Raw genomic sequence first — 122,900 nt, forward strand, 5'->3', positions numbered from 1 at the left:
CACACATATTTTAATTGTGTCATTTCATTCTGTTATGTGACACATTTATCACATTTGCTGTTGATCTCTTCTCTTTCCTGTAAAGTGTTTCCCCTGATGAATTAATATATATATGTAAGTGTAATCAATATGGTTTACTGGTTTGAGCATTGGACTATGACTCTGAAGACACGGTTCTGAATCCCTGGTTGACCATGAAATCTCACTGGGTGACCTTGGGTAAGTCACACTCTTTCAGCCTCAAAGGAAGGCAAGGGCACCCCCCTTTGAACAAATCTTGCTGACAAAATCTCCATGATAGGGTCACCTTAGGGTTGCCTTCAGATGCAAATGACTTGAAAGCAAACAACAACAACAAAACAACAACAACAACAACAGGACAAGATATAGACAAAACCTGCCATCCTATATGCAACTCATTTTAGTGCAGGGTGGGAATAATATAGTTTTCCTGATGTTATTGAACTATAACTCCAGGTACAGTAGAGTCTCACTTATCCAACACTCGCTTATCCAACATTCTGGATTATCCAACGCATTTTTGTAGTCAATGTTTTAATACATCGTGATATTTTGGTGCTAAATTTGTAAATACAGTAATTACTACATAGCATTACTGTGTATTGAACTACTTTTTCTGTCAGATTTGTTGTATAACATGATGTTTTGGTGCTGAATTTGTAAAATCATAACCTAATTTGATGTTTAATAGACTTTTCCTTAATCTCTCCTTATTATCCAATATATTCGCTTATCAAACATTCTGGCGGCCCGTTTACGTTAGATAAGCGAGACTCTACTGTAGTACACTTAGCCAAGTAATAGTAAATTTTGATAACATCTGGAAGGTCCCCATCCCTGTTGTGGAGGACTTAGGGCCTTTCCACACAGCCATATAACCCAGAATATCAAGGCAGAAAATCCCACAATATTTGCTTTGAACTGGGCTATCTGAGACCAGACTGCCATATATTCCAATTTAAAGCAGTTGTGTGGAAGGGGCCTTACTGATGAATAAAGAAGCATAAGATTTAATGGAAGTGGCACTTCTGCCTAAAACAGTTGCAACAATATTTAAAACTGAATCTCTAGCCTCAACCTGAAATAATAAATAAACCAAGAGCATAGCAATTGATTCAGAATAGCCAACACCCTCTAATCCTGTAGTCAAACATAATTTAAAATCTCAGTTCCACACACCAACACAAATTAACAATGTAGTGCTACTGAAGGGAGCACAAGTACTTGTTTCCGAATTTTACATTAAGCTCTTTTCCTGGGAAGGAAGCCAGTCACATTTCTTCCTTTACTACATTTCTTCCTTTAGTTATGGCAAAATCTCCACAACTGCTTTGGACTGGAGCGAAGCAGTCCACAAAACTAGGGCCCCTTCCACACAGCTGAATAAAACCCCACATTATCTGCTTTGAACTGGAAAATACGGCAGTGTGGACTCAGATATCCCAATTCAAAGCAGATATTGTGGGATTTTCTGCCTTGATATTCTGGATTATATGGCTGTATGGAAGGGCCCTAGGGTTAAGAATGTCAGTTACAGTGAGCTTATTCTCTAATATGGCAGGTCCAGGCCTGTTATGAGGCAGAATGGGTCAACTGTTCAAGATGGAAGATTCTGGGTGACATGAAAGTGAAACAATTTGGTATTTGGGGTTGTTGTATGTCTTTCGGGCTGTGTGGCCATGTTCCAGAAGCATTCTCTCCTGACGTTTCGCCCACATCTATGGCAGGCATCCTCAGAGGTTGTGAGGTATGGAGAAAACTAAGCAAAGAGGTTAATATATATCTGTGGAAAGTCTAGGGTGAGAGAGGTCAGTATGAATGTTGTGTAGTTAATCACTTAAATTAGCATTGAAAAGCTTATCTGCTGTCTTCTTCCTGCCTCTGGGGCATCCTTTGTTTAGAGTCGTTAACTGCCCTTGGTTGATTCATGTCTGGAAACCCTCTGTTTTCAGAGTATTGCTTTTTATTTACTGTTCTGATTTTTGAGTTTTGTAATACTGGTAGCCAGATTTTGTTCATTTTCATGGTTTCTTCCTTTCTGTTGAAGTTGTCCACATGCTTGTGGATTTCAATGGCTTCTCTGTGTAGTCTGACATGATAGTTGTTAGAATGGTCCAGCATTTTTGTGTTCTCAAATAGTATTCTGTGTCCAGGCTGGTTCATCAAATGCTCTGCTATGGCTGATTTCTCTGGTTGAATTAGTCTGCAGTGCCTTTCATGTTCTTTGACTCTTGTTTGGGCGCTGCGTTTGGTGGTCCCTATGTAGACTTGTCCACAGCTGCATGGTATCCGGTAGACTCCTGCAGAAGAGAGAGGATCCCTCTTGTCCTTGAACTCAACCACCTTGAACTCAACCACCTAAACTGGGCTCTACAGGCCAATGGATACTCCACCACAGACATCAGAAGAGCTGCAAGGCCAAGAACAAGCCAGGAGAGTCAAGACAAAGATCCACCCAGAGGAAAGGTGTTCTTACCATACATCAAGGGAACTACTGACCGCATAGGGAAGCTGATGAAGAAGCACAACCTACAAACTATCTACAGACCCACGAAGAAAATCCAACAAATGCTACGGTCAGCGAAGGACAAGAGGGATCCTCTCTCTTCTGCAGGAGTCTACCGGATACCATGCAGCTGTGGACAAGTCTACATAGGGACCACCAAACGCAGCGCCCAAACAAGAGTCAAAGAACATGAAAGGCACTGCAGACTAATTCAACCAGAGAAATCAGCCATAGCAGAGCATTTGATGAACCAGCCTGGACACAGAATACTATTTGAGAACACAAAAATGCTGGACCATTCTAACAACTATCATGTCAGACTACACAGAGAAGCCATTGAAATCCACAAGCATGTGGACAACTTCAACAGAAAGGAAGAAACCATGAAAATGAACAAAATCTGGCTACCAGTATTACAAAACTCAAAAATCAGAACAGTAAATAAAAAGCAATACTCTGAAAACAGAGGGTTTCCAGACATGAATCAACCAAGGGCAGTTAACGACTCTAAACAAAGGATGCCCCAGAGGCAGGAAGAAGACAGCAGATAAGCTTTTCAATGCTAATTTAAGTGATTAACTACACAACATTCATACTGACCTCTCTCACCCTAGACTTTCCACAGATATATATTAACCTCTTTGCTTAGTTTTCTCCATACCTCACAACCTCTGAGGATGCCTGCCATAGATGTGGGCGAAACGTCAGGAGAGAATGCTTCTGGAACATGGCCACACAGCCCGAAAGACATACAACAACCCTGTGATCCCGGCCATGAAAGCCTTCGACAACACAATTTGGTATTTGTTTCACTTTTATATATTGTGACTGCTGTGCATAGAAAGAAGTGCTTGTGGATTTTTTTGCCCAAGTTAACAAAAGAAGCTGGTTTTAATTTAGACATGATTAACTTTAACTTAAACTCGTAGGTGGTTTGCTGCTCCAATGAGCCTTTCATGAGCTCATATACATACACATGATGCCATCTACACTAACTCTTGTAACAGACCTGCAAGCTGGATCAGTAATATTATCTCCATTTTGCTCATGTGTAACGACAGTATCCAAGGGAGTGGCTTGCCTAACATCATCTTAACATCATTTTAATAGTTTTTAATTGACAGTATGTATTGTTCTTGATTTATATTAATGTTTTAGGCATTAAATGTTGCCAACTGTTGTAAGCTGCCCTGAGTCCCCCTGAGTGAGAAGGGTGGGGTATAAATGCTGGAAATAAAAAAATAAAAAAATCTTGCCACAGGTTAGATTTCAACCAGGCACTTTATTTTCCATAGCTGTATCTCCTCTTCTACAGCAACATTTGTCATCTGTCATCTACAGCATCATCTGTCATGATGATCTGGCAATACCAGAGCCACTACACTGGCTATCCACAAATATAGTGGCATGATTCTACTACATCCTATGGAATCTTGGCTTTTGTAGTTTGGTCAGAGGCTCTGGAAAAACTCTGGCTGAGAATAATTCTAGATGCCCCTCCATACAGGGAACATCAGGATTCCATAGGAAGTTGTCATCACAGTTAAAGTGGAATCATAGTGCTGTATATGTGTTGTGTGAAAGGTGCCCAGGAGATGGTTGATCATTTCACATTTTCTTTTACCATTCTGAACAACAGAAACACTTCTCAACAAACGAAGGACTTATCCCTAAATTAGAGTGGAAGCCCAATGTTTGATGGAGTGAAAGCTTCTTAACACCAGAAGGAGTAGCTGACATGCAGTCTTTCTTTGGTGTAAAAACTTTTCTCTTTCAGTTAGCAATTCATCACTGTAACCCTGTTGACAGTGTCAAGAGAAATATAAAGGATATAAATTGGGACATGGTTTTAAAAAGTCAAAATGTTAAAAATCAATCAAAATGCATTTAAATCTTCTTGTAGGGAAAGGGCTACAAAATTAGAAAAAGGCCATGCAAAGTGCAGGGTGTTCAGTGGTGCTAAGGAGAAGCCTTGCACATGTATTTCCTCTGCCTGGAGCCTGAAGGGAGCACAGCAACACCTGCTGCCAGAACTCCACTCTGTCAGCACTCTCTCTTTCCCCATAGCAATGTGTGCACTTTTTCCTCCTTTTTCTAAAAACACTTCTTCCTTTTTGTCTATAGCAACACTGCCACCTTCTGTTTAAGCTATTTCCCTTTTACCCACCAGTACAGACACATTTGAACTGTGGTGTTGGAGGAAAATTCTGAGAGTGCCCTGGACCACAAGAAGATCAAACCAGTCCATACTCCAGAAAATAATGCCCAACTGCTCACTGGAGGGAAGGATGATAGAGGCAAAGATGAAGTACTTTGGCCACATAATGAGAAGACAGGAAAGCTTGGAGAAGGTAATGATGCTGGGGAAAATGGAAGGAAAAAGGAAGAGGGGCTGACCAAGGGCAAGATGGATGGATATTATCCTTGAAGTGACTGGCTTGACCTTGAAGGAGCTGGGGGTGGTGACGGCAGACAGGGAGCTCTGGCGTGGGCTGGTCCATGAGGTCATGAAGAATCGGAAGTGACTGAACGAATAAACAACAACTTCTGAAATATACAGTCTGAATACCATTTATCCAAAAAGTTTGGGACCAGAAGTGCTTTGGATTTCAGATATTTTTACCCATGATATGTTAGAAGATACGAACATTACAGGAACATATCAATTATATAAATATGTGTTTAAAGACTACACAAGTATAGCTTATTCCATTTAACTCCCATGGCAACATCCTATGGAATCCTGGGATTTGCAATTTAGGGATGGACATTTAGAATTCTCCTTCAAATAGCTCTAGTGACTTGCCTAACCACAAGTCTCGAGATTCCACAGTTAAAGGTGGAATCATAGTGAGAAAGGGCCCAGAGGCAGTGACATAAACCACCTAACTTCTTCTCAGTCTGCCTCATAAAACTATTTCTGTCCCTATGATTTGAGTGGACAGGATCCAACTGTGGTCTTTCAGTAGTGGAATCAGAGAGGGTCCTGATCCTGCCCTTCCCACTGTATTTCATCTCCCCAGTGACAGTCTTCAGGTAATACAAAAGGCTGTAAAGAAAAGGGAGAAGAAAGTCAGGTAGCTACACCAGCAAAATGCTCTTTCAGCCCTATAGTGACAGTCAACATGGCACTCTTCCTTACTCTCATGAAAGCTCACTTTGCAGCATGTGCTTTGCAAAGCATGTGACTCTCTTCTGCCATTCCACAGATCAGCTAATTAAAGAGACCACCGCCACTAGCACAATGCAATAATTCAAACATCTGAATGGCAGTATGTTATATAAAAACTATGTTAATATATCTTAACTGCTTAACTTTACTCCAATGTTTTTAGAGTTAGATCCTGAACTGAATGCATTCATTTAAATAGATCTTAAAATTATTGTCTCTCACCACTCAATAACTTTCCAACCCATTTTTAAATGCAGAAAACTGCGTAACTCTGCTGTCCATATTTTTCACCAAGTCAAAACTGTTGCCACTGTAATACCATTCATTTTGAGTGGAGTAACAGAATGAATTAATTGTTTAGAATTCTCACCAGCAGATAACACTTTCAGACCTAGCAAACCCATATATTCATACATAATTTTTATAAAGACACACCACACACCAGAACCATAACAAGGTTGTAATTTTTCACCAATGTGGATGTTAACATGTACTTTTCCTATTATGGAGTACAGTATTTATTATTTTATATCTCCTCTTTACAGGTAATAACCTCATATGCCAGCAGCATGAAATATCATAAAACTTTTAAAGGAATGTTTTTATAATAAGCTAACCAGGTATAAATAAGATTTTTATAACAGTTTATAAATTTTAAAGCTTGCACTGAGGTTAAGTAAAAGGGGAACTAGTTATATGGAAAGGGGGGTGAATTATACAATTCCTCACTGTGTGTGTCTCATTACAAAAATATTTAAATACTTACACTTTAAGTCTGTAAGAATAATGCCCTGATTTAAGTAAGCTTTTGTTGATCTCAAGGGTCCGAAATCAATTTTAAAATTATTTTCTTACATATTTAAAAATGTAGGATTTTATGTTTGTAGTGTAACTCTTTAAAGGTGGAAGAAAGCTCTTTACAACAGACTTTTTTTTTTTTTTGGAGAACTAAGGGTCCAACCTCCAGTACATAAACCAGTGGTAGTCCACCCCTCTTTATCTCAACCCATACACTAGAGTAGTTCTATTTCTGTCCTAATCAACAAGATAGAAAGTTGTAATACAGGAATGCATGCTTGTCCAAAAACTGGAAATGTTTCTTTTGAGCATGAAATTCTATGCTGTGCTTAGGCCTGCAAGTTCATTAGCATCTGTCCACATATGCAACAAACTTGGAGCTTGGGATGTTACTTCTTTTCCAGAATGGCCAGAATCCTCCAGTCAACATTTCCACTGGCCATCAAGACCAGAGGATTCTGGGAATAGCAATATAGACAATAAACTTTCCAAGCTCTGCACAGACTTATGATTATATTGTCACAGACTGGCCACCTATGATTTCAACAAGTTCAATGAGAACTTCTCCTTACTACCTGAGCCATGAGGCTGCTCGTACTACCTTTATTACATTTGTGCTTGTTCTAGAAGATAATATGTCAAACTTCTGAACAGTCGGGACAAATGATATGACAATGTGCTCTTCCACAACATCTAACCACAAGGCTTCAGCAGGGAAGATAGATATCCATTAAGTTCACCCTACCTCCTAGATCTTCCTTCACTTCAGGGTTAAATATCATTTTTAGGGGCCCCACTTTGATCTTACCACATTCTGGCACACTCAGAAGTTTGGAATACCAACTGCATTAGCCCCGGCCAGAATAATGCATGCTTATGAATTCAGAAGTTGCCATCCAAATCAGAAGTTGTAGTGCAAAGCTTCTGGATACCACCAGGTTGAAGAAGCCTGTTTTAAACTGTATATTGAAATCTAATACATTCTCATGAATCATGAAATAGCAGTTTCAGTTTCAATTTTGAAAACGGAATCGGAGTTGAAAGGGCTCCTACAGACCATCTTCTACTGGATGCTGGATCTCTAGCAATAGCATCCCCAGCAGGTATCTGTCCATCATCTTTTTCAAGACATCCGGAGAAGACCCGATCACATCTCTAGGAAATTGATTCCCCTGTTGAACCGCTGTCAAGACCTTCCTTCTAATGTTCAATTGAAACTTATCTTTCTGTAACTTAAAATAAAAATACCTGGACCTGTCTTTTGGAGCAGTAGAAAATCAGCTTGCACCCTCCTCTTTGAGGTACAGTAGAGTCTGACTTATCCAAGCTTCACTTATCCAAAGTTCTGTATTATCCAAGGCAGTCTGCTTTTTAGTAGTCATTTTGTAGTAAATGTTGCAATGTTTTGATGCTAAATTCGTAAATACAGTAATTACTACATAACATTACTGTGTATTGAACTGCTTTTTCAGTCAATTTCTTGTAAAACATGATGTTTTGGTGCTTAATTTGTAAAATCATAATGTAATTTTATGTTTAATATGCTTTTTTCTTAATCCCTCATTATCCAAGATTTTCGCTTATCCAATGTTCTGCCGGCCCATTTATCTTGGATAAGTGAAACTCTACTGTATTTAAAGACTGCAATAATTCTTTATAAAACTGGATTATAGCCCACACTGGCACCTGCAGTCATCTTCAAACGCTCGCCCCTTTTTGTCATTTTTGTTTATCGATGTCACATAAAGCTTGTGTGCACGTTCAGGTCATTTCAGACCATTGGGGGGGGGGGTTATGGGCTGATGTCATGAGTACTTTTCAAACATTAAAAATGTTCTCTCATTCCGTTTTCAGTAAGACAGAGTATATCAGGCACTTTACAGAGAAAGAAGGTAGAAATACACAGACTATATGGCTACATTGATATACAAAGGGGATATTACATTTTACTCAGCATTCAGACACACATACACATTCACTCTACATGCATACATTACTATCCCTTCTTTCTGCTCCTGGAGAAGAGACCTGCACTTGGGCCAGATCGTGTTCCCCACAAATCTGCCATTCTGCTGATACACCACCTTTCTCCGCCCCTTGGAAAAAGAGGCGTTCCTGCAGTCTGCCACACTTTTGGAAAGTAGGGTCTCTTATATAGCATGTCTGCTGTTTAATATATATATATATATATATATATATATATATATATATATATATTAAAATAAATTATACAAATTGTGCACAACTAACATTAATACAATAAATCAATTGTAGAAGTTGTAAATTGATTAACTTGTTATCCAGCTAAAACATGCTGATGCTTCATAAGTTCCGGGCAGATGCTGGTTTTTCTTCTTAACAAATGTTGGTTTTCTTCCTTAAGGAAGATTGTTTGACTTCCTTAACTGAAAAAGTTGTTGCCTTTGACTATGTAAACATGCTGTTTTCAACCTCAGTTTAATGTAGACTCATTGGAAGTTGGAAGAGACCACAAGAGCCAACCGGTCCAACCCCCTGCCATGCAGGAACACAGAAACAAAGCACTTTCAACAGAGAGTCATCTGGTCTCTACTTAAAAACCTCCAGAGAAAGAGACTCCACCATACTCCAAGGCAGCATATTCCACTATTGGACAGCTCTTTCTTACCATCAAGAAATTCTTCTTAATGTTTAGGTGGAATTCCCTGCATATGAATTGACAGCATTTATTTATAGTGATTCAAAGTGTGTTGCAATGAATCATACAGAGATCCTTTTGAAGTTCTTTGTAGCATGTTTGGCTTTCTGCCATCCAGAATACTTTTGGCCTAAAAAAATTGTTACTCTCGCTTAGCATATACCATGTAATCAACGGAATTCATACCACTATTGGTTTACCCAATTCCATTGACACAGTGGATCTTAGCAGCAACTAGAATTAAGTCTTTGCATTATCTTTTGACTTGGCCACTTCACTGTTACATATGATTTCAATCCCCTATCAAATATATGTTCATTTGAAAAAAGCCCCAACAAAAATGGTTTGATAACTACCACATTCACGAGCAACCAACAGGTGAACCACAGATAAATAATTTACTAATCAACAGGAAAAGACAAACTATGATGTAAGAGTGCATCTACACTGTAGAATGAATGCAGTTTGACACTACATTAACTGCCATGGCTCAATATTATGGAATATTTGGCAGTGAAGGGATAAAGATCTTGTGAAACTGCATCTCACATTACTCCTAAACATTATTATTATTATTAGTAGTAGTAATAGTAGTAGCTATGTCACCTTTTTTCTCTCTTAAAAGAAACTCAAAGCAACCAAGATCCTATTTGCCCCAAGTATTTTGATATTTACTACCAGATAGTCTATTCCTTCATTGGCAAGGATTTAGCATAGCTAATATTTTTAAAAGAAATGGCTGGAACAAACAGCTAAGTTCTTTGCCTAATCTACTGATTTTATGCCGACAATCCTGACTCCCTGCCAATGATGTAACTGCAAAACATATCAGCATATAATAGTGGGAAATTTAGTCTGCATTATAATGGATTTTAAAGTCAGTCAGACTTGTGGAATATTGGCAACATGAATTTGCTTCACTAGAATTTGCATAAAGAATAAACTTCTAACATTAGTCACACAGATTGAAATGGCATGCCAGTAGCCACACTTAAGAAAAATCTTGGTAAGATGCAATGACTTGCCCTATTACTGGAACGCGATACACTTCTATTTTTCCAAATATGTATATCACATCTTTTTGGCTAACTGGAGATATAGATTAGATACCCAAGAAATTCCAACAAACTGCTATTTTATGGAGCAGTAGGACATATCTGCATTATACTAATGTGAAACCTATCAATATTCATTGGATCTTTTGTGTATCAACACAAACATCTATACAGTAGAGTATCACTTATCCAACACTCATTTATCCAACATTCTGGATTATCCAACACATTTTTGTAGTCAATATTTTCAATGCATTGTGATATTTTGGTGTTAAATTCGTAAATACAGTAATTACTACATAGCATTAATGTGTAATGAACTACTTTTTCTGTCAAATTTGTTGTATAACATGATGTTTTCGTGCTTAATTTGTTAAATCATAACCTATTTTGATGTTTAATAGGCTTTTTCTTAATCTCTCCTTATTATCCAACATATTCGCTTATCCAACGTTTTGCCAGCCCGTTTATGTTGGATAAGTGAGACTCTACTGTATATGAAAATGTAATGTGTGTTTTTCCCACAGAGTAAACAACAAAACCACTGAACCAAATCACACCAAATTTGGCCACAAAAAAACCTAGAAAAATAAAGTCCAAATTACAGAGGACAAGAAAGCCATTCTCCCCCTGGTTGCCAGTCAGAAGGATAGGCCCCGCCCTTTTTAGACCTCTCGCACCATGTCCTAGCAACCCCCTAAGCCACAATGGCGGAGGATTCACTTAGGCCTCTTCCACACTGCCTATAAAATACAAATTATCTGATTTGAACTAGATTATATGACAATGTAGATTTCAAAGCCCTTCCACACAGCTATATAACCCAGAATAACAAGGCAGATAATCCATAGTATCTGCTTTGAACTGGATTATCTTGAGTCCACACTGCCATATAATCCAGATCAATGTGGATTTTATACAATTGTGTAGAAAGGGCCACATATAATCCAGTCCAAAGCAAATAATATAAGATTATAAATATAATATATAAAATTTACTGTGGTATAATAAAACAGAACAATATAATCTCTAAAATCAGGACAATAAATAAAGAGCAAACACTCTGAAAACAGGGGAATTCCAGACATGAAACAATCAGGGCCAGCTGACACCTCCCAACAAAGGAGTCCCCCAGGGAGGAAGCTGAGGAGGGAGAAAAGTAATGTGTATTATCAGAGTCATTATTATTATTATTATTATTATTATTATTATTATTATTATTATTATTATTATTATGTTGCTGTGAAACATGAACACAATCTGGTTCCAAGTATTAAAAAAAATTAAAATCAGAACAGTAAATAAAGAACAACACTCTGAAAACAGGGAAATTTCAGACATGAAACAATCAGGGTCAGCTAACACCTCCCAATGAAGGATTCCCCCAGGGAGGAAGCAGCCAGGCTTTGAAGCTGAAAGGCCATTACATACTATTCATTCTGGCTAATTGCAGCATTCATACATGCCTCCAACAGACAAAAAAAAGGAACAACCAGAAATATTGTATATTCACAAGCTTTAGGAAATAACATACACTAACTACCACCAATTCCTCAATACTTTCTTTCTCATACCACCACACTTTGCCACAGCCAATGCGTGGCTGGGCACAGCTTTTTTTTTTTTTTCGTGTCAGGAGCAACCTAAGTTGCTTCTGGAGTGAGAGAATTGGCTGTCTGCAAGGACGATGCCCAGGGGACGCCCGGATTTTTTGATGTTTTACCATCCTTGTGGGAGGCTTCTCTCATGTCCACGCATGGAGCTGGAGCTGATAGAGGGAGCTCATCCACGCTCTCCCCGGATGGGATTCGAACCTGGCAGCCTTCAGGTCAGCAACGCAACCTTCAAGTCACAAGGTTTTTATCCCCTAGGCCACCGGAGGCTCCTTAGGTTATAAAGTAAGTTATAAAGTAGTCTATCATGTTTTCTGCATACTAGGATATATCTGTTGCCATGTCTTGCATTGCTTGTCCTTCTAAAGTTTTTACTTTTCTTTGCTATAATGACACTTATCACTCATAAAAATGGACTCTGCCTCATGGAACTCACTGCTTCAAAGAATGTTTGTTACATTTACCTCTTTCATAGATTAAGACCTGTAACTTAGGTAAACCCCACTACAGTATGACTTTTTCTGAATATATAATTACACCTGTACTTCCACATAGTGAGTCACCTGAAATTTTCTTTTATACCAGTGGAATGCCAGCAGATTACTGTATCACATAAAGCTCTCCATGAATATATTTGGGGTTTTATCCCTCCTAATGAAGTTAAAAACATACTTCCCATCTTTGTAGTTTCACTAGTTGGCCTTCTGAATTTAAGATTTCCATAATCAATGGCTTGAAACAAAGACACACACACAAACAATTAAAACATCCAAAAAGCAAACTTTAGAATCATAGAATCATAGAATAGTAGAGTTGGAAGAGACCACATGGGCCATCTAGTCCAACCCCCTGCTAAGAAGCAGGAAATCGCATTCAAAGCACCCCCGACAGATGGCCATCCAGCCTCTGCTTAAAAGCCTCCAAGGAAGGAGCCTCCACCACAGCCCCGGGGAGAGAGTTCCACTGTCGAACAGCTCTCACAGTGAGGAAGTTCTTCCTGATGTTCAGGTGGAATCTCCTTTCCTGTATTTTGAAGCCATTGTTCCGTGTCCTAGTCTGCAGGGCAGCAGAAAACAAGCTTGCTCCCTCTTCCCTATGACTTCCCTTCACGTATTTGTACATGGCTATCATGTCTCCTCTCAGCCTTCTCTTCTGCAGGCTAAACATGCCCAGCTCTTTAAGCCGCTCCTCATAGGGCTTGTTCTCCAGACCCTTAATCATTTTAGTCGCCCTCCTCTGGACGCTTTCCAGCTTGTCAACATCTCCCTCCAACTGTGGTGCCCAAAATTGGACACAGTATTCCAGGTGTGGTCTGACCAAGGCAGAATAGAGGGGGAGCATAACTTCCCTGGATCTAGACGCTATTCCCCTATTGATGCAGGCCAGAATCCCATTGGCTTTTTTAGCAGCCGCATCACATTGTTGGCTCATGTTTAACTTGTTGTCCACGAGGACTCCAAGGTCTTTTTCGCACACACTGCTGTCAAGCCAGGCGTCCCCCATTCTGTATCTTTGATTTCCATTTTTTCTGCCGAAGTGAAGTATCTTGCATTTGTCCCTGTTGAACTTCATTTTGTTAGTTTTGGCCCATCTCTCTAGTCTGTCAAGATCGTTTTGAATTCTGCTCCTGTCTTCTGGAGTGTTAGCTATCCCTCCCAGTTTTGTGTCGTCTGCAAACTTGATGATCGTGCCTTCTAACCCTTCGTCTAAGTCGTTAATAAAGATGTTGAACAGAACCGGGCCCAGGACGGAGCCCTGCAGCACTCCACTTGTCACTTCTTTCCATGATGAAGATGACGCATTGGTGAGCACCTTTTGGGTTCGTTCGCTTAGCCAATTACAGATCCACCTAACCGTAGTTTTGTCTAGCCCACATTTTACTAGTTTGTTTGCCAGAAGGTCGTGGGGGACTTTGTCGAAGGCCTTACTGAAATCCAGGTACACTACATCCACAGCATTCCCTGTATCGACCCAACTCGTAACTCTATCGAAAAAAGAGATCAGATTAGTCTGGCATGACTTGTTTTTGGTAAATCCGTGTTGACTATTAGCAATGACCGCATTTGTTTCTAAGTGTTCGCAGACCACTTCCTTAATGATCTTTTCCAGAATTTTGCCTGGTATTGATGTGAGGCTGACCGGACGGTAATTGTTTGGGTCGTTCTTTTTTCCCTTCTTGAAGATAGGGACCACATTCGCCCTCCTCCAATCTGCTGGGACTTCTCCCATTCTCCAAGAACTCTCGAAGATAATTGCCAGTGGTTCTGAAATAACTTCCGCTAGTTCCTTCAGTACTCTTGGGTGTAGCTGATCTGGCCCTGGGGACTTGAATTCGTTTAGAGAGCCCAAGTGTTCCTGGACAACTTGTTTCCCTATTTGGGGTTGGATTTCCCCCAATCCTTCGTCCATTCCGTGTTGCTGAGGTTGAAGATGGCTTTCTTTTTCTGAGAAGACCGAGGCAAAGAAGGCATTAAGTAGTTCTGCCTTTTCCCTGTCCCCTGTCGCCATCACCCCATCTTCTCCTTGCAATGGCCCTATCGCCTCCTTTTTCTTCCTTTTTCTACCAACGTAAGCAAAAAAGCCTTTTTTGTTGTTTTTTATGTCCCTGGCAAGCCTGAGCTCATTTTGCGCTTTAGCCTTGCGAACCTTTTCCCTACAGGTGTTGGCTATACGTTTGAATTCTTCTTTGGTGATTTCTCCCCTTTTCCACTTCTTGTGCATGTCACTTTTGAGCTTTAGCTCAGTTAGAAGTTCTTTGGACATCCATTCTGGCTTCTTTGCACTTGTCTTATTTTTCTTCTTTGTTGGCACTGTTTGCATTTGCGCCTTGAGTATTTCACTTTTGAAAAACTCCCATCCATCCTTAACTCCCTTGTTTTTTAATATCGGCGTCCATGGTATGCCGCTCAGTAATTCCTTCATTTTTTGGAAGTCAGCTCTCTTAAAGTCCAGAATGCGTGTTTGACTTGTCTTAGTTTCAGCATTCCTTTGTATTGCAAACTGCAGGAGCACATGGTCACTTGCCCCTAAGGATCCAACCACTTCAACTGTATTGATCAGGTCTTCCACATTTGTTAAGATTAGATCAAGAGTTGCTGATCCCCTTGTTGTCTCTTCTACCTTCTGGACCATAAAATTATCTGCAAGGCAAGTGAGGAATTTGTTGGACTTTGTACTCTTGGCTGAGTTTTTTTCCAGCAGATATCGGGATAATTGAAATTGCCCATGACTACTATATCTCTTCTTTGTGCCTGTTTGGTCAGCTGTTGACAGAAGGCTTCATCAAGTCCTTCATCCTGACTCGGAGGTCTGTAGTAGACACCCACGACAAGATCTTTTTGAGTCCCGGTTCCCTTGATTCTTATCCAGATGCTTTCAAGCTGGTTTCCCGGATTACAGTCTTGCATTTCTTCTGCAACGTAACTGTTTTTGACATATAAAGCTACTCCCGCTCCTCTCCCCTTTGTTCTATTTCTGTGAAAGAGGTTATAGCCCTCAATGGTTAAATTCCAGTGATGGGAGTCATCCCACCAGGTTTCAGTGATGCCTATGACATCGTATGTGTGGTGCTGTGCTAGGAGTTGGAGTTCGTCTTGCTTATTTCCCATGCTCTGAGCATTAGTGTAAAGACATGTAAGCCCCTGTGACCTCCCCTCGAACTGTTTATTTGGGATTATTGTGCTCTCTGTACTTGATCCTTGCTGTGTTTGTGCAGCCCTCCGTTTAGCCTTTTGGCGGTTCCCTGTGGTCGTGGGTAATATAGTGTTCGCCAGGCTGTTGTTCCCCTCCCCCAGTGGATCTAGTTTAAAGTGCGCCTGATGAGGTTTGTGAGTCTGTGAGCAAAAAGATGTTTTCCTACTTGTGTGAGATGCACCCCATCGCTTGCCAGTAGTCCATCCTCTTGGAAGAGTAGACCATGGTCAAGGAAGCCAAAATGCTCCTCTTGGCACCATTTTCTGAGCCAGTTATTGACCTGTACTATTTTTCCGGCCCTTGTAGAGCCGTGTCCTACAACGGGGAGGAGGGATGAAAAGATCACATGTACATTATACAGTTTTAGCTTTGTTCCCAGAGCTCAAAAATCATTTGTGATCTTTTGAAAAGTATGCCTAGCGGTGTCATTGGTACCTACATGAATCAACATAAGGTGGGGAGGGTGATGGGGCTTTAGGAGCCTGCTGAGCCTCTGAGTGATATGGTGTATTTTTGCCCCCGGGAGGCAGCATGTTTCTCGAGCCATCCCATCCGGTCTGGAAATGATGGCTTCCGTTCCTCTAAGGAGGGAGTCACCTACTACCAAGACCTGTTTCCTTTGAGGATTGACAGGGTCCCTTTTGTGCAAGACAGTGTGTATGTCCCCTGAAGAGTGTTCCTGTTGAAGTGAATCATGTAGGTGTAAAGTGTTGTCCTCCTCCTCAACATCCCCAGTGCATTCATCAATGACAATCCATTGAGATACATCTGAGAGCCCATTACTCTCCCAAGGATGTTCCTGTTGCTCCTGGTCTATGATTGGGGATGGAGCATTTGCATGATTACATAAGTGTGACTGTGGTGATGCACTGTCCCCGTCAGGGCTATCCCCTGCGCATTGATCTAGGGTGGTCCACTGAGTGGTATCTAAGAAACTGTGGTCCTCCACAAGCTGTGTTTCCTGATTGTATGTTAATGATGTAAGAATTTCAAATCTGTTGTGTAAATGCAGCTGAGCAGAGGAGTTCTGCGGAGGCTGCCTGGTCCTGCGTCTCCTTCTATGGGTGACCTCCTTCCAAGCCTGAGGGTTGTCTACCTTTGAGTTGATCTCCCCATAAGGTTCCTGATCATGGTCTTGGTGGTGTTGGTGTGATGCAGGCTGCTGATCTACAGCAGCGTGTTGTGCAGTGTCCAAGAAGAGCTCGAGTGCCTGAATGTCCTTAAGGGTCTTAATACGGTGCTCGAGCTGTTGGATCCTCTGCTCCATCAGAGTCATCTGTTTGCATTTGGAGCAGATGTAGTTGTCTAGTTTTTGTGTGAAAAAGCGGAACATGCCACAGCTGGTGCATGTGATGGGAATGTTTTGCTTTTGTTGCATCTTTTGGTGAGCGTGGTGGCCAAGTGGGATCTTTGTACAGTTAAGTAATATGCACGCACTTTATGTGCAAACTGCAACAAACCACCTCTTTGTGTATTTGTTTATGTTGCTTTGTTTCCTGTATGTACTGCAAAGGATAGTTAGTAAAGGTGCCTTTTTCGTGCGTGCCGTCAGGCGCGTGCGACACTGGCAAATAAAGCTTTCCCAGAAACTCAATTAACAGGGGACAATGCCTGCTGTCAATCAACTTAAGTACCTGGCTCTCTTTCAACACAACAGTCACACAACAGTTAGACTTTGACCACAGGAGCCAAGCCAACACTCAGTTTAAAATCTTAGCCAAATCTTAGCCAAATCCTACCTGAAGCCAGGGAGCAAAAATGTCCTCCTGTTGCCTCTGCTTCTGCGAGAACCAAGGTATGAGAGGGGGAGCTCCTACATCAATTTTGCCATTTTATACTAGAGGCACCATTTTACATAATGAGACTTGAGCATCCATAGATTTTGGTATCCATGGCGTGGGGGGGGGGGGGATCCTAAAGCCAAATCGCAAGATACCAAGGGTTTCAGTACTGTTGTCTTTTCATCAGCACCAAGTGTATTTTGCATTTTGAATTCAACATATAAAGAGCCCTTCATCTCTGCACAACTCTAGGAACCTTGGGTTTTCATCACACAAAGTGCTTTTAATTTTTATTATCACAAATAATCCAGGAAGATTGCTTCGTGTCAGAGGCTTCTCATCCAGGTTAGCTGTAGAACATTAAATTATAGCCTTTCCCCACATCACTCCAGCAGAACTGCAAGTTTGTCAAGCAGAGCATTTATACTGAGAATGTCAGGTCCTAAGGCAAAAAAGCATGGATGGGAAAGTTGTTTCATCAATTTCAGATATCCTGCATACTTTTTTTTCCATGTCAGGAGCAACCTGAGTTGCTTCTGGTGAGAGAATTGGCCGTCTGCAAGGACGTTGCCCAGATGTTTTGATGTTTTTATCATCCTTGTGGAAGGCTTCTCTCATGTCCCCACATGCAGCTGGAGCTGATAGAGGGAGCTCATCCACGCTCTCCCCGGGTGGGATTCGAACCTGGCAGCCTTCAGGTCAGCAACCCAACCTTCAAGTCACGAGGCTTTAACCATCTCCGCCACTGGGAGCTCCTATCCTGCAGACTAGTATCCTGCATACTAAAGTGACAACACAAAATACACTGAAAAGCAGTACCTGGGAAGAGAGTCATGGGCTATCTTGCACAATGTTTCAAAAGGACTATTTAAGGGGGTATCATTAGCCAAGAAACCATGGTTGGTTGCCTTCCACCAATTTCTGGCTCCAAATGTCCTCTTGATGTAGGAGCTCCCCCTCTCATACGTCAGATCTCCCCAGGCCATATTTAAAAATAGGAATTATTTTTTAAGGCTCTATCCTAGGCCCAAAACATACTGTAAGCCAAGGGATGAACAGCAGATACTATAAACATCTTGTGTTTCCACTTTAATCAGTCCTACTCACCTTGTTTGGGTCAAATTTTCCCTGCAAGATTGCCTGAAGTGCTACACAAGGAGCAGAACATACTGGAACCTGTACAGCCGAAAGACATAGCCAGGTCACTCTAAAAGCTGCTTCTCATTTTTCTCAGTGCATCAAATCCAATGAATGCATTGGAGTAAGAGTTCTAGATCATGAGCATGTACCCAAGCTGAGATCAATGCAATTGTTATATTAATACATACCACTGAGTTGATAGAGGTAATGATACACCTGATATTTACAGCAATTACTTCTCCAAATAACTAAGACCTATGGAATGTTTGCAATAAGCTCCCATGGGATCAGAAATGTGCCGATACTATAGAAGTCTTTCTTCCAGTGGTCATGAGCCCATAATCAAAAGTTATTCTCTATCTAAGTGACTTATTCCAACAGTCTGTATGAAGGAAACCACATTTCAAGTCTATAGCACCTTTGTACTTCTGAGGGAAATGTCAGACATTTGTAACCCATTAATCTGTTTAGGGATAGCTTTCATTTAACTCGGGTAACAGGGCACATCTGAGGAATGTGAGTAGCAACACTCTACAGCATCCTCTCCTCACCTTCCTTGCAGGAAAATTATGCACCAGGCAGTTACAAGCTTACTTGCTCCAAAGTAACATCTATTATATAGTGGGAGAAAGCATTGCTTTCAAAATCAGGTTATCAGATTGTCCCTTTTAACTTTGTATTTATATTTTATTTCTGAAATCGAAGTCCTAACCCAAGGCCCAACATCATCACTTGAATGAAGTGTCTACACTTGGTGCTAATTGGATGTTTTGAACAGCTCATCACTGGCCGTTCTTAAACTTAAAAAAAAAACAGAGCACTAACAGGCTAAAAAAATACTTTATTTGTTCATTTCTTGCACTTGAAGTACTCTTCGATGACATCTTTAGCCTGAGATTCTTTGCCATAGTCCTATAACAAAACAACATATTAATATCACAATGAGTTCTGACCAAGCACTTTGGGTAACTTACTTGATACATATTCAAATAAACTGAGCATACAAATATTAGGTAAGACACTAAAATAGAGCTGCTGTAAATACATTAAAGTTCCATAGTTTTTCAAAACAGTCTAGAAGTAGGCCAAAATATTTCTTACAACCCCAAACACAAGTGTAGCCATTTATTGGGACCTCGATGACTACTAAGTCTTCAAGGCTCGTACCCTGGCTTTACTGTTGCCAGCATTTAGATCTCCGCAGAACATTTAAAAGGTTAAGCAGACTTCATTCTACTGGCAGAAATTCGCCATACAACAATGTGCAAACTGAGTATTTATTTTAACATAATTTTAACATTTCCAATAATTAGACATGATCTGCCCGTTAATTAACATTTGAAAAGCATTGGAATGGAGAAAGTGCAGCTCATTTTTTACATATGACCCTCAGGTCTTTTTCTGTTGCTTTCAAACTCCTTGACCTTCCTGGATGAATCCATCACCATTTAAAAAACAACAGGTGACACAATCCCATATAAAAGCCAGAGCAGCATTTTCCCTATAAGCACTTCCCAACAGTCCTTAAAGTAAGCAGAAGCGGACTAAACAAACCGAAGTACTACAGCATAACCCCAGAAGATATGCAACTATTTGTAAAGGTCCAGGAAACAATATAGTGCATGCTGCTACTCTAAGATGGTCATCAGTTTTTAAGGAAACCTTTTTCAACTTACTTTCACAACCACACAACTGCAGCCCACAACTTTGCGGGGTTTTCCTTCTCTGTCGATCTTGCAGAGGCCTACCCACTCTCCCAGCTTCTTGTTGTCATCAACCTGTCAAAAACATTTTCATTACATCAGAAATGCACCTGATAAACGACAGTAAAGCACAAAATCAAAGCAAGCTGTACACTCAGATATAAAGGGTAACATTTATGGTTGTTTTCCTCAACAGATTTCAGTAGAGGGAGCCATGTTGTCATCACTGTACAGCACAGACAATACTAACAAAAACTACACCAATTTTAGCTAATTTCACATACACATATTCAATATTGTCACAAAAGGTTGCAACAAAACATATTTTTATTTTCATTAATTACTACCAAAAAATAATCATTACCTTTATCAGGTTGATCTGATGTTCAGCACAAAGGGCTTCAACCAGTTTGACATACATAGGCTCGTTGCAATTGGATGCAAGAACACAAAGATGGGCTTGGCGTCTGAAATAGTAAATTGTCCAATGAAGCCATATCTCTTATACAGTTTAGAATCCACAAGAAATAGAAATATGCACGCTTGGTTTAAAAGCATCACCCTCCTCCACCACTCTCTCGCTGTGTTCCCTTCCATCACATTGACATTTAAGACAGGTTTTTAACCATGTCTGAATTACTATTCAGAATAATGTACTATTAGAACAACCATTTTAACTCTTTCAAGTTACATACTTTGTACCATATCTTTTACTTTGTGCCTCTAGCATTATGATAAATTGAATTCTACAGGTTTGTCAGACTATTATTCTCACTCATAATTAGAGTGAAGGGGTATCCGACATTTTAATATAATCATCATTCAAACTCTGTAGTTTTCATGTCTGAATTGACCTCTTGGCTGCATATTTATACAATTAGCCAGTCCTTTAGAAATTCTGTAATCTGTTCAGAATTCCACAACCCTGAATAACTTAGTATGGTAAAAAATAAACCACACAATTTTATTCCGGTGTATCCACCCACAAATATGAGAAACCTTTTTGTTTGTGAAGGAACTGGGACCGATAAGGCACTTTCCACTGTCAGGTGTTATTGAATTACACTTTCATCCTACAATTCACACAATCATTTGCTACACTGCCATGTAAATTTCAATTGTCTTTAGAGGGAGCACAGGAGAAATACAAGAGGAAATCATTGTTATCCATCTTTCTCCAATCACAGCAAAAATTTTGCTGAGCAATTTTATTTCACAGTTTGATCTTATTGGTACCAAATGATTTGCTTTAACCCTATGGTAGGAAAAGTTAAAATTGCATATATCTTTGTGGGCCCCAGGAGTCAAAGTCTTTCCCCCCATATCTCTCTTTAACTCCAGAATGTTCCCAAATTAACTCCAAGAGTGTGGAGTGCATCTCACCCATGTTTGTACATGTTTGAGCCCACTGGGGTAAAAAACACCCCACCCCTGTGCAAAGCACTTTTTGCCAGAAATTCTTCAAAATATCCACTAGGGGACATTTCAAACCAAGTGTGTGGTGCCTCTGAGTTGATTTACAGGGTGAAAATGTCACCATAGATATTTGGGGCATTTGCCAAGTCTTTTTGTGGGCAAAGGCCCACTATGATCTTCTGGAAGCTAATGCTCTCACGGTTTCTAATTTCCAGTTGCTTTAACAGTGCTCTATGAGAACATTACTATATATCAGTGGTTCCCAAACAAAGCCTTGTGGGCAAGTTGCGGACCTTGACCCTAAACTTTAGACTTAGGGGCACCCTAAGTTTAAATGACTTGAAGGCACACAACAACCTTAATTACCTTGATGCAGTGTCACTTTGGACTAAAATACTGGTAAGTTTATGTTGATTAAACTTGTTATTCATTTTAAATATTGTATTGCTTTTTCATGTTATTTATTTGCACTACAAGTAAGGTATGTGCAGTGTGCATAGGAATGTTTGCTTTTTTTCAAAAAATGATTCCTCCAACATTCTGAGGGACCATAAACTAGCCCTCTGCTTAAAAAGTTTGAGGATTCCTGCTATAGATGCTTGAGATTTTCATTAATTTGCAAATGTTTATTTTCACCCAGAAAATCAAATATCAAGATCAGACGTTTCTATATAAATATTATATCTCTAATCCATAAATAGATCTATCTAAACAATAGGTCTTAAAACTTGTGAAAAATAGCTCCTATTTTGACACTTGGATTCAGACTTCCCAAACTGAGAAACTAATTATCTCTCAGTACAAATTTACTCTGTGTTAACATGGAGTGAGTGCAAAAGCCAAATGTACTTCACATATAAGAAAGGATAGGATATAAATTTGTAATACTTTCCCAGTACATAATACTTTTTAGAACTGTTAAGTCTGTCTCCTTAATTATTTCACCAAAGTGGCACCAATAAACTCGCAAGAAAACAAAATCAAATAGCTTTCATTTGGAGACTACAGTAAAGCTAAGCATTTACTTGTCTAAGGCTTTGGCAGCTTCACGAATTCCACGGCCCAATCCATCGTGGATGAGTGCGGTCTTCAGCACTTCTTGAAGGGCGGTGTTGACATCCATTATACCTCCAGCAGCAATGCTAGATAATAAAATCACATATAACTGAATTCCCAAAAGTGTCCATTAAGTTCAACATTCTATTTGTAGTGGCAAATCAGTACTTCACACCTCAAAACCAAGGCACCTATCAGTGTAGCATTCAATATGGCAGATACTGAAACATGGTTTTATCAATTACTAGCTGTGCCTGGCCACACGTTGCTGTGGCGTTGTCTGGGGGTGTTGGTGAGAAATTGTTGAGGTAGTGGTGGTATTGAATGTCTGTTGTATGGTTGTCTTTATGTTTAGTATGCACACTGAAGTGGATTATATGGAAGTGTGGGGTCAAAATAATGCAGTTCAAAGCAGATAATATAAGATTATAAATGGGTTATATAGCTGTGTGGAAGGGCCTTGAGTCTACACTGTCATATAATCCAGTTAAAATCTGATAATCTGTGGAAGAGGCCCAAGTGAGGCCTAACTGTGCCTGTCCCTTGGACTGAGTAGGTTGCTAGGAGACCAAGTGGGTGGAGCTTAGCCTTCTAACTGGCAGCAATTGGATAAAAACAATTATTCCTCTCCCTCTAATTAGGACATTATTTTTCTTTTCTTTTTGTTGTATGAACATAGAGGCATGGATGAGGGGTTGTGCTGCCAAGTTTAGTGTTTCTGGGATGTGTAGTTTTGTTGTTTTGTCCTAGGCAGAAATTTCATTACCCTTTTATATATATAGATTTGGAGCACCGTTACCTTTTATCGCGTTAAGTAGAATCTCCTATCTGTCCTTGAACATTCATTGGGTGATTCAAGAGTACTATATGTGTGTGTAGAGGGAAGGGAAAATCTACTCAGTGCCATGTATATTCAAAACTATTCAAAATATTGTAAAAGTACATTATATTCAGTCATGCTGGCCACATGACCTTAGAGGTGTCTACGGATAATGCCAGCTCTTCGGCTTAGAAATGGAGATGAGCACTAACCCCTAGAGCCAGACATGGCTAGACGTAATGTCAAGAGAAAACCTTTACCTTTGTATTTTATTATCTTGCTTACATCATCTCCTTCTAACACAAAAGGGTAAAAAAAAATTACACAGCAAAGGTATGCCAATACCTTGCACACCCTTCTGATTCTACACAAAAACTTCTGAGGTAAGACTATTGGACTACAGAAAACTACAGTCAAATTACAGGCATACCTAGGTTAACAAAGCCTTTTGACAAAAGCAGCTTTTTGGTGCAGTATTACCCAACCCTCCCCCCCCCCCAATCTAGTTTTTATTTTATTTTTTAGCAGTACACTCATGGGGGAATAGTGAAAGCAGGATGGAGAAGCACATATTAAAGCTGATCCTGTGTATATATGCCTTCAAGTTGCCTGACAGATTATGGTGACTCCATGAAATTCACAAGGTTCCACTGGTCAAGGAATACTCAAGAGATGATTTTACCAATTCCTTCATCTGAAATAAAGCATACAGCAGCTGGCATTTGTTTGCGATTTCCTATCCCAAGTACTACTAACCAAGGCTGACCCTACTCAATATTCAAAATCAGAAGGTTATCTTGGGTTTTTTTGTTTGTTTTTTTTTTGGTGTCAGGAGAATTTCTTCTGGTGTGAGAGAATTGGCAGTCTGCAAGAACGTTGCCCAGGGGACGCCCAGGTGTTTTTTGATGTTTTACTCTCCTGTGAGGCTTCCCTCGTGTCCCCGCATGGGGAGCTAAAGCTGACAGACGGGAACTCGCGCCGCTCTCTGGATTCAAACCACCAACCTTTTGGCTTAACAGTCTTGCTGACACAAGGGTTTAAACCATTGGGCCACTGGGGGCTCCAGGTTATCTGGTAACTTTATGCCATCTAGGCCTACTAAACATCTATGGATTTGCATACAGCAAGCAGGCAGAGTAAATAGCATCCCTGCAGAATCCCTTACTGAGCATGTGCAAACTGAGCCAGGGCAGTTCAAGTGGCAAAATAAAGAGAAAAAGTGAAAGATGATAAATTTGCCCCACAACACAGTAAAGAAACATAGCTCTTTACATCTGGTCATCAAAACAGATATTTTGATCAAAAAAAGTGGAGGCTTGAAAGACAAGATTATCTTTGGATTTAAAAACAACACATTAAACATTTAGATGCTTTTGGAAGGTTCAAAATCATTTTGCTTATACAAAGATTACATGATCTACTTGTTCCATTCTATGTGGTTTTGTTGTTAATTTTGGATTAAAAGTTTACTGAAATGTGCTTTTTTGAGATGCCTATTCCAATTTTTAAAATGTTATTTCTACCTCTAGAATCCAAATTTAGGTCAAGGTAGCAATGACCAGGAACGTATCTACTTTATTAACTGAAGCATATCTATGCCAACTTGTAAGATATTATAACATCTGCAATTTTATATTCTTTTTCCATAGTTCTTAAAACTGATTATGCGACACAACTCCCACTGCACATTCATTTGCCAGTGAACATACCACCATGATTCAAAGATCTTGTCTTTTATACTCAAGTTGAGTTATAGTGCAATTGAACATAGCCCGTTAAAATCTCATTGAATAACATGGTATTATCTTTAAATCTGCCATTCCAATGTTCACCTCATTCCAGATCATATAGTGATTAAATCAGGTACAATTCCCAAAACATATTTCGCTCAACTGCAAATACTGTATAGTCCTGCTCTTCTTTTTACTACTTACTGATTTGCAAAAGGAAAAATGAAGTTTTTGTAGATGTTTCTAGCAAGCATAACTAACAATCTAATTAGCTCATTTGTAATTACTGATCATTAATCACATTACTGAAAAAAATAGTAAGCATACAAGAAAGCCAATTAAAAAACATTAAGTTGTATATAGTTGGCTCTCTGTATCTATGGCTTAAAAATATTCACACACACACACCCCCCAAAAAATCTCAAAAGCAAACCCTGATTTTTGACGTTTTATATAAGAGATACAATTTTACTATGCCATTGTATCTGATAAGACTTCACTGTCCACGGATTTTAGTATCCACTGGGAGTCCTGGAAGCAAACCCCAACAGAACCAAGGGCCCACTGTATAACAAAGCATGGCTTATATATGCTGTAAATACAGCACAACTTTCCCATGACAAAATCTTGGAGAAAGACAATAGTACATAGAGGGGGAAATCTAATGTCAGAAGTGCTTTGGTCAAGTGTAAGTCTCTGACCCTTGACACTAAAGCTCAAGGAAAACTTCGTCATCACACCATGCGCAACATAATGGAGATAGAGACAGGTGTGTGCATGTGCTTTCAATGTTGCCTGTCAACTTATGGAGACCCCATTACTTTCACAGGTTTTTTCTCAGGTGAATACCCAGAGGTAGGCTTGCCTGTTCCTTCCTCTGAAATACAGCCCACAACACCTGGTATTCATTATTGTTCTCCTATCCAAGTACTAATTCAGGTTAATCCTGTTTAGCTCCCCAAAACAGAGGGGATTTTGGTGCCTTCAAAATAGTCAATCCACTTTATAGCAAGGTATGGAGCGCTGGTGGCACAATGGGTTAAACCCTTGTGCCGGAAGGACTGTTGACCGAGAGGTCAGCTGTTCAAATCCAGTGAGAGTGGTGAGTTCCAGTCTGTCAACTCCAGCTTCTCATGCGTGAACATTAGAGAAGCCTCCCACAAGATGGTAAAACATCCGGGTGTCCCCTGGGCCACATCCCTGCAGATGGCCAATTCTCTCACACCAGAAGTGGCTTGCAGCAAGGTATGAGTTTTACGTTGGTGTTATGTCCTTTTCTGAGGAGAAAGAAAGCTCTCATTTGGGACCAAGAATGTTTCCTGGGATCTTTGTCTACATAACACAATCCAGCGCACACCCTATCTTCACATATAACTAGATTTAGAATACCACTCAGTTCAATCCCTGCTACGCAGGAAAATACAACACAATCAAAGCACTCCTGACAGATGGCCATCCAGCCCTTTTAAATGTATCCAGAGAAGGCGATTTCACCATGCTCCAAGGCAGTGCAGTGAATTTCCCTCTATTTTAATGTCTTGTTAAAGGCTTTATATTGTCAGTCTTTTAAAAGCCTAATTTAAGGAAAATATGTTATGAAAGTAGTTTTAAAGTTAGGATGCATAGGAAGTGTACAGGGCCGTAGCCAGAAAAAAATTTCGGGAGGGGTTTTGAAAATTTCGGGGGGGGGGGGTTGAACCCCTGGTACACACACACACCCGCTACAAACCTGTCAATATCTGCTTGAGATAGTGCCTGGAGGGACTCTTAATGTTTTGCATCTCATAGACATAGCATGGGGATTTGGTTAACCAGTTAAAATTCATGAGTAAACCAGGTTTTATAACCTGAAAAATTTCGGGAGGGGGGGCTGAACCCCTAACCCCCACCCCACCCCCCGCTACAGATCTGGCAGTGTAGAATTCGTGCAGTTCAAGCCCCCTTTAACTGCCATGTCTCAACGTTATGGAATCGCGGGAGACATAGCTTTAAAAGCTTTGTAACCTTCCCGGCCAAGGAGTGCTCCCAGGATCCCGCAGCACTGAGCCACTGTGCAAGTGGTGCCAGGCTGCTCTAATGTTATAGTGTAGTACAACTTTATTTAATCACGTTTTCTATCCACTCCCAGACCTCTGCTATACAAAGAGAGCTCTGGGCCTCCACAAACCCAGCCAGCCACGTGTTGCGAGTCCAAGGAAGAAGTGGGAGGCAGCGAAGGCCTAGCCCTGGAAGAAGCCAAGACGTACCCTTCCTCGGCCATGGTTGGTGGTAACGATCCCGCCCGGGGTTCCTGAAACGAGACAAAAGGCTATTCAAGGTGGGAAGAAGGAAGCCGCCCCATTTTCCCTTCCCTTGGGAAGTCTTTCTCAACTTTCTCGCGAGCCGAGGCCTAGCCACGCGCGAGCGCTCACCTCACAGCATCCGCTCGAGTCGTCAGTGAAAAGGAAGGGGCGGAGCCACCGACCCACTTTATATAGCGCCGCGAGGACCCCGCGCTTGCCTCGCGCGCATGCCGTCAGGCCTCTAACCACATCGCCTGATAAAAAAAGACAGCTATTGCAGTTTTTAGGAAATTCGATTCCCGGAGAGAGAGGGAAGGGGGGAGGGATTGAATGCTCTTGTAGGCACGGCGCTTATTCAAGTTCCTTGAGATCCTAGCGGCATGAGGCACGTTGTAGATAGGTGTCTATGGCATTGCCGGCTAGTGGGAGGAGGAAGGGAAGTTGGGTTGCTGTGAGTTTTCCGGGCTGTATGGCCATGTTCCAGAAGCAGTCTCCTGCATCTTTGGCAGGCATCCTCAGAGGTTGTGAGGTCTGTTGGAAACTCGTCAAGTGGAGTTTATATATCTGTGGAATGTCCAGGGTGGGAGGAAGAACTCTTGTCTGTTTGAGGCCAGTGTGAATGTTGTAATTAATCACCTTGATTAGCGTTGAAAAGCCTTGCAGCTTCAATGTCTGGCTGCTTCTTGCTTGGGGGGCTCCATTGTTAGGAGGTGTTAGCTGGCCCTGATTGTCTCATACCTGGAATTCCCCTGTTTTCTGAGGCCCCATCCACACTGAATAAAATCCCACATTATCTGCTTTGAACTAGAATATAAGGCAGTGTGGACTCAGATAACTCATCTCAAAGCAGATAATGTGGGATTTTCTGCCTTGATATTCTGGAATATAGGACTGTGTGGTAGGGCCCCAACAGACAAGAGCTTTTTCTCCCACCCTGAACATTTCACACATATAAAAACCCCACTTTCCTAGTTTCCAACAGAATTCACAACCTCTGAGTATGCCTGCCATAGATGCGGGCGAAACCTCAGGAGAGAATACCTCTGGAACATGGGCATACAGCCCAGAAAACTCACAGCAACCCAATAAGTAAACATTTATTACAGTCAATGACCAGCTCGTAACAGGGGTACCCAGTTCTGTACATCCATGTCAGACTTCGTTAATAATAATAAAATTATAATAAAAAATTTAAAAAACCATTATAAAATTGAATTATTTACCAATTTAAAATCTAGGCCAAAGACCACATAAAAGTAACTATTGAAGCCCAACTAATCCCACAGGATCCTCTGGGGCAGTCTCAAGGGAGCGAGTGGAGATGACACTGGGGGGAGGGGGGAGTAACCATAACTGTAAATAATTCAACTCCCACAATCCCTAACAGCTGGAGGGCCGACGTTGCCCATGCCTGCACTGGAAACAAACCCACTTAGCATGATAGTAAGAGTAACCTTATAGATACATAGATCAGAAATACTTCATTTTCAAAAGGGTTAATTCATTGTAGTTCAATGGAACAGCTCTGTGGCCTGCAATGTAATGTTTAGTCACTAGGTGACAAACTTCCCTTAAAAAAAGACCTCCCTGAAATAGTAATCCTCAGTGGCCTTAGGTTTTGCTACCTGAAACTTCAAGCAGCTGAGAAACTGGGGCCCCATCTGCACTGTCCATTTAACACAGTTTGAAACTAACTTAAACTGCAGTGGTTAGGCAACAAACTCCCACAAAGGTGTGTGAAAGCAAGCCCTTAATGTGCATCAGTGCTCTTCGGTTTGTGTGATCTTTTGTGCAGCGAAACCACTTCCTTCAATACCTGTTTGAAAATGCATTAAAATGTCAGAGTAGGCGAGTCGAGTCGTAGTGGCAGGAGATTACTGTCAAGATAGAGAGTGTGGGCCCTTCTACACAACCATATAACCCAGAATATCAAGGGCAGATAATCCACAATATCTGCTTTGAATTGGGTTATTTGAGGGCCCTTCCAGACATTCCCTATATTCCAGGATCTGATCCCAAGTTTTCTGTTTATCACAGATTATCTGGCAGTGGAGACTCATATAATCTAATTATAGTATTGGAACAAAGTGCAATATAACCTGATGCCAGAAGAATGTGAATGTATATTATTGTTATTTTAATTTCTTATTTTATGATGTTTTATACTTATTACTGATGTATTTGGATTCCTGTTTACGTGATTTTAATATGTTGTAAGCTGCTTTTGAAAAGCGGGATATATTATTATTATTATTATTATTATTATTATCTATATAAAAGAGTGATGGAATCAGGGCACCGGACAAAAAAACAGGTCCCCCAACCTCGAAATTTGACAACACAACCCATCATCCATGGCTCTAGGTTGATACAACAAAAATAAAAGAAAAATATTGTCCTAATTAGAGGGAGAGGAATAATAGTTTTTATCCAATTGCTGCCAGTTAGAGGGATAAGCTCCACCCACTTGGTCTCCTAGCAACCTACTCAGCCCAGGGGACAGGCACAGTTAGGCCTCACTTAGGCCTTTTCCACAGATTATCTGATTTTAACTAGATTATATGGCAGTGTAAGACTCAAGGCCCTTCCACACAGCTATATTACCCATTTATAATCTTATATTATCTGCTTTGAACTGGATTATCTTGAGTCCACACTGCCAGATAATTCACTTGAGTGTGCATTTTATACAGCTGTGTAGAAGGGGCCTCATATAATCCAGTTCTAAACAGATAATATAAGATTATAAATATACAGTAGAGTCTCACTTATCCAACATAAACAGGCCGGCAGAACGTTGGATAAGTAAATATGTTGGATAATAAGGGATTCAGAAAAAGCCTATTAAACATCAAATTACATAATGATTATACAAATTAAGCACAAAACATCATGTTATACAACAAATTTGACAGAAAAAGTAGTTCAATACTCAGTAATGCTATGTTGTAATTACTGTATTTACAAATTTAGCACCAAAATATCACAATGAATTTAAAACATTGACTACAAAAACATTTACTACTAAAAGGCAGACTGTCTTGGATAATCCAGAACACTGGATAAGCGAATGTTGGGTAAGTGAGATTCTACTGTAATATGAAATAATTACTGTGGTAATCCAGTCCAACCCAATTCTGCCATGGAGGACACAATCCAAGCACGCCCAACAGATGGCCAGCCAGCCTCTCAATAATAATAACAACAACAACAACAACAACATCATACAATCCTAAGGTTTGGAGTGACCCCTAAGGATCATCCAGATCAACTTCCTTCTACCATGTAGGACGACACAATCCAAGCACTCCTGACAGATGGCCATCCAGCCTCTACATGATGATGATGATGATGATGATAGAAGCATAGAATCCAAGAGTTTGGAGAGACCTCTAAGGGCCATCCAGCCCAACCCTTTCTGCTATGCAGCCGGACACAATCCAAGCATTCACAACACATGGACAACATATAAATACTATACAATACTACACAAGGACATAGACTCCCTCTACCCTCACCACTTTCACAGTACACAAACAACCAAATGCATACTAAACATAAAGACAACCATACAACAGACATTCAATACCACCACTACCTCAACGAGTTCTCACCAACACCACCAGACAACGCCACAGCAACGCGTGGCCGGGCACAGCTAGTTATTATTAAAGCAGAAAACCTGGGATCAGATCCTGGGATATAGGGCCTGTCTGGAAGGCCCCTGAGTCCACGCAACCATATAATCCAGTTCAATTTGGATTTTGTACAGCTGTGTGGAAAGGGCCAGAGAATTGTCAGGAAGAGGGAAAAATAAGGAGTTGAACTAAAAGGGTAATAACAATTGCAGGGGAAAGAATATTGAGGACTAAGGTGCACGATTTTTGCAAAGTTGGGTACTTCTTCTAATATGTCTATGTATTTTATTATGAACCAGCATTATAAATAAAAGAGCCATAGCTCTTTCCAAAAGTGACATTTTAATCCAGAAGGTAGTTGGAATATTAGTGCAAAACAGAATGTCATACTCAGTCTACAATTAATGTGTATATGTGTGGAGTGGAGGTTACTTTTTCTAAGTATTGAAACAATGCAGTTTTCCACTCTGGCAAGCAAAAAGAACCAGGTGTATTTCAAGATATGGGTAATAACTATATTTATTGTGTTAGATGACTATTTATTTATTGTGTTAGATGAGTAAAGTTTTTACATAAATTGGGTTGTTGTATGTCTTTTGGGCTGTGTGGCCATGTTCCAGAAGTATTCTCTCCTGACGTTTCACCCACATCTATGGCAGGCATCCTCAGAGGTTGTGAGGTATGGATAAACTAAGTAAGGAAAAAAAAGAATATATATCTGTGTAGAGTCCAGGGTGTGGCAAGAGTCCTTTGTCACTGGGAAGCCAGCATTAATGTTTCAGTTAATCACCCTAATTAGCATTGGAAAGGTTTTTGTCTCTTGCCTGGGCATCCTTTGTTAGTCATTAGCTGTGCTCTGCCCTCAGAGTGTTGGTTCCCATCCACTGATTTGATTTTAGAGTTTTTTTAATATTTACATAAATTAATAGAAAATAATTCTGAGTTGGTTTGTTTTATGCTGTCTAAAATCAGATATCTCTTACCAAAATTATTTTTATATTTAACATGTAAATGATATAAATGTTATAATAATACATCAAAATCCAAAAATATAATGACATTTGTATGGTAAAAAAGGTAAAGGTTTTCTCCTGACATTACTGGTAAGTCTAGTCATGTTCGACTCTGGGGATTGGTGCTCATCTCTATTTCTAAGCCGGAGAGCCGGCACTGTCCGTAGATACCTCCAAGGTCATGCAGCCGGCATGACTGCATAGAGTGCTGTTATTTGTATAGTACTTTGTATTAAGAACAGATTATATTATCACTACCTTGCAGAACAGAGGTGGGTAGCTTGCAAATTTTAATGCACAGGGATGATTGTGAGCTCAGAATCAAATGTGGATTGATGCATTGTATAGGATTAAATAAGACACTTCCCAAATGAAGCAATTGATTTATATATAGTAATTTGATAATTTCACATCTCTTCTCCTTGCTATTTCTGCTGGCTAGGTCCAATAGAACTGCAGTCTGCCATTATCTGGTACATCAACAGGTCACCTGCTCCTATTTTAAATAATCAAAATTTAGCTGCCAGTCTTCAACAAATATATTTCCAAAAGACAGACAATAAGAAAACAGGTAATTTTTATATATTCTGGGATTACTTTTAGGGTGCAGTTATTTTCTTTTATGTGTCTTATTTTTATTTTGCAAAACAATTCCTTCCATCATATTTAAAATATCCAGTAAATGAATTACCAGTACACCCTTAGTATCCACTGGACTTTGGTTTCCAGGGCATGGATGACCACTCACGCATATCAAAAGATGTGAATGCTAAAGTCCCATTAAATATAATCATGTAGTAAAATGGTGTCCTTCATGTAAAAGGGCAAAATCAAGGTTTGCTTTTTTTGTTTTGTTTTTAAAAATATTTTCAAGCCATGGAATATGGAGGGCCAATTGTACTCCCATTTAACCTTTACTATTAATTACTATATTACTATTACTATATTATAAATAAAGCTGGGTAGCTAAATATATATACTAGATATATTTTATATACAGTACTAGAGTCCGCATTGGGGTTGAGAAGGGCAACCACAAATAAATAAATAATATTAATATAGGGGAAGTAATTTGTCTTGTGTATACACGGGGAAGGGGCATCCTTCTACCAATGTCCCTGTAACTATAAACAGCTATTTCAATTGTGTTAAAGGACATCACCCTGTTAAATAGGATGGCCACATGAAACAGAGGGTAGGGCTCCTATACCTTTTACTATATAGAACCAAAATTTTCCTGCCTCCCATTTCATGTGACCACACCAGCATTAAGACTCCCCGTGTGATGTGCTCTTCTAGACTAACTGGTTGCCTGGTGCACGAGCATTTTCAGGATCATGGCTTCAGTGTAGCAGGCATTCTTATCCTAAACACACTCATTTAGAACACAGTCTTATTAACCCTAATGAGATTTGCTTCTAAGGAGGACAGTCATAGAATCAGCTTGTAAGTATATATGTTAGGAAACAAACTCAGTAGACCTTGACTCTGGGTAAGCAAGGTTAAATTAAGATTAATAACAATGAATAAGGAAATATGAAGGCAAATTAAGAAAACTTTCTTTGGTATCTAGTGCTATTGCTTGAAGGATGGAGCTGCAGCCCATTAGGGTTTTCAGGATTTCTCACTGGTTTTACCATTGATCATGATGTCTTCCTCTCCTGAATAAATGGCTTGAGTTTAAGGGCCTTTCCACACAGCCATATAACCCTGAATATCAAGGCAGAATAATCCACAATATATTCTTTGAACTAGGTTATCTGAGGCTCCTTCCACACAGCTGAATGAAACCCCACATTATCTACTTTGAACTGGAATATAAAGAAGTGTGGACTCAGATAACCCAGTTCAAAGCAGATATTGTGGGATTTTATCCAGAAGTGTGGAAGGGGCATAACATGGTGGTTCCAGTTCATCCTTGATACTATTTTCTTTAATAACCCATAGTAAATTCATTTGAAAGGGTCATATCATCAGAATGCAACCTGGTTCTATTGCTTTTCTCCTCTCCAAAGAATACAAAAGAATAGAATTATTCAGCAAATGTTTTCCAAAATTTGGTCCTTTAAATGTTTTGAACTGAAGATCCAGCCAGGAATTCTGGAGAACAAAAGTTTGGTAACCACTAGTTTAGATGGAAGTGGGGGAATCTGGTCAAAGACTCTTATCTCCGGTTTGGTATCACAAAGTTTAGTCCACATTGTGGAATGCTCCTCTGCATCTGCCATAGACTTTTCAAAATTTTCTGTTATCTGCACTGGTTACTGGCATGCTTCTAGGACCAATTCCATGTGACAGTGTTACCACTTAAAGGTCTAAGTGGCTTGATAATTACATTCATTTAGATGGACTATCCCTTATCGAAAATGCTTGGGACCAGAAATGTTCCATATTTTGGGGGGGGGTTTTTGGGGGGAGGGGTGGATTTTTTAATATTTCATACTCATAATGAAATATCTTGGAGATGGAACCAAGTGTAAACATGAAATTCATTTATGTTTCATATACACCTTATACACATCGTCTGAAAGTAATGTTATACACAGTATTTTATTTTATGCATGAAACAAAGTTTGTGTACATTGAATCATTAGAAAGCAAAAGTTTCACTTTCTCTGCCACTCATATGAATAATTTTGGAGTATTTTGGAATTTGGGATGAGCGATGTTCAATCTGTACCAAGATGAATATTGCTTGAATATTAAAACCTATCTGTAGCTCTCACATTTTTGTTAAAATTAATTAAATTGGTGTGTGCAGAAGGTGCAAATTTTGGGATTTCTTTCTTAATTTCATGCAATTCTGCCTCTTCTCCACTGATGTTCAGGTGAGCCTTGAGGTATGTGTGAATGCTGCAATTTGCCACCTTGATTAGCATTTTAATGCCCTGCAGTTCAAGGCCTGGCAGGTAGCTGCCTGGGTTAATCCATTGTTGGGAGGTGTTCACTGGCCATGATTGATTCTTGTTTGGAATTCCCTTGCTTTTTGAGTTTTGCTCTTTATTTACTGTTCTCATTTTAGAGTTTTTAATACTGGGAGCCAGATTTTGTTCCATTTTCATGGTTTCTTCCTTCCTGTTGAAATTGTGCACATGATTGTGGATTTCAATGGCTTCTCTGTGCAGTCTGACATGGTGGTTGTTAGAGTGGTTCAACATTTCTGTGCTCTCAAAGAATATACTGTGTCCTGGCTGGTTCATCAAGTGCTTTGCTATGGCTGACTTCTCTGATTGAATTAGTCTGTAGTGCCTTAAAAGTCATATTCCTTGATTTGTGTTTGGGCGCCAGGTTTGATGGTCCCGATGTCGACTTGTCCACAGCTGCATGGTATTCAGTAGACTCCTGCACAGGTGAGAGGATCCCGCTTGTCCTTCGCTGAAGGTAGCATTTGTTGGATTTTCTTAGTGGGTCTGTACAGGGCCATAGCCAGAAAAAAAATTCGGGGGGGGGGGGGGGGGTTGAAACTTTTTTTCTAGTGAATCATGAAGAGTAGTTCCATAACGCCAACCAATTTAGAAATCAAGCTCCATTGATAAACTTCAGTGGACACCCAAGACAGATAAACTTCAGTGGACACTCCTGGGGAATTGGTTAATCAGTTAAAGTTAATGAGTAACCCCCTGAAAAAATTCGGGGGGGGGGGGGTTGAACTCCTAACCTCCTCCCCTTGGCTACAACCCTGGGTCTGTTGTAGATTGTGTTTCTTCCTTAGCTTCTCTGTGCGGTTAGTGGTTCCCTTGATGTATATAGTAAGAACACTTTTCCTCTGGGTGGATCTTTGTCTTTACTCTCCGGCTGTTAGGAATTGTGGGAGTTGAAGTCCAAAACCCCTGGAGGGAGGGCCGAAGTCTGTCCATGCCTTATGAGACGTACACACACACCTGGCGCCAGTTACCCATAGACAGAGAGTACTCGTGGTTCCTCCTCCTACCGGAGGCGACGCCTTGTAGCTTTAAACCTGAAAGGGGGGGGGGGGGGGTCCGCGAGGGAGTGAGGCAACTTCCGACCGGAGCTGCAGGCAAAAGGGCAAAGCCTCCGGCGCCGAGAGGGAGGCTGCTTTTGCCGGGAGTCGGAAACATGCCCAGGAGACTCGGCGGGAGGCGCGCTCCTTCGGGCTGAACGGCCGGGGATACCTCGGGTCGAGGGAGAGGAAGGAAGGAAGGAAGGAAGGAAGGAAGGAAGGAAGGAAGGAAGGAAGGAAGGAAGGAAGGAGGGGAAGCCGCCTCCGAAGCCCCTCCGCCCTGCCATGGGCAGCCACGAAGCGGCCACGATGGAGCCCCGCGAGTTCCCCCCAGGTGGGTTAAGTCGGAGAGGCGCTCCGTTTGGGTTTGGCTGCCTTTCGCCCCCTATTGTATCTCTCTCGGTCACTCTGTCTGTATGGGATGGGTATCCCTGGGTCGAAACGCTTGGGACCAGAAGAGTTTGGGGTTTCCAAAAGTTCGCGTATTACATAACCTTGGCGGTGGGGCCCAACACGGAGCTCGCTGATGCTTCGACCTTGGACACATCGCCTGGAGGTACAGTAGAGTCTCGCTTATCCAACGTTCTGGATTATCCAACACATTTTTGTAGTCAATGCTTTCAATACATCGTGATATTTTGGTGCTAAATTCATAAATACAGTAATTACTACATAGCATTACTGCGTATTGAACTACTTTTTCTGCCAAATTTGTTGTCTAACACGATGTTTTGGTACTTCATTTGTAAAATCATAACCTAATTTGATGTTTAATAGGCTTTTCCTTAATGCCTCCTTATTATCCAACATATTCACTTATCCAACATTCTGCCGGCCCGTTTATGTTGGATAAGTAAGACTCTACTGTAATAATTGCATACATAATATATATTTTTAGAAAAAATAATTGTGACCAAAAAGCAAAGGTGTCGCTTTTTTTTTTTCCGTGTCAGGAGCAACTTGAGAAACTGCAAGTCGCTTCTGGTGTGAGAGAATTGGCCGTCTGTGAGGACGTTGCCAGGGGATGCCTGGATGTTTTAATGTTTTTACCATTCCTTGTGGGAGGCTTCTCTCATGTCCCCGCATGGAGCTGGAGCTGAAAGATGGAGCTCATCCGCACTCTCCCCGGGTGGGATTCGAACCTGGCAGCCTTCAGGTCAGCAACCCAACCTTCAAGTCACAAGGCTTTACCCCACTACGCCACACAGGTTATTTTGGAGTAGTTCAGAATTCCCCATAAGGGATGCTCAGCCTGTATGTATGTCTAAATATTTACATATGTATGTCAAGTGATGAGCTCATTGGAGTTTACTCCCAGGTGCAGCAGGCTTAAACCTATCTATACAGTAGATCCGGCATGGGCAAACTTTGACCCTCCAGGTGTTCTGGACTTCAACTCCCACAATTCCTAACAGCCAGTCCAGAACACCTGGAGGTCCAAAGTTTGTAGAAGCTCTGGGCCCTTCCACACAGCCATATAACCCAGAATATCAAGGCAGAAAATCCCACATTATCTACTTTGAACTGGGTTGTCAGAGGCGATACTGCCTTATATTCCAGTTCAAAGCAGACAATGTGGGATTGTATCCAGCTGTGTGGAAGGGGCCTCAGTTTCCTGCAACTCAACGCTCCAGCCAAAACATTATTAGAACTGCATGCTACACAAAGCTGTTTTTATAATACAGTAAAACTGTAATACATGAAGTTTGTCTTAATTTACTTTTAAGTATTTTATTTCAATTTGAATATCAAGTGAGTTTATGGTGTGGGGTACTATGGGGTGTAGTATTAGGCCTACTTTGAATAGTAGCTCTCAAACAACCAGAAACTACGTTTATCTAGCATTTACAGATCCTCGTGGGTACTGGTTCACCAAGAGTCTTTATACATTGAATAGTCCTATCTTAATTCTCTGTATGTTGTTATCTTATGTTTTTATGTTTATTCTTATTGATGAGGTCTAATTTTGTTTTTTGTATATTGTATATGTTCTGTTGGCACTGTTGTAACCTTGTAAGAGCCCCGAGTCCCTTTTAGGAGATGTGGCGGGATATAAAAAAAATTACAAATGGATTGCTATGAGTTTTGTGAGGCAACCTCTGAGGATGCCTGCATTGATGTGGGCAAAATATCAGGGGAGAATGCTTCTGGAACATGGCCATACAGCCTGGAAAACTCACAGCAACCCAGTGATTCCAGCCATGAAAACCTTTGACATCATAAAGTTATCATTATATATACACACACACATATAAGCACACACTATATAAGCAACACACACACATATATTGTGCTGTCACTGTAAGTCACACTTGACAAGGAGATGCACAACAAAGCATTTTCCCTGCCCTCTCAGGTTTACAATCTAAAGAGTCAGGAAATCTCTGGCATCCCTTTTATTCATAGGGTCAACTGTGTGTCAAAACCGACTCCATGCAAATTAATCACAATTCAGAATAACTTCCTTTCCCCACTCACTGTAACCTTTATCTGTGATCCTGTAAAGCTGGCAGGCTGAGTCAAGGAATTGCTCACTGGGCTTTACTCCCAAGTGCTGGTGGCTATATTTCAGAAGAAGTAACTGGCCAAACCACTTTTGAGTCTTCCTTGCCTAAGAGAACAGAAGACATTCATGGGGCCGCCATAAGTCCTGCACGCACATACAGAGAGAATTCAAGGACCTGCCCCTTTATGCCACGGATTATGCTTCACCTGAGTAACAAAGCTAAAGAAATTATTTGTGGAATGGGAGTGGTTGCAAACTGTCATTTCTTTGCTGTCTTAGAAAGCAAGTGAGTTTTGAATTGAGCCAGTGTGGCCTGGTCATAGTTTTCTTGTTGGACTATGACTTTTGTTGCCAGTCTTCAAATCCCCACATCACCATAGAAACCCACTGGTCCTGGGCCAGTCATTCACGCTCAGCCTCAGAGAAAGGCCATGTGAACAAACCTTGCCTAAAAAACCTTGTTATACTTTAGGGTTGTGATGAGTCAACTTGAAGGCACATGGAGACAAGCTATGCAGGCTCAACCGTGGTTAGAACTGTGGATGGAAGACTGCTAAGGAATGCCAGGTCTTGTAGTTGTGTTTCAAAGGAATTTGCATTCAGGAGGTGGAATGTGTGGATGAGCTTAGGGAATTCCCCCTGCTTTAGCAATGCTCAGTAGCAAAGAATGGTCTGAAAATGCCACACATGTGTCATGTATGTTATACATGAAATACAAATTCTAGTGGGAATATCTACAACTGCTGGGCAACTTTTGCCACCTGCTTAGTCACTGAAACATGATTTTCCCCTTCCTAGGTTGCTGTTTTATTTTATTAAGGATCTTGTTACCTTTAGGATCTCATTTACCCAGGTTGCCCTTCTGGATGTTTCCAAGATTAGCTGTTCCAGCACCCTTCTGTTGCAATGACCCACTCTCTGGTCTCCCGTTTTAGCCCTAAAATATTAGGATCCAGATGTGGTGGATCTAGTTGCCTGCTTGAAAATTAGGGCTTATGAATGGAAAAGCTACTAAAAATGATAAAATTGCATTCATTCTTCCTGTTTAGTTTTAAAACAGTCATTCTTAGCAGCAGTCCTCAGTCAGGAAGCTGTTCAATGCTTAGTGCTTTCAAAGAAATCTCCATATACAGTAGAGTCTCACTTATCCAACACTCGCTTATCCAACGTTCTGGATTATCCAACGCATTTTTGTAGTCAATGTTTTCAATACATCATGATATTTTGATGCTAAATTCATAAATAAAGTAATTACTACATAGCATTACTGCGTATTGAACTACTTTTTCTGTCAAATTTGTTGTATAACATGATGTTTTGGTGCTTAATTTGTAAAATCATAACCTTATTTGATGTTTAATAGGCTTTTCCTTAATCCCTCCTTATTATCCAACATATTCGCTTATCCAACATTCTGCCGGCCCATTTATGTTGGATAAGTGAGACTCTACTGTAGTTGAATTCCAAAAGCCAGCAGGATTCAAGAGTGCAGATCCATATCAGCATCTTCCTAATTGAATTGAGCTGCCAAACAATTTCTTAATCAAATCAGTATATGATTACATATGCATGCTTTACAATTTCTTATCTTTGTAGAGTCAATGTAAATAATCATATATGAACTGTAAATCCAAAGCTCAACATTTGCAATACTTATTCATTAATTGGCTTATTCATTAATTGGAATAGAGACTGTCATCAAGAAATCAGATTAGGATTTGGAAAGGTAATTATGAAGGAACTAGACAAGGTACCGAAGTGTCAAGATACATTGTTAAATACCAAAATTTGAATTATCTGTGACATATTTCCCATTACTACATATGGTTGTGAAAACTGAGGGGAAGATAATCAACTAATTTGGAATATGGTGCTATAAACTGCTAAAAGCAAAAATAGATGCTGCCTATAGCAAATCAAGTTTCAACCCTCTGCAGAAGCCAGGATTACTAAACCGAGGATGTCATATTTTGACCATAAAACAAGAGGATGTGTCTCGCTAGTAGAGACAATAATGCCTGGTTAGGTAGAAGGCTGTATGGAAAAAATAAACTCGGAAACCAGGCTGCTCGGAGTTTGCAAGACACAAGGAGGACTGCTGATGATAGGATGACTTGGATGTCTCCCATTCATAAGGTTGCCATAATTCAGGTTGATTTCATAGCAATGAATGACAACAAAAAGCCAAAGTGCTTAGTCCTAGTTTGTGGGTAGACCAGGGACATGGCTACAGCAGTTAACATTTTTTTATCTGTTTCTATATTTCTTTGCCACTTAGCAAATTTATATTAGTAATAATGTTAGTTGCTTTTGATACTGAAAGATGCTTAGCTTCTTATAAGAGTTTTTTTTTCACTTCCTAAGATAATGACAGACCACAAGTTGCCTTTGATGAATCCAGACGGCTAAGCAAAGAACAGATGTTTATCTTGATAGCAACAGCAATTGTCAACTTCTGTTCAATGATCTGCTATTCAATCCTGGGACCATTTTTTCCAAGAGAGGTAAATAAATATATAACAGTTAAAAAGAATCCTGTTACAGAATTACTTAATCCTACATCCCTCCCTAAGGACATCAGAATGGCTCCCTCTGTGTTGTCCTCAAGAAAACAAATAAAAACCTTTCTCTGGAAGGAAGCCTTTGGGAAAGACAATTGATGAACTGTGTTAAATGGCAATGCACTTCGATTATGGCAATGTGATGGAGCTGGTTTTAAATATTGTTGATTTTTAATACTGTTTTATCAAGTAATCTCATTTTAATTTTTGTATATGTGATGTTTTGTTTTTGAAGTTGATTTTGTCTTATGCTTGAACGGCATCAAATTGTTGCTGATTGTTACTTACTCTGGGTCCCTCCACGAGGGAGAGAGGGTGGGATATAAAACAAAGTAAATAAAATAAAACAATAAAATACCGTACATGACTGTAATATATTTCCCCCTTGCAACTGCATTTACTGTATTTTGGGTGTGAAGAAATCTGTTTCTCAACATATGTATCATAGGTTGTTGCTGGGAAATCACTTTTTTGTTGTGCCCTACAGCAGTGCTTCTTTTGCAACTATAAGTGCAGTGCATAGTGAAATGGTACAGCTGACGGACGGTACATAGCATTTACAACACTTGCAAAAAATAAGCTAGTGATAGAGCTTTGTCATGGAAAAGTACAAAAAAAGTGTCAGCGATAAACCAAACTATCTGTGATGTAACTCTGAAATTTAACCTACCTTTTAACAAGTTTGGACATTGAGATAGAGATAGGCTGTTTGGTAGTGTTGGATTCCAACTCTCATTAGCTTCCGCCAGCGTGGTCAGAAATATATTAAGTTTGTAATCCAAAGGACACCTGTGTTTCAAAGTATTTCAACATGTTCTTCTCTCCTTTTATTTTGGTAAAAAATCCCAATGGTTTTCATAATAGTACAGGGAATAAATGCACAAATATTGTACATAAGTCATCAAAGAAAACCAACCACAGAAAAATATTCCACTAGGGAAAAATACGTATTGTAAATAATGTGGAGAATATATATTGGTATGTGTTTAAGAATGTAAGGAGGAGATTGTGGAATAAAATTTCCTAGGAGGCTTGAATCTGATCTTTTATGTAAAACAAAAAATGAAGTACCTGGCATGCATTGTCTTTTTGTTTGATCAAAGAGCTGGGAGATCTAAATCAGTTTCAGAGTTTCATAGGCTAATATCTTTCCATTGTTTGATATTTTCACATTTGACATGTGAGAGTATCCAACCAAGTGCACCTCTGTGTGAACCGAGAGCAGGGTAGAGATGAGTTCTGTAATTCATGCATATAAAATATTATATAGGACAGTCATGAAATGTGTGGCTTTCCTTCCTTTCATGTGTATTTGTAAGGCTCCACAACATGTGCTCTTTAATGGAAGATTATACTGCTTCTGAGTGCTTCTCCACAGAGCAATTCTGGTGCCTGGTAGAAATGTGAGATGATTATGGAATTCTTATCATGCAACTTCCTTTTCTCTTTTTCTCACATCCCCAAGTTTATTCAGAATACCCAGTAGGGACTGCAAAACATGGTTTGTGACTGTTGTTGAGCAGCATATGCTGCAGTGTTTTTGTGATCTTGGACTTAACTGTTTGTTGTTTGATAAAAGGAGAACTAAATTAGAATTTCAAGGCAGACATATACACACACCAAAATTTTAAATTATGTCATTATTTCCTGCTGGCTCTCATGTTCTGACCCTTTTTGTGTATGATTTTTTTTTAGGCAGAAAAGAAAGGTGCTAACAGTACAATAGTTGGATTCATTTTTGGATGCTTTGCTTTATTCAACTTCTTGGCATGTTTGATCATGGGAAAGCATGTAAGTATCTTTCCAGAATATCTATACAGCAATGTTAAATAACCCAGAAAGGTGAAACTAAAGTTTTGTTAACTTCCTGCCTACTCCCCTCATTAAGGTCTGACTCTAGAACTGTAATGATAAAACTCCATAATATCTTACCACGTTTCACAGAACATGTTTTCCACCCTTACAAGGTAGCTACCATAATTGCTTCCATTGTATCTGTATCACAGACTCCCTTCAGACAGTTCTTTGGTATTTAAATGTGGTTGCTGTTAGAGATAGAGCTGGGAATTTTTTGTTTTTGTTTTTAAGACTGGAACAGAGTGAGTGCACTGTAATCCAAATGTAACTTTTCCTATCTGTCTGGATACTGCTTGTCCTTTTTGATAATGAGCTTATGTATTGTATTTGTTGAATGCTAGTTTAAGAAGGAAAGACAGCATATAAGTTTAATAAATAAATTCAGTTGGAGAGTCTTAACACATCTAGGGGTAACCAGGTAAACACTACCCTGTGACTTTTAGTTTTTCTAAATAGCTTCAGCAGTATAATTGTAATCTTAACTTTTTGTCCCTAAAATATATTGAGATTGATCAATACTGACGTGGGATTAATTTTGTCTCAATATAAACAGTTGAGCATTTCAGTGCATTCTCCCATTTTGTTGCTATGTCACAAAATTTGGAGACATCTTTATGAATTCTTCAGTGCTTTGAGATGGTTGTGTAAATCACTGTTATGATATGGATAGGTGTATTGCTATCAAATTGATAGTAAAGAGTGTTGAAAGAGTTAACTGCACCAGTTTCCTTGCCTTTGTAAAACTGGGTTAATTCACTTATCCATTTAGAACATTTTTAGGCATGATAATAAGCTGGAGGTAAGCCAGTGGGGTGAGGTGGGGATTAGCTAGTTCACCTGTCCCCCTTTTTCTTTCCTGTAAACTGAATGAAAGACAGTGGACTTCTGTAGTATGTCTTCAGTAGAATGCTTCTCTTAAAGGACCTGAATGTTATGGAAGTGTAACACTTGTCTTCTACAATTACAGCTTGTACAGATTGGAGCAAAGTTTATGTTTGTTACTGGAATGTTTGTTTCGGGAATTGTGACAATTCTCTTTGGGTAAGTATATATGTGTGTATATGTAATTTTCATACACTGTGTCTTAAAAGCCTCCATTGTTTTGTGTGGTTTGTTCTTAGCATATTAGACTTTGAATTAAAATTACTGTTATCCAACCTTTTACTCTGTTTGGGATATCTAGAGGCTACTGGAATACCCTGGGGTGCTTTCAGGCCAAATGTGACTAATGTTGTTATTCAAAATGACCTTTAAACTTCATCTTTTTTCTTTCTCAGTGTAATTTTTCTGATACTATGATGAAAGAAGCTTGGAAAATAAAGGCAAGGGTCACAAGTGAAAGCTGTCATTTGAACAGCCTGTAAAACTTCATTTTTAAAAACAATTACTGTCATTCTAAACATGATGCATTTGCAGGATGTAACAATAATTAGTTGACAGTAAGTACTGATATCAATGGGAGTGGATTATGACTTTGAACTTTAGGGAGCTTTCCAGGGTGCTGAATCTATTTTGTAGAGTGTTCTTCAAGATTTCAAACTGAAACACAAAACAGATTCCCTGCTCCGCTGCCACTGTTTTGATCATAGTTGGATCATGCGAATTTCTGTCTTAAACAGTGCAGAATATAACTTGAATACAAATGAGTATAATATGACTTTATCATCTATATCAAGACTTCTTAAACTTCTCACTCAGGAACCCAAGTATATAGGTATAAAAATCAAACATTTATTGATAACAAATCATCATTTGTAAAGCTTGTTAAACAGGCTGGTTTTCCTTTCTGTGAAGTACAGCTGAGGCATCTTCTGCTGAGCCCACAGTAAACCCTAGGTGACATCTAGAAAAAAATTGGGATCCAAGGATACCCCATTTCAAGTCGGGACTCCCAGTTTAAGAAGTAGTGATCTATATGAACATGAAGCTAAAACATATTGCTTTCTGATTAATGTGATTGATAATTACACAGTTACATTGACTGAGAAAACAGTTTTGGACACGGAGAACATTTGCATAATTTCAGCTGGGAAAAGGGTCTGCTATAGAGTGGGTCCATGAAATTTAATCCAAGCAGCTCTCCTTAAGAGAAGATCATCTTTGATACAGTTTAGAGCTCTACAATTAGATGGGGAGGGCAGAGAAAAGAAATGTTTTCATTTATCTTTGAATCTTTTTCTGTGCATCAATATGCAGTTCCTTGGCAGAATGTGGCTGTTTTTTAAAAACATATCATTGCATTTACATCATATTCTTCCACCAAAGGTTCAGGGTAGATTTTCCTTGCAGTTTTCATTTTCATAACATCCTGGGAGGTAGGTTAGGGTGGTAGATACAGTAGAGTCTCACTTATCCAACATAAACGGGCCGGCAGAACATTGGATAAGCGAATATGTTGGATAATAAGGAGGGATTAAGGAAAAGCCTATTACACATCAAATTAAGTTATGATTTTACAAATTACGGACCAAAAATCATGTTTAACAACAAATTTGACAGAAAAAGTAGTTCAATACGCAGTAATGCTATGTAGTAATTACTGTATTTACGAATTTAGCACCAAAATATCACGATGTATTGAAAACATTGACTACAAAAATACGTTGGATAATCCAGAATGTTGGATAAGTGAGTTTTGGATAAGTGAGACACTACTGTACTAGAAACTAGCATCAAATCACTTAAAGAGTTTTTTAATCAAGTGGAAGTTTGATCTTGCAGATCTCTTACCCTAGTCTGGCACTCAAACTACTACACCACACTGCTCCTTGACTGAAAATGGGTCTCCTTTTATATTTGCACTGCTTACATCAGACAGAAAGAGTTCTTGCATCTATACTAATTGTTTCTGCATAAAGGAATGGGGAGCTGAATCCATTTTCTTTTTAGGCTGTTGGATAAAGCCCCTGATGGGCCCATATTCATAGGACTCTGTTTTTTGGTCCGAGCAGTGGATGCAATTGGTTTTGCTGCTTCGATTACTGCTTCTTTTTCTATTCTCGCGAAGGCTTTCCCCAACAACATAGCTACAGTTATGGTATGTATAAAAACCCCTGTTACATGTAACATTTGTTAAATGGCAAAAATTGAAATGAAATGCAGAGTAGAAGCAGATGGGATAATAGCAACAAAATACAGCAACACCTCGGTATGATCAATGCAGTTATGCTTCCGGTGTAGAATGTAATGATGTAAAATGATGATGGAAAACCTTTAAAGCAATTTAACAAGTTAAAGGGTTAAAGCAGTTTAAAACTATGTATGTTTGGAAGAAATCAGTTTGGCCCCAAAATCTTCATAGCCACATTTTAGCTTGGTGATGGGATGCAGCATAGAATTGGAAGATACTTCAAAGGCCATCCAGGCAAACTCCCTGCCATGCAGGAATACACGACCAAAAGCTCTCTTTAACCCCCTCCCCCCCCCACAAAAAAAAGATTCTATCAAACTCTGAGACAGCATATTCCACTCTCGAACAGCTCTTACTGTCAGGAAGTTCTTCCTACGTTTAGGTGGAACCTCTTTTCCTCTAGATTCCGTATCCTAGTCTCTGGAGCAGCAGAAAACAAGCTTGCTCCATCTTTCATATGCCATTCTTTCAAATATTTAAACATAGCTGTCATGTCACCTCTTCACCTTCTCTTCTCCAGGCTAAACATACCCAGTTCTTTAAGCCACCTCTCATAGCCACAGGCAACACCTCCAATCAGATCCCCAAAGGTAGAGTCTTCCTCAAATGGGGTGCCACATTGTAGAAGATTGTTTTCCATGCCTCTCTACAGTGTATTGTTCCCATGAATGGGGGAAAGAGAGAGGAGGCAGACTGCCAGAACTAATTGACACAGTGGGCATTCCTGCTTTTAAAAATTAAACATTGCAACTCCCCACATCTTTTGATGACATACTGCATGAAGAAATACAATAGTTCTCCAGAAAAATATACTCCCAGTCCTAATTTTGCCCCCACTTAGTTTTCTACACACTCATTCTTGCCTCACAGTGCAGTGTAAATACCTATGGAAAGAAAATAAACACGCTAGCTCTCAATTGTGTTATTTTTTTTTCCACTCCTAGCTGCAATGATTCTGTTATCAGTATTAGCAGCTGAACCTGCAGAATATATTCTTCCAAAGTTTAGTTTGGCTCCTCATTTTTCCCAAGGGCCCCACTAGATAGCAGACACAATAAATAGAAAGAATTCCTCAGGAAGGGGGAACCAAATTGGGAGGGGGGAGTAGGAGGGACTGTTCAGTTTTTACTTGGCAGCCAAGGGAAGGACACAGAGAAGCAACTGTCTTATGACATATACACAGGGACACATTTCCAGATCCCTGTTAGGTAGGTTATTAGCCTTTCCCTTACTTTCCCCCATCATTTACCCATTATAAGCACCTTGCAGATCCAGCCAGGTGGGATGTATAGTATTTGCAGGACTGTTCCTTTTGTAATTTCCTGTGGAGCAGGTAGTGGGAAATGGAAGAATGGGGGTGACATGATTGCTCAGGAGGAGGACACAGTCTCTGTTGCATTGGTTGCCAAGAGGGGAGTATCTTCACTGCAGAATTAATTCAGTTTGATACCGCTTTCACTGCCCTGGCTCTGTGCTGTGGAATTCTAGGAGCTAAAGGTTGGTGTGGCACCAGCACTCTTAGGCAGAGAAGGCTACAGACCTAGAAAAATTATGACTCCTATGATTTTATCACACTGAGTCATGGCAGATAAAGTGTTGTTGAACCATTCATTCTACAGTTTGTATGCACCCAAGGAGGTGCACTTTAAATTTTCTTGTCATAACAAACATTGCCATATTTCAAAAGCCCAGATGGCAGCCAATCCATGTAAGAATTGAGAGGCCCCTTCACACCCTAATAGTTTGGCAGAGTCACAACACACCAAAATGCTTCCAAGAAAAATTCATATGGAGAGAATTGAACAGACATCAATTTTATGTCAAAATATGTGTTACAAATGAAATTTAAAAAGGCAGCATTGTTGCTTTTAACTGCTGACAGTGTCAAGTGAGTTTTGATCTGTATTAAACTAGTTTAAAAACTATTGAATCTAAATGGAGCATATATTTGTTTCTCTGTAAGCACATTTTGTTCTTTAGTGGTTTTAGTACTAAATTTCATCTCATTTTCCTTTGGCTTTTATGAAAAAAAAATAAGCCATTACAGTGTTCCCTCACTACTTCACAATTCGCATTTCACGGACTCGCTGTTTTGTGGTTTTTTAAATAAACACTAAAATAATATTATAAATCATAAAAAATTATGATTCCTGAGATAAAAAATTATGATTTATAGTGCCGGTGGTCTCAGTCGGGTGTGGGCGGAGAAAGAGCCCAAACAGCAGTGGGAGGAAAAGGAGGCGGCGCCATGTTCCCCTGCCTCTTTCTTCCCTCCCTCCCTCTTTCTACTTCCTTCCTAAGGAGAAGCCTAGCATCCCTGCTTTGCGGATTTCGTGGGTGGAGCGTAACCCCCGCGATAAGTGAGAGAACACTTGTATATTATTCTTGAATGGCAATAGAAATAGTAACATTGTATGCTTTATAAAGAACGAAAGAACACTAAATGTTTATGATACCTGTTTTTGTTTTTATTCTCATTTTCCTGAGATAAATCTCTTTTTTTCTTACAGGACAGGTTTTATTTAATCCCATAGAACTTCATAGGGGTATAATCAGATGAGTCCTGGACAAAATTGAATTCATCTGGACAGATCTGAGAGGTGTCCAAATTAATTCAGGCGTTACTGAAAGCATGCTGAATCCACCCCGATAACTCAATTGCAATTTGGATTTGGAGGGACCAGGCAGCATTGCTCCCAAAATTGACCCATTTGTCCCCAAGTTCTCTTTAAGAAAAAAAACACCAAGATAGGAACAGGGAGAGAAGAGGAGAAGGGTGCAATTTTGCAATTGGCAGTTTTAGCTTATATAGTTAGCCCTCCACATTTGCTGTTGTTAAAGACACAGGATCCCAACAAAGGGGGGGGGGAGGAAGCTGTCAATAAAAACACTTCCTTTACACATTGAATAAATACCTCTTTAGAAATCTGTTTTTGAGTAGAAGTCTATGGTCAGCTTCTGCCAGAATCATGCTGGAAGACCTACAAATCCCATGATGTAATCTTTCTAGCACCTTGTAGGTTCTCTAGGGAAACTCTATGATGGAAGTTGACCATAGAATCATAGTGTTGGACCTAGAGATTTCTAGAGACAACATGTTTTTCAAATCAGCAATGAATCAATTCTGCAAAAGTGAAACTTGCAAATGTGTTGGATTGACGGTACTCATCATTAATGATTTTAAGAGGCTGTCTAGGATCAGTTCTGTAACATGTGGAGAGATGTTGAAGTAACATATCAGCACTGATTTAGTGTCCAGCACGATTCCTTGGTTTTTTTTCTACCAAGAATAGGAGTGCTAAATATTTTGCAAGCAGTTGTGGAACTCAGAATAATGTAGTATTGGAGTCTTGCAAAACATCCTGTTTAAAAACACATAAGGTTTGGCTGACCTCTATTATTAAAAAACATACTTTACCATTTCATTCAGCTATAAATGCTTGGCAAAAGTTAGTTTTAACAAAAGAGGCATACATAGAGTTTCGTGATATTTTTGATATATTTATAGCTTTAGTTTGAAAGCTTTCCTTCTTTCCCAACCTTTTCAGCTGTCTTTTTTCTATATTGCAAATTCCTTCCTTAGTATTTCTTTGGTCAATTAGAGTTTATTTTCTTTTCCTCTCAGATCTGCACAGCTTTTCTTAACAACTGTCCATTAAAAAACCAAGGGGTTGGTATATTTTTGGATGGGGAGGGGACTTCCAAGCTAAAAAGACTACTCTTGCACAAAAGTCCCTGCATCTATTTTTCTGAAATCTGTTAAGCTCTAACCCCCTAAAAAGAACAACCGCCTTTCTCAATGTAATTTAGTTTCCCCTCTACAATTGAAATGTTATGGGAAGGTTTTTTTGTTTTTTTTAAATGCACATTTTAGAGGCACAAATAGTGCTTTGCCCACCTCATCTCTTGTCTGAACAATGGCAGATGTCTTCTTCTCCTATGCAGCTCCTATGCCATGCTTTTTCATCTAATTCTGAAAAGGGGGTAAGGGATTTTGGGGGGGGGGGGAGTACAGCCGGTTTATTATTGCTCACTGATAGTTGATGGGCGACATGAAGGTTTGGATTTCTAAACTGAAAATTGGAACTGAATCAAACTGAGTAGCCTCCAAACCAATTTGAGCTGAATTAGGTTATTTTCTCAGTTGCTTAATCAGATCCTGTGGTTAATGCAACTCCTAGTATGTTTGTAATAAGCAGGTCTTTTCTCTTCCTTTTAATGAAACAAATGTACATGTTATGATTGGGCTGTGTATCCATGTTGACTTATTAGGACCTTCCCTGTGATCCGACCATACAATCCATCATTGGCAAAGCTATCTCAGATCCTTGGTCTGACCTTTGTTTTTGGTTTTCACCTGTAGAAGTCTTGTAGTTTTCACCTGTAGTTGGTTTGGTTTTCACCTGTAGAAGGCCATAGTCTTGTGGCAGACCATCTGCTTTGCATGCAAAAGATTAATCCCTTTCATCTCCACGTAAGTTGAGGAAAATCCTCTGAGTGAAGCCCAGGAGAATATCTGACAGAAGTACCATGTGATCTGATTGCGTTGTTACTCTTTCTTCCTTTTTAGGGCAGCCTTGAAATTTTTACTGGACTGGGGCTAGTGTTGGGGCCCCCTATTGGTGGCTTTTTATACCAGTCATTTGGCTACGAAGTCCCTTTCATTGTCCTTGGAAGCTTAGTACTGCTCATGGTGCCTCTCAATATGTATCTCTTACCAAAGTACGGTAGGTGCTATTTTTATTGCTTTTATGTGTCCTTTCAGGAAAGGTCAAATATAGTCCAGTAATGTGAAAGTAGATGTCCAGTATTAGAGTTCAAGGTTTTAAATCCAGTAATCAAAACACACTCAAACTTCTAAGCAGTTTGAGTGGGGAATATAGCAGGGTCTTTCAAGAGTTCCAGGTTCAAAGTCTGAGGCTAGGATAACAAGGCAAGGCAAGGTTAGTCGTGGTGGAACTGAATTGCTGTCCAGACTTGGCAGGGAGATGAGATGCAACGCCCGGTCTACTCGAGAGTAGCGCGCCGCAGAAACTAGAGTCGATGTGATTTCCTCAACTGACACGTTGACACCGCAAAGGCCAGCCTGCGCCCAGAACTTTTATGGGACTTCAAATCTCCCCTCAAACCAGGTGCCTGAACACTTTTTCCCAAGGGAAAGTGGACTGAAGACAACAACTTGCCAGATGCAAACCTCCCTGGAAACTCTCAAGGGAACTGGTTTAATTAGCGCTTGCTTTCTCCGCTAATCTAGCGCTTTTTCTCCTATTCTCCTTCTCAGAGCGGAATGTTTCCAAAAACAATTTCCTATCAAAAGGAGCACTCTCCGGGGAACCAGGCTCTGATTCAAGGGCTTTTGTAATTAACTGTGGGCTAAAACTGTCAACAGGGGACATCTGGAAGGGAGCTGAATCTTGCTGAGTTGGCACAAACCCCATATCTTTTTCGGTCTGATCTATAATGGCTATGGGGTCATGACTCGAGGGTCTCTGAGACATCACATTCCATATCTAAAGTGTGAGACTAAATTCAATATTCATCTTAGTAATATTCATCATTTAAAGTAATTGTAGCTAACATTCCTATGGGTCAGCTGTAAATGTAACCGGAACTTGTCAAAGTTACTTTTGGGAACCAATTGTGATATGTAGCTATGCTCTCTAGAGGATTTTGTGTATAGTAGTTTTTTAAAATGTAATGCTTCCAACCTCTTGATAGGTTTAACCCAAAAATGCAGAAAGAGATTATGTGAAACAGTAATACTACATAGTTGTGTTTATGCCAATGGCCAGTAGACCTCTGGTCCTTATCTGGAGGTGCTTTAATAAGTTATCCTGTGCATGCAACACCATCAGCACAAAATATTTTGTCAACAATGTCATAGGTAAATGAGGCAGCTGAATTTTACTTCTTCATTAGTGATGAACCAGTATCCTCTGCTACAAACTAGATCATAGGGCACTACATACATACATGTTAATTGATTCAAACAGTGGTCTGTCTAACTTAGTAATGTCTCTACTGACTTAGAGATGCTCACAGAATTCATTCGGGAGTCCTTTTCAATTCTGCCTAGAAATGCCACTGCCTGAACCTGGAACGTTCTGTACGCAAAGCATGTTCCTTGTTACTGAGCTACTGAGTCCCCCAAACTTTAGCACACGGAAACCTCTCTTTTCTAGCATCTCCCCATCTGTACCACTTCCTTCAACAGACTCAACTGACTGACAGCTATATAGAGGAGTACTGTCCTGAAAAGCACCCTGGCCTCTCATGTCTCCTCAAAAGTTTTGAAAGCCACTTCTGCTTTTAAACTATTTTTGAATGAGACAGGAGTGAGAAATTAAGTGGAAACTAAGCTGAGTGGGAAGCAAGGAAAAAGGCTCACTGGTATTGCCAGTAGCAATACCGTATCTTTCTTAATACAGGGATTTTCTGTGGATTTTGTCTTCAGAGAGGTTTGAGGTTCATGAAGCCTGGATACCAACAATAACATCTTCAGTGTGTTAAAAATGTCACAATAGTGGCATCTTCATCCAGGTGTGTGTCCTCAGCCTTCTGTTTACCCCTAGGTTGAATTTATTTTCTACTGTCACTGACTTTTTATTCTGTGAAACATCACCAACCATATTGTTATTTAATGCAAAAATTAGGATGCCTTGTGTTTTATCTCATTACAGATTCCACTCCTAGTAAAGATTCATTCTGGAAGCTTGTTGTTATACCCAAAGTGATCCTCCTTTGTCTTACAATATTTTCATTAAGTGCATGCTTAGGTTTCCTAGATCCTACAATGTCCCTGTTTGTCTTGAAAAAGGTAGGTATTGTCGTGGATAAATCACTTTTGGAGACATGCTGTCTATCTAAACCAATTGCATATGGTGTAATTGTTAAGGAAGAATGGCAGTGGGATATGACAGTCTGTTAGCCTTATTATTATTATTATTATGACACAGCAAACAAGATAGATATGCTGGATTTCGTATCACAAAATCACAAGTCGAACACTTCCCAAGTGTCTAGGACTGTGTGATGTATTTTCGGATGATGCGTGCAGATCCCAGTAGGGTGGCCTTTTGCAGTTGGCAGATCGTGATTTTGTCAATGTCTATTGTTTCCAAATGCCGGCTGAGATCTTTTGGCATGGCACCCAATGTACCGATCACCACCGGGACCACCTGCACTGGTTTCTGCCATAGTCTTTGAAGTTCAATCTTGAGGTCCTGATAGCGGCTGAGTTTTTCCTGTTGTTTTTCGTCAATGCGACTGTCACCTGGGATGGCGACATCAATGATCCAAACCTTTTTCTTTTCCACAACTGTGATATCTGGTGTGTTGTGTTCCAGAACTTTGTCAGTTTGGATTCGGAAGTCCCACAGTATCTTTGCGTGCTCATTTTCCAATACTTTTGCAGGTTTGTGATCCCACCAGTTCTTTGCTGCTGGCAGGTGGTACTTGAGGCATAAGTTCCAATGGATCATTTGGGCCACATAGTTGTGCCTCTGTTTGTAGTCTGTCTGTGCAATTTTCTTACAGCAGCTGAGGATATGATCAATGGTTTCGTCAGCTTCCTTACACAATATTATTATTATTATTATTATTATTACTACTACTACTACTACCACCTACCTCTCCTCATGGCTCAAGGTGGACCACAACATATATAAAAACACATCATCGTAAAACATTATATAAATTACACATATTAAAATGTATTTCTATGAAATACATATATTAAAATACACAGAATAAAGATTAAAACAGTAAACACAAGATGTGAATTTAAAATTCATAATGAAAATTGATTTGGTAGGCCTGTCAGAAGAGACAGGTTTTAAGTTGTGTTTTGAAATCCCAACAGCTCATTGAGCTGCCGGTGCTCTTCCGTCTGGGGTCGTCTTGGGGTGGCCAATAAAAAGGTCCTCTGGGTGATAGTTGCCAGTTGAGCTCTGGCTGGTTGGAGTAGCTGCCCCCCAGAGGACCTAAGTGTTCAGGGTGGATTTTATGAGAGAAGGCGATCCGCTAGGTAACCTGGACCCAAACCATGTAGGGCTTTAAAAGTCAGCCAATGGAGTGACTAATATAGGTGTATTATGGTCATTCCTAGATGTTCCTATAACCAGTCTGGCTGCCATATTTTGAACCAGTTGGAGTTTCTGACATTAGTACAAAGGTAGTCCAATGTAAAGCGTATTGTAGAAGTCCAACCTTGAGGTTACCTGCACATGCACTACTATCTTTAGGTTCTCTAAATCTAGGAAGGGGTGCAGCTGGCATATCGGCTGAAGCTGATATGTAATAGTAAGCATTCTTGACCATTGCATCTACCTGGGCTGACATTTGAAGTAGACGGATCCAAACACTCCCAAGCTGCGAACACAGTCTTTCAGGGGAGTGTAACACCATTCAGAACTGGGTATTTTTCCTCATCCAGTCCTTTACCTCCAGGCATTTGTTAAAGGAGACATGCTGTCCTTAACTGAGGCTGATTTTGAAGGCATGGAGAAATATATTTGGGTATAATCAGCACTCCATACAGTCGTGCCAGCCACATGACCCAGGAGGCATCTACGGATGCTGCCTCTTCATGTTAGGTAATGAGATGAGCACAACCCCCCAGAGCTGGACACAACTAGACTTAATGTTAATGGGAAACCTTAAACTGTACTATAATCAGCATACTGATGGCACCCTGCCTCTTATCTCTGTATAATTTCACCCAGTGGTTTCATATAATAAATGTTAAAAAGCATTTGGGATAGAATGGCCCCCTAGTGGGATGCCATATAACAGCTTGTTTAATGATGCATGTTTAATGGTAGTTGCTTCAATGTCTGCAAACAGTTTGCGGACTATCAAGCGTTTGTATTCTACCTGCACAAGTGTCTTAAACAATTTCTGTGCTTAGTTGTGCCATATTTCTGTTCCTTTCTACTTTTACTTGTTTATTATTTGAATAGATGTGAGTCATTCTATGTAATTTATAATACTCCTAAACTGCAGTGATAACAAATAATCACATACTAAATTCAAAAAAATATCACAAACACAAACTAAGCAGCTAATAAACATCATATTCTGTTTTCAATTCCTCCTTTACTTTAAGACAGTTTTTTCCCCGCTCGTTCAGAAAAAATGTCTTTCACGTTTTGAGGCTTTACTGTGTTGGCAGTTTTGAACTGTTGTTCATTCAGTGTACACTTTAATGGCGATCAAGGCTGTTAGAAGTAGTTTCAAATGAAAAAAACAACTTAAAAATATTAAAATACCATGAAATATGCACCAATAAAAGAACAAAAGCATTAGACTCAGTTCTGTTTGTTCATAGAGGTCTTTTGCATTGAAGCAAGGGTGTTTTAAACCGTGCTTCAATGCAAAAGGCCTGTGTGAACATAAGCAAGCTTGTAAAGTATAATAATCTTTCAAATAGTCTTATCTCAAGTTATTTCTGGTGGTGTTATTGACTGTTTGCATATGTGAGATACCCTGTGTATTACAAAGATGACAGATGATGGGATTATGTAACATAAGATATTCTTGTAAAATAATTTAAATATTGCTTTCTTTCTATAGTTCAAATTGCCTGCTGGCTATGTTGGTCTTGTCTTCTTGGGGCTGGCACTCTCCTATTCCTTATCCTCACCACTAATTGGTTTTCTTAGTGATAAAAAGCCAGTAAGTATATTTATTTTTTAAAAAAATGTTTCGTATTTTGTCAGTTTTAATGTCTTGTTATAAATATTTGAACTTTGATGGATTGGTAGTAGAAAGTCCTTTTATTAGACAAGAACACTGACTGTCATAACCCTAATATGGTTTTAAGGTCACATGTTTCTTTGGGGTGTTATTTTCAGAGCACATCTGCCTCCCACCACTGCCAATTACATAACAGCTGTGTTTTCATATCATTAAGAACTAATTATAATTGATAGCCATTGACAGTAATAAATGTGAGGGCCAGTGTGGTGTACTGTTTAATCATTAGACTCTGGAGATCATTGGACTACGTCTGTGGAAACCTACTAGATGACCTTGAGTAAGTCAGACTTACTCAGCCTGAGACTGAGCTTGCACCCCCTCTATTAGTCTGGTCCCTCTAAATGCAACTCAAGACATAGAGTAACTTTAGATGTCTAAGAAGGTCAGCAAGGTCCACCACTATAAAATATTTGAAAAGGTTCAAAATCCAGAGGCTAATCTTAGAATATAATACTGGGCACAGTCTTTCAATTGAACTTGGACTCGGCCATTTTGCCAGTCTATTTTGAACATCACACTTTTACCCTAGAACATCTAAAGCAGAGGTGGGCAGCTGTAGAAGACTTGAGGGCCACATGAGCATCCTAAAACTTAGAGGGATATACCAGCACGCACACACATGCACATACACAAAATATGCCTCTAGACACTTCTAGTAGCTATGAAGACATTTTCGTCTCTCATTAAGCAAAATTGGGGTCCCTGCAAAATATGGGAGGAAATGCCCCCCCCCAGTGGACTTTTGGAGCATTTGGGGGCAAAGTATTTTTGCGAAAACATGTTTTTGACCCCGGGGGGGGGGGGGGGGGAGAGCAGAGGACCTTCAAACAAGGTTGTAATGTCCTCCACATCTCTAGAGTGCATTTGGGGACATTCCTGGCACAAAAAGCTATTTTTTTTTACTTTTGGGAGACACTGGGGAACACTTACAGCCTGCAAGCCACATTTTGCCCACTGCTCATCTGAATCAATTCTACAGTCCATAAATTCCTCATGTCCACATGGCCAAAAATAATGTCTGCAGAAATGTGATAGTTGGATAATAGTCATGTTCTTCATTTCTTCATTTATATTTTACAGCTTTCAAGGAAATGGCTAATAATCTTTGGAGGTCTACTAACAGCACTATGCTATTTTTTCTTGGGACCAGCTCCCATCTTTCACATAGAAAGGTAGAATTTGTTTATTTATACTGTGTGTTTGCTTATTTATTTGTTTATTATAACTGACTTTTCTTAGACTGAGCCCTTGTTTGTTGGAAGCTTTCACATTTTCTAGGAAATTAATAAGAAAATATTCAATATTCAAATATTCAAACTTTCCCATTTAGAATCATGCAATTTTCTTGTCATCTCATCCAAGAACAAAAGGAATAATGGTGGAAAAAACATTCCGTATGATTCCTTTCCTAGCCAAAAAAAAAAATGTTTCCCTAAAACTGAGAAATCCAGTGTGCAAGAATAATACGGTGGAAGAAATTTTATGCCATTTTGCCAAATATTCACACATGCCAAAGTATTTTAGAAAATCATTCTGTGCAGAACATGTGGGGTTTGTTTTTTGTGTTGTGAATATTGTGGCTCTTTTTGCAAAAAGTACTCACAGATGTGAATTTGTAATTAGATGATATAGGCAAAGTATTAAGTAATATTTCCTGACCAAACTGCACAAATCCACCTTAATATTTCCATGCCCCCCCCACCATTAAACAAGCCTGTGACAATCAGGAGCAGAAACACTTTCACAGTTCCTCATTGCAACCTTGTTTACTAGTGAGGGAAAGGATGGGATGTGGTGCTAGAAACCACCTCCTTCAATTTCTAATATCAGACTTCCTTTGCTCATTGGAGCTGCTGGCTATTAAGAAGGGTTTGGGATGCATTTATGATCATGGCAATTGTGTGGCAAACACGCCTACATAGAGTATTGAATGTGGAGCAGTTATGGATCCCTAAGTTTAGGTTCCAAAAGTGCTGTTGCCGTGTGCTTTAAAGTGATTTCTGAATTACGGCAAAACTAAGGGTTTTTTACGCCTAATAATAATAATAATAATAATAATAATAACAACAACAACTTTATTTTTATACCCCCGCCCCATCTCCCCGGAGGGACTCGGAGCGGCTTACATGGGGCCATGCCCGACATAAAAATACAATAACAGCGATAAAACAATAAAAACAATTTTTCACATCAATAAGACATCAACATCAGTAAAACAATCATAAAAATCAATATACTGCATAAAATATTAAAAACGGGAGGCTAAAACAGATCTGGGCAAAAGTGCAGAAAGACATCACATGGGAGAGGTAGCGGGTTATGAATACTAACTGTAATTTGGAATGTCAGCCACTGATTCTGGACAGCTACATGTGTTTTTTGTGCAGGGTTGTAGTTTAATGTGTGATATAGATATACAATGCATATGTATGATGATGGTGGCAATGATGTTTATTTATACCCCACAAAGGAGACTCAAAGTGGCTGTACACACACACACACACACATGTACACAGGAACACTGCACACCAGAAGTGTTGTGCAAAATGCAGTAATCTTGGACAAGAAAAATCTTACACAAAAATCTTGTGTAAAAAACCCAGCACTTCTTGCATCACCGACTGGGGTAAATATGCACATAGATGCTAAAACTGGTGGTTCTTTGCTTGATATGAAAGAATATCTACGTAAGTATAATTTCAGATCCTCAAAGTCATTTTCCTATAATTTGTGGTTTTGAAAGCTCATTCCAAAATCGCTGTGCCTCATTGGCTGTCTTAATAAAGGGGTTTTTTCTATCTCGGCTCATTGGCTGCCTTTAGATATCCTGTGTTTGCCACTTCAGTTTCTTGACAGCAGCACCACTCTCCCAAAAGTATTTGCAGGATAGAAGGAGGAAACTTCTAGGTTTAGAGTTCCAGATTCTCCTCTACATGACCAATCAATGGGCATGGCTCAATTTTCCAGCCCACTTCATTGGAAAGGAGGCAGCTCTGAGTAAGGAAAGGACAACATGGGCTGGATGAGACCACCTTGTTGAAAATATAAGTTAAGGTTGCAAAGCTAGGGTGAGCAATTGCATTGGGGGCCAGATGTTGTTTCTTTTCTGTCAATAAACATGCAAAGTTGTAGTAGTGACTCTCTGAAGGATTGTAATCAATGCACTAAGCAGAAGCTGAACAGTTCACTAGCCCACAAACAAAATCTAGCAGAGGAAGAAGTCTTAGGCTTCTTTGTCAGGAATATAATAGTAATTTTACTTGTGAATACTTGTGCATGTGTATAGTCAGCATAGCTTCATCTTCTTGAAGAAAGGTAAGAAAAGGAAAAGTACTACGTGATATAAGGGATGGAACATTTCACACAGAGAGAGCTCTTATCATGCAAGCTTCTTGGATGGCGGGAAGGGAGAGAGAAGTATGAAAGCAGGTTACATGATGCAGGAAGAGAGTGTATGAACAAACAAACAAAGTTCCCAGAAACATGCTTGCCTCAACTACTACAGAGTGACATTCAGTATAAACACCAGTGAGTCTTGACTCCAAAATCTTCCCCTCACTTGGTCACATGAGCACATTTTCATCTACAAAATGTAATGTCATGCCACATCCTTTTATTCCAAGCATTTTGAAAGAATGGAAGCTAAACAGCTGTGTTTTAAAGAAGTTGTTGAATATTCTGGCATGTTTTTGGAGGAACAAATAATCTGAAATATTACATGATTTAGTGAATTTAAGAAGCTTTTAAGGTTTTTGGTGGAAAGAAGGGCTGCAGAAGTGTGAATGGGTCCACATTCAGTAAAATCAAAGATTAATAATAATAATAATAATTTAATTTCCTACCCACGCCTCCTCATGGCTCAAGGCAAATTACAACATTGTGAAAACACACAATCCAGACACATAATCATTTTAAAACACTCTGTAAAAAACACTCTTTAAAACACTCTGTAAATATTAAAACATATTTACATACGTATTAAAATACGCACATTATCTTTGTAAGCCTGGTGTTTAGGATGTTTGATTGTGATAAAATATGTCATGACTGTAGTTGACATTTATGTATGGTTAAATATCTTCTGAGATTGCATTAGGATTTTTTTTTCTTTTGCAGCAAACTCTGGCTCTTTGTTCTTTTTTTTTTTTTTTTTTTTTTTTTTTTTTTATAAATGTTTTTTTATTATTATACAATTATTGGTTCTATTACATTTTATACAGCACACTCTTTTATAGTTTGCTTAAACATTTTCACCCCACCACGGTGCTCCCCTCCCCCCGTCTCAAGCCACAATTCTTACATATCATCTGTCCAAAACCTCATTTCCTCTTGTGACGGTAACTTTCCTTCCTTGTTTTTTAAACCTTTTACAACAAATTTTCCCCACACAGCATCATAATCGCTTTGTTTCCATATACCTTTTTTAACCTTTAATATACATGTTAGTTTATCATTTATTGCTAATTTCCATGCTTCTTTATACCACTCCTCTATTTGTATGTTCATTTCTTTTTTCCAATTCCTTGCTATAAGTAATCTTGCTATTGTTACTAGATTTGTTATCGCATCTTTCTCCTCCTTTTTCCATTGTTTATTATTATATAATGATAATAATGCTATGCTAGGACTTTTATCAATTTTCATATTCATTATATCTTCTATTTCTCTAAAAACTTTCCCCCAAAATTTGTTTACATATTTGCATTGCCACCACATGTGTATATAAGTTCCTGGTTCTTGGCACCCTCTCCAGCAATTTTTTGAATTATTTTTATTCATATATGCTATTCTTACTGGTGTCAGATACCACTTCCATATTAACTTGTAGTAATTTTCTTTAACCCGTATTGATAAATTTTTTAAGTGTCTTTGTCCCCATAACTGTTGCCATTCTATTTCGCTTATTTTTATCCCTAAGTCTTCTTCCCAAGACTCCTTAAGGGTATTCTTATTTATTTTCCCCTCCTTCGTTTCGATTAATATCTTATAAATTCTACTAATTATACCTCTCAAGTTTTCCTGTTCCTCTACAGCCCTTCCCTTCTGTATTGTTAGCTCAAATTGACTAAGTTGGCTTCCATTTCTATTGTTTTTTTCCCAATTTTTAAACCATTGTTCTAATTGTATACAGTGGAACCATGTCAATTTTATTTCTTTAAACTCTTCCAACATCATTTCCTTCTTCATTCTCACCTTCAGCCAATCCTCTATCCTATCTAATTTTTTCTCCCTTAATTTTTTATCCATTACTTTTTTTAAATTTTTAGGGAATTTTTTTTCCATCACTATTGGGGTTATGATTGACCCCTCCCCTATTAACTTCCTCCTATATTTATTCCACACTTCTAATATATTGCTCAACATTGGGTTTCTAATTTCCCTCATTTCTTTTTTAGTAAACTGTTTAAAAAATATATTCCAAATTTCATCCTCCACTTTTCCTGAATCATTACTAAGCCCATCTATTCCCTCTCTTTTAACCATTCCTTCTATCACCCAGCTTAATCTGCTTGCTTCATAATATTTTTTAATATTAGGTAGTGCTAGTCCTCCCTCTTTTTGCGTTCTATACCATAACTGTTTAGTTAATCTATTTCTTTTACTTCCATTACAATACTTGTTAATCATTTGTTGCCATCTGTTTAGTTCTTCTTCTGTGATTTGAAGTGGTAGCATTCTAAATATAAAATTTATCTTTGGAAGTATTTTCATTTTTACTAATGCTATTCTTCCAAACCAGGATAGGCGTATGTCTTCATATTCTATTAATTTTTTCTGAACCTCTTTCCTTAATGTTACTACATTTAGTTCTTCCATTTTTTTTAAATCCTTTGTTATTAATATTCCTAAGTATTTTAATTCATTCTTAATTCTTATTCCCATTTTACTCTGCTCTATAAAATCTTTCTCTTCTTCCTTTGTATAATTTATTAACATCATTTCTGACTTATTCCAATTAACTTGTAATCCTGTCGTTTTCCCAAATATCTCCAAATGTTCTTTTATTTTGTCCATTTTCTCTATTATATTTTCTATAAATAGCAATGTATCGTCAGCAAATAAGCTCACCTTATGTTTCTCCTCTTTTCCTAGCCCCTCTAGATTCTTATCATTCCTTATACCGTTTGCAAACATTTCTATCACCATAGCAAATAATATCGGCGACAAAGGGCACCCTTGCCTCGTTCCTCTGGACACTTTTATTTCCTTAGTCACTCCATCATTTATAGTTATCTCTGCTGAATTCCTTGAATAAAATTGTTCTAAGATTCCTTTTATTCTATTTCCCATTCCGAATTTATTCAGGATTTCCCTTAATGCCTCCCATTCCACACAATCAAACGCTTTAAAAATATCTAGTGATAATATCCCTGCTTTTTCCTTCCCCTCTTTAGCCAAATAAATTTTTTTTAGTACTCTCCCTATCAAATTTGACATTAGTCTTCCCTTCACAAACCCACACTGATCTTTTTTTATATACTTATACATGCATTTATTCATTCTATTAGCTATTATCGCAGACAGAATTTTTGCGTCCTGATTAACTAACGATATGGGCCTATATGACCCCGGGTCTGTTAAATCTTTATCAGGTTTGGGTATTAATATTATTAGTGATTTCCTCCATGATTCTGGTATTTTATCTCCCTCCATTATCCCATTATACATTTTTAATAATTTTGGAGTTAAAACTTCTCTGAAGCTTTTATAATATTCTGTCCCTAGACCATCCAGGCCTGGAGCTTTCCCCACTTTTAATTTCTTAATAACTTCCTCTATTTCTATCCTCTTAATGGGTTGTTCCAATAGCTCTTTATCCCTCTCCTCCAGCTTGCACTCCCAATTTTCCTCCACATATTTCCTAATTACTTCTATAGAGCTAGCTTTAGTTTGATATAATTCTTTATAAAATTCTTCAAATACCTTCAGTTTTTCTTTCATAGTTCTACATAATTTACCTGTTTTATCTTTTATCATATTTATCATTCCTTCCATTTTCTTTTTTTGTGTTGATTTGGCTAGCATCTTGGAATTCCTATCACTAAACTCAAAGTATTCCCTCCTTAAATAAATTAAATTCTCTTGTACTTCATCTATTTCCATTTTATCCAGTTCCTCTTTTTTTGCTCTCAGCCTTGCATAAGTTCGTATATCTCTCTTTATTACATATGTTTTTTTCGATCTCTTCTATTTCTCTTTCTAAATTCCTTTTCCTTTCTTCTTGCCTTTTTTTTAGATTAATTGTCTCTTTTATGCATAACCCTCTAGTCACTGCTTTCATGGTGTCCCATAGAACTCCTTTTGTCACCCCCTTTTCATTAAAGCCCCATATTTCTTGCCATTCTACTTGCATTCTGTCTACTATCTCTTTATAATTCAATATTTTCGTATTTAACCTCCACCTCTTCATTTTGTCATAATCACATTTCAGCACCAACTCAATCGATACCAGAGCATGATCCGAAATCTTAATTATCCCAATATCAGCATTTAACACTTTACTTAACATATTTTTGGAGACAAAAATATAATCTATTCTTGTATACACCTTATGCACCGATGAATAATATGTATATCTGCTTTCATTCCCTTTTACCAATCTCCACACATCCTTCAGTTGCCATTTATTCATTACTCTACTTAAGTCCGTTATTTCGATATTTCTTGTTTTTGATGCTAACATTGTTTTATCCTTCTTTGGGTCCATATAACAATTACAATCTCCTCCAAATATTACATTTTGTTGGTGATAATTCTCTATTTGCTCTAATACTTTTTCGTAAAATTCTTGCTGTTTAACATTTGGTGCATATACATTTACTAATACATATTTTTCTTCCCCTATTTCACCATATATTATTATGTATCTTCCCTCTTCATCTTTCAATACCTTATTTATACCCAAATTGCATTTCTTTGCTATTATTATAGCTACACCTCTTGACTTTGATGACCCAAAAGATTTCTCATAATTCCTTATCCAGCTCGACTTTAGTTCATTTGAGCCCAGTTTATTCTGATGCGTTTCCTGTAGGAAGATGACATCCGCCGCGTCCTTCTTCAGTAGGGCTTCAATCCGCCTTCTCTTAATTACCGTCCCCAACCCTCTCACATTAAGTGTTGAAATTCTTAATTTATGAGACATCATTTCCATTTCCCTTTAAAAGCTTTTTTGTGGCTTGAACCAATGTGAACCCTTGACCCTTACCCTCCCCTACCCTTGCCCACCCTTCCCCCCTCCTCCCCCTTGATCCCCCCCTTCCCTCATTCCCCCCTTCCTCCCCTTCCATTCTTCGGGACTCCTCGTCCCAATCATGGCCCCCGGCCTTCCCAATTGGGGAGGGGGAAGGCGAAGTCATCCCATGGCCCAGAGTCTCCCTCCCCCCGAGTGCTCATTTTAAATTCAATAATAAATTTAATTGCAGTGTTACGCTTTCTTCTTACATCCCGATTCCTCCAGTGGCGCCAAATAATTCCTCCGTTACTCCTGCTTCCGAACCCTTCTCCTCCTCCTCCTTTCGATCTCTCTCTTGTTTTCTTATTATACCGAGCTCCTCCAATAGTTGATGTCCTTGCTCCAATGAATCTATTCTATATCTCTTGCCTTTCCATTGGAATTTGAGAAAGATAGGATATCCCCAAGTGTACAAAATTCCGGCCTTCATTAATTGGATCGTAATAGGCTTCATTGAGTATCTCCAATTCTTAGTTTCAGTACAATAGTCATTGAATATCTCCAATTTTGAATCGCCCATCTTTAAATATTCTGGGTTCTTCTTTAATATTTTCATCAAATTTTCTTTCTTTACGAAGTTTTGAAATCGGATTATTATATTCCTAGGAATTATTTTATTTCTTCCACTCGGAAGGCGATGAACTCTCTCGATATCTAATTCTGACCAGTTTAATATCGGCGTAATCTTTTGCAACCACTTCAAAATCTCGGTTTTCAGATCTTCTTTCTTATTCCCTTCTGGGTAGTTTCTAATTATTGCGTTGTTTCTTCTTTGATTATCTTGCATATACACGAACTTTCTTTCCACATCTGAAAGCCTATTTTCATTTTTTTGCGTTTGTTGTTTGAGTACAAGTTGTTCCTGTTTATTTTTCCCGATTTCAGATTTATTTGTTTGTATCTCTCCATGTGCTGTTTTCAAACTTTCTCTTATTGTCTGAAATTTTTCATCTGAGCTTTTCCTTTCTGCCTCCAATTGTGCTTTTATTTCTTTGTTGCTGGTCAGAATTTCTTGCTTCAAAACCTGGATCTCGCTCTTCCTCATTTCTCTTTCTTTATCAAACATCAAATTCAAATTCAAATTCATTTCCTTTGTTTGTCTTTCACTCTCCTCTTTGATCAATTCCGCTATTTTATTTAACAATTGGCCACTGCCCATTTCATTCCCCATTTCTTTCCTCTCTCTGCTCTCACTGCTTCCTTTTAGTTCTGCTGATAAACATGGCAGAGAGGTAGAAATGCCTCCTCCTCCTATTGCCCCCTCCGCTTGAGGGGGGGTCCGTTTTAATTGTTTCCCCTCCTTAATTGAGGTGGGGGGACTTCTTTTAACAATGCTCATTTCCTTGGGGATCTGAGAAACCCTTTCCAATCTAGAAAAAGATCTGTCCGAAGGCCTTGTGCGTGACCAAAGAGGATTTTTTGGGATATCCTGACTTTGTTTATTCCTTCTCATTCACCTCCCTTCAGTTGCTCCTTCCGTATTTATCAATTTTTTTTTTTTATAAGTACTTAGTTCCCCCTTTCGACGCAGTCCAAAAAAAAACAACCCTAGTACGCCTTGCAAGGCCTTGCAAGGCCTTGTAACATTATTTCCTTTGGAGCCTTTGGAACCAGGGGATTCGCTTTTAATCTGATGAGGAAAGCTCACTCCTTCCTCAAAGGAGGCTTCCAGATGATTATATTCAATCTTGCTAATTATTTTAATGCTTATTTGAGCTACAGACTATTTTTCTTCTCCGGCTTCGCACGCGTTCGCACTCATCATGTTACTTTCGCTTTTGCTTTCAGCCTGCTTTCAGCCTGCTTCGGCCAGCTTCCCCTCACTTCTGCCAAAGCTCATAAATCAAAGCAATTAAGTGGTAATAGATTACCTTTTCAGGTTTCTTGTATGCTCAACACTCTCATCTCCCTTTTAATCCATAAAGATCCTTCCTCGATCCCTTTTTCACTGCTTTTCGCTTTGTTTTCTCAAGAGCTGAAAGGAAAGACGTCTTTACCCGGCCATAGCTGACTCCGCCATTTGTTCTAATGTTGGTTTTGATTGGTTTTTCTCTTGGGATGAATGGTATGCCAGTGTTTCCTGAGATACTCAGCTGCGCATAGTAAGTTGCCTTTGCTAAATAAACATTTAATTCATTATTCCAAAATCACTTGAAATCATATGGATCAGGGATAGGAAATGTTTGGCCCTCCTTGTGTTTTTTAGACTGCATTTCTCATCAACCCTAGCCAGCATAGCCAATGGTTAAATTAGGGGATTTGCATTTCAACAGCATCTATAGGACCAGAAAGTTTCTAACCTTGCAGTAAGTAACTACAGATCTGTGCCAGGATAAATATGCAAAGCTAAGTACTTTGGTTTAAGACAAGTTAGATTATCTCCCATCTGTGAGATAATGCTCTGCTCACCCAACACACATAGCATTCGAGTGTATCCTTTCACATGCTGTGAGTTTGATGCAGTATTGGTGTAGTTTTGTGGGTAGTTTGAAGTTTTTAATGACACAGTACTCTATTACATTCTTTTTGGAGGGGAAATCCTAGAAGAGGAAGACTTGGAAGTACTCATTTTGCTTAAAGAACAAGGAATTATTGAGGGTCAGGGTGGGTTTCCTTTTAGCCCAAGAGTTGAAGTCAGCATTAGTTCCATATTCAAAGTTCCACATCCCAGGGATTGATAGGTCAAAGTGCAAAAGCCTGGGATCAAAAATATCCAGCATGTTTTAGCTTGAAACTCTCACTGCTGGTTTCTATAGGCACCTTAGGTTTTTAGAGTGGGGGGAATATATACAAACATTTAGGCAGGTGTCAGTAAAGGGTATACCTCTACTGACCCCTTCCCAAGTAGATGAAATTTTTGATGTTACGTCTTTAACAGAAGCATAATAGGGAACTGTTCAAAAGGTTTCAGCAGATATACACATGAAATGAACCAGATCAGGTAAAACTTCAATAGGTAAATAAATAAATAAAAACATTTGAACCTTCTAGAGACCACTTTAAAATCATTCAAAACTATATGCAAGGATGATTTATTTTCTCCTTTCATAGAATCATAGAATCATAGAATAGTAGAGTTGGAAGAGACCTCAAGGGCCATCTAGTCCAACCCCCCGCTAAGAAGCAGGAAATCGCATTCAAAGCACCCCCGACAGATGGCCATCCAGCCTCTGCTTAAAAGCCTCCAAAGAAGGAGCCTCCACCACGGCCCGGGGGAGAGAGTTCCACTGCCGAACAGCCCTCACAGTGAGGAAGTTCTTCCTGATGTTCAGGTGGAATCTCCTTTCCTGTAGTTTGAAGCCATTGTTCCGTGTCCTAGTCTGCAGGGCAGCAGAAAATAAGCTTGCTCCCTCCTCCCTATGACTTCCCTTCACGTATTTGTACATGGCTATCATGTCTCCTCTCAGCCTTCTCTTCTGCAGGCTAAACATGCCCAGCTCTTTAAGCCTCTCCTCATAGGGCTTGTTCTCCAGACCCTTAATCATTTTAGTTGCCCTCCTCTGGACGCTTTCCAGCTTGTCAGCATCTCCCTTCATCTGCGGTGCCCAAAACTGGACACAGTATTCCAGGTGTGGTCTGACCAAGGCAGAATAGAGGGGGAGCATGACTTCCCTGGATCTAGACGTTATTCCCCTATTGATGCAGGCCAAAATCCCATTGGCTTTTTTAGCTGCCGCATCACATTGTAGGCTCATGTTTAACTTGTTGTCCACGAGGACTCCAAGATCTTTTTCGCACACACTGCTGTCAAGCCAGGCGTCCCCCATTCTGTATCTTTGATTTCCATTTTTTCTGCCGAAGTGAAGTATCCTGCATTTGTCCCTGTTGAACTTCATTTTGTTGGTTTCGGCCCATCTCTCTAGTCTGTCAAGATCGTTTTGAATTCTGCTCCTGTCTTCTGGAGTGTTAGCTATCCCTCCGAGTTTGGTGTCATCTGCAAACTTGATGATCGTGCCTTCTAACCCTTCGTCTAAGTCGTTAATAAAGATGTTGAACAGAACCGGGCCCAGGACGGAGCCCTGCGGCACTCCACTTGTCACTTCTTTCCATGATGAAGACGACGCATTGGTGAGCACCCTTTGGGTTCGTTCGCTTAGCCAATTACAGATCCACCTAACCGTAGTTTTGTCTAGCCCACATTTTACTAGTTTGTTTGCCAGAAGGTCGTGGGGGACTTTGTCGAAGGCCTTACTGAAATCTAGATATGCTACATCCACGGCATTCCCTGTATCGACCCAACTCGTAACTCTATCGAAAAAAGAGATCAGATTAGTCTGGCATGACTTGTTTTTGGTAAATCCGTGTTGACTATTAGCAATGACCGCATTTGTTTCTAAGTGTTTGCAGACCACTTCCTTAATGATCTTTTCCAGAATCTTGCCTGGTATTGATGTGAGGCTGACCGGACGGTAATTGTTTGGGTCGTTCTTTTTTCCCTTCTTGAAGATAGGGACCACATTCGCCCTCCTCCAATCTGCTGGGACTTCTCCTGTTCTCCAAGAACTCTCGAAGATGATTGCCAGTGGTTCTGAAATAACTTCCGCTAGTTCCTTCAATACTCTTGGATGTAGCTGATCTGGCCCTGGGGACTTGAATTCGTTTAGAGTGGCCAGGTGTTCCTGGACAACTTGTTTCCCTATTTGGGGTTGGATTTCCCCCAATCCTTCGTCCATTCCATGTTGCTGAGGTTGAAGATGGCTTTCTTTTTGTGAGAAGACCGAGGCAAAGAAGGCATTAAGCAGTTCTGCCTTTTCCCTATCCCCTGTCACCATCACCCCATCTACTCCTTGCAGTGGCCCTATCGCCTCCTTTTTCTTCCTTTTTCTACCAGCATAAGCAAAAAAACCTTTTTTGTTGTTTTTTATGTCCCTGGCAAGCCTGAGCTCATTTTGCGCTTTAGCCTTGCGAACCTTTTCCCTACAGGAGTTGGCTATACGTTTGAATTCTTCTTTGGTGATTTCTCCCCTTTTCCACTTCTTGTGCATGTCACTTTTGAGCTTTAGCTCAGTTAGAAGTTCTTTGGACATCCATTCTGGCTTCTTTGCACTTGTCTTATTTTTCTTCTTTGTTGGCACTGTTTGCATTTGCGCCTTGAGTATTTCACTTTTGAAAAACTCCCATCCATCCTTAACTCCCTTGTTTTTTAATATCGGCGTCCATGGAATGCTGCTCAGTAATTCCTTCATTTTTTGGAAGTCAGCTCTCTTAAAGTCCAGAATGCGTGTTTGACTTGTCTTAGTTTCAGCATTCCTTTGTATTGCAAACTGCAGGAGCACATGGTCACTTGCCCCTAAGGATCCAACCACTTCAACTGTATTGATCAGGTCTTCCACATTTGTTAAGATTAGATCAAGAGTTGCTGATCCCCTTGTTGCCTCTTCTACCTTCTGGACCATAAAATTATCTGCAAGGCAAGTGAGGAATTTGTTGGACTTTGTACTCTTGGCTGAGTTTGTTTTCCAGCAGATATCGGGATAATTGAAATCGCCCATGACTACTATATCTCTTCTTTGTGCCTGTTTGGTCAGCTGTTGACAGAAGGCTTCATCAAGTCCTTCATCCTGACTCGGAGGTCTGTAGTAGACACCCACGACAAGATCTTTTTGAGTTCCCTTGATTCTTATCCAGATGCTTTCAAGCTGGTTTCCCGGATTACAGTCTTGCATTTCTTCTGCAACGTAACTGTTTTTGACATATAAAGCTACTCCCCCTCCTCTCCCCTTTGTTCTATTTATGTGAAAGAGGTTATAGCCCTCAATGGTTAAATTCCAGTGATGGGAGTCATCCCACCAGGTTTCAGTGATGCCTATGACATCGTATGTGTGGTGCTGTGCTAGGAGTTGGAGTTCGTCTTGCTTATTTCCCATGCTCTGAGCATTAGTGTAAAGACATGTAAGCCCCTGTGACCTCCCCTCGAACTGTTTATTTGGGATTATTGTGCTCTCTGTACTTGGTCCTTGCTGTGTTTGTGCAGCCCTCCGTTTAGCCTTACGGCGGTTCCCTGTGGTCGTGGGTAATATAGTGTTCGCCAGGCTGTTGTTCCCCTCCCCCAGTGGATCTAGTTTAAAGTGCGCCTGATGAGGTTTGTGAGTCTGTGTGCAAAAAGATGTTTTCCTACTTGTGTGAGATGCACCCCATCGCTTGCCAGTAGTCCATCCTCTTGGAAGAGTAGACCATGGTCAAGGAAGCCAAAATGCTCCTCTTGACACCATTTTCTGAGCCAGTTATTGACCTGTACTATTTTTCCGGCCCTTGTAGAGCCATGTCCTACAACGGGGAGGAGGGATGAAAAGATCACATGTACATTATACAGTTTTAGCTTTGTTCCCAGAGCTCGAAAATCATTTGTGATCTTTTGAAAAGTATGCCTAGCGGTGTCATTGGTACCTACATGAATCAACATAAGGTGGGGAGGGTGATGGGGCTTTAGGAGCCTGCTGAGCCTCTGAGTGATATGGTGTATTTTTGCCCCCGGGAGGCAGCATGTTTCTCGAGCCATCCCATCCGGTCTGGAAATGATGGCTTCCGTTCCTCTAAGGAGGGAGTCACCTACTACCAAGACCTGTTTCCTTTGAGGATTGACAGGGTCCCTTTTGTGCAAGACAGTGTGTATGTCCCCTGAAGAGTGTTCCTGTTGAAGTGAATCATGTAGGTGTAAAGTGTTGTCCTCCTCCTCAACATCCCCAGTGCATTCATCAATGACAATCCATTGAGATACATCCGAGAGCCCATTACTCTCCCAAGGATGTTCCTGTTGCTCCTGGTCTATGATTGGGGATGGAGCATTTGCATGATTACATAAGTGTGACTGTGGTGATGCACTGTCCCCGTCAGGGCTATCCCCTGCGCATTGATCCAGGATGGTCCACTGAGTGGTATCTAAGAAACTGTGGTCCTCCACAAGATGTGTTTCCTGATTGTATGTTAATGATGTAAGAATTTCAAATCTGTTGTGTAAATGCAGCTGAGCAGAGGAGTTCTGCGGAGGCTGCCTGGTCCTTTCATCAGTAATCATTTCCTTAAGATTTCAATTTTGATTATCAAATGTATAAACCTAGGAACTGACGAGGCAGACTTATCTGCTCTCCCCTTTTTTCTCAGTTTTGCTCTTCATGCATACCCAGTGAAGTTTCTGGAGACAGTTGCTGTTTGCCTTGCCTCTTGTAGTCAGATGCACATGGCTACAGTGAAATCGGCTACCGCAGAATCCAGCTTTAAAAAAAAAACCTCAGACTTCCTTTATTGCATTGTTTATTGCACCTACACTGCTGCAACCTGACATTGGAAGGCTGTGCTTCTTGGACCTCCTCCTCCATCCACCTCATGTGATGCAGCTTTTAAAAAATCCAATTAGACAAAGAGGGTAAAGAAGAAAAGGGAGGTTGAGTAGATATGAAAGGGAGCTTCTTTGTCAGAGGTTTTGTTAATTGAGGCATGTCTATGCTATCTCAAATAAAATAAGAGGGCTAAAACCCAGGCAGGCCATGCTCAACCCATGGTCCAAAGTTCACTGCAAACCCATCCCCTCTATAGATAATACTGCTTTTTCTGATTAAACAACATTTGACTCTTATACTGCTCAGATCCAAACTTATAATAGTTCAAAATGAAAAATCATCAGTCTTGGCAGATAACCAGTTTGTGCATTTCCTTTTTCAGTGAGAATGGATTTGAAGAAGGATTGAGTTTGCTAGGGCTGGTCTCTGGTCTCTTCAGTGCAGTATGGTCACTTGGGTATGTAGAAAGTCATGGAATGTCTATCTTGTTCACAACTCTGTGTACCTGAATGTGATACACCAATCTTTATGTAGCTATAACTGTAGAGTAAGTATGATGTAGAAGTTTCAGTATTGCACTATTACTCCTGGCAACTAGAGTTTAAATTCCTGGCCAACTGGGGAAACCTTTTGGGTAACCTTGGGCAAATCATACTCTCAGGCTTCAAGCAAGCCTCCACTGAAGAAATCTTGCTAAAAAAACCCCCATATGACAGCATTTGCATAGGTCACTGTATACTTTGCCAGCAACAAGAACAACAAAGGTGGACACCCCCTCCCAATGTCCATCTCACTGTCAGTTTAGCATTATTCATGGGCCCAGGATATCTGGAAAGGTCATTGTGTCCTTAGTGGATAAAGGATTTATAGCAGTTTTTTATCTGTTCTCTATTAATTTGAAAGTCCCTAAAATAGGTTAGTAGCAGCCATGCCACTGGTATCAGCAAATGAGGAATGTCCAGGAACATTCCATCAAGTTGATCTCATTTGAAATTAATTTTATTTTGGTTAATTGAGACAAGACCTCTTTTGCAAATGATTCAAAAAGCCATGTACAGGCCATCTACTTCGTTCTGAAATTGCTCTTGCATTCAATTTACAGACAATAAATTAGGTTTTGATTAGCAGCACCAGTGCCAGCATTGATATTCCTAGTCATTCAATGGCAATAATATTATTATTCCAGGAAGAGATGCAGGGTAGCAGTGAAGAGTGCAAGCCATGATGCAGAAGGAAAATACCTGAACTGAATATTATATTTGCTTGGTAGAATCCAAAGGCACAGTCTTAAACACACTTTCTAGAGCAGGCATGGACAAACTTTGGCCCTCCAGGTATTTTAGTTTTCAACTCCCACAATTCCTAACAGTTTGCCCATGTCTGTTCTACAGAAGCAGCTCCATTTAACATGGAAAGATTTATTTCACAGTATCCATGTCTATGGTTGTGTTCATATTAAATCCACTATATTAAATCCACTGTTTTTTCCACTTGAAGATCCTTCCATGTAACCATTTGGTGGCAGGCAAAAAAGGTGAACTTCCTCTTTTGGTAGTTACTTTCTTTAAAAATATGTCCTTTTGCAGTCTGTGTGGTAGTTTGTTTATTTATTTACAATATCCCGCCCTTCTCACCCCAAAGGGGTCTCAGGGTGGATCACAATGCACATATAATGGCAAACATTCAATGCCATTGGACAAACAACATATATAGACAGAGACACGGGCAATTTAACACTCCAGCTTTTTGTCTTTGTGAGGATATGCTTGATTCCGGCCACACAGAGAGCTGCTGCTTCATCATCCATTGTGATACCCTTCCTAAGCGGTACCTGAATTCCTACTTGACAGATGCAACTGTCTTTCGGCTGCATAGGTCAATGTCAGCGTGGAGGTCAGGGTGCATGCTGGGTGGGTTTCTTCAAGCTCCATCAATCATCTGCACACCAGCACTCTGATGAATTGGTGAATCGGCTGCCACACCAATTCCTCTGTTCAATGTCAGACTCAAACACATCTGTAGTCTGAAGTCCAAACATTTATTTCAATATCTATAATACATATTTACAAAGCATAACAAAAGCCATCGCTCTGAGCTGGCATTTCTCTTCAGCCTCTTCGCTTGGCAAGCACAGCTCAACACACACAGATAAGAAACACACATTCCTCAGTCCGAAGGAAGTTCCGAACCTCCAAGGCTGGAAATCATGCCTGATAGGTCATAGCAGTCACAACAGGCTGTCAGTCAAACTAGCCTGCTGTTAACCATTTCATTGCTGAAATACACACTCTTGAAAAACAGCAGAAACACTTGATTTACATTTCATATACATACAAACATAATCCAACAGTCAGCAGCAAGCTGGACTATTTATGATCAGGAGCTTACCCTGACCTGGGCTGGCTTTGAACTCATGACCTCTCGGTCAATAGTGATTTATTGCAGCTAGCTACTAACCATCTGCGCCACAAGGAGAATACAAGGTTAGAAAATTGTTCCCTATACTTACAGATCAGAGAGATAGGGGAGACCACAGGGGCCTCCAATCTAACTCTCATCCATACAACACACAATCAGAGCACATTTGACAGATGGTCATCTAACTTCTGTTTCAGAACCATCAGAGACAGAGAGCCCGCCACACTCCAAAGCAGCATATCCCACTGTCAAACATTTTTACTGTCAGGATGTTTTTCTTAAAGTTTAGGTGGAATCTCTTTTCTCATAGTTTGATATCATTGGTTTCTGTCCTCATCTTTGGAGCTCAGACTTGCTCCATCTTTAAAATGACATGCCTTCAAATATTTAAACATAACTATCATGTCACCTATTAACTTTCTGTTCTCCAGGCTAAATATATTCAGCTTTCTAAGCTGTCCCTCATAGGGCATGGTTTTCACAACTGTGACCATGTTGGTCGCCCTCCTCTGGACATGTTACAACTTGTGAATATCATTCTTGAATTGGAATGATTGAAAACAATATTCCAGAATAAAATGGTACTATTACTTCCCTCAACTTAGACAATGTACTCCTATTGATGGAGCCTTTTTGTACCTCGCCTCCATCTCCCCAAAGGGACTTGGTGCGGCTTACATGGGGACGAACCCAATCAACATAGTTAAAATATAATATACTAAGTACATAGACAATAGCATAAAACAGAATAAAACAGGTCAAAGTATAAAACAACCATCAAACCAACCAATAAACTTGAAATAACTGTCAGTTCCTGGGCGTTCCTCTCTCTCTCTCGTCCCCACCAGTTGTGCTTGTTAGCCCGTTTCTGCCAACTTAGCAGTTCAGAAACATGCAAATGTGAATAGATCAATAGGTCAATCTGACAGGAAGGTAACGGCGCTCCATGCAGTCATGCTAGCCACATGACATTGGAAGTATCTACAGACAAGGCCGGCTCTTCGGCTCAGAAATGGAGATGAGCACCAGCCCCCAGAGTTTGGACACAACTAGACTTAATGTCAGGGGAAAACCTCTGCCCTTTACCCTAAAGAGAGGGGCGGGGGCTAGTTTTAAAATTGCTTACAAATGTCTGCTCTAAATATTAATAGATATTATAGAAGATCGTTAAAGTGTTAATTATAACAATATGAAAGCTGTGTGTATCCACAATAGGGAAATTATATGGAAAAATCATGTGAGCAAGTAAAGGTCAACTCAGATTCTAAGCACACCCTTGGGTTACATATGAAACGTTTTGAAAATTACAAAAGATTTTTTGTTTCTAGAAGTATAACATTTGGGTTTGAGCCAGTTGAACACAAGCTCAGCTCAGAGCTGGAATTCCTTTATCCATGATGGGATCAGGCAGGCTGAGGATATGAGAGGTAGAAACAGAGTCCATAAGCAGCCTGAAAGTATGCTTGTCAACAACATGAAGAAGACGACAAGGGGGGCAGGGACATTCTTCTATTGATACCTCCTCTCCCATAACCTACCAGCCAGCAACACCAGCAGTTCTGTTAAATTTAGTCCACTTGGAAAAATTTCAACACACAGTTCAAGAAAGCAAACTTATCTTTTCTCTGTGACATCCAACATTCATTTATTTCTGGTTGGTGTGCTAAAGCAGAGGTCAGTACATGAAAGAAAAGGAGCAGAACACAAAAGTGGGGAAAACAAGGAAAGATATCTCCAAAATGCATTGGAAGTATAATTTGTAAATCCAAGTTCATTTGGAATCAGTGACTCTCCTCTCTCTAGAGGAATGGGTGAAATCACAGTTGGAGGCAATCTGTAGCTTTGTAGATGTCATTGGACTCCTGCTTGCATAATCCATGGCTCTTCGAGTTGAGTCTGATACACTGGCTCTTTCTGAAAGATTACTGGGTGAGGGAGGGGGGCTATTTATTTTTTTTAATTCCTCAGAGTATGTTTTTGGGTTCTGTGTTGCAGAAGACAATTTTAGCTCTTGAAGGCAAGGGAGCCTTTTGAACTGCTAGGTTGGCAGAAGCTGGGGCTAACAGCGGGCATTCGCTCCGCTCCCCAGATTTGAACCGTCAACCTTTCAGTCTGCAAGTTCAGCAGCTCAGCGGTTTAACACGCTGCACTATCAGGGGCATTGTTTGTAGAGTGGTCTATGTTTGCCTTCTGAAACCAATGAGAAGCATATATTTCTGCAATTAGATTAATCATTTTTGCATCCTAGGTTGTGACAATTTTGCATTCCTCATATAAACATTAAAATAGGTATATTCCTTCTGATCTCTCTTTTTAGGTCTTTTGTTGGTCCAACATTAGGTGGATTTCTTAATGATAAGCTGGGTTTTGAATGGGCTGCGGCAATTCAAGGTGGATTCCCACTGTTAAGTGTATGTAAAATAACTTCATTTGACATCACTCTTATGTATTTTACCATAATGTCATTCAAACACTACAAATTTGCTGACCAGTTGTTTTCTCTCCAGGGGATTGCTGTAGGAATATTCTATATCTATGAAACCTCACATAGAAGAAGGTACAGTTATAGTTACTCTCTGTCTTAAAACACAATTATTTTTTTTTCAGATTCAGAAATGTAAAATGTTATCACAGTCTCGATTTTCAGTTTGGTTATGAATCATTGATACCAACATACCTTTCTTTCCTGTTCAATTAGTAAAAAAAAATCTCCTGTATTATCTGGCTGGTTTTTATCCAGGTGCCAAGAGTGAGCATGGGCATGATAAACAGGGGCCAAGATTCTCTTTAGTTTTTTGACAGCAGCCTGCCAAGTGTATTTGCTTTGACAGTAGCCTATTTTAAGCAGCCAAAAATATTACAAATTGGCTCTGTATTTTAATACATTATGTCTTCAAGTGCAATTCTATTCATACATTTCTTCATCTAAATAAACCTATTTATAGTCAAAACCTAGGATTGTATTATTCCAGTGATTCTGCAAAAAAAAACTTTCAGAAATGTCCCTACTGGTTTTCTGTAATCAAAGCAGTGAAACAAGGTGTTTTGTTTTGTTTTTAACAAAAAGTTATTCTGAAACTGTTCATTTTTTATAGGCTTTGCAGGCTAGCATTTCTGTGACCCATAACATTTTAGAGATCATAACCTTTTGGAAAACCAGAATCTCCCTAGCCATTTGGAAGTGTGACCCCTTTTTGGAGATCAGTTGGCATTCACACCATTTGGAATAATCATAACCTTTTTGTAAAACATGATCTTCCTGAGAAGAGATAAAAACTCACTTGAGTCAATCTTTTCCTTAGTGGTAAATATCCACTAGTATTCATGCAAGGCAATTTAGGTTTCTCAGTTGTTAGACTGATATTCCTGGTTTTCTCTTTGAACTGTTAGGAACAAAGGTATGCTCATGCATAAAATATATAACAGATCTTCAGAAGTGTTATTTATTATTTATTTACAACATTTTTACCTCGCTTTTCTCACCCGAGGAGACTCAAGGTGAGGGGACTCAATTTCATTTGCCCTCCAAAATTTTACTCTCCTTTAAAATATATTGCTTTTAAATCATGCTCTCAAGAGACCAAAATATAAATAGTCTTCATTAGAAGTTAACATAGTTTACTTACAAAACTTCATGTATTCAGCATACAGGTACATTGCTTATTGGTTCAAAATTTAAGCACACTGTTTCAGTCTCTTCTCTGTTGCATACAAACTAACACTCTCTTCTGATGCATACTCTACTCAACTAACTTCTAAAGCAAGCATACTGACTTCTGCAGCATACTGACTGACTGACTGATGCATACTATTATACTATACTACATACTGACTTCTAAAATGGAGTCTCAGTCTAAATAGTCCCAGATATGGTCACATGGTCTGTAGTCCCTCCCACAACCTCAAACAACATAGAGTTAAGGGAAAACTGCATACCAATATATACATACAATATAGTAAGCCATCTCAAGTATCCACATAACAAATAACTAGTATAGGAGGTTTGTAGAAGGTTGCTACTCCCAACTTTATTTCCATGATTCTGCAAAAAACAAACAAAAAAACCCCACAAAAAAAACAAAAAACAAAACCTCCCAGTCTTTCAGAAATGTTCCTACTGGTTTTCTGTAATCAAATCAGTGAAACAAGTTATTTTTAAAAATATGATACTATTCAGCCTTTTTATTGTTTCATTAGCAACTATTTTGATGGTCTTCTCCTTCTGCGAACACCACTGAACTGAGCATCACATTGAAATATCCACTTGCATTGAATATGTCACTTTTCCTTTTAAAAGAAGGGATGGGGGAGAAAATTGGGACCATTGTGACTGATTTATCTTTAATGTTCATTCTTCTGCCTCAACTACTATTTTCCCCAAGAAGGAAACTGTCACTGGCACCACTAACAAAATCTTTCTAAGGCCAAATACTTTCTTCAAAGGAAGGAGTGGAGAAAGAGATTTTCCCTGTCAATAAGGCATTATATAGTTTGGCCTCGATGTCTCAGCCTTCCTAGCTGTGATAAGTTGTGTTGCTTGGTTTACAAACAACTCTGATATCAAGTCCAATTGTTTCACAGTGTCAATAAGATATCTATGATTAAAGCCAGAAAGATAAATCGTAAACTGATGACAAAAAGAGCAAATAAGGGAGAAGGAAAGAAGGGAGGAGACTGCTATGGGAAGTGGCGGTGGAAACATAATTGTATTTGCTCTGAATTGCTAAAATAGAAAGTATTTACTGTTTAATTTCAGACTTAGTGGTTTCATATTTTCTCCTCTCTTCATTCAGCAGTATTATATGTGCTGAAAACATTTAAAGCCTTCTCTCTCTTTTTTTTGTTGCATAAATCCAGTCACGAAAACCTGTTGGCCACAGAACAAGAAAGAACTCATCTATTATCAAGTGAAACGTAGCTGGAAATGTTTACCATTCCAGGATGAAACCCGACATCTGGTGGCATATTTAGAAGCCTAACGCACAAACAAAGAGTAATAAATATTTACATGTGGCCATCCTTTTTACAATGATCCATTATGACCTCTGGATCCTGGAACTGTAATGCGCCTCTCCATTATCAGAAAAAATGCCTTCAAAAATATTTCTGCAATAAACTATTTGAACTGGTGGTTACATCTGAAACTGGCAAAGATAGAAGATGGAGAGAGAAAAATTGTGCACTGTGAAATATGTTATATAATTCTCTGCTTTTGTACTTTAACAGCACAAATAGAGCCAGTACTAAATAAATCTGCAGGTTCAGTTTCTTAAGGAGTATATTTCGTTCATACTTTTCAAAGAATATTACACTGAACATTTTAATGTCATAACATTATTTGCTTACTAATTTAAAATAAAGAATGGAACACTATCATTTATAAAAATAATTTTATTTCTATGTTCATGGTATCGTAAAATAGGAAGAGACCACAAGGGCCATCCAATCCAATCACATTCTGCCATGCAGGAACACATAATCAAAGCACCTCCAACGTATGGCCATCCAGCATCATTATTTACTAGAAAAATAACAATTAACATATTTATATTAACCATATTGCTAATTAAAACCATTATTTGTGTGGCTGGATAAAAGCAGAAAATAACAAGGACTTGGAATGATTACTGAAGAATGTCAAGGAAGAAAGTACAAATGCAGGTTTATAGATGAACATCAAGAAAACAAAAATATTGGTTTACATGATTTTAAAGTAGAGATGAAGACACTGAAATAGTTGAAAGTTTTCCATTCCTTGGCTCAGAATAGAGAGTCGGAAATCAAGAAGACTAGGGACCTCTGCACATAGATGTTTCCCTTCTTTTCTCTCTGTTTTAGCACTCTGGCAAAACAGAGTCCCACGAAAGCCATTCCATGATGCACAGCAACTTCTGATAGCCGCCCATGGGAATCCATCTTGCCAGTGTACTAAAACCGAGAGAAGACTCCATTTTCAGGAATCAGATATTACCAGACTCCCATTTCAGAGAAGCAGGAAGAAGACGATGGGGAAAGGTTGTGGAATGGCTAGCCATATCTGATGATGGACTTTGCCAGGAGAAAGCAGGATAAGACATAAGCTACATGGTTAAGTTCCTGTGGGATCACTACCGGGTGTGTGTGTTAAAAGAAAATGATTTGCCCTAATTAATTACAAGCTACAAACTGAATAATTAAGGTCAATCAGTTTGGGCTACTCCCAAAGGGGTGTTAACTGGGGAGTCTTTGTTCTATGATTTTGGGTTTACTGAATGTTTACTTCTGGGCTTGCTGAATCCTTGCTACTCAACATAAGCTTCTGACTTGCAGCCCATTTGATGCTGGCAAGTTTGTTTCCACGTCCAAGGAAGGAACATTGAAAGACATATTTTCTACTGGAAAATTTGTATGAATTAAATGCATGGACTTTATGTGAGTGTAATACTCAGAAGAATTGTGACTGTATTATTGGTTTGTGTTGAAGTCACTGTTTTCTTGAACTTCTGCTTATAAAAGAGTAAATTTGAGTTTTGCATTCTTCTATTTTGAGTTGTTCATCTTTGAACAAACAATGAGGCTAATCTTTTGGACTGCACACACTGAACAAACCACAACAAGACAGGTCCCCACTCTTCCCAACCCTACTCTCACTTTTCTCTGCTTCTCTGCTGCTCGTCTGATTAAGTCCTTGGTCTTAGAAGCACAGCAATGAAGGAAAGAAAAGATCCTCAAGTGTGAATATGTATAATTGACATCAGGATAGTTTTCACCATTATATTCTCAATTTCTATGTATGGTTGTGAAAACTGAGCAATGAAGAAAACTAATAGGAAGAGGAAATGCTGCTGGAAAATACTTCCATGGATATTGTGTACTGCTAAAAAGACAAATAAATGGGTCTTAGAGAACATGAAGCCTGAGCTCTCTCTAGAAGCCGAAGTGATTAAATTGAGGCTGTCATAATTTGCCTCTATTATGATAAACCATTATTCAATAGTAGGAAAATAGGGAGACTGTATTCCATAAGGATGGACCATGTAAAGGAAACCATGGGTCCGGAGTCTGCAAAACCTAATCAGGTTGGTCTCATTCATAGTAAGGTAAAGGTAAAGGTTTTCCCCTGATGTTAAGTCCAGTCATGTCTGACTCTGGGGGTTGGTGCTCATCTCCATTTCTAAGCCGAAGAGCCGGCGTTGTCCATAGACACCTCCAAGGTCATGTGGCCGGCATGACTGCATGGAGCGCCGTTGCCTTCCCGCTGGAGCGGTACCTATTGATCTACTCACATTTGCATGTTTTCTAACTGCTAGGTTGGCAGGAGCTGGGGCTAACAGCGGGCGCTCATTCCGCTCCCAGGATTTGAACCTGGGATCTTTCGGTCCCCAAGTTCAGCAGCTCAGTGCTTTAACACACTGTGCCACCAGGGGCCCCGATAGGGCAGCCATAATTTGAAGTTGATAGCAATTCACAATAATGGGAGTGAAAGAAGGGCCCGTACTTCACAGTGATTCCTGAGAAGGCCTGGCTATCAAGAGGTGAAAACAGTGATCCGCTTTTGAAAGGAATGAATGTGGCACTTCTACTTGCTCTGATAAGAAAAAAACTAGTATTTGATTACTCACATGAGGCAAAGAATTGGGTGGACTTTGAGATACCGGGGGAGGTGGTGCAGTAAACCTGCTTTATGTTTTTATACCTGTCTCTGGGCTACAAGAACAAATAATGTGCCTCCCAAAACGACCTTCCTGTTTGTAGATTCCAGTAGAAATAGTTATGGCTTGGTGTTCTGGTTTGCAAATGAATGTATTTGCTATTCTTGGCTTCAGGCCTTTCAAGTGTTTGGGCATTGAGTTCTTTGGAACATTCAGGGTGTTCTCAGACATTCTGTCACTCGTGTATTAACTGAGCAAAACCAACCACCATAATTTCAGGAACTAAACTTTATCAAGTGTCATCTAGCCATTCAAATACGCCTCAAAGTGCTCAGCTTAAGCATTTGCTGGCTTTCCACATAGCTCAATAAATATGCTTTAAATGTGTGTGTGTGTAGGTTTGTTATATCTTCTTTTAGGTTAACAAACAGCACTTTACAAATAATGTGCATGCATACCTATCCATGCGCAATCTTAATGTTACTAAGTACAAATACCATACAATATTTACTGAATAGAAAGCAAAGTATAAAGTCTGGTTTCCTCTATGTGGCAATCATTTGACTGTTTCACAATACTGTGCTCTCATACCTTGGACTTGTTATGAAATGGGATTTCCCCAAACAACTTATTACTGAGTGTATCAGTCTCAGCAACCTCCTGGTTTTCCTCATTACAAGTAATAGGCTCACTTGGTAAGTATGGTTGCCTTTCAACTTGCTGCTTGCACTCTCTTGTTGACTGGCAATATACTTCAGACCTCTGCCTTAGATACCTACATTGCTGCTGTCTATGAGCATGCTGTTATACTCTCAGGAGCTACAACAGCACTTGTCTCTCGAGAAGATGCCTTGAAGCTGATGAACAAAAATCTAGACATCTTAGAAGGAGCCATCAAAACAGCTGCTGAGCAGGTACTGCCCCATCACTTTGCATGACGCCTTTTAAACAATAGGATTCATCCTAGAGTTGAATGTATATAAAAATATATCTTTTTCTAGGGAGCTCACATCATTGTGACACCTGAAGATGGAGTCTTTGGCTGGGTATTCACAAGAGATTCAATATATTCTTATCTTGAGAATATACCAGATCCTCAAGTCAACTGGAATCCATGCATTGAGCCTGGAAGGTATTTTTCCGCTTCTCTTCATCAAGGCAAAACATAAATGGGTTTCTTCCCAGAACTATGTAATGTTGACTGTGCTACTCCTTATCTAACATTTCCGCTGGGTTGTCCAGCTTGTTCTGTCTTTTCTAGTAAAACATTTTTGTAAAATGTGAAAAATATTAAAAGTAATAGGAAAACACAAGGCAGTTAAATGCCTTGGATGATACAGGGTAATTGTATTAAAATAGCTTCATCTGGGACCACACAGGGTGAAATGTTTACATTTATTTCCAGTGGAAGAACAGAATGGAGATATTGAACTGAATTTATGACCTGCCTTTCTTTCATTTTGGGATCCAAGGCAGCTAGATTCCACCATGTAATAATCATTGTTAATGCATTGTGATGTTTGCTCCTTCTTTGAATACATCGTTGTTTTTGTTGTTGTTGTTTTTGTTGTTGTTGTTGTTGTTTCTTCTGTGAATACAGGTTGGGTATTTCTTATATGTGAGGATTAGGTCCAAAAATGCTTTGGCTTTTGAATTTATTTTATTTTAGTGGATTTTGGAATAACCGTATTTTCATATACTGTATGTACATAAAGCGGTATCTTAGAGATGTGACCCAAGTATAAACAATTCACTTATACACTATAAGTACATGAACTGAAGATATGTGTATGTAGTTTATATACACAGATAAAGGAACTTTAATCAGGAATATTTTTACTACTGAGAAACTTACCAGCTAGTCCAGTGAAACTTTATGTGAAGTTTCTACTTGGTAACGATCTTCCCCATGTGACCTTGGCAGTACCAAGTTTCTTTCCATGGCAACCAGGATTAGACAATTCTCAATTTTAGACACAGGTTGAAACATGCTGGAACCTTTGTAGTTTTTAATCTATGTTTTTAGCCATCATGTACGGCATCAAGCAATTTAAACCCTGTATTCTAAGCAGTTTTAACTGTTGTAAATTTTTATCCAACAATGTATTTAACCAGTTGGCGATTGTTAACTTTACTAACCTTGTATATGTTGCACCTCAGCACTGGTTCACCTTGCTCTTAACACACACTCCGGCATAGCAGGCTAGGTTTATTGGTAAAAGATAGCAAAGTCTGAATAAAAAGCTGTAAAGAAAGCAAACTTCCAAATGCAATGGCAGTCAATAAAAGCAATATAATATAATTGCTTAAAAGCAATTGCTTTTAAAAGCAAAAGCAATTGCAGTAAAAGCAATTTGCAGAATATAAATCCAAGTTTCTAATATAGGAAATTAGTCCTGAAAACAAAGCACCGTGAACTTCAGAGTAAAATCCAAAACACAGTTTCCAGGCATGAACATAAACAAGAATCCTTTCCCATAAGACAAGGCAGGAGATGTGCTTCCAAGAATCAACGTTGCTTCATCTGAAATCTCTCTGTTTCCCCTGCATTTACCCATGTTTACAAGCCAAAAAGGCATTTCTCTGCCCTCGAATTCCCATGCGTTTGCCAGGTATTCTAAGGGAGCGTCTGGGGTGAACCTTTAATCTTAACCTTGTATCTCTATCGAAGAGGCACTAACGGAGGGCTTAAGGGAGAAATGTGCCAAGAGGAAAGAGCGTCAAGCCAACCCCGACCGGGACCGCCTTCCACCTGGAAACCGATGTCCTCACTGCGGGAGAATATGCGGGTCAAGAATAGGTCTCTTCAGCCACCTAAGAACCCACCCCCAAGATACCAAGGATGGAAGACTATCGTCCTCGAACTACGAGGGATCGCCTAAGTAAGTAAGTAATCTCTATCTAAGGGAGACTCCTCTGAGTCACGTCCGGAAACACCTGGAACTTGTTGATGTTCGAACTCCTGGAAAAGGTCATCCTTATCATTAGTTTCTGTTTCCTCGCTAGCCTGCGGCCCCACTGACATTTCAACATTTCCAGCATCAGACAATTCAGCATTCCCAGCATCAGAGCCTTCGAGATTTCTCTCTTCATCATTGCTCTGGTCAGCCTGCAAAACCCAAAATCCCCATTTATCATCAGACTAAACCACAACAGTATACCTTGTACAACTATGGAGAAAAGGGGTCTTTGGACCATAATAAAATGTTGTTGTTATAATAAATTCACTATTAGAATAGCAGGAATATTTTAAATATTTTAAATATTTAAATAATTTTAAGTGTAAAAAAATTGTGTACATTGAGCCAGTAGAAAGCAAGCATAATAATGTGTCAGCCACCTACGTACATGGTGGTGTTTTTAATTAAATAGGAAAAAATGCAGAATGCTGTTGATGTTACAAAATAAGCATTCTGTAATTTCTTTCTTGCATTTTATTTGAGTGTTTTTCAGAAGGGATTCATACCCTTGTTTTTCAATATGATAATTCAATATCATAACACAAACCACTATACCATCCATTGTTGGCTCCCATTGCTATCAAATAAAAGTTTTAATAAAAGTTATCAGAAGGCATCTGGTAACACTGAACAATGAACATTGATATTTGTTTCTATGTAAATATGTTTAGGAGCATATGTAGATTTTCTGTAATAGTAATATTGAATAAAGCAGGTATGATGAAATCTTCAAAGTTTGAGCATTCTGAAATGTGCACCTTGTAAAAAATAATAAACCAATTTTCCTCAATTTCCCCCCTAGGTGGCAGTAACTGTGTGTAGCAAGGATTGCAGGCAGCCTTTATCATTCCTAGGAGGACTCAATAACAATTCATGCCGTAAAATCTAAGTGGGTGACTTTGGGCAAGTTACTCACTCTTAGCCTCTGAGGAAGACAAAAGGCAAACCCTCTCTGAACAAAGGTTGCCATTAAAACCCTCTGGATGGGATCACCATAAGTCAGAAATGACTTGAAGGCACACAACAAAAACAGCAACAAAAAGTGCAGCCCTCCAGATGATGTTTAATTATAGCTTCCAGCTTTAATCACCACTATGCATGCTCGCTAAGAGATATAAAAGTTGCAGTCCAGCTACATCTGGAGGATGGACCATTGGCTAGCGCCTTGAAGAGACAATGGGTCTAAAGTAGATGTTTTAGTATAATCTGCTGAAAGGTCAAGGAAAACAAATTGAAGTTTTAGAAAACAGGTATTAAATCAAACTGTGGGAAGCTAGGGGGCTGCATTGACCTTCTAATATTGCTTCAGAATTGGCCACGGGGGGTACATGAAGTCCGCAGTTTACACTTTGCCCATCCCTTTGTTAGCTTTGCTAAAGGTTGTTACTTAACTCCCTTTAAAAGAACAGCTGGCATGGTTTGTTATTGCCGAAGTGATACAAATATTTGCATTAGAATTCTTAGTCAGAATGAGTAGCTCGATTTCAGCTCCTCCATCCCGTATATCATTAATTCTCACTGTAATCCTTTTATTGGTGTAGATAATAAGGTTTATACAGTAGATAATTGTTTATTTCATCATGTATTCTGCATGGTTCTCTCAGCAACTGAACATTCCTGTCATCACAACTTGGCCAAGGCAACCCATGTGAAAAAGATATTTGCCTTATAAGCTAGGAGAGGTAGCCTAAGAAAACGGTGCAGACAAGTGACCAGCTTCCAAAAAATGATATCCTTGTACAGGTATAGGTTTACATCCCTTTCAGACTACATAGTTATAGCACTATTGTGCCCTTTTAGTGTCATGACTGAATTATCCTGGGCTTGTTGTCTGGTGGATACCCATAGAAAAATGCTTAGCATTAGGAGAGGGGACATAACTGATGAATTTACAAGGAACCTCTGTGGGGTGTTGCATTCAGTCTATTGACCAGAGATTGCCCATTCCTGACACATAGTAAATGGCACACTGGACCACAGTGTGAAATAGCCCATCAACAGATTTTTTCAAAAAACTATAATGTGGCACAGCTTCATTGTTTTTGTGAGGTTTCCTCTGGTTACCTCAAGATGTTTTGCCATTCATGAAATTGCCATCTTTAGAAATTATATTTCAGTCTTGCCAAATCAACCAGCATTTCTATCTTTCTGGTCTTTCATTTCTTTTCTTCCTGTTTCCACCCTTTTTCAGACTAATAGATATGCAGTTTTCCTTAACTTGCCAAATTTTGAATTCCTTTGTTTCCCCTCTATTCATTTATTAGTTTTGGTTATTCAAACCTTCATAATATTAGGTTTGGCTCAGCACAAGTACAGGAGAGACTCAGCTGTATGGCAAGAAACTACTCCATCTATGTGGTTGCTAACATGGGGGACAAGAAACCGTGTAACTCCAGCGACCCGCAGTGCCCCAGTGATGGACGTTATCAATATAACACAAATGTGGTATATGATTCAGAAGGAAAATTTGTGGCACGTTATCACAAGGTAACAATTATATCAAACTTTATATATATTTCAGAAGTGAAAAATGGGAGATGTGTGACCAGGTAACACCCAAATGTGGCCAAGATGGGGAAAAGTTATTAATAGGGAAGAACAGACAACCTGGGAGCTGCAGTCCAACAGCATCTGCTGGGCCATATGACTGTTGGGGATTGTATATGTGAAATGGAAATGCTTATGTGTGCCTGTGAACCCAAAGTCACTCTGCAGGGTAATGACGCACCACTCAGAATTGTAGAACACATAACACAGGAACTTTACTAACTTTGAGAGGTAAACAGAGCAGTGGTATTTACAATAGTCCCTCTGATTGCTTACAGAGATCAGTAGTCATAAACAGTCCTTTAAAAGTCCATAAATCTGCTTCAGTGCCTCAGAAATATCAAGGCCTCAGAGAGTAAGCAATCTATATATATAGAATATATATATATATAAGAATCTCTATATATAAAAGAGTGATGGCATCAGGGCAGTGGACAAAACAACAAAACTACAGGCCCCCCAACCTCGAAATTTGACAACACAACCCATCATCCACGGCTCTAGGTTGATACAACAAAAAGAAAAGAAAAATAAAGTCCTAATTAGTGGGAGAGGAATAATTGTTTTTATCCAATTGCTGCCAGTTAGAAGTCTAAGTTCCGTCCACTTGGTCTCCTAGCAACCTACTCAGCCCAGGGGACAGGCACAGTTAGGCCTCACTTAGGCCTCTTCCACAGATTATCTAATTTGCACTGGATTATATGGCAGTGTAGACTCAAGGCCCTTCCACACAGCTATATTACCCATTTATAATCTTATATTATCTGCTTGGCACTGGTTTATCTTGACTCCACACTGCCATATAATCCACTTCAGTGTGCATTTTATCCAGCTGTGAAGAAGGGGCCTCATATAATCCAGTTCTAAGCAGATAATATAAGATTATAAATATACAGTAGAATCTCACTTATCCAACATAAACAGGCTGGCAGAACGCTGGATAAGTGAATATGTTGGATAATAAGAAAGGATTCAGAAAAAGCCTATTAAACATCAAATTAGGTAATGATTATACAAATTAAGCACCAAACATCATGTTATACAACAAATTGGACAGAAAAAGTAGTTTCATGCGCAGTAATGCTATGTAGTAATTACTGTATTTACAAATTTAGCACCAAAATATCACAATGAATTTAAAACATTGACTACAAAAACATTGACTACTAAAGGCAGACTGCATTGGATAATCCAGAACACTGTATAAGCGAATGTTGGATAAGTGAGATTCTACTGTAATATGAAATAATTACTGTGGTAATCTAATCCAACCCAATTCTGCCATGGAGGACACAATCCAAGCACGCCCAACAGGTGGCCACCCAGCTTCTCAATAATAATAATAATAATAATAATAATAATAATAATAATAATAATAAGAAGAAGAAGAAGAAGAAGAAGAAGATCATACAATCATAAGGTTAGGAGAGACCCCTAAAGGCCATCCAGTCCAAGCCAACTCTGCCATTGGATGATACAATCCAAGCACTCCCAACAGATGGTCAGACAGCCTCTCAATAATAATAATAATAATAATAATAATAATAATAATAATAATAATAATAAGAAGAAGAAGAAGAAGAAGAAGAAGAAGAAGAAGAAGAATATCATACAATTCTAAGGTTAGCAGATACCCCTAAGGATCATCCAGTTCAAATTTCTTATATCATGCAGGAGGACACAATCCAATCACTCCTGACAGATGGCCATCCAATATCTGCACAATAATAATACACATCGAATCATAGCATCAGACAGTTAGGAGACACCCCTAAAGGCCATCCAGGCCAACCCAATTCTGCCATCCAGGACACAAGCCAAGCACTCCCAACAGATGGGCACCCAGCCTCTCAATACTAATACTACTACTACTAATAATAATAATAATAACAACATCATCATACAATCCTAAGGTTTGGAGTGACCCCTAAGGATCATCCAGATCAACTTCCATCTACCATGCAGGAGGACACAATCCAAGCACTCCTGACAGATGGCCATCCAACCTCTACATAATAATGATGATGATGATGATGATGAAGAAGAAGAAGAAGATAATAATAATAATAATAATAATAATAATAATAATAATAATAATAATAATAGAAGCATAGAATCCAAGAGTTTAGAGAGACCCCTAAGGGCCATCCAGCCCAACCCTTTCTACTATGCAGCAGGACACAATCCAAGCATTCACAACACATGGACAACGTATAAATACTATACAATACTACACAGGGACATAGACCCCCTCTACCCTCACCACTTTCACAGTACACAAACAACCAAGTGCATACTAAACATAAAGACAACCATACAACAGACATTCAATGCCACCACTGCCTCAACAAGTTCTCAACAACAACACCAGACAACACCACAGCAACGCATGGCCAGGCACAGCTAGTAACAGTATAAAAACTCTGTGGAAAAATAGCATAGATGACATATTCCATCAAAAACTGTTTATCCTATCTTTGTTGCCTGATTTTCTTCCCATTGTCTCTCCCCTCTTTATCTTATTAACAGTACAACCTTTTTGCATCTGAAATCTACTATAACTATGCCAAGGATCCACAGTTTGTTAACTTCAACACACCCTTTGGGAAGTTTGGTGTTTTCACTTGTGCTGACATGCTTAATTTTCGTGAACCTGCTGTATCGCTTGTGGAAAAGTTCAAGGTGGACACTGTCCTCTTCCCAACTGCTTGGATGAACACTCTGCCACTTTTGTCTGCTGTTCAGTACTATTCTGCCTGGGCTATGGGGATGCGCATCAACCTCCTGGCAGCTAATATTCACAAGCCCATGTTCGATATTACTGGTAATTGGAATCTCAGTTTACTCTGTAGGTAAGGCTAGAAGGCATGTAGGGACAGAAAGGCACTGAGGGAAACATATTTAACTCGTAGATTTCATGTCAAATTTTGTCCCCATTTTAACAGAAAATCCTGGGAACTAATTTGGGAGTTCCAAATTGATGATAACATAACAAGAACAATAAAGTTCCTGTCCTTTTTATGGTGAGGAAAAGAATAAAACAAAATATACAAGCTGTTACATTTCACATTTAATGTAGCTGTTATTATCTACTTCTATCATTTCAGATGGGGAAAAGGGCAGCAACGCATGGCAACGTGCGTTATCCCGTTGCCTTTTATTTGTTTACTATTATTTGCAGCATTTATATTCCGCCCTTCTCACCCCGAAGGGGACTTAGGGCAGATCACAGAACACATATATGGCAATTCATCCAATGCACAGAACACATATATGGCAATTCATCCAATGCACAGAACACATATATGGCAATTCATCTATGCTGTTATACAACAATACAAACAACAGATAGAGGTATTTATAAACATTTCCATTTTTCAGCATCCTGGAGGTTGTGCTCGACTCTGGCCACAGGGGGGTGCTATCACTCCATCCTCCATATCGAAGAGCCCATGATCACAGACTTGCTCCTTTCTTTGACCAACAGGAACTTCTGATACTTCCTTTTTATGGTGCCATAAAAATACCTCACTGCTTAAGTGGTACCTAATTTGTCTACTCACAGCTGTTTTTTAACTGCTTAGGTGGGCAGTGAGCTGGGCTGAAGGCTGGGCACTCATGCCCCAACCCAGGCTTTGAACTCCCAAGCTTTTGACTGAAAGGGGGAAGAAAGTGCAGGTAGCTCCGTTAAAGCTACCCAAAATACACTTTCCTCCCCATAATGGTGGAGGAAGCACCTTTTGGAGCGTCCCCTCCACTTTGGGAGGAATGTGGATGGGGTTTGCCATGCATCATGTGAAGGATCATGGTAGGGCCTGTCCTTGCTGCGAAACAAAGTGGCGAAACGGAGCTAAAATGCCCCATGTGAAGACGTCCAAATGAGGGCAGTGCTATTAATACCATCTCAAGGTGCATCTATGCAGTACAATTAAAGCATTTTGACACCAGTTTACCACCATGGCCAATGTTATGGAATTATGGGAGTTGTAGTTTGGTGAGACAGGGAAGACTAAAGACCTTGTAAAACTACAGCACCCAAGATTCCATAGCATGGAATGGTACCAAACTATATTATTTCTACTATGTAGATGCACTCTTACTCTTCTTTCTGCAGTGGCTTCTTCCTTCCCTGCAGCATGTGGTAAACCACACTTATTGTGAGTAGTCTGGATAAATTACTCCCTTGTTAATTTTATCCACTATTCTTCTGACATACGTACTCTCTATCTCTTTCTTTGGGTTCAGATTAATGGCAGAGTTAACTGGTAGTTAGTATTTTTATATTTTAGTGCCAATTAGGGCTTCATCCAAACCATATGAGTATAGTTCTCTTATTTCTATGAAGTCCCAGATTTTGTAGCTTGGTGATAATTTTAAATGTCCCTCCTAAAACTGCAACTCCATAAGATGGAACCATGTCAATTAAAATTGCAATGTAGCACTATAATTGTACATTTTAAATTTTAAAATTACTTTTTAGATTAGAGGTAATAGAATACTGCAGTTAACATTGCCATGCCGGTGGGCGAATTCTGGGCACTGTGGTCCAGAATCTTGTCTGAGCTCAGGGCAGAAGTGAGGAATAAGTGGCTTTCCAGATGGATTCGACTGTAAATCCCACCATCACAATCTTAAAAAATAAGTACCAAAACCTGATCTCTTCTCAATCTCTTTTGTCACCCACAGGGAGTGGTATCTTTGCACCTGATGGTCCCAAAGCATATCATTTCGATATGGAAACAAAGCATGGCAAACTCCTGCTTGCTGATCTTGATGTCCACCCACGCCTTTCCCCCACATATCCTCCTCCTGTTAATTGGAGCTTATATGCTTCAAGCATCAAGCACTTCTCCCCAAGGAGCCAGGTGTTCAATGCAAACATCTATTTTGATAATTTCACTTTCACAGAACTATCCCAAGAAGCTGGAAACTATACTGTGTGCCATAAGGGCCTCTGCTGCCACCTGAGTTACAAGATGACTGAAAAACTAGAAGATGAAATTTATGCACTGGGGGCTTTTGATGGACTTCATATAATTGAAGGAGAATATTATTTGCAGGTAAAGGAATTGTATGGAACATCATTCGTCTAGGAAACCTGAAAGTAATACATCACAGACAATTGCTTTTGCAGTAATGCATCTAAGCTTTGCTCTGATATGGAAGAACTCCAAAAACCGTTGCTATGATACAAAAAAATTGTACTTTCACAGTGGCAAAATAACTAAGGAATGGATTTGTACTGTTGCGTCTTGAGTCAGCTAGCTCAGGCAGCAGATCATGGAAAGACAAGGAACCGGTAGTAATTTTAAACATTTCATTTTGCAGTGCCAGGGCTAGATAGAGATGCTTGTGAGAATTTTCTGCCTCCTGTGCAGAACTAGCATTGTTGGCTTTAGGCACACTCCACCTTGATTTTTCGCTATGGGATCTGCTGTTCTTCCCTGAAAAACAGGATACTGTCTTCTCTCTGTATAAAAAACCCAACACTATTTGGTTTATGCAGTCAGCTCATCACATTTGCAGATTTGTTTATTAATGTATTTGATTATTGTGTTCTTTTAGAAATATCTAGGTTCTCCAACATGACTCTATGGTCAATATTTACTGGAAGCTGACCATTAAGTCATGCTGGAAGGCAGAAATTCCTAGAGAGAACATTCCTCTAGGTATTTGTAAGTTCTCCAGTACAAATCTATGTTCAGCTTCCAGTTGGCCATAGAGTTCCGCTGGAGAACCTAGAGGGGTGAATAAAAGAAAAAGGTAAAAATTATGTAAACTTAAAAATTGATGCCTATCTTTGATTGCTTTCCTTTTGTCTCTACGGTCCATTTTTACATTATGTTGTGTCTTTTAGATCACTGCTTCTTAAACTCCGAGTCCTGACCTAAATGGGGTATCCTTAGTTCAATGTTGGCATCCCTCTGCAAAAAAAAATTCAGAACCTCACATTGTTTTAGACATTTATATGAGTCTGTGTTTACAGTAGATTCTGAAGAAAATGCTTTAACTGTACTTCATAAAAAGGGAAATTGGCTGTTTTAGCAAATGTTGATTTGTTATCAGTAGAAGTTTGATTTTTATACCTATTTTATATACCTATATATCTGGGGTCATGTAAAAATTTATCATGTGGAAGGGGTTCATGAAAAAATATATACAGTAGAATCTTACTTATCCAACGTTCTGGATTATCCAACGCATTTTTGTAGTCAATGTTTTCAATATATCGTGATATTTTGGTGCTAAATTCGTAAATACCGTAATTACAACATAGCATTACTGTGTATTGAACTACTTTTTCTGTCAGATTTGTTGTATAACATGATGTTTTGATGCTTAATTTGTAAAATCATAACCTAATTTGATGTTTAATAGGCTTTTCCTTAATCTCTCCTTATTATCCAACGTATTCGCTTATCCAACATTCTGCTGCCCCGTTTACGTTGGATAAGTGAGATTCTACTGTAGGTCATAGAATCATAGAATCATAGAATCATAGAATAGTAGAGTTGGAAGAGACCTCAAGGGCCATCTAGTCCAACCCCCCGCTAAGAAGCAGGAAATCGCATTCAAAGCACCCCCGACAGATGGCCATCCAGCCTCTGCTTAAAAGCCTCCAAAGAAGGAGCCTCCACCACGGCCCGGGGGAGAGAGTTCCACTGCCGAACAGCCCTCACAGTGAGGAAGTTCTTCCTGATGTTCAGGTGGAATCTCCTTTCCTGTAGTTTGAAGCCATTGTTCCGTGTCCTAGTCTGCAGGGCAGCAGAAAATAAGCTTGCTCCCTCCTCCCTATGACTTCCCCTCACATATTTGTACATGGCTATCATGTCTCCTCTCAGCCTTCTCTTCTGCAGGCTAAACATGCCCAGCTCTTTAAGCCGCTCCTCATAGGGCTTGTTCTCCAGACCCTTAATCATTTTAGTTGCCCTCCTCTGGACGCTTTCCAGCTTGTCAGCATCTCCCTTCATCTGCGGTGCCCAAAACTGGACACAGTATTCCAGGTGTGGTCTGACCAAGGCAGAATAGAGGGGGAGCATGACTTCCCTGGATCTAGACGTTATTCCCCTATTGATGCAGGCCAAAATCCCATTGGCTTTTTTAGCTGCCGCATCACATTGTAGGCTCATGTTTAACTTGTTGTCCACGAGGACTCCAAGATCTTTTTCGCACACACTGCTGTCAAGCCAGGCGTCCCCCATTCTGTATCTTTGATTTCCATTTTTTCTGCCGAAGTGAAGTATCTTGCATTTGTCCCTGTTGAACTTCATTTTGTTAGTTTCGGCCCATCTCTCTAGTCTGTCAAGATCGTTTTGAATTCTGCTCCTGTCTTCTGGAGTGTTAGCTATCCCTCCGAGTTTGGTGTCATCTGCAAACTTGATGATCGTGCCTTCTAACCCTTCGTCTAAGTCGTTAATAAAGATGTTGAACAGAACCGGGCCCAGGACGGAGCCCTGCGGCACTCCACTTGTCACTTCTTTCCATGATGAAGACGACGCATTGGTGAGCACCCTTTGGGTTCGTTCGCTTAGCCAATTACAGATCCACCTAACCGTAGTTTTGTCTAGCCCACATTTTACTAGTTTGTTTGCCAAAAGGTCGTGGGGGACTTTGTCGAAGGCCTTACTGAAATCTAGATATGTTACATCCACGGCATTCCCTGTATCGACCCAACTCGTAACTCTATCGAAAAAAGAGATCAGATTAGTCTGGCATGACTTGTTTTTGGTAAATCCGTGTTGACTATTAGCAATGACCGCATTTGTTTCTAAGTGTTTGCAGACCACTTCCTTAATGATCTTTTCCAGAATCTTGCCTGGTATTGATGTGAGGCTGACCGGACGGTAATTGTTTGGGTCGTTCTTTTTTCCCTTCTTGAAGATAGGGACCACATTCGCCCTCCTCCAATCTGCTGGGACTTCTCCTGTTCTCCAAGAACTCTCGAAGATGATTGCCAGTGGTTCTGAAATAACTTCCGCTAGTTCCTTCAATACTCTTGGATGTAGCTGATCTGGCCCTGGGGACTTGAATTCGTTTAGAGTGGCCAGGTGTTCCTGGACAACTTGTTTCCCTATTTGGGGTTGGATTTCCCCCAATCCTTCGTCCATTCCATGTTGCTGAGGTTGAAGATGGCTTTCTTTTTGTGAGAAGACCGAGGCAAAGAAGGCATTAAGCAGTTCTGCCTTTTCCCTATCCCCTGTCACCATCACCCCATCTACTCCTTGCAGTGGCCCTATCGCCTCCTTTTTCTTCCTTTTTCTACCAACATAAGCAAAAAAACCTTTTTTGTTGTTTTTTATGTCCCTGGCAAGCCTGAGCTCATTTTGCGCTTTAGCCTTGCGAACCTTTTCCCTACAGGAGTTGGCTATACGTTTGAATTCTTCTTTGGTGATTTCTCCCCTTTTCCACTTCTTGTGCATGTCACTTTTGAGCTTTAGCTCAGTTAGAAGTTCTTTGGACATCCATTCTGGCTTCTTTGCACTTGTCTTATTTTTCTTCTTTGTTGGCACTGTTTGCATTTGCGCCTTGAGTATTTCACTTTTGAAAAACTCCCATCCATCCTTAACTCCCTTGTTTTTTAATATCGGCGTCCATGGAATGCCGCTCAGTAATTCCTTCATTTTTTGGAAGTCAGCTCTCTTAAAGTCCAGAATGCGTGTTTGACTTGTCTTAGTTTCAGCATTCCTTTGTATTGCAAACTGCAGGAGCACATGGTCACTTGCCCCTAAGGATCCAACCACTTCAACTGTATTGATCAGGTCTTCCACATTTGTTAAGATTAGATCAAGAGTTGCTGATCCCCTTGTTGCCTCTTCTACCTTCTGGACCATAAAATTATCTGCAAGGCAAGTGAGGAATTTGTTGGACTTTGTACTCTTGGCTGAGTTTGTTTTCCAGCAGATATCGGGATAATTGAAATCGCCCATGACTACTATATCTCTTCTTTGTGCCTGTTTGGTCAGCTGTTGACAGAAGGCTTCATCAAGTCCTTCATCCTGACTCGGAGGTCTGTAGTAGACACCCACGACAAGATCTTTTTGAGTCCCGGTTCCCTTGATTCTTATCCAGATGCTTTCAAGCTGGTTTCCCGGATTACAGTCTTGCATTTCTTCTGCAACGTAACTGTTTTTGACATATAAAGCTACTCCCCCTCCTCTCCCCTTTGTTCTATTTATGTGAAAGAGGTTATAGCCCTCAATGGTTAAATTCCAGTGATGGGAGTCATCCCACCAGGTTTCAGTGATGCCTATGACATCGTATGTGTGGTGCTGTGCTAGGAGTTGGAGTTCGTCTTGCTTATTTCCCATGCTCTGAGCATTAGTGTAAAGACATGTAAGCCCCTGTGACCTCCCCTCGAACTGTTTATTTGGGATTATTGTGCTCTCTGTACTTGGTCCTTGCTGTGTTTGTGCAGCCCTCCGTTTAGCCTTACGGCGGTTCCCTGTGGTCGTGGGTAATATAGTGTTCGCCAGGCTGTTGTTCCCCTCCCCCAGTGGATTTAGTTTAAAGTGCGCCTGATGAGGTTTGTGAGTCTGTGTGCAAAAAGATGTTTTCCTACTTGTGTGAGATGCACCCCATCGCTTGCCAGTAGTCCATCCTCTTGGAAGAGTAGACCATGGTCAAGGAAGCCAAAATGCTCCTCTTGACACCATTTTCTGAGCCAGTTATTGACCTGTACTATTTTTCCGGCCCTTGTAGAGCCATGTCCTACAACAGGGAGGAGGGATGAAAAGATCACATGTACATTATACAGTTTTAGCTTTGTTCCTAGAGCTCGAAAATCATTTGTGATCTTTTGAAAAGTATGCCTAGCGGTGTCATTGGTACCTACATGAATCAACATAAGGTGGGGAGGGTGATGGGGCTTTAGGAGCCTGCTGAGCCTCTGAGTGATATGGTGTATTTTTGCCCCCGGGAGGCAGCATGTTTCTCGAGCCATCCCATCCGGTCTGGAAATGATGGCTTCCGTTCCTCTAAGGAGGGAGTCACCTACTACCAAGACCTGTTTCCTTTGAGGATTGACAGGGTCCCTTTTGTGCAAGACAGTGTGTATGTCCCCTGAAGAGTGTTCCTGTTGAAGTGAATCATGTAGGTGTAAAGTGTTGTCCTCCTCCTCAACATCCCCAGTGCATTCATCAATGACAATCCATTGAGATACATCCGAGAGCCCATTACTCTCCCAAGGATGTTCCTGTTGCTCCTGGTCTATGATTGGGGATGGAGCATTTGCATGATTACATAAGTGTGACTGTGGTGATGCACTGTCCCTGTCAGGGCTATCCCCTGCGCATTGATCCAGGATGGTCCACTGAGTGGTATCTAAGAAACTGTGGTCCTCCACAAGATGTGTTTCCTGATTGTATGTTAATGATGTAAGAATTTCAAATCTGTTGTGTAAATGCAGCTGAGCAGAGGAGTTCTGTGGAGGCTGCCTGGTCCTGCGTCTCCTTCTATGGGTGACCTCCTTCCAAGCCTGAGGGTTGTCTACCTTTGAGTTGATCTCCCCATAAGGTTCCTGATCATGGTCTTGGTGGTGTTGGTGTGATGCAGGCTGCTGATCTACAGCAGCGTGTTGTGCAGTGTCCAAGAAGAGCTCGAGTGCCTGAATGTCCTTAAGGGTCTTAATACGGTGCTCGAGCTGTTGGATCCTCTGCTCCATCAGAGTCATCTGTTTGCATTTGGAGCAGATGTAGTTGTCTAGTTTTTGTGTGAAAAAGCGGAACATGCCACAGCTGGTGCATGTGATGGGAATGTTTTGCTTTTGTTGCATCTCTTGGTGAGCGTGGTGGCCAAGTGGGATCTTTGTACAGTTAAGTAATATGCACGCACTTTATGTGCAGACTGCAACAAACCACGTCTATGTGTATTTGTTTATGTTGCTTTGTTTCCTGTATGTACTGCAAAGGATAGTTAGTAAAGGTGCCTTTTCCCAATAAAGCTTTCCCAGAAACTCAATTAACAGGGGACAATGCCTGCTGTCAATCAACTTAAGTACCTGGCTCTCTTTCAACACAACAGTCACACAACAGTTAGACTTTGACCACAGGAGCCAAGCCCAAACTCAGTTTAAAATCTTAGCCAAATCTTAGCCAAATCCTACCTGTAGCCAGGGAGCAAAAATGTCCTCCTGCTTCCTCTGCTTCTGCGAGAACCAACTGCCCTTCTGGGATCAGGCTCTGGCAGAAACTCACACTGGCAAATAAAGCTTTCCCAGAAACTCAATTAACAGGGGACAATGCCTGCTGTCAATCAACTTAAGTACCTGGCTCTCTTTCAACACAACAGTCACACAACAGTTAGACTTTGATCACAGGAGCCAAGCCCAAACTCAGTTTAAAATCTTAGCCAAATCTTAGCCAAATCCTACCTGTAGCCAGGGAGCAAAAATGTCCTCCTGCTTCCTCTGCTTCTGCGAGAACCAACTGCCCTTCTGGGATCAGGCTCTGGCAGAAACTCACACTGGCAAATAAAGGTCAAAAGGGGATGTGAGTGGAAAATGTTTAAGAAGCCCTGTTTTAGATAATATTGCTATGAGCATGAATGTCTTGCATTTCTTCAGCTTATGTAAACCCTGTTGGGTGTGTTTTTGGCTGAAACAGGAGATGAAATTGTTTCCCAATCAATCAACAACCTTATAATCTTAGTTTAGGACTGTTCTAAATCCCAGTGCCACCAACATACAAGAAATGCATTTTCCCCATTCTATGAACATGAAATGATTTTCCTGTTTCTGTGACCCATGATTATTGTCTTCCTCCTCTCTCTCTTTCCCTAGATATGTACACTTCTGAAGTGTAATAGCACAGATGTGAAATCATGTGGGCAACGAGTAGATACAGCTCAGACAAGTTTTGACTCCTTTTCTCTCAGTGGCACATTCAACACTAGTTACGTATTCCCAGAAGTCTTGCTCACTGAGACTCAACTGGCTCCAGGAGAATTTCAGGTAAGTGGCTTTAAATATTAGCACAGGTATCTAGTTTTATTTTATTCATTTTTAAAAAATCTTATTAGATATTTTAGCTGTCTTCTTTTGCCAAAGACAAGACGAAAGCAGCTGATTTCACATGGCTGTATCAAAGATATAAGCAATTAATTTTGCCCTTATTAATATACTAAATTGCATACACATATGTTTTTACTCATAAAATGTTTATCTTACAGGTACTGACCGATGGACGTCTCATTAGTAAAAGGAAATTATCAAAGCCCGTCTTATGTGTGGCTCTTTTTGGAAGATGGTATCAAAAGGACTCCCCACATCCTTTATACAGTTCATCATGAGATTTTCTTTTGTTCTTTTACTTCTTTTTCACCTAACCAGAATTCACTCATCCATTCAATATAGTTATGTCTCTTTTCCTGAACTTTGGGATGGGGTGATGATTTTTGCAGAGCAAAGGCTAAAAAATACTACTTTCAGGGCAAACTTAACTGATGGTATTAGGAACAGTTGTGTAATTGTTATGGCATAGATCATAACCAAATGTAGGGGATGTTGAGTAAGGAAATCTATTTGCTTTATATTTTATTAAAGATGTTCCTTTGCAAATTGAGTTGTTCTAGGCAATCAATCTTCATCTGAACAATGGAGAAAACCTTGTGAATAATGCCAATCTAATTTATTCAGTTCAGACAGTGTCAGAACCCTGGCAGCAGAGCACCAATAACCATACGCATCGGCTCTTCCTCGCTTCCCATGGGGTTTGGGGCTGGCGGTGGGGTTCTCCATATTGGACGGGGCTGAACACTGGTAGAAGTGGGGGGCTTTACTCCAGCTCTTCCACTCTGGCCTCGGAGCCATTTTTTTTTGTTGGCAAGCAGGACTTCAGCCCGTAAACACTGGTTGATGAGTCTTTCAAGAGTCCCTGGGCGGTCCACCTTAGAGATTTCTTCCTGCATCTCGATGTTGAGGCCCTCGCGAAACTGTCCTCTGAGGGCTATATCGTTCCAGCCGGTGTTCTGAGCCAGCACCCGGAACTCGGCTATGTACCGGGACAACGGCCTGTCCCCTTGGAAGAGGCGCCGGAGTTTATGGCCGGCCGCCTCCTCGTCATCCTCGATCCCCCAGGTCTTTCTAAGGTGGTTCAAGAAATTTTGCGCGGCGTTCAGATGCGTGGAACCCGCATCGTACAACGCCGTCGCCCAAGTGGCCGCTGGCCCATCTAGGAGACTGAAGATCCACGCCACCTTGTCATCTTCTTGGGGAAACTCGGCTTGGCGGGCTTCTAAGTACGCCTGACATTGGCGACGGAAGACATGAACCTTGGAGGCTTCTCCAGAAAACTTGGTTGGTAGCGCTAGGGCAGGGAGTCGGGCTCCACGTTCCTTCAAGCCCCGTATTTCTCCCTCCTGTGTACGGAGTGTGTCTCGGATCCTATTGAATTCTTCCTGGGAAATGGTGTAACTGGGTGGTTGAGCTTCCGCTCCGGTTCCTGTAGACATTCTGGCCTTAGGTTATTTGGTGCTTAGGGTGGCGGAGTCAAACTGTCAGAACCCTGGCAGCAGAGCACCAATAACCATACGCAGAGGCCAATCTCTATCTAATATCTTTATTAAAGAAATATATAAAAGCAATAAAAACAAGTGAAGAATATAGTTCAGAAGCAGACCTTTCAAAAGAGGTCAAATATAGTCCAAAAATGTATTGTCCAATATAAGATATTAGAGTTCAAAGTTTTAATCCACTTGACCGAAACACACACTTTGCCAAGCAATAGTGTGGGGAAATAGCAGAGTCCTAGAGTTCAATGAAGCTTGACAACAAGGCTGGAATTAAACTTGATTCTTGGCTAGATTCATAACTGGAAACAAAGGCAAAACATGAGCGTGGAGCAGGGTCCGTGGTAAAACTGCAAGGCTAGGCAAGGCTCGAAAACTTGATCCGAGAAGCAAGGAACTGGGGTACGAAGTCCACACACGATCTCTCTCCTGAAGCTGATCAATTGACTCCGCAAAGAATTCTTCGCGCCAACCACCTATATTGGGTCTCGTTTTCCCGCCAACAGAAGTCTTTCCCTAGAGAACGAGAAGCGAAACCCAACTCTGTCCAGATGTGTGACTCCTTAGAATTTCCCAAGGGAAGCAAGCCTAATCAGCTTGATTTCTGGCAGCAATGCGTAAACTCCTCCGTTGAGCTTCTCTGTTTCCCCTTTCTCTGGAATAAGATTATTTTCTGGGAAACGGGGGGGAGTTCTGCCCAAGGCCTGTTTGGCTGAATTCTTGAGGGCAAACATCAACATCCTGCAGGTGAAGAGACTCCGGCTCTTGCTGAACCGGCGAAAACCCCATTGTAAAGATGTCATGATCATTGTGTTTTATTCATGATTGCTATGTTTAGGTTGACTGTTTAAGGTTATATATTTCAGCTATTCTTATACAGAAGCTGGGAGCCTCTAAGGCATGGCCAGGAAGAGGGGCGTGGCTTCACCTTGCTGGTGGAAGCCTTAGAATTCAAAATTTAGCAGTTGGAATTGGGCAGTTGGAGTTTGTCGGTTGAGCAGAGCAGTTGGTTCTGTTCAGTGAGAAAGGAGGGTGATCGAAAAAAAGAGATTGTGGGAGGAAGTTGAGCAGCTAGAGAGTTTTAGCGGAGAAGGGCTAAAATTAAAGTTGCTGAGCCTTTAGTAGAAGATAACTAAAGAGCTGAGGCTGCATCCCTAAGTCAAGGAAGACTAGGGTTAACCAGTTAAACTCCCCAATCCAAGTTTGATCGGGTACAGGTCAACTAAGTTCAAGAAGGACAGTATTCCTAACTGAAAGAAACAAGTAATATAAAGCTGATACCATACTAAGCTCAGTGAAACTATTGAGAAGTCTTGCAACACTTACTGTACAGAAGTAACATTGTTCAACTTAAGATATAACATTCTTGCAACCATCAAGCTTTGTGCTATAAATAAACAAGTTACTGTTTCTTCAAATGTTGCTTATTATTTGAGCAAAGCATCTTTCAAAGGTGGTGGCAGCGACAACATTGAAAAGTAGGATACATAGAGGTAGAAGTTGAATCCTTCGCAATTTGGTGGCAGAGGTGGGATCCAAAAAGATTCCATCCCTGTCATCACATCAAGTCTTCACATTTTGGCGGCAAGCGGTGGGATACGTGTAACAAAAACTGATTCAGTGCCTAGGATACGTGTAACAAGAAATGATTCAGTGCCTGAAATTCGTTTGGCAAAAGTTAGTTTGGTGCCGGAGATCAGCTTTAGGTAAAAGGGCTGAGGTAAAACTTGTCTGGAAATGGCCACCAGGAAACAGAAAAAGTTGGCAGAGGAGGCAGGAGAGCTTTCCTCCTCAGATTCAGAACAAGTAACCTTGTCTGAAATGTCTCTCAAGTATCAATTAGAGATGAAGAAATTGGAGGATAAGCAAAGAGAGAGAGAATTGGAAATGAAAAAGATGGAGGTTGAGGAAAAAGAGAAAGAGAGACAAGCTGAGGAGAGAGCCAGACAGGCAAAATTAGAGTTGAGGAGAATGGAAATAGATTTGGAGAAGCAAAGATTGACACACTCTCAACCTCACGCTGATACCCAAGAAGGGGATTTGAGAGCTGAAGCACCTGATGTAATTTTAAAAAGGTTTCCCAGATATAACAAGGAAGATGATATAGAAAAGTTCCTTATATCCTTTGAAAGGTGCTGTAAAGATTTTGAAGTGAGTGAAGACAAATGGATGTTATATCTGAGGCCACAAATTAGTGGAAAGCTTCTAGAAATATATAGTGATATGGCTGAAGACACTCACAGAGATTATAAGATGTTTAAACTGCAGGTACAACAAAAGTTTCAGTTGACGCCTGAATTTTACAGATTAAAGTTCAGAACTTTAAAGAGGGACAGACACCAAAGTTTTGCGCAAGTTGCTTCAAAGCAAGCTCAATACTTTGACAGCTGGGTGAGGACTTCTGAAGTAGATTCCTTTCTGCAACTTAAAGAACTATTGAAGCTGGAGCAGCTCTTTCACCTAGTTCCCTCAGAATACAGATGGCTAATTCAAGACCGAAACCCAAAGACAGCCAACGAAGCTGCAGTTATGATTGACCGGCTAATTACTTTGAAAGAAGGTTTTAGGAAGGAGGAAGAACCAAAAGAGAAAAAACCTCTAAAGCCGACGTTTTACCCTCACGCACGCACACAGATGCAAAGGGGAGGTTCAGGAGAAAACACCGCCTATAGGAAGCATGAGGCAGTTGCAGGCCAAGCCAGGCCTGAGGAAAAGATAAAATGTTACCATTGTGGAAGGCCAGGGCATCTTAGATATCAATGTAACTTAATCAAGAAAGACAGGTCTACTTTCTTTGTAAATAGAGCTCCAATAGAACAAGAAGTGGAACCTGAAGTTAAGTCTAGAAGCCCTGATGCGAGGCCAAAAGAAAAACAATGTTTATTTATCCTTTCAAGAGAAATCTCTGAAGACTATTTAGAATCTATTGTCATAGATGAGATACACACGCAGGGATGGAGAGACACTGGGTCGGATGTCTGTATTATACGTCCTGAAGTGGTCCCACAGAGATACCAACATCCCTCTTCAGAGATAAATTTAAAGGGGATAGGCCCGTCGATACCAACCCCTGTAAGTATCCTTACCCATCAAGTACAAAGGCTGGGAAGGATTATGGGACTTCGCTGTCTGCGCGGACATCCCATACAAATGTTTGATTGGGAATGATTTAAATGGAAAAGTTAGGAATTGGCAGAAAGAAGCTGATAAACATGAAAGCAACATGGAGGTCCACACTCCAAAAGCCAAGTGTTTGACCATCCAAGCTAGCTCAGAGCAACTTCCTGAGTCTAGTTCGAGCATCATTGAGTTGGTCAGCGGAATAGAGGAAAAACAAGAGATACTGCGAGAGCAGCTAGCAGATGAAACATTACAACCTTTGTTCTTGCAAGCTCAGAGCGCCACAGGAACAGAAGAAAGTAAAACTCCTAAGTTCGTACTTAAGGAGGGAGTTTTATACAGGAAAAGTACAAGCCATAAGACTTTGAATGAGCCAGAAACACGTACCCAAATAGTGGTACCTGTAAACTACAGGAAACAACTGTTAGATGTGGCCCATGACAATCCACAAGGAGGGCATTTGGGGGTTAGAAAAACCACCCAAAGAATCAGCAAGAACTTTTTCTGGCCTGGCATGTATCAACATATCAAGGAGTTTTGCAGGTCGTGCGATACTTGCCAAAGGTTTAGCACGGGAAGAGATAAGACCAAAGCTCCTTTAGTTCCCATGCCGGTTGTTGGGGAACCCTTTTTCCGAGTAGGGATTGATCTAGTTGGTCCTTTGTATAAGCCCAGTCGGAGAGGATACAAATATATCCTCACAGTAATAGACTATGCAACCAGGTATCCAGATGCAGTGGCTTTGACCAATATTGAAACTTCCACCATAGCCAATGCGCTGTTATCAATTTGGGGAAGGACTGGATTTCCCAGAGAGCTTGTGTCAGACCTGGGGACTCAGTTCACCTCGCGGCTAATGAAGAAGTTATTAGAGTTGTGCGGAATTAAACACCTAACGTCCACACCTTATCATCCGCAAACGAATGGCCTAGTAGAAAATCTGAACAAAACACTAGTGAAAATGATCAAGGCCTATAGCCAGCAGAGACCCCACGACTGGGACACCAAGTTGCAGCAGCTGTTATTCGCATATCGATCAGTCCCACAGGACAGCACTGGTTACTCGCCTTTTGAATTGTTATTCGGAAGGAAGGCTCGTGGACCCCTTGATTTGATCAGAGAGCATTGGGAAGCAAGTCCTACGCCAGATCCTGTTCCTGTCGACAACTACATCAAGGATCTTCAGTCAACATTAAAGATGGCCAGGGACATCGCCCAGGAACATCTTATGACGGCCCAGGAGCAACAAAAGATCCGGTACGACGCAACGTCGAGACCCCGAGACTTCAACGTCGGAGATGAGGTCCTGTTTTTAACACCCAACAAGAACAACAAACTACAGATAGACTGGACTGGACCGTGGAGGATCGTCAGGAAGCAGAACCATGTGAACTGTGACATCCTAGATGAACGATTGGGGATTGAGAAACGGGTGCATGTAAACATGATTAAGCCGTATGTAAATAGGTCGGCAAATGTTTACTGTATAGTATCAGAGGAAGATACAGGTCCTTTTTCATTTTGGGAAGGTAATAGGGAGATACATAGAAACTTGGATAAAGTAACCATAAATTCAGACTTATCTCCATCACAACAAAGAAAGGTTAAAGGAATCTTGGCTAAGTATAAAGTCATGTTTTCGGATTTACCCGGGAGAGTGCAGGGAGTGCAACATAAAATATGCACCGGTGACGCCGCACCGATAGCATCCCCTCCCTATAGGGTAACGGGTAAGATAAGCGAATGCATAGAGCAAGAGGTCAGGGAGATGTTAGATTTGGATATAATCGTGCCATCTAACAGCCCTTGGGCTTCGCCCAGAGTGTTAGTAAAGAAGCCAGACAAAACCGTAAGGTTTTGCATAGATTACCGGCGGTTAAATAAAATCACCCAAAACGACATGTATCCGATGCCCCGTTTGGATGATTTACTAGAAAGGATTGGAAAAGCCAAATTAATAAGTAGAATTGATGAAGATGGAGAGGATAGGCCCATACTATTCCTCAGTAAGAAGTGGCATTCTAATGAGCTTAGCATGTCCACAATCGAGAAGGAATGTTACTCGATAATTTGGTCCATAAAGAAACTGAAACCATACTTCTGGGGAAGGAAGTTTACGTTACAAACTGATCACGCACCCCTAAGATGGTTGGATAATGTAAAAGGGACCAATAACAAATTATTGAGATGGAGTTTATCATTACAGGACTTTACATTTGATATTAAACATATAAAGGGCAAATGTAATGTGGTAGCTGATGCTCTATCCAGAGCACCTTGATCGGAAGACTCACAGGTTTGTATTTAGAGTTTAAGGTATGATGCTATGTTTATGTATAGATATGTATTTGGTGTTACTCTCTATTATTTTTGCTTATTCTGGGTCTAGAAAAAGCAAAAATAATCTTTCCGGGTTGGAAGGTATGTAAAGATGTCATGATCATTGTGTTTTATTCATGATTGCTATGTTTAGGTTGACTGTTTAAGGTTATATATTTCAGCTATTCTTATACAGAAGCTGGGAGCCTCTAAGGCATGGCCAGGAAAAGGGGCATGGCTTCACCTTGCTGGTGGAAGCCTTAGAATTCAAAATTTAGCAGTTGGAATTGGGCAGTTGGAGTTTGTCGGTTGAGCAGAGCAGTTGGTTCTGTTCAGTGAGAAAGGAGGGTGATCGAAAAAAAGAGATTGTGGGAGGAAGTTGAGCAGCTAGAGAGTTTTAGCGGAGAAGGGCTAAAATTAAAGTTGCTGAGCCTTTAGTAGAAGATAACTAAAGAGCTGAGGCTGCATCCCTAAGTCAAGGAAGACTAGGGTTAACCAGTTAAACTCCCCAATCCAAGTTTGATCGGGTACAGGTCAACTAAGTTCAAGAAGGACAGTTTTCCTAACTGAAAGAAACAAGTAATATAAAGCTGATACCATACTAAGCTCAGTGAAACTATTGAGAAGTCTTGCAACACTTACTGTACAGAAGTAACATTGTTCAACTTAAGATATAACATTCTTGCAACCATCAAGCTTTGTGCTATAAATAAACAAGTTACTGTTTCTTCAAATGTTGCTTATTATTTGAGCAAAGCATCTTTCAAAGGTGGTGGCAGCGACAACATTGAAAAGTAGGATACATAGAGGTAGAAGTTGAATCCTTCGCAATTTGGTGGCAGAGGTGGGATCCAAAAAGATTCCATCCCTGTCATCACATCAAGTCTTCACACCCATGTTTTCCTCTTCGTCTGCCACAATAGTACTAGGAACAGGACTACAAGGCCCATGAGTCATCACAGACAGCTGATCTGTCATTTTAGGAAAAAGTAACATTTCTTTGATAAATTTGATATGCAGTAGGACCCCCTCATCCAAAAATTTGATACTCATAGTTTAATTTATAATCCCAAAAACATTCCACCCTGGAAGTATTTGTGGACCTCCTTAGATCCTCCAATGCACCTTCCTCCTCCAGTGCAGCTTCCTGATCCTCAGCTGTTCTCTGTCACATTTGAGGCCCAAGTTTGCTCTCCAGCTATGTGGATCCAAGACTAGGGACTTTATCCCACAAACTAAATTTCCCTGTTTTCTGACCATCTTCTCATGCTGATGTACAGAGTACCCTGGAGGTCTTCCCATGATGCACAGCCACTTCCAATGTCTGAGTGTGTAAATCAGTTTCGCCAGTGTGCAAAGATGGTCTTCAGAGTCCATTTTCAGGAGTTGGGTATTCCCCCAACTCCTGTTAGAAGATGGCATGCAGAAATTAAGGACGCTTTCCCCCACTTTCCTCAGCTTGCCCCCCTTTTCTTCCCCCCCCCCTTTTTCCCTCCTGCCTGTGGGAAATAGTTGCAGATGTATACAAAGGGATTTTTCTAATGCTGGGAACTTGCTGCTAAGTTTTGAAAATATTCTACTTGTTCTAAAATCCTAGTAAATGCTCTTTTTACATGGACTCACACACTTTTGATGAATAAAACATTTTGAGGGTTTTTTTTTACTCTTTGTTTGACTTTCGTCTTTAATAAGCATCTTGTTTAACTTCTCCTTGGCTTATTTGAACATATAAACTCTGGCGTAAGCAACCATACTGTCATAAACTGCCACTATATTGTACTCTAATTTGTACATTTTAAGAAGAAGAGGAATTATGATCAAGGGGGAAACCCTCTTGTGCTATAAGTAAAAATGAGAATACATAATCCACATCTGAATGTTCTGTTCGGTGAAGTGGCTTCCTCAGGCAGCAAATTGTTTAGGCACGGAGTTGGGTGTCATGTGAACACAGCTGATTATGTATTACTGAATGTTCACTCCTCAAAAGATACAACAGAGTCCCTTCTATTCATGGAGCCTTTCCATAGAAATTAGAGTGCTGATTTTCCCAGGTTCTTGATCACACACTGAGGTCCCTTCTAAACTGCCACAAGAATCCAGATTATCTGCTTTAAAGGGTATTATATGGCAGTGTAGGCTCATATAATCTTGTTTAAAGCAGATATTATGGATTATCTGTGCTGATTATCTGGATTACATGGCAGAGTAGGAGGGACCTGAGTCTTAATAAATAGAGGAGGCTCTTCTCTTCAGAAAAATATTACTCAATTGTTGAGTCATCAATAGCCAAACAATCCTATGTCAACCTGCATGTTTTGCTTACTCTGGAATCACAACATCCTTGAAACCCTTTAGGACTGTGATGGAAATAATGTTGATGTGAGAGAAGAACAAGTTGAAAGATGTGGAAAGACCACAGAAGAACTTTCATGCATGAATGATGTCTGCAAAGACAAGTAGCCAACAATACATCCCCCCCCCCCAATATTTAGTGACTCTTTTCCATTTGCTTTAAAGTAGTTGGATTTGGCAACAGTTATCTCCTCATGTGGCTATGAATTCAACAGTTTAACTTCCTAAATGTTAACTGTTACACTTTTAAAATGTACCTGTTCTGACTTCCAAACAAATTCAGCTTAAGTACAACCCACAGAACCTATCTTGTTCATAACGTGGGGACTACCTGTAGTGTCATTTTTTTTTACAATTGTAGTTTTGCAAGATAGTAGAGCATCATTATTAACTAGCAAAATAGGCATTATCAATGCTTTTGTTAATCGTTACGGCTAATTTTAACCATCATTTGTGGTGGGATGGAAGGGAGAGCAGAAAACAGCAGAGACCTGGAATGATTACTGAAGAAAGTCAAGAAAGAAAGTAGAATCATAGAATCATAGAATCATAGAATAGTAGAGTTGGAAGAGACCACATGGGCCATCTAGTCCAACCCCCTGCTAAGAAGCAGGAAATCGCATTCAAAGCACCCCCGACAGATGGCCATCCAGCCTCTGCTTAAAAGCCTCCAAGGAAGGAGCCTCCACCACGGCCCCGGGGAGAGAGTTCCACTGCCGAACAGCCCTCACAGTGAGGAAGTTCTTCCTGATGTTCAGGTGGAATCTCCTTTCCTGTAGTTTGAAGCCATTGTTCCGTGTCCTAGTCTGCAGGGCAGCAGAAAACAAGCTTGCTCCCTCTTCCCTATGACTTCCCTTCACATATTTGTACATGGCTATCATGTCTCCTCTCAGCCTTCTCTTCTGCAGGCTAAACATGCCCAGCTCTTTAAGCCGCTCCTCATAGGGCTTGTTCTCCAGACCCTTAATCATTTTAGTCGCCCTCCTCTGGACACTTTCCAGCTTGTCAACATCTCCCTTCAACTGTGGTGCCCAAAATTGGACACAGTATTCCAGGTGTGGTCTGACCAAGGCAGAATAGAGGGGGAGCAGGACTTCCCTGGATCTAGACGCTATTCCCCTATTGATGCAGGCCAGAATCCCATTGGCTTTTTTAGCAGCCGCATCACATTGTTGGCTCATGTTTAACTTGTTGTCCACTAGGACTCCAAGGTCTTTTTTGCACACACTGCTGTCAAGCCAGGCGTCCCCCATGCTGTATCTTTGATTTCCATTTTTTCTGCCGAAGTGAAGTATCTTGCATTTGTCCCTGTTGAACTTCATTTTGTTAGTTTCGGCCCATCTCTCTAGTCTGTCAAGATCGTTTTGAATTCTGCTCCTGTCTTCTGGAGTGTTAGCTATCCCTCCCAGTTTTGTGTCGTCTGCAAACTTGATGATCGTGCCTTCTAACCCTTCGTCTAAGTCGTTAATAAAGATGTTGAACAGAACCGGGCCCAGGACGGAGCCCTGCGGCACTCCACTTGTCACTTCTTTCCATGATGAAGACGACGCATTGGTGAGCACCCTTTGGGTTCGTTCACTTAGCCAATTACAGATCCACCTAACCGTAGTTTTGTCTAGCCCACATTTTACTAGTTTGTTTGCCAGAAGGTCGTGGGGGACTTTGTCGAAGGCCTTACTGAAATCCAGGTAGGCTACATCCACAGCATTCCCTGTATCGACCCAACTCGTAACTCTATCGAAAAAAGAGATCAGATTAGTCTGGCATGACTTGTTTTTGGTAAATCCGTGTTGACTATTAGCAATGACCGCATTTGTTTCTAAGTGTTCGCAGACCACTTCCTTAATGATCTTTTCCAGAATTTTGCCTGGTATTGATGTGAGGCTGACCGGACGGTAATTGTTTGGGTCGTTCTTTTTTCCCTTCTTGAAGATAGGGACCACATTCGCCCTCCTCCAATCTGCTGGGACTTCTCCCGTTCTCCAAGAACTCTCGAAGATAATTGCCAGTGGTTCTGAAATAACTTCCGCTAGTTCCTTCAGTACTCTTGGGTGTAGCTGATCTGGCCCTGGGGATTTGAATTCGTTTAGGGAGGCCAAGTGTTCCTGGACAACTTGTTTCCCTATTTGGGGTTGGATTTCCCCCAATCCTTCGTCCATTCCGTGTTGCTGAGGTTGAAGATGGCTTTCTTTTTGTGAGAAGACCGAGGCAAAGAAGGCATTAAGTAGTTCTGCCTTTTCCCTGTCCCCTGTCGCCATCACCCCATCTTCTCCTTGCAATGGCCCTATCGCCTCCTTTTTCTTCCTTTTTCTACCAACGTAAGCAAAAAAGCCTTTTTTGTTGTTTTTTATGTCCCTGGCAAGCCTGAGCTCATTTTGCGCTTTAGCCTTGCGAACCTTTTCCCTACAGGTGTTGGCTATACGTTTGAATTCTTCTTTGGTGATTTCTCCCCTTTTCCACTTCTTGTGCATGTCACTTTTGAGCTTTAGGTCAGTTAGAAGTTCTTTGGACATCCATTCTGGCTTCTTTGCACTTGTCTTATTTTTCTTCTTTGTTGGCACTGTTTGCATTTGCGCCTTGAGTATTTCACTTTTGAAAAACTCCCATCCATCCTTAACTCCCTTGTTTTTTAATATCGGCGTCCATGGAATGCCGCTCAGTAATTCCTTCATTTTTTGGAAGTCAGCTCTCTTAAAGTCCAGAATGCGTGTTTGACTTGTCTTAGTTTCAGCATTCCTTTGTATTGCAAACTGCAGGAGCACATGGTCACTTGCCCCTAAGGATCCAACCACTTCAACTGTATTGATCAGGTCTTCCACATTTGTTAAGATTAGATCAAGAGTTGCTGATCCTCTTGTTGCCTCTTCTACCTTCTGGACCATAAAATTATCTGCAAGGCAAGTGAGGAATTTGTTGGACTTTGTACTCTTGGCTGAGTTTGTTTTCCAGCAGATATCGGGATAATTGAAATCGCCCATGACTACTATATCTCTTCTTTGTGCCTGTTTGGTCAGCTGTTGACAGAAGGCTTCATCAAGTCCTTCATCCTGACTTGGAGGTCTGTAGTAGACACCCACGACAAGATCTTTTTGAGTCCCGGTTCCCTTGATTCTTATCCAGATGCTTTCAAGCTGGTTTCCCGGATTACAGTCTTGCATTTCTTCTGCAACGTAACTGTTTTTGACATATAAAGCTACTCCCCCTCCTCTCCCCTTTGTTCTATTTCTGTGGAAGAGGTTATAGCCCTCAATGTTTAAATTCCAGTGATGGGAGTCATCCCACCAGGTTTCAGTGATGCCTATGACATCGTATGTGTGGTGCTGTGCTAGGAGTTGGAGTTCGTCTTGCTTATTTCCCATGCTCTGAGCATTAGTGTACAGTGGCAGGTTTACAAATGAACATCAAGATAATAAAAATAATCACCATAGATGGTTTGCATAACATTGAAACAGAAATGAAGACACGGATATAATTCAAGACTTTCCATACCTTGGTTCAGAATTGAGAATCAAGAAATCAGATAGTATTGGAAGGGCTGCTGTCAAGAAACAAGAAGGTCCTCAGGTCTGAAGATTGTTACTGAAGTTAGGTTGATCTGCACCATCATATTCTCAATTTCTATGTATGGTTGTGAAAGCTGGACAATGAACTAAAATGATAGGAAGAAAATTAATTTGAAATATGTTTCTGGAGACCAGTTCTATGGATACTGAGTACTGCTAAAAAGACAAGTAAATTGATCCTAGCAAAAATCAGGTCTAAGCTCTCCCAAAAAGATAATTAATCTGAAACTGTTGCACTTTGGCCACATCATGAAAAGGTATGACTCTCTAGAAAAGACTTGGGAGATTAGAAAGCAGTAGGAAAAAAGACTGCATTCCACGTCAATGGACTCTGTAAAGGAAGTCATGGGTCCTGAGTCTGCAAGACCTGATCCGGACTGTCTCTCATTCATAGGGCAGCCATAAATTGAAGTTGAACTGACAGCAGTTCAGAACAGTGGAAATGAGGAAAGGGTCCATACTTTGTAGTAATTCCTGAGAAGACCTGATTACCAAGAGCTGAAAACAGTTTTGGAATCCATGTGGACCTATATTCACTCTAATAAAAATGAATAGCAGTTGATGACTTGCATAGAACAAAAAATTGGGTGAACCTAGGGAAACAATGGTAAGAATGGCTAGCGTACCTCCCAGATTATAAGTTGTACATGAAAATAGTTGTGAATTTGTTCTAGTTAGAAAATTAATTCATTTGCTGTTTTTGGTTTCAGGCTTTTCAAGAATTTGGGTCTTGAATTCATTTTCATTATCACTCAATATGCTTGGCTATCTCCCCCTCGATGGATTGTCACCTTGTCGTGATGAGCAGGCTTGCATGTTTCAGTGAACCAGCTGGCGTAACTACCGGAGTCATGTACTCCCAGGAGGGGCCGCAAGGGAGGATCAAAACCAAGTACAATCCGAAGACATGAAGACCTCAACAGCAGAGCAGGTGGAAGATGACACAGTACATGTTACAATGGCTGTGAAGGTGGAAGAAGGCTGCAACAGACTCAGAAGCCATCGTCATCGTGTTAATCATGCCACTGGATGTGCACCTCACTCTGTGAAAACTGTGTGTTGATCAGCTGGGCACCAACACCCACACATTAAAAAAAACTCACTCACAGGTGTCTTCCAAGAAAAATTAAACCAAACCAAAAAGTCCCACAGTGATCAGTGAGTGGTGATGGGGGCAGGACTGTGGAATCTGTAAGCCCCTAGTCACAGACTGGCATGTGGACGGTGGATCCGATGTTCTCACTGTGGAAAAACATGCGGGTCAAGAATAGGGCTCTACAGTTACCTACGGACCCACTACACTTGGAAAGCCATCATACTCTGGATAACAAGGGATTGCCTAAGTAACTTAAGTACCTACCCATGTGCCATCTAATGTTACTGAATACAAAGAGTCTATAGTAATTATAGTTACTTAATACAAAGCTGAGTACAAAGTGTCCAATTTCCTCTTTGTGACAATAATTTGTTTCACAATACTGCGTTTTGATACTTTGGCCCTGTTATAGAATGGGATTTCCTATAAAATTTAGTGACTTCTTATCTACTATATTACTCTCAGCAGCCTCCTGGTTTTTCTCATTACAATTAACAGACTCATTTGGTAAGCATGGTTACCTTTCAACTTGCTGCTTGCTCTCTCTTGATGACTGGCATTATACTTCAGATCTCTGCCTTAGATACCTACATTGCTGCTGTCTATGAGCATGCTGTTATACTCTCAGGAGCTACGCCAGCACTTGTCTCTTGAGAAGATGCCTTGAAGCTGATGAACAAAAATCTAGACATCTTAGAAGGAGCCATCAAAACAGCTGTTGAGCAGGTACTGCCCCATCACTTTGCATGATGACTTTTAAACAATAGTATTCACCATAAGGTTGAATGTATTTAAAAAGATATATTTTTCTAGGGAGCTCACATCATTGTAACACCTGAAGAAGGCATTTCTGGCTGGGTCTTCACAAGAGATACACTGTATCCTTATCCTGAGGCAGGTCCGTAGCCAGGATTTTGATTGGGGGAGGGGGGGAGCTGAGTCTGAGTGAGAGAGGATCTACCCTAGCAAACCTTTTGTATCGTTATCCCAATACCCCCATGCATATGGGATTTCTTGAGCATAGTGATATGAATAAACATAACAGTGAAGTCAGGCAGGCTCCCTCCCTCTTATCTTTCTATAAAAAAGTTAAGACCTGGTTGTGGGACCAGGCCTTCGAACAATAACAGCAGCATTAGTTATTACTATGTGTGTTGGAACTCAATGACAGACCCAGTTTTTTAGACTCTGAACACGCCAATCTGCATATTTATAAGTGTATTTTTATGAATGTCTAATGTAATTAATTTTAATTGAATTGCAATGTATTGTATTATTTTTATATATGTGTTTTTATTGTAAGCCGCCCTGAGTCCCCTCTTGGGTGAGAAGGGAGGGATACAAATGCTGTAATAATAAATAAATAAATAAATAAATAAATAAATAAATAAATAAATAACAGTTTAAATAATAAATGTAAGGCCTTTTTGCGGACCACCCTGAGAATGGGGGGTGTGTGAAGCCCCTCAAGCCCCCCCCCCCCCCAGCTACATGCCTGTCTTGAGGATATACCAGATCCGCAAGTCAACTGGAATCCCTGCATTGAGCCTGGAAGATATTTTTCCTCTTCCCCTCTTCATCAAGGCAAAACCTAAATGGTTATTTCTTAGATTACATTCCCAGAATCATGAATATTGATTGTGCTGCTCCTTAACTAACATTTATTCTAGGTTGTCTAGCTTTGTCTAGCTTTTTGTGGAATATAGAAGATGGAGAAAGCAATTGGAAAACACAGGACAGCTACAGGTTCTTCTCCCATAAAATGTCTTGGATGATACAAGGTAATTGTATTAAAATGGCCTCATCTGGGACCACACAGGTTGAAGTAATTATGCATTTTCTTTCCGGTTTTTAGCAGAAGTACAAAACAAAGATATTTATTTGTTGAATTTAGGCCCAGCTTTTCTTTCATGGTGGGGTCCAAAGCAGCTAGAGTCCACCTTATAATAGCCATTATTAATGCATTGTAGTGTTTGCTCCTTATTTGAATGCCGAATGTTTTTGTTGTTTCTTCTTCTGTGAATGCAGATTGAGTATCCTTTACCTGTAAGCCTTCAGACCAAAGTATCTTGGATTTTGGATATTTTTTGAGGGAATTTGGAATACCTGATTTATATATATGTACATACTGGGATACCTTGGAGATGTGACCTAAGTGTAAATAGAAAATTCATTTGTATGCTATATACACATAGCCTGAAGGTATACACCTTATACACATAAAATTAAAAGTAATTTTATTAGGAATATATTTAATAATTTTAACCATGAAACAAAATTTGTGTACAGTGAACCAGCAAAAAGCAAAAATATCAATGTCTCAGACACTCATGTGAACAATTTTGGGTTAAAATGTATTTTGGATTTTGAGATTGCAGATAAGGAATGCTCAACCTATACATTGTGGTGTTTTAGTTAATTAAGAAAAAATGGAGAAGGCGATTGATGTTACCAAAAGAAACCATTTTGCAGTGGCTTTCTTGCAGTTTATTTGAGGGCAATGATGAATTGGAAGCACTTTGATATTGATATGGATGTGGCAGATGACAGTTAAAATTGATTTCCCATTGGAGTCTTGATCTCCATTAATTTTTTCTTGCTCTTCAGTGTTTTGAAGTTGTTTCTGGCTTATGGTGACCTTAAGGAAAACCAATCATTGGGTTTTCTTGGCTAGATTTGCTCAGAGGTTATTTGTCTTTAACTTCATTTGAAACTGAGGGGATGCGATTTGCCTAAAGTCACCCAGTGGGTTACCATGACAAAGCAGGGATTCATATCCCAATTTTCTAATATACTCTCAACACACTATATAACCCTGGCTTCCTTTGTTAAATTATCAAATTCTATGAAAAGTGGTGTTGTAATAAAAGTTATTTGAAGTTATCTGGTCATACTTAACAAGGAACATTGATATTTGTATCTATGTAAATATATTTAGGAGCATATGTAGATTTTCTGTAATTGCAATGTTGAGTAAAGCAGGAATTAAGAAATTCAGAGTTTGAGCATTCTGAAATGTCTACCTTATAAATAATAAATCAGTTTTCCACAATATTCCCCAATAGGTGTCAGTAAACAAATATGTTTTCCACATGTTACACAAATTTCCTTGCTTTCTGAAAGTCTGGAAATCTGTAAAAAAAAGTTTTACAGACAATAATAATAATGCAATATGATGTAGCCCCATGATTTAAATTATAATGTTAAAGAAACCAGCACAGTGCATAAATGTGCCCATGTCATCCACCAAATATTGCTCACAAAAGATCTTTTTATAGGTTAACATGGCTAATATTAGAAACCAGAAACAGCTTTCATGTTTGAAGAGAATAACAATTTAGTTTGAGTTTCCATGCACACTTCCTTGGAAACCAAAACAATTGAATTCATTTAGGATTTATTTATATTTGGATATGCACTGTGATAGATACTTTATACATAAACCATGTTATATCAATACACCCCCATCTTGGGGTCCTGAGAGCTATAAAAATGGCCCTCGGGTGGGGAGGGGATATTCATAGCTTACAGTTTGCCCACCCTTGTGATAGATGCTATAAGCTTTACTAAGGGTACTTAACTACCTTTAAAATAACAGCTGGCATGGTTGTTTTTGCATAAGTGATGCAAATATTTGCTTTAGAATTCTTAATCAGAATGAGTAGCCAGGTTTTCAGCTCCTCCAGCCCTTGTATTGTTGGTTCTCATAGTAATCTTTTTATTGGTGTAGATAATAAGGTTTATGCAGTAGCTGTGTGATGAACCTGGAGGCTGTTGATGTGTGATTTTATTATGGGTGGCATGCCCATAAGTCTTCCAGCTGAGGGGGAAGCATTGTAGAATGCTTTCAGAGGTAGGTATCCTGGTGAGGCTTGGATCCTATATAACATAGATAATTACACAGTTCCTGAACAATGAACTTCACAATTCCCTCAAAAACTATATCCTGACATCACAACTTGGCTAAGGCAACCCATGTGAGTAAGATATTTTCCATGTTAGCTAGGAAAGGCAGCCCAAGAAAGCAATTAATATAGCATGGTGATATACGAATTCACTGCCATGTATACATTCTCTAGAATCCGGGGCGTGTCAGTTTGGTGAATCTCTAGAGCTCACTGGCTGAGAAATCTAAATGGCTTTCTGTAAACTACAAAGTCCAGAGTTCCATGGAATGCTGTCAAGGCAGTTAAGGTCAAATCATAACACTTTAACTGTGGGATGTGAAAAGGTTCCTGGTCTTGTAACCCATTGCTCATAGCCATGAATTAGATTCCTCTTCCAGATGAAAAATGCTTAGTATTAGGGTCCCAAAGAATCCCACAGAAGTTCACAAGGAACTTCTGTGGGATTTCTGGGGAACCATTGTGGGCTGTTGGATCCAATCTATTAATCAGAGGTTGCCCAATCCTGACACACAGTACATGGCACACTGTTTAAAGATCTTAAATTCATTCTGGCCACTATAATGTGACACAGCTTCATTGTATTTGTAAGGTTTCCTCCAAACTATTTCCTCTGGTTATTTCAAGTTTCTTTTCCCATTCATGAAATCCCTATTAACTTTAATGGGGTGTGGGAAGCAAATGGGAAGTAAGCAACATTTCTAATCCTTTTATGTTTGGATTGCTATTCCATCTTTTTACTTTACACACACACATTTGTCTTATTAAGGAAGACATAACTGAATACTTGCACAACATCTTTTGATTGGTAATATTAAGAGCCAAGCTGGAACACAGAGTTATGTTTAGAGAAAAATACAGTACTGCTATCCTGACAGGTGGACTACACACCTTGTCTCAGGCACCGCTGGAATTATGGTGTCTCGCTGTGTCCTGGTGGTACACACACAGGGGGCATGGAGACCTGTTGCTCTACACCCCACTCCGTCGCAACTTCTCCCCTGCCTCATCACATGGGGGGAAGCCTCCTTGAGGCAGCTTGACCCATCTTTCCTAATGGTAAGATGGGGAACCTGCCGCTGTCTGCCACCACCATTTTTTCGATGGCAGCAGTTCAGCCACAGAGTCATTTTGGAAGTAGTTCTCTGGGTTGTGATGGGAGCTATTGGGCTCTGTGGCTGAACTAGAAAAAGGCCGTCACTCAGCCAAAAAAAGTTCAGTATGATGATGTCCTACAAGTTACCTCTACACAAACACACATCTTGCTGATTTAAGAACAGAATTCACGTTTTCAGTGCAGTGAATTCCAATTATGAAAGACATTTCTTAGGTATTTTGAACGTTTTGAAGGCATACAACAACTATCCCAAAATGGAACTCACAGTCTTTGCAGACTATTTCATAAAGAATTTGTGCAAGTTTAAAGAACTTTCTGTTGAAATAATACCTGGCTTTCTCTTCAGATTGCATAAATTTATTAAAATTCATATTCAGAACTACGGAGGGTAGGTGTTCCTACTGCCAACCTTGGCACTGATCCCAGCTATCTTTAGTCCCAACTTGACAACCATTCTCTATTCCCTTTTTCAGACCTGTCTATAAACTTACAGGAACGAATACCTTTTCCTCTACTGGCAGTCTCTGAGTTACAAACATCCAGCTTACAAACAATTCATAGTTACATATGGGGGTGAGACAACAGGAAGTGAGAGGAATCTACCCCTAGGAAGGGAAATTCGCTCCTGGAAGATTTATCATAGGGAAAAGATGTCTCAGTTGAAGCTTTATCCCCACTCCTTGTTTCCACACCTTTTTTGAAATCTAATTATCACAGGGAAAGAAACCACCTCATCACACAAGGGCTTTTTGGCCTGTTGTGATGCTGAGGCTCCTCTTCAGGGGCAGATAGAGTTGAACCACATCACATGATGCAGGCCATGGCCCCACCCCATTGATGGCTGAAGAGGCAAGGAAGCGTTGCAAGAAGCTCACTTGCTAACCAGGGTGGGTATTCTGTCTGATGGGGAAAATGGCAGTACAGCAATGCACTGTGCCTCACTTTTCCCTGTCTGATGGGAGAAGGGACAGGGTCGCCTTCCCCCGATGCCCCCATAGGATAGGGGAAGGAGGGAGCTGTCAACTATCCACCCCAATTCTCAACAGAACCAAGAGTTTTGGGAGGGCTTTCTCATTCTTTTTTTAAAAAAACAAGTCTTTTCAGATGAAATGTCTTTTAAAACAGAAGGTAAGGAACATTTATTGCAATTAATTGGTTTCTCCTAACCCCACTATGGAATTATTTCCTGAAAAACTGGTAAGCTGAGCATTCCCTCTGCAGTGCTTTGTTGTGTCAGGGGGAGAGGATGTGCAGCTCACCTCAAGGTGCCATGCGTGCCTTCCGTTTCACCGCTGATTGCTGGTGAAATGCCACAAAGGACAGAAGGCCCCCATGAGTATGATGAGGTTCAAAGTGAGGAGAAATCTTCTGAACAGGGGCACAGACAGCAAAATAAACACCACATGGATGTTAACCTTTTCCTATGCTATCCAAAGCGCATATATAGTTACACTTAAGAAATGTACCTGTTCTGACTTACAAACAAATTCAATTTAAGAACAAGCCTAAAGAACCTAGCTTGTGCATTACTTGGGGACTCCCTGCACATTGTAGCCTGCTCCCCACATACACAAGGCATTTGACTTATCAAAATAGAACACAGCTACATTAACATGTGAATCCAGAAAATATACTCAAAAGCCCTGTTACAGCTTCCACCTTCCTGCTCCTTATGTGCTTCCTGTCATGTCCAAGGCCTATGTTTTTTCTCCAGCTATGTGGCTCCAAGACTAGATGTATACAATGAGGTTTTTTTCCCTAAACTCTGGAAACTTGCTGCTAAGTTTTGGAAAGTTATTATTCTTTCTGGTTAATCAAATAAATATGCAACATTCTACTTGTGCTAAAATCCCCGTGAATGCTCTTTTTGAGTGGACTTTTGTTGAATAAAATATGTTGAGTGGTTTTTTAAAGTGTTTATTTGACTTTTTGTTTAAATTCTCCTTTGTTTTCCTAAACATATGTACTCAAACTTAAAAACACCATATAGTTATAAACTGCTACTACACTGTAGTCTAATATGAACATTTTAAAAATATGAGGACTTGTGAGCAAGAAGAAAACAATCTTCTTGCATTATAAACAAGAAGAACAATGCTTAACCCACAGCTGAATGTACCATTGGGTAAAGTGGCTTCTTCAGGCAGCAAATGTGGGTGTCACGTGAAGATAGCTCTTCATACAGACTTTCCATAAAAGCTAGAATGCTGATTTTCCCAGGTTCTTGGTCACTCAGAGAGTCTTAATGAATAGATGAAGCTTTTCTTTTCAGAAAAATGAGGGCTCTTCAACACAGGCCCTAAAATCTGAGAGAAACTAGGATTAAGGGGGGGGGGGTGACTAGATGACACTTGCCAAAAATGTGCACTGAATCAGATCATTGGCTGAAAAACATGTGTTAAAAGGTGTGATTTTATTTATTTTGTATCAAAAGCATTGCATAAATAGTATAAAACAAATAAAAATAGAGGGAACACAAGCAGCTAAAATCTTTGATCAAAAATGGAAAAACAGCAACCGCATTGTCTGTAGCTCTGTACATTAGGCAGGGCATTGTGGGCAAGCATACAAATGCTTAGTTGTTTCTTCTGCTCCACAGTCACACAAGGTGGAGGATTCTTCTAGGTAGTGCCATTTTCCCAGGTTGTCTTTTGATCTGCCCACTCCCCTTCTGAGTCTGTTCAGGTGTGCTTGAAAAGGTGTGTAGAAAAGGTGTGCTTAAAATCAGAAATGGGCCGAAAAATGTGCATATTAGCATCACTGTATATCCAAAAACACAGGACTTCATTGTGATATGCTGGTATGAATTGCTCCTGTGCATGTGCACATTTTAACATTCTGAAACAGCTGGTGAGGGCTGTAAACAGATGGAGCCATGGATACACAGGTGGCTAAACAGAAACACAATTGGAAAGCAATTCCCATGAGTACTCTCTGTAACCATTCCTTTATTCTCATATTTATGAAATTAGACAGATAAGTGACGCTAAAGGGAAGCAGGGTTCAAGGAAGCAAACATAAAAGCAGCAGGCAAGTGATGAGAGATAATGATAAGAAATCTGCTTCTGTGCTCATTTGCATATCTGCATCAGCAGTTATGAGGTCCAACACATCTCGGACTGTCAATTTTTAAAAAATTAAAAGAAAACTTCTGGTCAATGTTCCATGTCCATCTTGTGGATTTCTAAAATCCGCTACAAACAAACCTGTCAGGATGCCATGGGACTATTTGCAAGGACTGTGTTTGGACTTGCTTTCAGGTTTTACATTTTTAAAACTCACTTCTTTATCATGCTGTCTGGAAGGGCCCTCACTCTTCAGGTGAAGGTAGTGACACAGAGTATTGGAGATGATGATGTATGCCCCCCTTACCCCAGTTGCATAGTTAGAGAACATCTTTCTATCTAGCTAGCTAGCTAGCTAGTAGGTATGTCAAAAATCGTTTTGAATCTTATATCGGATTTATATCAGATTGTTCTCGCTTTTTGAGATACATTCCGAGACATTGTCTCACGGCACAACTGGCAATGTAATTTGAACCATCGTTGGCCCATTCTCTAATTGTCTCTTAATGTTTAATTAATTTTTTCCCCAAAAAACATTTTTTTAAAATATATTTTTAAAATATTTTTTTCTAAAAATTTGTTTCTGCAATCTACCTTGAATGGGAGCTTAGCACAACCTAACATGGCTGCCGCTCCCTGGCCAATCAGAAGCTTCCACAATGGATGCAAAGGTGGGGGCTAGGGTCCTCTGCATCCACGTGGAAGATTGCCATAGAAGCCCATTGTGTAGCCCAGGCGAGCCATTCTGGGCTGGGTTTTGCGCGGAGAGGGTGGTGGTCTGCAAACAGAGAGCAAGCAAGCCTTGTGTCTTGAGGGAGAGAGAGGGTGAAGGGGCCCAGTCTGGCTGTTCCCACAGAGGGGTTTGGAGAAAAGGTTAGGGTTTTGTTGCTGGTTCCTACTCTTGTGAGTGTTTTAATTTTGGGTAGCGCTCAGCTATTTAGAGCTGTGAATTCCAGGGTTATTTTTTTCCATATTATTAAAAAAAATATCTAGCTTTCAATTTCGTTAAGAATAGTTCTTGCTGGATCATAGCATACCTTTGCAGAATCAGTAGTCTATTTCATTAAGAAGGCGTTGCCTTTCAGGCTTGTGGGATCACATAGCCAGAGACACCATCGATTTCCAGAGTTCTTGGGGGGGTTTCCAGTATCTGCAAATGTCCACCATTTTTGCAGATTTCCAGCCACAGAAACAGGAACCCAATTGAACAGGAAATAAGACTTTCAAACCAGGAACAGGTTTCTTCAAATATTAAAAAATAGTTTATTATAAAAAGAGATGAAAATTCGTCAAAAATCATAGGAGACAGGAAACGTTCTGCAATTTGTTGAGCTAAGAGTGTTGAATGTGTTCTCCCACTGTACCAAATTTGATGAGGATAGCTCAAGAAATGAGGGTGGGAGAGCCCTGTACAAGTCCCCCCGGGGTTCCTTTTTTTTGGCGATTGTGCATGTGCGTCCGCCATTTTAGAAACATTTAGAATCATTACAAATTTTCAGAAATATTTGAAATTTTTGGGTGAAAAATTTGGAAATACTTTCTATATCAAAGCACCAGTGCCCCCTACTTTAGAAACGAGAATTGAAACATTTTTTTTCATCGATCGGACATGCCTACTAGCTATCTATCTATCTCAGAGATGGGAATTGTGTCCAATCTAGTTATTGTTGAACTGCAACTCCTAGTATTCTCCAACACTGGATATACTGTAGTTCAACATTGGAGAGTCACACAATCTCCATCTGTTTGGTGTTACAGGTCCCTGCCTACAATGAGGAGGGAGAAATGCAAAAGGACAGGGGTGGTACTGATTGCACTCTCAATACAAAATATTCTGTTCTCATCCAATACAAGATGTGAGAAATTTTATATACAGAAATTTTCCTGTAGATCATGTTCAATG

At 40.0% G+C, this 122,900-nt stretch overlaps 3 protein-coding genes and 3 non-coding genes across 8 annotated transcripts; 2 read left to right on the forward strand and 4 right to left on the reverse strand.

The window, feature by feature from the left end:
• Positions 1-19,277: 19,277 nt before the first annotated feature.
• rps12 (ribosomal protein S12) lies at positions 19,278-27,711 on the reverse strand. Its single transcript, XM_003223297.3, has 6 exons — positions 27,593-27,711; positions 27,428-27,471; positions 22,601-22,717; positions 20,524-20,626; positions 20,133-20,234; positions 19,278-19,368 (listed from the first exon to the last, which is right to left on the reverse strand). The coding sequence occupies exons 2-6, from the start codon at positions 27,439-27,441 to the stop codon at positions 19,306-19,308; spliced, it is 399 nt and encodes a 132-aa protein (XP_003223345.1). The 5' UTR covers positions 27,442-27,471; positions 27,593-27,711; the 3' UTR covers positions 19,278-19,305.
• LOC134295802 (small nucleolar RNA SNORA33) lies at positions 19,570-19,699 on the reverse strand. The gene has a single exon (XR_010002408.1). It is a non-coding gene; the product is annotated as a small nucleolar RNA SNORA33 (small nucleolar RNA).
• Positions 20,305-20,394, reverse strand: LOC134295804 (small nucleolar RNA SNORD100). Its single transcript, XR_010002410.1, has one exon. It is a non-coding gene; the product is annotated as a small nucleolar RNA SNORD100 (small nucleolar RNA).
• Positions 20,912-20,987, reverse strand: LOC134295783 (small nucleolar RNA SNORD101). Its single transcript, XR_010002389.1, has one exon. It is a non-coding gene; the product is annotated as a small nucleolar RNA SNORD101 (small nucleolar RNA).
• Positions 27,712-36,080: 8,369 nt separating the features above from the next.
• Positions 36,081-80,341, forward strand: slc18b1 (solute carrier family 18 member B1). Its single transcript, XM_062978524.1, has 15 exons — positions 36,081-36,409; positions 40,946-41,085; positions 42,838-42,933; positions 43,967-44,040; positions 45,889-46,036; positions 50,700-50,856; positions 52,810-52,946; positions 55,703-55,804; positions 56,969-57,060; positions 60,005-60,017; positions 66,144-66,226; positions 71,784-71,858; positions 76,137-76,230; positions 76,327-76,376; positions 78,677-80,341. Exons 1-15 carry the CDS (start codon positions 36,361-36,363, stop codon positions 78,735-78,737), a joined length of 1,371 nt encoding a protein of 456 aa, XP_062834594.1. The 5' UTR covers positions 36,081-36,360; the 3' UTR covers positions 78,738-80,341.
• A 1,697-nt stretch (positions 80,342-82,038) lies between these two features.
• Positions 82,039-99,510, forward strand: LOC100553191 (pantetheinase). 3 transcript variants are annotated; one of them, XM_062978510.1, is made up of 8 exons: positions 82,039-82,145; positions 82,267-82,364; positions 82,452-82,582; positions 86,675-86,897; positions 89,487-89,781; positions 91,644-92,017; positions 98,734-98,904; positions 99,123-99,510. In XM_062978510.1, exons 2-8 carry the CDS (start codon positions 82,311-82,313, stop codon positions 99,240-99,242), a joined length of 1,368 nt encoding a protein of 455 aa, XP_062834580.1. In that variant the 5' UTR covers positions 82,039-82,145; positions 82,267-82,310; the 3' UTR covers positions 99,243-99,510. The 3 variants fall into 3 exon arrangements, with proteins under 3 accessions (XP_062834580.1, XP_062834575.1, XP_062834577.1); XM_062978505.1 differs by having other exon boundaries at positions 82,072-82,364; XM_062978507.1 differs by having other exon boundaries at positions 82,074-82,364; positions 86,705-86,897.
• The last annotated feature ends 23,390 nt before the right edge of the window (positions 99,511-122,900 follow it).

Source organism: Anolis carolinensis, chromosome 1 (assembly GCF_035594765.1).
Source record: "Anolis carolinensis isolate JA03-04 chromosome 1, rAnoCar3.1.pri, whole genome shotgun sequence".
NCBI lineage: Eukaryota > Metazoa > Chordata > Lepidosauria > Squamata > Dactyloidae > Anolis > Anolis carolinensis.

Coding starts and splice junctions, on each gene's coding strand:
- LOC100553191 (XM_062978505.1), top strand. CDS start 82,152: ATGGTTGCCTTTCAACTTGCTGCTTGCACTCTCTTGTTGACTGGCAAT. Junction 82,583..86,674: donor CCATGCATTGAGCCTGGAAG/GTATTTTTCCGC, acceptor TTCATTTATTAG/TTTTGGTTATTCAAACCTTC. Junction 98,905..99,122: donor TGGCTCCAGGAGAATTTCAG/GTAAGTGGCTTT, acceptor TTTATCTTACAG/GTACTGACCGATGGACGTCT.
- rps12 (XM_003223297.3), bottom strand. Junction 20,627..22,600: donor GCTGCCAAAGCCTTAGACAA/GTAAATGCTTAG, acceptor TTACTATTTCAG/ACGCCAAGCCCATCTTTGTG. Junction 20,235..20,523: donor ATCAGATCAACCTGATAAAG/GTAATGATTATT, acceptor TGTTTTTGACAG/GTTGATGACAACAAGAAGCT.
- slc18b1 (XM_062978524.1), top strand. CDS start 36,361: ATGGGCAGCCACGAAGCGGCCACGATGGAGCCCCGCGAGTTCCCCCCA. Junction 46,037..50,699: donor ACAACATAGCTACAGTTATG/GTATGTATAAAA, acceptor CTTCCTTTTTAG/GGCAGCCTTGAAATTTTTAC. Junction 50,857..52,809: donor GTATCTCTTACCAAAGTACG/GTAGGTGCTATT, acceptor ATCTCATTACAG/ATTCCACTCCTAGTAAAGAT.